Source organism: Phodopus roborovskii, unplaced genomic scaffold, assembly GCF_943737965.1.
Source record: "Phodopus roborovskii unplaced genomic scaffold, PHOROB, whole genome shotgun sequence".
Classification (NCBI taxonomy): domain Eukaryota; kingdom Metazoa; phylum Chordata; class Mammalia; order Rodentia; family Cricetidae; genus Phodopus; species Phodopus roborovskii.
Genome location: NW_026126407.1, coordinates 9,511,350 through 9,654,007, shown reverse-complemented (window position 1 = coordinate 9,654,007; position 142,658 = coordinate 9,511,350). Strand labels below are relative to the sequence as shown.

The window sequence follows — 142,658 nt, the reverse complement described above, 5'->3', positions numbered from 1 at the left end:
CCTTTTCTTCCCCAACTTGCTTTTTGGTCATGGTGTTTCATCGCAGCAATAGAAATCCTAAAGAAAATATATAACTAATATAAAAAGAACCTGTACAGATGTGATGGCAAAAATTTAAGCCCAGTACTCAGCAAGCAGAGGCAGGCAGATCTCTGTCAGTTTTGAGCCAGGTGGGTGTACATAGTGAGTTCCAGGCCAACCAGAGCTACGTAGTGAGATCCTATCTTTAAAAATAAAAATAAAAATACACCTATAAGAGTGGTCATGTCAAAAAGCAACTGCGAAGGCCAACAAGATAGCTCAGAAGGAGAGGGTGATCACCATCAAAACCCGATGGCCTGCATTTGATCTTGGACCCCACACAGTTGAACAGAATCAACTCCCTGAAAGTTGTGGCAAATGCAGGTCTATATACATACATGTGCATGCATGCATACACACACACACACAGAGACAGACAAATATAATATATACATACATACATATATATGCAACTGGCTCCCTGATGGGAGAGGACAGTCTTTGGGCAGACCCTCTCCTATACATTGGCAGAGCCTCCTATACACTGATTTTAGCAAATGGCAAAGATCATATTTCAAAGAAGGAAAAGAGCATAGGAAGTTGTCTAAGGGCAAGACTGCTTAGAAAAGATTCCAGGCGAGCTGGGAACTGAATGATGAAAAAGACCAGATTCACAAAGCACGAGAGAGAGAGTGTGTGTGTGTGTGTGTGTGTGTGTATTCCTTGAGGGATGTGAGCTCCTAACCCTCCACTCTGTCTTCTTAAGATTGTTCATACATTACAGGCAATCAGTTGCCAGGTGCGTGGAAAACTTCTGCACAGAGCTTGGAGCGTGGGCTTCTGAGTGACATGACCTTGAATTCACTTACTTCTCCATGATTCAAAGCAGATTAACCTCTCAGAGCCTCAGTTTTTCTCATCTCTAAAATGGGCATCATGAGCCTTACTTCATTGTTATAAGATTTCAGTTTAAGCTTAGCCACCAGAGTTTCCAAGCCACTGCCTGGAGGGAGACTTTGTCATCCATAGAACCAAGGCTTAAAGCATGGAAAGAATACCCAAGAAACTTCTAGTTGCTACCAGGGGACTCCTTCAGGCTTATGTCTTCTAAGGCTCAACTGTCTCTGCCTGAGTACCACAACTACCTAAAACCTAACATAAGCAACAAGGAGAAGAAACACCCTAAGCCCTATCTATAGAGAAACTACTTCTGCTCCACAGTCCCAGCCAGGGCCTGCAGGAGGGGGACTGTTAGAGCCATCCCCAGTCTGTCTCCAGACCCATCAGCCTCCACCTCAGTCCCAGTGTGGTCTCCAAGTATTTGTGAGAAGGTCCGGGTTTCTCCTACAAGAATAAAGCCAGATACCTGCTCAGATCACTGGCTCCATCTCAGGTCCCACATCTATAATAGACAGAAAGACAGCAGGCACAGCCAGACAGGAGCTGTGTCCTAAGGACCTCAGGTCAGTCCTGCCTGAAGGCAGAGTGCCCTCTTTAAGGGGACACTGCCCTGTACTCAGGAGTCCTGGCTAGCGGGGAAGACACCCCACAGGAAGGAGGCAGAAGTATAGGCCAATTCTTCCTGGGCCAAACCTTAGGCCAGATGGTGCCTGGAGGGAGGGGGGCACAGAAAGGAACTGGAACCATCCTGACCCTTTGGAGTGCTGTCCCAGGGAATAGCCCTGCTCTGCCTTGCATAGAGCAGGGGACAAGGAGCTTGGTCCTTGGGCCAGATTCCATATAAGCAGTCTCTGTCTACTCAGAGTCACATGGTGCTCTTTCCTGGGGAGGAGACCCAACTGAGCCTCAGAGGAAGAAATGAGCATCACTAACAAGAAGACAGAAGCAGAACAGGGCCATGGAAAGACATGGCCACAGTGGCAGCCATTTCCAGGCAAAGATGGCATAAAAACCCCTCACCCCCAGTTAGTAACTCAGTATGTCAGAGTAAGAGAAGGACCATGGACATTTGCTGGGAGCCATGGCCCTGGGGTATCCAAATAACATACTCCTAGAACCAGATGAAGCAAATACCTCAGCATATGGCCTGGGTTGCACAGCCCTGGGCCTGACTATACCCATACCTGCCTGCCTGGCAGTGACTGTTGTCCCACTGCATCTAAAGCTGTCCTGGTGGCACTGATACACTGGAACACCTGTGTGTCAGCAGAGAAGGTAATAGAGAGGCGAGGTTACAGCCCTTAGAAACCCACCCCTATCTACCACCATGCACACACACACACAGACAAGTGAGATCTACAAGACGGCTGTGGGCTAAGTCCTAGCTACCAGTGTGGCTCAAATGCTCCGGAGGTCTCCGACACACACACACACACACACACACACACACACACACACGTGCACACACATGCACACTTAGAAACACATGGCTGATCCTCATGATAGCCCTGGGGCCTCAAAGTCAGGAGACAGCATGTGAAGTATGGCACTTTATGGAGCCCGAGGGAGGCTCCACAGGCAGTGACTGAACCCAAGAAGCTGCCTCCTTACCACTGCTTCTGCTGCCATCTCCTCCTCCTTTTCCTCCCCATCTTCCTCCCCCTCCTTCTCCTCCTCCTTCTCCTCCCTCCAGGGAACCTGCCCACATCCTTTGGCTTCATTCCCAGCTTAGATATTTACCAATTACTTTGAGCCTCAGTTTCTCCTCTGTAAAACAGGAATAATGGTCATACTTATGTCACAAGTAGTGAAGAGGGTAAATGAATGAGTATTTGAGAAAGGGTCAGCATAATACCCAGTCTCTATTACTGCCATAACATGGCTTGTTAAGGGACTGCCAAGGTGACTCAGTGGATAAAGGCTCTCACTGTGCAAGCCTGATGACCTGTTTGATCTTCAGAATCTACATAGTAGGAATGAGAGAACTGCTTCCTGCAAGTCGACCTCCGATCTCTAAACATGTGTCTCTCTCTATCTATCTTACACACACACACACACACACACACATACACATGCACGTACACACGCATGCACACACATGCAATAAAGTGAGGGAAAAATAAGTAAAGGAACGTGTTAAATGGAATAAGAAGCCATGCTTATCCAAGGATTTTCTTTGCTTATTTCTTAAGCTGAAATTTCTAAGAAAGAGCAGGAGGCCATTCTCCTGGGGCCCCTGGGATGGGAGCTGCTCCTCTCCTCTCCTCCCCTCATTCCTCTCTCTCTAAGCCTATCCTCTGACCATCTGGCCCTAGCCACACTAGCCATTGGGAACTTTCCAGGCTTCTCCCTCTTCCTTCAGGCCTTTAGTGGGTCCTCCATTCTCCAGCCCATTGCTGCTAGAAGGGGAGGCACTTTCCTGTTCCCAGGCCAGACTGGTTCCTGATTCCTCACTAGTGTCCCACCACAGTCAATGTTTGCATCCCTGTCATCTGGTCCCTCTGGACCATGGGCTTCCCTAGAGGATACACCTGGCAGGAACCCTTTCCAGACCCATAGCCTCTCCCTGCACAGGGCTGTGTGGTAAAAGTTGTTTTGGGACTCAGCATGGAACAGCACAGGAAGTACCTCAGGAAGGTTGCTCTCTGGAGAACACACCCCAAGGTGTGCCCTCAGGCCCTCTTTGTAGGTCAAGGTGAGAATGGGGACCAGACAGTCCAGGGCCAACCAATTTACACGTGGCCTTCAAGGGGCTGTGCAGCCACCTGGGGAGGGATGAGAGGCCAGGAGAAGCTGCTTCCAGAAAAAGGCATTACTGAAGGAAATCAGTGCTGGTTGGGGGTTGGTTGCTATAGAAACAGTCCTAACTATCTCCTAAAATGCTAGATGTGCCACTGATGAGCTGTGTGCTGATCTCTTTCAGGGGACTGTCAGGAACCCCAAAGGGGCTGTCTTCTATAGTACCCAGCTTCAGGAGCCAGCATCCCGAAGGACCCTGAAGGAGAGATCAGCTTTCAGGACAATCAAGTAGATCCAGTCCATAGGGTGTACATCCAAGGGCTATGGCTGAGCCTTCTAGATGCAGAATCATCCTAACTACTAGAGTGCTTAAATCAACCATGGCCTACCTCAACTATATCTTAAACCTTAGGTTCAGCCATTAACACAGACCAGCCTCAAACTAGAAACTGAGTCTAGCCACAGGCTTACTCTTAATCCAGTCACATGACAAGTGACAAGCACAGGCACAAGAGGAACCCAGCCATGGCCACACATGGCACCCAGTCTAGATCCCAGAACCACATCAAATGATTTGCAGGCACATCCAACCTGTGGCCTACAGCCCACATGTGACTAGGGAACACTGCAATTGAGGTCTATCACAAAACTGTAGACTTATTTAATGTATTAGGAGATTTTTATTTTGTAACTTCATTGCACAGATCTTAAGCATTAACTCCGTAAGTGACAACACCACGCCACAATGCCATGAGGTTGTTTGTGCCTAAAGAATGTTTTGTCAGCACAATCTAGATGCTGCACTGGATTTTATATACTGCAGGGGTTTCTGAGACCTGTTGCTTTCCCAAGTGCAGGGGTGTCCCTGCAGGGAGAAGTTCAGGGGGAAGGGAGGGTGGGTACAATGCAAAAACCTTGGTCTCCATGCCTGGCCCAGTTGGCCAAACCAGTTGCTTTGGGAAAGATGTGCTTTTGAAGGAAGACCTGCTGGTATCTTATAAATAAGCCACTTAAATACCCCTTAATTACCTTATTTAGGAGATAATGAGTGATTAATAGCTTTGGCTATCTATTGTACTTTCATTTGCTCTGCCAATTAGGCTCCCAACAGTTCTGAATTCTTTGGAACAATTTCCCCAAGGTCCAGATGTCCCCCACTATGTCCCACCAGGCTCTTGCTCCATAAGGCAGAAGCTGTCTCCTCTACCCCATAGGAAACTCTCCATATCACCTGCCACTATGCCACATGGGAAGGACATAGGACAACCTGGGGTGTTGAGACAGAGGATGGCACTCCCCTTAATCATCCCAGGACCCCTTTGTAGGGGCCAGAGAATAAGAATTTGAGCTACGAATCAAGCCAGTGGATAAGGAAGCCAGAGCAGAACCAGAGACTCCTCTCAGGATGCCATGTTCCTGCACATAGGATGCCATGTTCATGAACTACCACCTCAGGGAAATATCCAGCTTTTGGAAAGGGCATCAGAGGCTGCCATCATCAGGAAGCAAACAGCAAGAAAGAACAGCTCCCTGCCACACCCCAACAAAGGCCAGTGTGGTCCCATAAGGATACCCCATTCCACCCCCAACTCCCAGACTCTAAGAATGGCCTTCAAGGTGATCTCTGCCCTCGGGCCTCTCCATTTGGTGCCAAATCACAGTGCCAGGAATTGCTAGTGAGCCAACGAAGCCCCGGAGGCAGGCTGGATAATTCTGTCTTCGCTGCCCCAGATTATACTACACAAGAAGGAAACAAAACACAGCACAAGATAAACACATTCCCCACATCAGGCCCTAATAGGAGGCTCAAAATAGCTATGCTGCCAGGGGTGAACTCCAGAATTGCTTAGTTCAGACCAGGCTCATGAAGGGAAACCACAGCAGAGCCTAAGGGAGTTCTGATCCAGGAGGATGGCACTTGGGACCAATCTGAAACAATTCAGGAAAGGTCAAATGTGTAACCAATATATGCATAAAGACAGGCTCCTAGCACATGCTCAGAGCCTTCCAGCTGCCAGCCCACCTTGAGATCATGGTCACAAAGTCTGTAGACCTAAATCTGTCCCTGAGGATGGCAGGAGGGCAGTGACGTACTCTGCAAATACCCAGAGCCGAACAAACACAGCGTCAGCAACAGCCGGCTCAGAAGAGGCCTCTCCATCCACCAGAACTCAGCGCCCCTCCCAGACGGAGCCCAGTGTGTTTCTATTTCTGATTTCAACCCTTGTTTGGCATCCCCAGCCAACAGACGGACTACTTCTCCTCCCTCCAGAATAATGGGTCATAGGAAGGTGGCACGCCTCCTCATTGGCCTCGCCGGCCCTGACACACCTAGCTTGACACCAGGAGACCCCCATCAGCCTCCCACACCCAGCGGCATGGGCCAACCTCTCACTCCCCGTGCCTCAAGTGCATCCGCACTGTGACCCACTGCAGCCACAGACAGCCTCTCCATGCAACCAAACACACCTCCTCAGCCCCAAAGTGAAAGCTGATTGTGACCCTGGCTCAAAGCCTGGCCCCTTCTGGGGTACAATGGAAGAAGCAGGTCAGCTGACTAGGTCCCCTGCAGGGACCCAGCTCTTACCCAGAGCCAAGACAAGCAGAGAGACCCTGTTACCCTACCCACATTTGCACCCCCTTTGGGGGCTGTGGCCACACAGCTGTACAGGCCTCCGCAGGCACACGTGGGACCTTGGAGGTGGCATTTACCTCCGGAGTGACTCACTATGGCTCCCATTCCTTGGAAAAGGGGGTGCAATTTAGCATTTTCTTTCTCTTTAGAAAACAAGAATTTTAAAAGAGAGCGAGTAGAGAGATTTGAGGGAGTGGGTGGGGAGCTCAGATCTCATTTGATTTCCAAACTTATTTGCTATGCATTCTCTCCTACCCCTCCCACCCCCAAGCCTCTCCCTAGGGGGGCTCTGGCCAACCTCTTCCATTCGGCTTAGTGACAAGTTAGAGTCTGAGACCGCCCCCAACAGGGCTTAGGCTATAAAATCCTTCACTCCTTAAGGATCCTCAACTCTCAACTCCCCTAAATCCCATCCACATGAGGTGAGGCCCTTTCCTTCCCCATAGCAGTAAAGACAGACAGACCCCAGGGAGAGGGTGGGCAGAAAAGAAAGAACACAGCTAGAACTGTGTAGAACTTCCAGCCCCTCCTGAGCCCACGCTCTTCCTCCCCATTCGGGTTTTTTTTTTTTTTTTTTACAGATGCAAAAGTGGAGGCTCAGAGGGGGCTGTTCAAGGTCAACCCATGCCAGCCAGGTTAGGCAATATGACGTTGCATGCAAGAAAGGAAGATTCCACTTGTTAGTTTGTCTGCCTCCAAGTCCATAGGTGAGTCTAGAACCAGATGCTCAACCTTTTTGAGGTTCAGTTTCCCCATCTACAAAATAGGAACAACATTGTGATTTCATGTGTATCCATTCCATTTGTAGCCCTCCTATCCCCCCACCCCACCTCTGCAAAGAGGTGCTATCTGGCCATCAGAAGGGAAATAATGCTAAGAGCTTCCATAAAAAGGAGCCAGATGCAAACCCCTCCTAGTTCCTGCAAGCCTGGAATCTCAGAGCATCCCTGGGAAGTGGCTGGTTCTTTCTCAGAAACCTCCAATTTCCAAAGCCTTGGTTTCTGGAGTTCACATTCCTGCCCTTGATTCAGAGAGGGACTCTTTGCCTCTCTGGACTTTGCCTCCTGTCGTAAATTTTTAAATTAGATTTATTCATCTTATTTTGTGAGTCTTTGGCTTACATATATGTGTGTTTGTGTGTGTGCATGTGTGTGTGTGTGTGTGTGTGTGTATGTGTATGCACATGTGCTCACATGCACACATTGGAGAACATGTACCATTGAGTGTGTTTGGTGCCCACCAAGGTTAGAAGAAGATATCAGATCCTCTGGAACTGAAGTTATAGATGGTGGTAAATCCCTATGTGGGGGCTGGAAATTGAACTTGGGTCCATTTCAGGAGCAACAAGTGCTCTTAACCACTGAGCCATCTCTTTACACCACCACTCCCCCTTATGTATTTTTAACAGGTGGACTAGAAGTCTCCAAACTTCTTCTGGCTAGGAACTACCACAGTTTGCTATGATGTACCCTACCTGCCAGCTACAGGCATAGCCCCAAAGAGCAATAGGGAGTGCATCATGCTGTCTTTGGTATGTCTCCCAATGCTATACCCCAACACAGACTGAAGCACAGGGGCCTCCAATGGGAGTGAGGAGCTCCAGGCCCAGGGTCACGTGCTAAAAGCAGAGCTTCTGTTTGGGCTGTACATCTTTGCTCATATAATAACACCACATCAGGATTAAGAGGTTATGAAGGGTCTCAAACTGTGGCCTGTGTGACAGTGACTATGACAAATGATTTTACAGAGACTACATTTCATACAAGAACCTAAGCACTGCCTGACTGTAGCAAGCCCAGGAAGGCTTCCTGGAGGCAGAGTTTGAGGAAATCCTGGAGTCAGACACTGCGGCGGGGGTGGGGGGGGTGGATGGACTGAAGTCTCCTTGCAGAAGTGACGTCCTTCCCAAGATACACAGGGATATTATCCTGATGCCCAAGGCCTGGGAGTTTCTCAGATGTGGCTCAGTCTTCCTGCCATCTTCCCAAAGTGCAAGACCAGGCCTGGTACCTTCCCCAAACTTCTGTTTCCTCTCCTGGTCCAGTTCCTTCCAGAGCTGTGAGAACACATATCCATCTCCTAGAGCACTCAGGTTGAGTATTCCTTTCCCTGTGACCTTGAGCACACACCTAGGCCTCCATATCCCCTTCTTAACCAGGGCTTTGAACCTGAGTATCTGCAAGCACCCCCCCCCAGTCCCCACATGACAAATTGGCACTTTAATGCTGTTGATAACCAGGCTTGCTTTCCCCCCTCAGCCAGTCCCTTCTCTTAAGAGCAGAGGCTGACACCTGGAAATAGTATAAACTGGTTCGTCCAGCCTAGAATGCCTGCCCAACCCTGTGGCATGGGCTCTGGGCCCTCCAAACATTCCTGCCCTTTTCCTTTAGCTTCACAAACTATATTGGCTACCTGCTGTGTTTCTATCTAGCTTAAGGACACAGGCCTCCCTTCTGCACTAGCCTGGGGACAGACCAACCCTGTAGGCCCACTGGAATAAGGGGGAGGGGGATAGCAAGGTTACAGGAAGGGAGGAGCAGAACTGCTGGCAGAAGCCAGAACAAGCCCTTCCCAACAGAGGCAGCTCCCATGCTGGCAGCCCTCCAGCCTCCAGAGCTCTCACAGTGTGCCAAAGCGATTTGTCCAAACACACGAGGCTTACCACCTCACTGCTGCCTCCCACCCACCCCCCCCCCCATGCTCTCTGGAGTTCCTGCTGACCTCTGAACCAAGCCTCTAGGAACCCAGTACCCCAGCCGGTAGGGTTTCTCTGTAGCAGCCCCTGTAGACTTGTTGTTTCCCCCCTTTATCCAGCCTCCTAGCCTTTACTCAAGCTTCTGCAGAACCAGGAAGCCTAGCCCTTGCCACCATCCTGTCCAAACTCTGATGGCCTGGAAGAGCCAGCTAAAGAATCCAGCAGTCACTACTCCAGCCTGCTGTGTCCTCAGGCCCATGGGTGCCTCTGTACAGAGAATTGTCATTTCCTTCCCAGACTCCCAGTCCTCCTCCCCACCACCATCACTGGTTTTCATTCTGTCTTCTTTTTGTCCATGGAGCAAGACCAAGGAGTGTTCTTCCTTTCCAAGTATTGGGGATGGCCAACTAGAATGATTCTTATGTGGCTGAGGTTGGAAATGGGTAATAATCAAGTTGGATCCACTCTTTGCAAATTAAGTTCATCCTTTCTGGGATCAGCTTGCATTTTCTCTTATACCTGGATTCTCCAAGCTACGGGAAAGTTCTTCAACTGTTTTCCTTCCACTCCTGACACAGCAGCCATGGCTGGCTACTCAGACTGTACACTGTACAACTCCCAGCACTGCCAGTCACCATGTTGTGATGACCCGGAGTCAGGGACCACAACAACCCCAGGACCCAAACCCCATCTCTTCCCTCAGCAGCTGGGCTACTGGCCAGTTTTCAGAGGAATCCCCACACAAATCAGGAAGCAGGTCCCTCATGGTCAGGATTTCCCACAACCTCTACACAAGGCCTCCAACCTCCCTTTATTCTAGTCTCACCTCTCAGAATGAGGCCTGATCCTTCTACCTTTTAGTCTGCAGGTGGTAATAGTGTGCCACCCTCCTCTCCTGTGCATCCCTTCCTTGGGCCTCAGTTTCCTCGGCTATGGACAGAAGGACTTGGCTCCCCCTGCTCTAAAGCTTAGCTACATAATCCAGCCTACATGTGCTTGGTGGGAGAGACTAGACTTCCCTCTACACTGTACATTTTTAAGTCACTGGGTTTAGGAAGCTGAAGAAGAGAAGGCACCAAAGTTGCCTGGAAGAGCTGAGAAGGGACAAGGAGTCAGATCTTGCCAGATATCATCTGCAGAGCTTCTTGGGGTGGCAGCTGAGTAAAGGATAGAGGCACCAGGCAGTGGGTCACAGAGGAGGGAAGTCTGGCTTGCCCTGAGGGAAAGGGCTGAGTGTGAAACCACAGAGTTATAGAGCAGCTCCTGGCAATTTCTTCACCTTTCACCAGGTACTCATCGTTATGGACCTCAGGCAGGCACCAAAGGACCCACAAGCCACTGCAGAGGACCCGGAGCTGCCCTTCTCCCAGAAGCGGGGTGGGGTGGGTAGAAAGATTCCTTAGCATCCAAGCAACTTGCTTTTGAATCCAGGCTCTGCCCAGCCCCTCCCTCCCAGCCACCTTGAGGAAGCTATTTGCTTCCAAAGGTTTTAAAAAGGGAGTGCCGTCCTACCTCTCAGGATCATGTGGCAGTAAAGGGCTTTAGCACGTTTACTTGGTGCACAGTACAAGGGGTTGCTCTAACTGCTGTTGCTACTGTGGTGCCCTGGCGTCCAGACCTGTGCACACATGAGCACATGCAAAGTGGGCAGCAGACAGAAAGACTTACTTACCCTCCCTTTGTGAAGAATATGGGTAGGGAGGGACCAAGGTAGGAGAAAGAAGGGAGCAGAGAGCCTTTTCCAGCCTCCTGGTGTCATCTCACTGTGCCTCACTCAGGGGGGCAGGAGAGGGAAGTGGGAAAGGGGGTATTTAGATGCATTTGGTTCTTGCTGTCTCACAGAACCAGCCTCTCCCTGACAAGATTCCTCTATAATAGCAGGGAGTATAGTCTCAGGCACCCCAATCACAAGGCCAACACAAGCCCGAGGATTGGGACCTTTCCCAGGTCACAGGGAGCTCACTGACACTCATGTCTAGAGTGTAGACAGATGGCCATGTTCATTCCATCTTTACCATGCCTTATGGGTGGAGAAGTGTCGTTCACACCAGGCCCCACTGGGATGGCATGGCACCTGCCAACGTCACAGGCTGGGTGTGAGTTCATGGCAGATTCTCACACACCAGCTCCCAAGCTCAGGACTGCTAAGGCCAGCCTTGCCTGTGTGTGGCCAGCCCAATGAACACAGGCTTTCATCAATTTAGCCTCCCAGGGTATGGTGGGGGCCCAGGGTGCAGACTGGGGAAGGGGGTTGAATCTGGTCTCCTCCAGGTCCCAGCCAACTCAGGGCCTGGCATCAGAGCAGATGCTGGTGAATGAATGCCTGGATGGATGAATGAAGAAATGACTAACACCCACTCCCTTAGATCCTCTGGCTATAGCACTGAGCTTGCAGGAGATCAGAGCCCTTGGGACCCTAGCAGAGGCCCCACCTGCTTAGCCTGGCACCTAGGCTCTGCCTCAGGTCCGGTGGGGGGGGCGGGGCGGCTCCGCAGCGAAGGAGTACCCCTCCTGCGGCCCGGACCAGGATTCCGGGTCTCCCTACCCAGCTGGCAGCCAGGTCAGGTGGGAGGCGGGGGGGGGGGCGCGGGTGTCGCATCCAGGATACAGAGTGACAAGACAAGGGGGCGCGTCCTGGTTTGCGTGGCGGGGCGTAGGATGGATCGGTGGCCATGGGACATCTTCTTTGGGTCCCGGTGCAGGGGTCTACTCACGGGCCTCCCTGAGAGCAGAGACAGCTCCCAACTGCCAGACTGGACATGGGAGCCGCAGACCTGACCCTCTAGTGCTGGGCGAGCAGGATGCCGTGTCCCGCGAGGTGACTGGGGGCGCGAGAAGGACGCGGGGTGCGCGGAGCCCCCATATGCAAGCCTGGGGGTCTGGCCCGGTCGCCGCGGTACCTGTGCCCCCGCCCACCTGGCGAGGGGCTCACCTGGGCCGAGGGTTCCCTCCCGCCACCCGCCGAGCGCCCCGCGCTGCGCTCACCTGCGCCGCCCGCCTTGGCCATGTCCCGGGCGGCCGGTTCTGCTGCGCTGCCGGCGCTGCTCGCTCCCGGCCGGGCCCGGGCACCTCCGGCCGGAGCGGACTCTCCGTGCGCGCCGCGCCCCGCGCCCCCGCCCCGCTTGCTCGGCCGCCGCCACCGCAGCCGCCGCCGACTCGCCTCTCCCTCCCGCTCCCTTAAAGGCGCCGAGCGGCGGCCGCGCCGCCCCCCCCCCGCGCCGCCGGGGAGGGACTGACGACGGAAGGCGCCCGACACCGCCCCCGCGGGCCCGCACCCCCGCCCAAGCCGCGCGGCCACCGCAGCGCACCGGGAGGCGCAGCTCACGGCCACCGAGACCCCGAGCCGCCAACGTAGAAAGACTAAGGTTCACAGCTCAGAGACCCTGAAAACTGGACAGGGATGGACACGGTCTGCGAGCCTGGGGCGCAGTGACCCTGAGACACTGAGCTAGAAGGAGACACTCCTACGGGTGAAACACCCTTGGGAGAGAGAGAATTTCAAGGAAATCGGAGCTGGTTAGAGCCAGTGAGAGGGACAGGGCGAGAGAAAAAAGACCAAGACTCAAGAGACGGAAAAACCTTGCAGAGATGAGAGACAGCAGGGGCTTCTGCATCAGCTCCAAATACCAGGTTGCAGGGTGCTTGGACCTTCTCTAGCCTCAACAGAAAGGGCTTTTATCCTTCAACACTAAAGGACCCTTAAACCTGCTAATCCCACCAGGCTGAGCAGGGCTTATAGGGGACCTGGTAGAAAGCAGTGATCCTTAACACTTTCTTCGTGGAAATGCAGACATTCTAGTTAACAGGCTTCCAGAGACATTTAAATTGTGGTTTCTGCCCAGTGCAGTCCGGGGATCCACAGGAGATGGCCAGTCATTTTAGATGGGGTCTAGAAGGTAGGTTACAGGAGAGAATAGTCTTCTCCCTAGGTCAGTCCTAAGCCAACTCTGTGAGCCCAGAGGATGTGGAGCCTGCCTGCTGCCTGGCTTCCTGATGCTGGATAGTGTGAGGGATAGGCTCTTGGGAGGGCTGTTGGGCCTCTCCTGAACCCTGCTTTTCTCCCACAGTCTGCAGCCAAGGACCCATCCTGTGCACCAGATAGTTCCACATGTGAGCCAGTAGGGCTTTAGTGTCACATCCACTGCCCCATTGAAACAAAGGTGCCTCCGTGGACATTTAGCCCATCATACACACACCCACTCCTGTTGATCAGCCTTTCTACTCCTCTTGATTCTGCAAAAGCAGTGGGCTCAGTACCTCGGGCAAGAGCTTTTCCAAAACTTCTGCACAGAGCAATAGCAAAAATGTCCTTCATCTGGGTGGAAGTCTGAATCCTGTACCTCCTACTCATGGGCCTCTCTCTACCTTCTGACACCTCATCCTCCAGACCAGGCTTTCCTAGGATCCTCTCTGCCACCATGCTTTGACAGGAATTGTCCTAGTTTTAGCTATGAAAGTCTCAAGAAACCCTTTAGTCCCAAGAACTCCAGACTCAGACAGCAACACAGACTCCTGTAGACATGGAAGTTCAGAAGAGAAGCCCTAAAGTCATGGATTCAAAGCTTTTTCACAGCTCATGCCACTGGCTACTAGCAGAGAGGGTGTGGACAACCCCAACCCACCCCTCACCCTGGAGTGCTCCTCCATCCTAGAACTACAGTGGATATTATGAATGAACAGTCTTTGTGTGGTTCTCTGTATGAACTTTAGTTAATTCCCGGTGTGCCCTCTGAGGGATATTGTATCATCCCAAGTTTACACAGAGGAAACAGGCTAAGAAAATTCACTGCTCATGGTCTTACAGAATTCCATTTCAGGCCTGTGTTCTATCCCTCTGGGTCTCCTTGTCCTCACACGCCCCCTGCGGCTGTGGGAGTTTCAGAGGCCTAGCAGCTTGTACAATGTCTTGATTTGGCCACCTGGTCTATAGGTACGTGAGTAGTGACAGTGGACACCACTGACTACAGAAGACATGATAAACCAGTCACAGAAGGGACACAGCTGGGCTTAAGAACCACCTTGGTTCTTGGCTCACAGCAGGAATAGTAACCGAAAACAATCCCTGTTTTTTTTTTTTTTTTTTTCCTGGCACAGTGAGGGTGTGGGGGGGGCACAGGCTCAAGTTCCTGCACGAGCACATATGCACATGCATGTACATGAGTGTATATGAATACCTGTGTGCGCATTCACTTATACACAGACCCAGGAAAACACACTGCTTACAGGTGATACTCCATAGAAACTCCTAAGACCCTCTTCTCTCTGGGTCTGGCCATCCCAAACCCTAGACCAGTGACCCTGGGGCAGGTGAGGATCATACAGGTAAGGTGCCAAGCAGATGGGTACTTGCAAAGTCATCTCACAGTCTACGCTCCCCATTCCATTCCTCATGTAGAATGACAATGGACCAGATTGGCCAGGTGAGAAAGCAGACTTCCTGACTCCCTTTAAGCCTTTCCTGCATCCCCAGCCAGTGAGAAGCTTCCTTGGAGGTGGGGCGGAGCCCAGCAGGGCTTGCTTGCATAGCCTGGCCTCTCATGCATCTTCTATGCACAGACCTGGAGTGATTGCCAAGGCAGTTTCTCTCTCAGCCCTGCCTTCAGACAGAGCAAACTCATCAGGACTCAAGGCCATTAGATTAACTGGTGGGAGTTAACTTCCAGCATCAGAAGAATTGTCCTTAATTGAAGAAAGGAATAACTAGCAATTTGCAGCAGCTGACCTCACTGCCTGGTGGAGGGAGGAGCCTGAGCCAGCAGTGTCTCCTAGGCCTCCATCTCCTAGTGGGAGAGTGCCTGGGTAAGAGCTTCCTTCTCAGTTCACAGTGCTTCTGCCATCATAGTGGCCAGCCCACTCTCCAGCCCAGGAAAATATTAAATTCTGGAGAACTGGGAAAAGAGAACAGGGCCCAGCCCATGCTCAGGCTCAGATGTGGTCCAAATGGCAGAGTTCCGGGCAGGTGGGCAGGTGTCAAGATGATTCCTCAACTAGCCAGACCCCAGGCCTGAATATCAGTCCTAGAGAAATGGTATTCAAGTCTTTGGAATGATAAGCAAGAACTGGGAGCCAGTGTGACTACAAGGAAAGTTGGCTGGGTCCAGCTCACTTGCTTTCTGGTCTTGGCTATAAATGCTGGTAGAGTTGAGCATGACCATACCATCTGGGCTTGGGCACAGCTTCTGCTCAACAGTCCAATGGTGAACAACACAGTGAGCCACGGGCAAGAGGATAACCTGATCACATGATATGACTCTGTCACTCTGGGATGGACTCCAGTGGAAGGTGGCCTTGGAGTCCATCTCGCCTGTTAGCAAATGTGTACTCAACCAAGAAGCAGATTGCCATCTGGCAGGTACATGGCGACTCACAGTGGTCTTCGCAGCTGGGCTATGAGCCACAGCCAAGAGGATGAGATACACAAGGACTAAGAAGCATATCTAGTCCTGGTACCCTTTTCTCCAAGTCTCTCCCAAGCTCCAGGCTTCTGTTCTCACTCTGGGTTTCCACAGCCCTTTTTCTAGTCTCCCTGCTGTGACTTTGTTATCCTAGCACATTGTTATCCCAGGGCCACTGGCAGCTCCATTCCTTCCAGAGGAGTCTTCAGGCTGCCTTTTGGCCCTTGTCAGTTACTCCTTACTACACACTTCCAAGTCCCTCAATTGTCATCCACGCCTGTTGGTTCCCCTCCAGTCACAGAATGGCCCCAGACTGAATTGCTCCTTGGGACTCCTAGAAGAGTTCTGAGAGTAACTACCCAGTTATGTGTGCATCCATCGCCTAACCCTCCAGGCAGATGCTATAAAGAAGGGCTGTGGCACCCAGGGGCTCCTGAAGAAGCAGGAAGATTCCCTTAATGTCAACCCTGAGATCCCAGGGTGTGAGGATCGCAGACAAGACAGGCCCCTACCTCACAGACCAGGCTGAAAGCACTTTCTTCTCATCAGTGGGTTTCTTCATGCTGTTCTCACTGGAGTGAGCTGTGGGCACTAGAAGCCACGTGTGCACATTGTTTCTCGGTATGTTCCAAAGATCCTGGCAACAACCTACTGAATCTGTGGAACTGGCAAATGTGGGTATCATCCTAAGAGTTTAAGGACAGCTGGAAGGAAGGAAGAAGTAAGAAAAGAAGGGAGGAAGAAAGGGAAAAGGAAGGAAGAAAAACCACACTGAGCTGAACTTTGTCAGGTTTGTGGGGCTAGAGTGATGGTTCAGCAGTTAAAAAAGCATTTGATGCTCTTTCAGAGGACCCAGATTAGCTTCCCAGCACCCACACAGTGGCTCACAAACTATAATTCCAGTTCCAGGGAACCTGGTGTCCTCTTCTGGTCTTTGTGAGCACCATATATACACATGGTGCATGTATATACCTGCAGGCAAAACACTTGTACACATGACATAAAATAACAAATGTAAAAAACTTTTATTATTATTATCATCATCATTATTATTATTATGGCATATGCCACACATACTATATTGAACATGTGGAGGCAATTCTTTCCTACCTTCATGTGGGGTCTGAGGATCAAACTCAGGTCATCCAGCTTATACAGCCAGCATCCAGTAATAGGTGAACCATCTTTACCTGCCACTTTTTCAGAAACTGTGTTGTGTTGCACCTTCGTGGACTTCCATCTTACAGAATGGGTGGTGCTGCTAGATAAGATTTTGGAGAGGAGGTATCAAGAGCTGATGAGTAAGTTTTTCAAGAAAAGAGGGTGTCGGGGAGGCAGGGGGAGACAACGCAGCTCTAAGCTGAAGAATGTTAGGGAGACAGCATACTCACGCATGGACTTCTGGCTCTGCCAGGACCCCTCTTCTCTGCCCATAGAAAGGACACCCACAGTTTTACCCCCTTGTGTTTTTCTGCAGATGGGCCTGTGCTTTGCATTTGTTTAAGGTCCAGACTGTTAAAATTGGCCCCAGGCAAGTCCTGTTATTTTCAAATTATACTTGGTGATGGCTAAAAATCTAAAACTCTCAGAGGCATTGGGTTTCCACTCTGCACTCCTGGGAAGTGACTGCCTGGCAGCATAGGGTGCTGCAATCAGCACTTCAGGTGTTCTGACATCACAGTTTTCCCACCCCTGTCCTATCTCACACACACACACACACACACACACACACACACCCATTTATTTATTATGAATTCTAGAATGCAGAAATTCAAACACAGTTGTAGATAACAAGGTACTGAAGAAACAATACATAAATGGGCATGGGGTGATTATTAATACAGCACTATCAGCCTGGGCACAATTCACTATCGGATTATGTAAATGGATTGTGTAACAGATGGGGCTTTATGAGCATGTATTATGCTATCTACACATATTATGACTCCTGTCCGCCTGCCTCAGGTAAGGCTTGTCTCTCTGGCTCTGCTGCTCTGGAATTCTTCATTGTCTCTAGCTCTGACTATTCTTGTCAAAGACAGGGGCACACAGAGTGGAGGAACCCAGGAGATTATGGAGGTCCAGAGAACTGTTAGTCATTCTGTTTTTACCCAAAGTGAGCATGGTTGAGTCTATTGTGTTTTCTAGCAGCCTGGCGTCTCCCACCAGAGGAGACTCTCTGAAATGTGCATGTTTCCAGTCCAACTTCAAAATCTTTCCCCATATGTAAGCATGCAAAGACACTGTACAATCAAGTGTTTAGACAGTGCATAGACATTGGGGCATGGTGGCACACACCTTTAATCCTTTAATTAAAGCTCTGGAAGAGGCAGAGGCAGGCAGAGCTCCACGAGTGCCAGGCCAACCAGAGATATTCAGTGAGACCTTGGCCCCTCCCCCCACCAAAAAAGAAAAAGAAAAAGAAAAGGACATTTCATAGGAACACCACATTGAGTTGTATCTGCTTTTCCCCTTCAATGCTATCAGTGCATTTATTTAGTGTGTGTGAGCACGTGCATACTCAGATGCCACATCCAGTTAGTTCTCTCCTTCTGCCATGTGTGTCTACAGGCTTGCCAGCAAACTCCTCTACTCGCTGAGCTATCTCGCTGGCCTGCCCTCTTTTTAACATTACTTTTAAGGTTGTCTTTTTCTAACATTTACATATCTTGAGACATGTGTACATTGTACAATGATTAAAATCAGGATTATCTTATACCCATCACCTTAAGCATGTAGCACTTCTTTGTAGTGAGACTCAACATCTTCCCGTGTGGCTAACTTGAAATATGGCAACACTGTTCATAGTCACCATGCTTGCAACAGAGTGCCAGCGGCGCGGCATTTGACTCGTCTTTTTCCTTTTGTCAGCTGCATCCTATTTTGTTGCATGATGCACTTCATTTCATTACTCTAACTTTTTCCAAATAACCTTTGAGATTCTACACAGTAGCACAATAATTCTGGCAATCTAATGGCATTCATGGGAGACAGGTAAAGAAACTGAGGCACGGGAAGACCAGGGATCACCTCTATCATGTGTGATACTGCAATAAATGCCTACTGCAATTGGCCTGTTCCCATGGGAAAGAATTCAGACATGCATGGTTTATATCCACAAGCAACCAGACCATTCTACCAATGTCTGCATTTGGTTGTGAGACGATAAAACCCAAAGCTCAGGTGTTTTGACATGTAGCCCAGGATCCCACTGCCCTTTCCTGGAGCCAGTTTCCATAGAGCTAGCTATGGCTACAGCCTCATTAAGCCCCAGGATAGAAATATCTTCATTCTCTATGTTGGATACATGGTACCCATTACAAACTTTTACGTGAAGAGGGAAAACATTGAGAGTCTGAACAAGAGTCATAATGGAAAGATATCTTCTATAACAGAAATGTATACAGCCAGCAGAGTGCTCACCTAGTATGTGTGAAGGCCCAGAATGTAATCTAGATGTAGAGGCAGGAGGATCAGAAGTTCAAGGTCATCCTCCACTACCTGTTAAGTTCAAAGCCAACCTGAGATACATGAGACCCTAACTCAGAAAAAAAAACAAAAACAAAAACAAAAACAAAAACAAAAACAAAAACCAAACATGAATCTCAGGGCTTGGTGTGGGTATGTGGCAGAGTCCTGGTCTAGCATGCATAAGATAAAGAAAAGAAAGAGAGAGCACCTTAAAGCTAAAGAAATCCCTTCACCTAGAGGGAGTCTCCTGGTTCCCTAACACTGCCAGCTGGAAAGCTCTGGGCTGTGTTTGCTCTACAATCTCTACTGTAACAACACATTTTTATGTAATAAAAACAATAAGAGTAACAGGCGTCTGTGGGTGAGGAGATCATGTTTTGGGAGTGTTCTGTTATGTTTTAATTTTTATATCAAGAGAATGAGATATGCATTCTGACCATGCTCATTTTAGAGATGAGCTAAGCAAAGTTCAGAGAGGTTCCACATCTTTCTTGAGACCCCATAGCTTGTGGTAAGTGACAGAGCAAGAAAGCAAACTTGAAGCTTCCAATGTCCACTCTCATTTTTTAACCACAGAAGGGGAAAAGGCAGAGGACCAGTGAGATGGCTCAGTGGATGGATAAACATGCTTGCAGCTCAATTACTCAAGTCTGGGTTCAAGCCTCAGAATCTGAAGTGTAAAGTTACCTTCTGATCTCCACACCTGTGCCACACAGACAGACAGACAGACAGAAACATAGACACAGACACACACGCTACAGGAAACCAAGAAACTGGGGCTCTGCCACCAACTCAGCCACAGCCTCAACTGCTCACTGGCTCACTGTGTCTGTGTGCTTCCTTGTCCGTGCTTGCTGTAAGCCCACTGGTCCCACGGGTTTCTTAGAGCCTTGGCAGCTCAGATACGATCCTGTGGTTTTCCAAATCCCCAAGGGAGGTGCTCCAGCAGGTAGAGGAGCTGAGTCAGCAGGATTCTCTGGCACACAGTTGTGACAGCCTTTGTCTGAGCAGAGGCCTCCTAGGGCTATCTATGCAGCTGCCAAGCTGGTCTCCCAGGCAGATCTCCTGGGCTGCAGGGCTACCTATTCATATTGCAATTTGAATGCTTCTGGTCCGAATGACTAAAAGGCTGAATTTTTACAAGGGTTTTGAAAGCGAATTGACTCCACTTATTAAAGATATACTAGATTACATGCCGAGGCAAAGGACACCCCAGGGACTCCTGGTATCTCGGAGATGGAAACAGCCCTTTCCCAGCCGCTCTGCAAGCCTCGGTGGGAGACATTTCACCAAGCAGGTGCCAATTAAATTGCAGGCTGAAGGATCGCAGTCCATCAAGGAAGTATCTTGGCACAGAAAGGCTGCTGGGGAATAGAAATGTGGTTCTAGAAATCCCTTCTGGTTATTTTATATAAATCCATTTCTAAGGGCAGGAAGCAAAGGCTAAAAGGAAAGTGTTCTCCGGCACTTTCTCTTTCAGCCATAGAATTTACAAGGAACCCGGGGCGGGGATGAGGGGTGGGGGTGGGGATGAGGGGTGGGGGTGGGGGGCACGTATGTTGATGGACAGGCTGAGAGCACCTAGTGAGGGAATCCCCTGAGGGTGAGACCTCCATTACACTAATGAGGGAGCTGAAAAGTTAGGATAGCCTGATGCTGTCCACTGTATCCCACCCAGCCCAGTATGCCAGTACTGTACTGTATGGTTGACAAGCTGGGAACTAGGTAATAAGGTGACAAACAAGACAAAACAAACCTAGGGCTGGGGGGGGGGGGCAGATCTGCCAGTAAAGTGCTTGTTGTGTGAGCCTGGGGACCTGAGTTCCCATCTTCAGCATCCTCCCTCTAGGGTGCAGCAGCACTGAGCAGGCAGAGAGATGGGGGGTTTGCTGGGGCTGGCAACTGGTATAGACCAGCTGGTGAGTTCCAGGGTCAGTGAAAGACATCTCAAACAGTAAGGCAGCGCTGAGGCTGAGGAGGTGGCTCGCAGGAAAAGCACTTCCCATGAAGATATGAGGACTGGACTGATTCCCAGCACTCATGTTGGGTGTGTTGGGCTGCCTGTAATTGAGAAGCGGAAACAGGGGATCCCCTGGGCAAGCAGGCCAGCTAGCCTAGCTGAATCAGAGAGCTCTGTGTTCAATTAAGAGACCTTGCCTTGATACATCAGGTCTAGAGAGTGGTTGAAGAAGACACCAAGCCTTCATCCTCCACAAGCACATGAACCTGTTTGACCCTGTGTATACCACACACAGTGGAGGAGCAAGTGTCTGTCTGTCTGTCTGTCTGTCTCCTCTCCCTCCTTCCTTTCTTCCCTATCCATGCCCAAAGGGAAGTTTATTTTCCAGCCCCTGCTACCAAGAGAAGCGTTATGTGTACTGTTCAGGCTGCATGGCTGGCAGCAGTCATAGGAGGTCCAGATGGCAAGTGTGCCCCCATTGTAAGAAACAGACTCGGGCTCCCAGTTATCCAAAGGGAGTTAATCAGCCATCTAGGAATGGCTTGGAAAGTAGACAGGAACTGAGACAACTTGAGAAGGCTGGGAGCTAAAAGCGTAAAGGCCATCTTTTCTTTGAACAAAGATCTTGGCCAGACAGCACCTCTCCCCACTACACACCAGACCTGAAGTGATCTGAAAGCCAGTGGCTCAGAAAGGAACATCACTCCTGCAATACTCATTCAGGCCAGGCCTGGTTGGCCAATGCTGGCCTGGGTAAGTTCATCTCAGGTTGGGGACCTGGAAACCAAGGAGCTATAACATGGAAGTAGACCAGTAAAAATGTGCTGGGGACCAGCACTGTGGATTCCAAACAAAGACACTGGGGGCAGGTTCATCACATAGACCCAACAATCCCCCATAGGCCTGCCAAGGTTAAAGATTACAGAAAGCTTCAGGACACATAGCAGCCCACCCACCCCTGCACACACACACACACACACACACACACACACACACACACACACACACACACACAGAACCCTTGTAGTGGGGCATGTGAGTTGAGCCAGGTACTTTGAACCTGCAGGGGGCACTCAGCATTGCTCTCTACAGGAAGGGGTCTAGTGCACCTCCCCAGGAGACTGTAGCCAAGAAGTCCAGGCCTCCAGATGTCCAGCCCCCCCCCCCCAGACAGACCAGCAAAAGGGTTGTGGGTGTCATGTTGGGGCTACTACAAGCTGTGAAGTTTTCAGAAATAGTTTCTCTTTGGGAAATAAGAACATCTAGGATTTTCAGATTCAAGCCATCTGAAGTAGAACTTAACTGTAAGCCAAGATTTCTGTGAACCTCGGCTGGGAAGTAGATTTCTCACTCCACCCCCCCACCCCCACCCCCCATCAGTGAAAGCATTCTAAATTCCTGGGGTGGGAGTATGAAGTGGCTTTTGTTTTGTGCATAAGCAGTAGCTAGCCAGTCAGAGGCAGAACCAGCCACAAGGTGGGAAGAAGGCTGAGCTCTCTCTCTCTCTCTCCCTCTCTCTCTCTCTCTCTCTCTCTCTCACACACACACACACACACACACTGCTCTCTGTGATTTCCTGGGAGTCCCACCCCACTGTGGGGTTTTGTTCTCATCTGCAGACAAGAGGGTAGGATACTGAAAAATGCTTACTGCAGAGGACATGCATAAATAACTTCAGAGTGTTGAAAGGGTTGGGACAGGACTTGAAATTATTGCTTCTAGATGCATAACCTGAGGGTTGGCCTGTCTGGACCTTGGGATCCCAGACCCTAAAACTGGACAAGAAATCTTATGTGTACATGTAAGGATATAAGGACACATATACATCCATGCATGTATATGTATAAAGGAACACTCGTGCATTTACATTGCACATATATTCATGTTTGTGCTTGTATATATACATGGTTATTTTTACATGACTTTTGGTGTATGCACTTACCTCTGTTTTTCCCTAAGGATCCAGGACTTTGACCAGATTGTTGTTGGGTTCTCAGTGCTACCATTCCACCTAGGACCTTGCATGTGCTAGATAACAGCTCTATCACTGAGCTCTACCTCACCCTGTTTTTGCTTCAGAGACAAGGTCTCCCAAAGTTGTTCAGACTGGCTATGAACTCAGTGTTGCCTGAGCTTGCACTCCTAATACCTTAGCCTCCCACGGAGCTGGGACTACAGGTGTGCCCCAGCATGCCAGGCTTGATCAGGTTTAAAGGGATCTTGATATTTCAGATTAGCAGTAACCCCTGCTTTGATCCCTTTGTTCAGATGGAAATAGTTCCTTGTGAGTTCATGTGGGGGAATCTGGGGCTTGCTCTTTACTAGGAACTGTGGACAGATACCAGTCAGTTAAAAGCTTTGTTGAGCTCTCTGGCCAGCATCCTGTCTCCCAGGCTCAGGTGGCCTGTCACACATGTAGGTCATAAGACAATGCAGCAGCACTCACCCAGTCATGCATATCAGGCCTCAGCTCAGAATGGAAGGAGGACCAGACACACTGACAGAGAAAGAACAGGTCCTGAAACCCCAGCTCGGACTGTTCACACAGAAGACCTGACTATCTGGGGGGCCCAGTGCTTAGCCCACATGCCTGGAATTTCTGAAAGCAAATGCTGGCCAGAGAGCCACCTAAATGAATGAAAAAGACTAGGAGGGCTGGGAGGAGATTGAGCAGGTCTTGTAATTGCCAAGACTCCCCCATCACACAGAGTAGACAGACACAAGCCAGAGAGCTGGCAGGGTATGCCTGCAGGGATTTGTGGTCAAGCTTACCTGCCCCTGACATGGCCATTCAGCCTTCAGCATCTGCCCTTCTGCAACGCCCTTAGCACAGTTCCCATTGTTCTCAATCCATTTTCTCGTTCTCCATAAAAGCTAGGAGCCCACAGACTCTTTCCACGTTTATTGTGAGGCTGGAGTGTATGCCGGATTGGGTTTCAGAGGGGTTGATTAACACAGATGGAGCACTTGGCAAGGGCCTGGGGCTCCCAGTAGACTCCCTCATCTAGACCTGTAATAAAGATTAGAGAGCTGGAGGGCAATCTAGGGCAGACCTTGCTTTCAAGGGAAGGGAGGCACAGGGGTGGAGGAAGCTGCCCATCCCGGTACAAGGGCATCTTCTTGAAGCTGGATGAAATTCCTTGCCAGAAGGAAAAAACAAAAAAGGCTGAATACCCGGCCAGGCTCCTGAGTCCTCCCATTCACCTGCACTGAGATGACATGGACAGGCCTCAGTCCTGAGTACCAATGCTGTCTGAACCATGCAGTACATTCGCACCTATGTCTCCCTTCCTCAGGACATTAGAGCCTTGTCTGTGCAGTCCCCTTTCCCTCTTTCTTGATGAATATAGGTCTGAACTATCTACTGTTGAAGATCTAATTCAAACCACCTTGTCTAGGAAGGCCATTCCAACTGCTGTCCCCATTCAGTATAAATGAATCCCTTCTTTTCTTCCTTCTGCTTCAGCTCTGTTTTCATTCTGACTGCTTTTGTATTTCTATGTATACAGTGAACTTTAACATTAGCACAAATTGCAATTTGTTACCACCTCATCTCCAGACAATGGTGTGTTTGTTTTGCTTCTGTGTTGGGAACTGAACATTGAGTCTTCGCGTGCCAAGTGCCTGCTCTACAACCATCAGGGAGCTAGCATGCTTCTTCCATGTTTACTGATCATTTTTGCTTGGCTAGCATCATTTCCTCCTGTCTCTGTTTCCTACCCAGGTACAGTCCATGTTATTGAGATGATGGTGAGCCATCCTCTGTTTCAGAGGACAGGTGTCTCTGACCTGACCAATCAGAGCAAAGGGATTAGATAAGAATGTGTCTCATTACTGAAAGTGGCCAATGCCAATGATATAGCCAAGGGCCATCTTGGAAAGATGAAGGTCTTTGTGTCGTGAATGCTAAATGGGCTGTTGGTGCCCAGATGGTTCCATGTGGGACCTTGAAATTCTGATCCTCCTGCCTCCACCTCCTCTGTGCTGGGAATAGATATGCACCAATGTTTATTTGGCGCTAGGGATTGAACCTGATGCTTTGAACATGCTACCCACTGAGCTACAGCTCCTAAGTAGATGACTCTTAGATCAACTAGCTATCAGATGCAAGTGCAGTCTTCATTTTTTAGTGGGAGCAAGGAGTTACTGTGGCCCTGCTGTATGACTGTCACTGTGCCTAGTTCTGAGCAGATGAAGGCAACTGAGCCATACATCTCTTTTTGAGGCAGCCTGCCACAGAGCCCGTATTCTAGTCTAGTTGCTGGCACCATTTTCATCCTCTCCATCCTAATCTGCCTCCTACTTTCTTGCTCAGTCTGGACCCTGCCTGAAGCTAGCCTCCATTAAGAGTAGTGACAACCATGTCACTCCATCACCTGGTATAATCCAACATGGAGATTATTAATCCACTCTACAGATGGAACTGAAGCCACATGAGGTAGAGATTTTCCAACCACCAAGTGGTTATCACCAAGTCTGGCTTGAAATACTGTGTTCCTTCCCTTGCACTGCTGCATCCTTCCCTGGACCCTGGCATCCAGACAACTGGATCTGGATCTGGACACTGGATCTGGAGGTGAAGAAGAAAGCTTGATAGTTCTGGGTTTGTCATTCTGTCTAGTTGGCCCTAATCAAGTCCCTCATCTCCACAAGCTTCGATTTTTCCATCTGTAAAAAGGGACCGAAAGTTCTAGTTACCCTGACCGAAAGTTCTGGTCACCCTGATGTGGGTGTGAGGCAGGACAGCAGACCAGCAGGACAGCCCCCAGGTATGCTGCCCAGGGCTGGAGAAGACAAAGCTAGGAAAGCACTGCCAGGTGTCCAGATGGAAGGACATGGCAAGTAGAATAAAGAAATGTGACAGGCCAGCAGAACATTCCTGAGCCTGGATGCTTGGTGCAGGCCAAAGCTCTCTCTTAACAGGTTCTATAAGAATCCTAACTGGGAATAAATATCAGAATTTATGGCCAGGTGCTAATCTCTGTGTGTTCATGGCCATATCCTTTAATCTTCACAATAACCTTGAGCAGGTATAATTTCTTGTCCACATTACAGACTAGGAAACTAAGGTATGGGAGTTACAGGGGATTTAAACCTGAACTATTACTGGTACATAAAGGGGCTGTTATCTGACCTAGAGAGAGAACAACACATACCTAAAAACACCTGGGAATTTTAAGACAATGGGTAGATGTGCAGTGGTAAACCCAAGAGTTACGTATAGCCTCCCTTGCTCTGGATAACTCCATTAGATATCAGTGATGACAAAAGCCCTCTGATCTGCCAGAGTACCTTGGAGCTGTGGCTTTCCTGAAGGTCTTAAGGGTCCTGAAGAATTCTGCAAACATTCTAGTTGATGGCCCGGTCTCCATGGTCTCTGCTTCCTGTGTGCACCTGAGTAATCAGTGTTTGCCAGGCTTTTCTAGGTCAAATATAGCTTGGACTTGGTGACCTGGCGAACCTGAGGACTTGAGTACTCTTGCCCATGCTGGGACACAGATTCCTGAGTAAAAAGCTCCTTTGAATTCTCCCATGCCCATGAACTTTCAGGCACTGAGAGGCAGACTGGAGATACTGAAGACCCCTGGGGGGGCAAGAACATACAGGGGGCTTCTCAGTACAGGCCAGTGACCTGCAGCCCACGAATGGAAGTCTTAGGAGACCTCACCAAGACCAGGAAGTCAGAGGCATGGACACATGGGCGGGATGCTTGGGAAAGAAGCTAAGGAGGAAAAATGCATGTCTAGGCTGGGGGTAGGAGAGGCAGGGACTAGGATAGAGACAGGGGAGGGCAACTGGCAAGTGTAAGTATGAAACCCAAAATGCAGAAGGGGACAGGGTGAAAGTAAAGATCCACAGTGCCTGGGAACAGAGGTATGGTGTGAGAGGGAGCCTGTCAGGGCACAAAAGGTGGAGGTGGGCAGTCGGCCTCTCAGCCCTGTCCCTCAGAAACTGCCATGGTGCCTCCTGGATGAGCTGCAGATAGTGCAAAGGCTCTTCAGAAAGCACAGGGAAGGACTTCAGAGAGATGATAAGCTCTTCTCCGGGGCCATTCTTGGTTAGGGATACATGAGATGCAGATGGGGGGGGGGCAGCAAGGGAAACAGGGCACATTCAGCATTCTAAGAAGGGCAGTGGCAAGAGGGACACCTAACAGGGTGTGTGCAAGCTCTGGGTGGATTGGTGAAAGCAGAACAGGGCTTGTGTTACAGGATAGAAGCCTGGCAGGCGAGAGAGGGACTCAGCACAGCACTCCCATGGGAAGAGAAGATGGGCTGCTCACAGGAGTCAGCAAGCAAGTCCAGCTTTGGAGGGAGGGCCCCTTACTATGGAGCACAGGTACACATAGAGCATGGGTAACAAGAGCCCCTCCAACCCAGGCCCACATTGTCGGCTACTGAAATACACACCCATGTTGAAACTGACACTCTTTAACACTAGCTGATGGGAGGTCAGTAGTGGTAAGGACACATGCTAGATCACTGCCTTCTGCTTTGCATGGGCACAAAGAAGCAGGGGCTTACTTAGAAGAACCTTCCAGAGTAATGGTTCTCAACCTATGGGTTGAGACCCCCAGGGGGTCATCAAAAAACACAGATATTTACATTATGATTCATAATAGTAGCAAAATTAGTTATGAAATAGCGGTGAAACTAATTTTATGGTTGGGGGGGGGTCACCACAACATGAGGAATTGTATTAAAGGTTCACAGCATTAGGAAGGTGGAGAGCCACTGCTCCAAAGTGTAACTCCATTGTGACCAGGAGGGTCACCGAGTGTACAACTTGGTTTTCAGCTGATGCAGTCAATTCCTACCAATGTGGTCCTTCTGCCTCCCTTGGGACTCTTCCTGCAGCCACTGTGTCCCCTCCCTGCACTGCCTCCTCTGCTCATGCTCCTGGAGCCACCCAATTCAGGGAGGCGGTCACCTGGACCTAGTCAGGGAGAAGAGGGTGAGAACTTTCTCTCATCATCCTTGTTCCTCTTCCAGCACATCACTCTGGTGCAGGAATGACAACCATACCAAGGAGAAGAGGCAGGGGTCACCTTCCCACCTGCACCCCACTCACTTGCCTGTCGGTTCTCTGGCCCTGGGCCTGCCCCACATCCAGTTAATAGGACCAGCTGGGGCACTGCCTCCCCAGTCCAAGCAGAGGGAGACATGTTTTCCATAATGAGCTGGAAGCCAACAGCAGTAGACCCTAGGGACCAAGGTGCACCCTCCTAGATGGCCATCTGTGGACTATACTGGATGTGATCCACCCCCAAACATTAATTCAAATGAACCTACAGAGCAGCAACAATGTGCTAGGCAGAACCCTTGCCCTCAAGTCTTACCTGGAGACAAGGACTAAATGGGTGAGCCACAGTCTGGCCTGGCAGTGAAAGCTGGCCTATGGAAGGGAGCACTAAAGAGCACACAGGCATCTTAGCAAACGGGGGTGGGTGGGGGGTGTCAGGCAACACAAATAAACTCAACTCACACATGACTCTCTAAAACAGGTCACAAGAAAACCGAAGGGAATTAGATAATGATTCACATGTGCTCAGTCCTTTTTCACAAAGCAACAACTCAGTGGTCTGGCTGAAGGCTGCATCCAGGAGCATCTAGAGTCAGAGGATTTAGTTCCTGTTTCCATATCCTTATTTCTTGTGGTCCACTTTTGTATCTCACTGTGCTCACCAGAGTCTGGGCTACGAAGCAAGTCCTGGGCACAAGGTGGATGAGCTAGTGGTCACCTGGTACAGGAGGTCACCAGTAAGGACAGGCCTCAGCAGGAAGTACTTAGCAAAGGCACTGCTCCAGAAGCAGCGTCTACACAGCAGTTGGAGACAAGAAGAGGCAGAGCATGCACCCAGTGACCCAGTAATCTTCATGGGAGTGACTGACTCCATGACCATAGGCTAGCTAGCCCAAACTCCCCCTTCCTGCTCTCATCTATTAATGGGGTGTGATGGTATCTGTCTCATACAGGGCACACAAGCATTAAGTTAGTGCAGGGAATACCTTTAGAGCAATACCCTAGTATGTGCTCAATAAATGTTAGGTTTTATTAGCATTTATTTTTCTCTGAGGTGGCAAATAGTTCACTATGTTCACATCAAACACAAAAATATTCTCAGTGGTTTCTGTAAATCCCATTTCACATTGCCTGTGGGAAAAAGGAGATGTAAATTATTTCAAATAGACATGATCATAGTTTAAAATACTGAGTTTATTTTTTATAAAACAGCACAGTAAAAACTGCCACACAAATGACTTTATACTACCAATGACAAGTGCTTCTATTGGCTCAAGTGCACATGTTTAACTCTCTAGACTGAAAACTATGAACATCTCAATGCCCTTTACATTCTGAGGTTATGTATCATTAATAATATTAAACAAGAAAATATTAAACAAAAAATCAATTTTGCACAAATAAGTGTGACCAAGCAGTTTGAATCATCACCTGAACTTCTGATGCCTTAGGAACAATTGCGGGAGGCTGGTTAGGGGCACCTGTGGTAGCCAGGTTCACACACATACATGCGTCTTTGGGTTTGTCTCACCTTCCTCTCTTCCATTCCTTTCACCAAACCTCATGAAAATAACTAATGTCCCAGACAACCTTTTTTTTTTTTTTTTTTTTGTGCAGTTGCCTTATTTTTACACACATTCCTTTTCTTTTTCTTAATTCAGAGTTTCTGAAAACCTTAGCACCAGGACCCATGAGGCTTCCAAAGGCCATGTGGGTGTCTTTGGTCCCCTGGAGAGTCCAAAAGTCTTCCAGTCACCCATTTGGCTCCCTCCTCCAGATGGGATGCTCTGTGATGGGGAGAGGATCTTCTGCTCTCTGGGGAAATTGAGTTGGCATGGTGAAGGCCTGCCCTCTCATATCCTCAAACTTCCTTTACATTCAGAGAAATGCTTTTCATACCAGCATGTGTCAAACAGCAATAAATGACTTCAAGGAACTGGAAACGTGAAAATCCCCTAGGGAGTGAAGCCTTGGAGAAGGTCTTTGGCCTGTGCACTGGGCTACCCACTCCTACTGATGTTGAGCAGAAAGGCTTAGTGGCATCGCTACGCTTTGCATTCCACATTGGTTGCCACCCAGTAGGGACAGATGTCCTCATAGGACAGTGCCAGTGACAATGTGAGGAACACATTTACCCCAGGTGCCAACAGTGCTGGGAGCCAACAGTGACTGCACTTGGGTTAGCACTGATCAGCCCTCCTCTGTGGTTCAATAGAGGCTGGGATTCCTATGTGAAATGTCTTTATCCATTACCTTTCAAAACATTTTGATCTCAAAACTGAGTCAGAGATATGAACACACCATTTCAGTAGGAAAATTACACATTCTGAAAATATTGCATCATTATAACCCTCTCATGCTCCTCAGGCACTAAGAAACATGACCCATCCTGCTGTAACTTCCAGAAGCACTGCTAAGACAATGAGAGAATACGGAGTGAGGATGACCTCACTGGCCTTTCTCTTCAGTGGGCAGCTGAGGACAAGGTTCCCCATGGGCTGACACAGGGTGGTGCTGTCCCTTCTCCAGATATGAGGGCCCTGCCTGGACAGCTTTCATGCAGCAGCCTCTAGGAACTCTGAGGTGAACACAGCTTCTGCATAGTCTTCACACACATCCTGCAGCTCCGCAGCCACGGCCCCCAGGGCTTCATCTACCAGCTCATCCGAAAAGCTGGAAGACAAAGGACACAGCTGAAGGCATGGGCAGCCAAACACGAAGCTGTTCAGTATTCATGAAAAACTAGTAAATCAACTTGGAAATTGTATGGCGATCCAGATGCCCAGAAGAGTAAAGATACTTCTGAAGAAGAAAAGGAAGGCAAGGGGCCTGGCCCTCCCAGATATTGAGATGGTAGCACCTAGATCTCCAAACCCTGCAAGAGCACCAAAACAGACATGTGGACCTCACCCTTTCGATGACTGACAATAGAGGAGACTGGAAATGAATGAGTTGGTCACAGCTCAGCCCTGACTCAGTGGAGGTGCATGCTTTCTGCTTTCTCTGTGGGAAAGGGCAAGGTCTTCTAAATCCCAGATGTCTCTATATAAACATGTGCATGCACATACAACACACAGCCTTTTCATTTAAACTGTTCAAGAGTACGCTGCAGACCTGGTATCCCTCAAGAACTTCAGTGTGTCCTAGAAAAGACACCTTGTAAACAGCTACAGTAATGTCACTATAAACCATTATCTAATCTTACCTACAGACTTTATTCAAACCTTGCTGACCATCCAAATAACACCATTAAAACATTAGTTTAGGATCCAATCCAGGCTATTTAGTTGTCATGTCTCTTTAGACTACTTTCTTTTAAATAAGTTCCTCAGTCTTCCTTTCACGACCACAACATTCTTGAAAAGTTGTCTTTTTTTTTTTTTTTTTTTTACAGATCCCCGGATCTGGAGTTGTCTAGTATTCACTTACAATCACTGTCAGCTACATATTTCTGGAACAGATGACAAAACAGGGCTACTCTGTCCCTTAAGTGCTTGCCCCTTTACTTATGACTGCTGATTTCGACCACTCAGTTATGGTGATGTCTGCCAGGCTTCTTCCTTATAAATCACTATTTTCCCATCTATAATTAATAAGTAAATTATACTGAGATATTTTCAGACTTATTTGGGGTATGCTTTCCTGTGTCTTCATGACTTTGGGGATGACAGTCATTACCTCTCTGGATATTGTTTCAGACTTGTTTTCTTATTCTCTTCTCATAAGACCATATCTTCACATATATTAGACCACACTACTTGGTCTTCTATGTTTCCAATCCTCCTGCCTTTGCTTTTCATCATTAATTTTGCCTTTCTACACCACTCTGGATATATATATTTCCACATTCCAAGCCTCCACATTTCTCTTCCTATCCAATACACTCTTCATTTCAGAAAGTATATTTTTTTATCCTTGAATTTTGATTAGCTCCTAGTCCTCTGACAAAATTCTAAGTTGTGTCTTTTATTTCTATGACCACACAGAGTTATTTGAGTCTATAAATAGCTTCACTATTTGGAACTGCTGTGGATGGGCTGTTACTATTGTCTCTCTCTTGTCTGGATATTGTCACTATAAATTAGACACTGTTTTCTGAAAAATATAGAAATAAACTAAGTCTGCCATGACACGCTGATCTTCCTGCAGAGAAAATAAACGTTTGCTTACATATGGAGCCTGGGGAACAAGAGTATCTGAGCTACCTCAGCCTCTGAGAAGATGCATCATTGAGTGAAGTCCCATATATCCAGGCCACCTGAACTTACAGAGAATGCAACCTCTCATGGTCTCAAACAGAAAGAATACAAGGCCTGGGAATGTAGCTCAGCAGTAGATGTAGCTCAGCCTAGAATGTACAAGGTCCTGGGTTCGATACCAGCACCACAAACAACAAAGTGAAGAAACTTCCCTAAGGTAGTAGCTTGGCACCACTGGGTTCCAACCTCATCTTCTAACCTGAAGAAGCTATGGATAGGCTTTCCCCCACCCCAGAGCAAACCATTCAGCACCGTACCATGGGCTGAGTGCCTGTCCTCTCCATGGTCCTGACCTAGTTATTCTTCATTACCTAGTTAGTATCTAGATGCCTTCAAGTGTATACATTTTATTTTTAATTCAGGGTTTCCATTAACAGTTGTTCTCGGGGGAGAAGTGGTTCAAATCACGGTGTTGTTTCTGGAAGCAGAAACATGTCATTTCTGGAATGACTTCCTCGTCTTCGTATCTGTTTTGCTCTCTTATTCCTACCACTGCTTCTCCACTAAACTACCAGGGAAACACAAGGGCACTCAGTCACTCAGCACAGCAGTAGCACATGACATGGCTTCCTTCCAGCTGTCTTCACTCTACCTCAAAGCAACATCCCTCCTGACTTGTCTTTCTCTGCCAGTCTGGACTGTCTGCATCCTATGCTTAAAGGCAATTTCTTTTGAAGTGGTTTTGCCATTTTTCTGGATGTCCCGTGTTGGAATCCAGGTTCCCTGAAGTCCTACGTCTTCTTCCTTAGTGCATACCTTGCCCAGAGCAGCACATGGGCTCTAATAACTTAAGGTGAAGCAGTGCAGGATGTCAAAAGCTCGTAATATATAATCCAAGAATGTAAATGAGCATGTTTAAAACTTAAGGAAAATACAAGCAATCTACTATTTTGCTCAATGATAAAAACACCTTGCACTTTGTAATAAAGCGGTACTTGGAAGAGGTATAGGGTTTAGGGGTATAGGAGAGAGGTGAATGAAGAACAGTGCTGCCAGAAGCTAGCTGCTTGTCAAGGCCAGTGTCTCAGACACAAGGATCTGATAATGGCTATTTCATGCCCAGCAGTACTTGTGCTCTTTGATGGAGTAAAGTCCTCAGCAACAGCATTAAGAAATCAGCCCTGACTTGAGTGACTAAAGCCCTGACTCCCAGTGTGATGGGCTGAGCCTGGAAGGCAATGGAGTTCAAATGAGGTCAAAGACAGGTCCTCATGATGGGACTAGTGCCCCAAGAGGAAGAGGCGGCGATGAACCTCTGTCAAAAGAAGACAGAGCAAGAAGGCAGCTGTCTGCCAGCCAGGAAGGGGACACCCACCAGACCCTTTGATCTTAGATAACTCCCAGCCTCCAGATGTTAAAAAGACATTCTTGTTGTGTTAAGTCCCTCAGTCTACAATATTTTATAGCACCCTGAGCTTGGCCTGACAGTCTGCTCGAAAGGAGACTGCAGGGCACTCTGCTCCTCAGGTGGCAAAGCCCATGATATCTTCATGGCCTCCTGCATCTGGAAAAGATCAGTTCACAGAGGAGGCTGTGATTAAGACCTCAGCTAGTTCTTCCTCCAGCTCCTCTTCAAGTCTAAAATTTGGTCCTTGGTCTGTAAGCAGAGACACAGAAATTTTACTGACCTTTCAGCTAGTAGCCATGGGTTGAAGGAGCCTATAGCCTCATGAGATATGATCCGTAGGAATTGTTCAAATCGGCTACAGTAATCGCCAATGCTGTGCAGCATCCTTGGTGGGACAAAGAGGGGAGTTCTGCCTTCTTTCTGATGCAGCTCTTCTCCAACAGAGGGGAAGGGGGCGTCCCTTTTCTCTGATTCCTCTTCTGTTCCCACACTTTCATCCAGTGAGCTGAGAACATATAAGAAGGATGAAGGCATTTAAATGTAAACAAGGGTGAACTGTTCCTGTACCATACTGAACAAAGATCAGTTTCCTACTATCATTGCCCACTTCCCTTCCTACCACACTAATTCTCAACACTGCAGGCATCCCTGCTCTGTAGATGAAATAAAAAACTAAGTGTCAGCACAACTTGTACATGCCAGAATGAAAGCTAGCTACATGCTGCCAGGTATTGGAGGCTTCCTTACAATACAAGTGTTCAATGCCTACACAGAACCACTGTTTGAGCGACCCATCAAAGTTTGCAAGAACTTGCTCCAAACAACCTCTGCCATATGTGAACTAAAAGGATTCAAAATTTAACTAAACCCAGTGCCACTGACTAGCAAACACCACGGCATCACCGCCACTTACTTGGCATTGCAGGGCCTCTCTAATAAGATGTTCACAGCTGGGCTCTTGGGAGTTGCTGCCTTAGTGATCTTGATTGGAAGGGGAGCCAAAGGTCTTTCACTTACTGCTGGGTTGCTCTGGTCTAGAAAGGACAGGCATAAAATGATTGATTCCAAATGTGTCCCTCTTATGAGTATGGTAGTAGCTAATGAACTGTGAGGGAGTCACAGCCATCTTTCACGCACACTGACACAGGCCGAGGATGGTGTGGAGGGGCTTCAAACACAAAGGTGAATTTTCAAGTTATAGAGAAACAAAACATTGCAGAGTCAGTGTTCAGAAACAAGTGCTGCTCCCTAGCTCCATGCTAGACTCTTTGTCCACTGGTCTGTGAAAGGCCTCAGGAGACACCACTTTACTAGGACCCAGGTGCCAGTCAAAGAGTCTAAAGACATGAAGATTGTTTTTCAACCTTTAAATGCTTTGATCACTGAAGAAGGAGAAAGCCACTCAGACCTGAACACTTACTTAGCGGATTTCACTTGTCTCTGGACATTGTTACAAAAGAATCTGCATGAGAGTCAACACACTGATTTATTAACTACAACTTTCAGGCTCAAGAGCTCTTCTGAGTTTCAGGTGGTTTCTAGTTTTGAATGTGTTTCAAGTGGAAGAAAGAGACCTGTCACTCAAGTACTGTTCCGATGCATATACATTCAGGTGATGGCACACTGTCAGAAACATACACTGCCAAGGTCAGCTTTTGTAAAAATGTAACTACTACAGAGTAAAATCAATGTTCAGTTATTCACAGAGAGAAGAAAAGATTAGACACCACATGACCCTAAGATCACTTTAAGTTTGGTTCTGTAATGTACCTGAGCCAAAAAGCATGTTGCCTGGATTCCTACAGTGGTCTCATCACAAGTGTCCAACACTCACTTCAGTTCTTAGTGTTCTAAAAAGTTCCTCTTAAAAACAAAACAAAACAAAACACATTTAATTATGTATATGTTTGTGTGTGGGTTTGTGCACAGGAAGGAGTGTAGGTGCCTGCAGAGACTGGAAGAGGGCCCTGGATGCCTGGGAACTATACTTACAAGCAGTTAAGAGTTGCCTGATGTGAGTGCTGGGAACTAACTCTGGTCCTTTGCAAGTATAGCATGCTCTCTTTACTACTAAGCAATCTCTCCAGACCCTAAAAAGCTCCTCTGAAACACACACAGAGACCTATAGAGCAACTAATAATTAAAGGTTGTCCTCTTGAAAGGAAGAGACACTAAGTCCTCTTAAAAGTGTCTTTCACAGTATGCAGCCTAACTTTGTGGCATGACCAGACTATCAGTAAAAAAACATCCTTTCACCCTGCCTCCAATTCAAAAAATGCTAAATGCCTATTGACTGACTACACAGTCGTTAGAAGGGTCCTTGCTGTACCTCTGTCCATTGTCTGACTACACAATCATTAGAAGAAAGGGTCCTTGCTGTACCTTCAATAGCCTCGATGGAGGCATGATGACTGATAAACTCTCTAGGCCTCAGTGAACCTGGGGGCTTAGTTGGAAAAGTTAAGACACCTTGACAAAACAGCTGCAGCCTGCTGGAACAGGCTGTGGAGGTTCTCAAGCAAAAACGGGCAAAGGGGGAGAGCTCTATAATAAAGGCTGAGTATCCCCAATTGCTTGGGATCAGAAATGTTTGAGCTGCTCAGATTTGGGGACATATGTATAAGCTTAATTAATTGAGCATCTCAAATTGGAAAGTCCAATATTTTAAGGCTCTGGAAGCACACTGGACCTTAGCATTTTTGTTGTTGCTCAAGCCATGTAAGAAAAAGTACTGCATGGGTAGGATCACATAAGCCAGGTCCAGAAGAACAATTCAATTACTGGACCATGAGGTAGAGGCCAGGGGGTGTCACCACGAGTAACAACAAGATGCACAAAAACTGCAAAACACAGAAAGAGTACAGATTCGTTCTGCTACATGGCTCATCTTTCAAAATTAAACACACAGAATACTTTTTAAGAAAACAATGACATAAATTTGTATCTTGAAATAATTCTGTGACATAAGCTGGCATCAAGCACCAACTGCAACTTCCCTCACATCTCTAGATAAGTGTAATATGCACTGAATTTAAGTTCCACTAGGGGTAATGCTCAACCACATCTACTCTCTCATGAGAAAATGAACACAAGTCAAGCACAATTTGAGTAATGCTTCCCAGGCAAACTGTGACAGCAGCCGAGCAACTGCAGCCACAACGTAAATGTATTTATTACTTGAAAAGTAAAAGAGAAAAGCAAGTCTCTTTCTTTAAATGGAGTGAGAACAAGTGACTATCACCAGCCTTTTCCTCAGATCACAAACTTTTATCCAAGACAGACCGTAATGCTAAACATTAAAGCTAAAACAAACTATAAAGTTCCCAGAAGAATATAGTATCCTCTCATCTCACTAGCAAGCATAGGTTTCCTGGGCCACCAAAGGGGGGGGGGGGAACAACAACAACAACAACAAAAAAAACCCAAATTATATACAAAGTTGATTGAGGTTTTATCAGAATTAAAACTTTAACATCATTGAGAGAGGAAGTAGTTAGTTAAGCCACATACAGGAAACACATATTTGCAAAACATTCACTTGAGTAGATCAGTGGCTGCCAGTAAGGGGTGGAGTATGTGTGTGTGGGGTGGGTGGGTGGAGCTGGAAGTAACCACTGATGCATACAGAGGGTTGTTCTGGGGTGTGAGAAAATAAATGTTTTGGAATTGAGAAAGTAGCAATGAACACTGATTAGACAACTATGTGAATATAGCAGTTACTTAAAAACAAAACAGAAACCAGAAAGGCAGTACTGAGATGATAGTTCTGAGGTACAGTGTCTACTGAGCATATGCAAAGTACTGGGTTCAATCCTCAGCACCGTAAAACACAACACAAAACAGAGACAAACCAACCTAAAACATATTTGACAAGAACTTATGCCTAGGACACACAAATATTCTGTGTAATTAAAAAGTAAAAGGGCAACCCAATTAAAAAACAGACAATAAGATTTGGAAATCTCATAAAGAATTATATAGCATTAACTTAAATCACTTAAAAAAGGTTCAAAGTACTACTCATCAAGAAAGACAAATTGCCAGGTGGTGGTGGCTCCCGCCTTTAATACCAGCACTTTGGGAGGCAGAGACAGGTGGATCTCTGTGTTGGCGGCCAGCCTGGTCTATAAAGTTAGTCCCACGACATTGAGAGCTATTACACAAAGAAACTGTCTCAAAAAAAAAAAAAAAAAAAAAAAAAAAAAAAAAAAAAAAAAGGAAAAAAAAAAAAAAAAAAATGGGAAATTGAGGGGCTGGAGAGATGGCTCCGTGGTTTAGAGCATAAACTGGCCTTGTAGAGATCCTGAGTTCAGTTCCCAGCATATCTGGAAGCTCCAGATCAATTGTATATCTAGCTCTGGGGGGAATCCAATACCTTTGTGCAGAAGGTGAAACTACAATACCATGAGATACCAATTCCCCTGCCAGATTCATTACAAGGACACAACGTAAAAGACCAACTCTGCCAGAGGCAAGCAAGGACAACTCAATGGAGACAGGGGCAGACCTGGCTCAGCCTTGAGGCAGGTTTTCATAAAGTTTGATACACCTAGCACATGACCTCCTTAGGTATTTACCCAAGAGAAATAAAAGGTGATAGGCCACACAAAGACTATATATTAATGTGTTTACAGCAGATATATTAATGTGTTTACAGCAGATGTACTTGAGACAGTTTGTGTGTAAGCAAGGCTAGCTTGGAATTCATCTACCACCCAGGGCAGAACTCTTGATCTTCCTGCCTCAGCTTCAGATTACAGGAATCTGCTTGCTTTTAGATTCATTATTTACTTAAAAAAATTAGATGTATTTATTTTTATTTGATGTAGGTTTTCGCCTGCCCATATCTGTGTACACTGTGTGCCTGCTGCCTTGGTGGCTATAAGAGAGATTCAGATCCCCAGGAACTAGATTTAGAGCCTACTGTCAGTCATCATGTGGGTGTTAGGAACAGAACCCAGGTATTCTGCAAGAGCAATAAATACTCTTAATCAAAGAGCCATCTCTATAACGCCTTAGCTTAATAGTCCCAAACTAAAGAAAACAAATACAGATCCACCAGCAAACATGCAAAGTAGATGTGGTATGTACATCCCAAGGAGTACTACTCAGGAAGAAAGAAGGAGGGAAGCAGGGAGGGGTTGAGAGAGGGCTAACTAGTAGGGTAAATGGACACCAAAAGGTTTGCAATCAATTGTTGCAAACTGCAGAAAGGACTTTAAGATCTTGTGATGTAGGATGATTTCTGAATCTTCTTCAAATCCCCCATGACAGCGCCCCTTACCAGCAGGAAGTAGTTTGGAAAGAACAAGGCCCAAATTCCAAAATATTGTCTATAAATGTTTGTTTTCATTTAAATGGACTTTGTTATATAAAATAAATTTAAAAAAAATTAAAAAAAAATAAAAGCCATAAAGTTAGCAAAAAAAAAAAAGATCTTGTGATGGGTGGGGAGAGTAATCTGTATATGTGATTTTAGATTTCTTTACAACAGGCAAACAAAGGAAGGCAAGACTACAGGAAGAAAGGTGGCCGACCACAGAAGCGGAAACTGGGAGAACTGTACAGAACAGACCCTAATCTGGAGTGTCCAGAAGCAACCAGCTCCACACGCACTTTGACTTCTTTTATTTCCAGCCTTCTGATCTCTCAAGCTGTAAGAGAATAAATCTATGTTCTGATTCAATAACTGGTGGTAAGAAGTGTTCTAAGCTTCTATTTGCTACAGTATCAACAGAAAATAAGCAACAACAGATTCTACCAGAAGAGCCTAGATACAAACACATTCTCCAGCAAGAGGTTGCAGTTACTCGAACCTCTAGATTAGTCAACATGGCTGAAAAGCAGTGTTTTCTAAAGTTAGGGCATTGACTGGAAAGGACACGGGAAATTTTTGCAGCAATGGTGTGTGCTACATCTAGACAGGAGTTTGGGTAAGAAAGAGATCCATTTGTCAAAACTCTTCAAATGGCATGATTAAGATCTGGGTGTTATACACAAATGTTTTTAGTTAGTAAATTTGTGTGTGTGTGGGGGGGAGAGAGAGATGAAGATATAAGAATGCAAGCGCTGGCATGGTGTGGAGCATGCCTGGGGGTCAAGACAACATTAGATGAGTGAGGCCCTTTCACTGTTTGAACCAGGATCTCTCTTCTTGCCTATGACAGGCTAGCTGGCCCAGGAGCTCCTGTCAATTCTGCTTCAGCCTCTCACTAAGGCATCTCTCTATTACTTAGAAGAACAAAACAAAACCATAAATTAAATAAACAAGAAACTCAAGCTGATGCTGCATATTTGGAGGGAAATGTACTGCTATCTGATAGTTTACTATGAAATACATAGAGAAGATCATCTGAAATGCAAAACTGAGATGAGCAGAGAACAGAGAGTAGACAGCAGACATGGTAACCTCATAGCTACAAGGTGAGGAGTTTGGTCATCACTGGGCAGTTTTTCTCAGCCTTTCAGTATGTTTGACATTTTTCAGGGTAAAATACTGAGGATGGGGTTGGGGGAAAAACACCTACCATTTCTTTCTTCTTGCATCCATAAATGAGGGTCAGCGTATACAATTTTGTTATATCTTTGGCGAACTGTCTCCTGGTATTTCTTTAAAAAAAGAAAGTTTAATTTATGAGAAAAATAAGTTTCATTATAAGCCAGAAGTAGTAAGTGTGGAAACATCTCAGCAGACGGATACTGATGAGAACAGGTGTCTGCTGAGCAGCTCATCAGAGAAGCCTAGAAGAAAGTGTGACTAACATGACTGCAACCTCAGCCAGCTTGTCCCCCTATAGCTTGCTGTGATGACAAACACAGGTCCATCTATGGACCACCTGTATTTTCATCTTCATTAGTTTTGTGTTTCAACAGACATATATTGGCTATTTCTACTATTTAGGACAGCTCAGGTCTAGGGAGTTAACCCAAGAGAGAGAGAGAGAAAATAAAAGGAGTTTAAAGACTAGGACAGAGTGTGTCTTTAAATTTTTAAAAATCAACCAAAAATTATCTTCTTTATAAATTCCTATTTAGCAATGAGGAGGAAATGAGATAATCATGATATAACTAAAACAAAAATTCAGTGTGGGGTCAGACCTGGGCAGGGCGTCCCAGCTCTCTCTGCAGCTTTTTATGACCTTGATCACACCATTTGATCACTGGGTTTTATTTCCTGTTCTTGAACAATCCAGTAGGATGGTTCATGGGTGAGGTCTAAAAGTTTGTAAGAATAAGAAGTCATTATAAAAGTAGTAATCTGGAAGCTAAAGATGGTGAGGGCACTACAGCAAGCTAGAAGAGGCAGCTGAAAGGTGTCTATAAACAATGTCAATGATCCAAACTGTACGACCAAGTCCCAGAATCTATGATTTTGGAATTAACAGGGTGATAATAGCATGGATCACTTATTGGGTTATGTGTCAGATAGTTTGCTAAATAAATACTTTATATCTTCTTCTATTCTCAAAAGCCCTACTTATTAGGCAGGGTAAGCGACTGAATCAAGGTATACTTAGTTGGCAAGAGAGCTTGGATTTAAAAGTAGGACCCTGTGGTTCTGACACATTGATCAGCATGTGGCATGATCAGGAGCAAAAGTGAACCCCCACTGGCAAAACAGACCAGCAGGCCCAGACCTTACTTCCATTTCCTCCATCCGGAGCATCATGGTCTCTAGATCGGGGCTATCCTTGCTGTCCCCCAATGTGGCTGAAGTTTCTATCCCCAAGTTCTTATCATGAGTCATGGCCCAGAGCTCATGAGCAGCATCTTCCAGATGGTCATTCAGATGATGAATATTCCTGGATCCATAACTGATGCCTGAAGCCTACAAAATGAAGGAAGAAAGGGTAAAAGGTAATATAAAGAGACTGAAAAATTAAAGACTATTGTTGGTCATTATAACTCCAAAGCATAGTGATCCAACTGGCAGAGATTCTATGCCAGAACAAATTTCTCAGTCAGTACCTAACAAAAGCACCAGCCAATACAATTCTTATCAGTCCCTTAAGTGGTTGCACTGACCTAGTAGTGTCTTTACTGCAACTTAACCAGCCATTTCATCTGCCTTGCTGACCGGCAGAGCACATAACTCTTCTGTCACATTTGGGGAATGTACCATATTTTATACATCACACATTCTAGATGGCATGCCTTTTCTTCTGGTCTGTGCCCTTGTAAAAGCCTCCCAGCACTACAAAGTTAAGAGTTCTTTTCTTTGCTTGAGGCTCTTGTTATGATTTAAGAGAACTTTAACATTCTATCCAGACTTTGTGTGCTTTAAAATTAACAAGGTACTTTATAGTAGGCAAAGCATTTCTCCATGCTTTCTTTTCTTTTCTTTTCTTTTCTTTTTTTTGAGACAGGGTCTCTACATAGCCCTGGCTGTCCTGGCACTCACTTTGTAGACCAGGCTGGCCTCAAACTCACAGAGATCCGCCTGCCTCTGCTTCCCAAGTGCTAGGACCAAAGTCTTCTGTTGCAACACCCATCTATTTTTCTTAATCCTAATACAGATCTATAATCTAGTGTGTATTATCTTTTAATATCATCTAAGTAAAGAATGAGACATTCCTGGGAGTGAGGCCTGGTTCTGCCCTTCAATTTTGGACAAATTTACTCAGCCTCTCTGGACTTGTCTTCTTCCTTTTCTTTTGGTTTTTTGAGACAGGGTTTCTCTGTGTAGTCCTGGCTGTTCTGGAACTCATTCTGTAGACCAGGCTGGCCTCAAACTCTTAATTTTTAAAAAATATTTTAATTAAAATATAATTATATAACTTGTCCCCTTCCCTTTCCCTCCATCCAATTCTTCCCATGTCCCCCTCTTACTCTCTCTCTCTAAGTGCTAGCCTCTGTTTATTATTATTACACATACACACACACTATATATATATATGTTTATATACATATATATATATATAAACATATAAACACAACCTGCTGAAGACACTTAGTGTTACTTTTGTGTACATGATTTCAGGGTTGACCATTCTGTATTGGATAATTAGGGGGTTCATCCCTGGGGAAGACTAGTTCTCTCTGTCTCTCTCTCTCTGCCCCTCTCTCTCTCTCTCAGCAGTCATTAGTTGCCTGTTTGATTATTTTTTTAACTGTGATTATTGATGTACAGCCTGGAAATTTTTTTGCAATGAGAATGCTTCCAACAACCCAGAATTCTAAACAAGAGATGGGTTTTAGCTACCCCTTGTTCCCTCCTGGAAGGCATCACCCTCCCTGTGACATGTGTGAGGGGGGAATGGAATAGGAGGGTGATCAGGGGAAATGGGAGAGAGGGAGAGGAAACTGGGGTCCATATGTAAAATAAGAAAACAAAAAAACAAAAAATAAACAAACAAAAAGAGATGGGTTTTATCTTTTAAACAATTGTATTAAAGATGATTTAAGGCCTACAAAGTAATTTGCACATAAAAACCTGTTTTAGTTATAGTATTTATATGTTTGTTGTATTGTTAGTATTTCATTTTCCTTTCATATTGAGCTGCTGTATGGAGCTGATTTCCTAGGTTAGACGCTAGCCCATTACTTTGTGGGGAGGCTAAAAGGGGCTTTTAGTGGTGGTGATGCACAAAAAGCACCGCCATCACACGCCTTACACTATAATGAACAATGGAGGCTTAGTTCCAGTCTTCACAGCCTGACCTCACATGGGACTCTAATATAAAATAACAACACAGAAAGAATGACAGCAATGAAGATAGTTACATTAGTTGGAACAATCTTGACCTACAGTCTTCTTACTCCTGGCCATGGGGCTATTGCATCTTCTCTCCTGCTTCCTCCTACCTCCTTTATTCTCTGCCTGTTACTTGTTTGGAGCAATTACAGCAGCAGGCACCTTCTTTTCAACATTCAGAAGACTAAAGGAATGCATCTTGTACTTTCTACTCCAAAGTCCCTAAGGCCAAGCAGAAGGGACAATCCTCTAAACATTAAATGCAAATCCTCCTGAGGAAAATCAGCCTGAAGAACTACAAAGGGGGTTTTCATTTTCCTCGAATGCTTTCATTTCTTTCTTGGACCTTCTTTCCTTTCTGTTAGACCAGGCGTGGTCATGTACTGGGTACTCAAAACTTGCTTGCTCAACAAAAATATTAGGCCTTAAAAGTAAAGGAAATTAGGCCAGTAATGAGCCAAAGCAGGCTGGATGAAAAAGAAATGAGGGAGCTACTCTTCTGCCTCAAGCCATCAATATTCAGGGCCACACTTTATCTACACTCTGTCATTAGGGGAGAGAGAAAAGTGCACCAACAAAAACCTGCAGCTCCAGAGATGTCTGTGAGCTGGTTACAAGGCCTATTCAGACACAGAACTAAATACACACTCTAAGAATTAACATGTTACACAGGAAAAAGAATTTTCACCCTCCTTGAGTAGGATAATGTGGTGTTTGCTAAGTAATCTGCATACCATTTTCCTTTGACTAGAGACATGATCACGTAATAATATCAGACTCCCGACACCACGCACCTGCTCTGCAGGCTGGGATGCTGCTGCTGCTGCTGCTGCTGTTGATGCTGCTGCTACTGTTGTTGCTGCTGCTGCACTTGGTGACAGACAATCCTTCAAAAGACTATTTACTTCCACAGAAGAATTAACTCTCTATTAAAATGGACAAATGCATTCACAGATTATGAAAATTCACAACTCAGAACAAATAAGCCATGTTGCAGAATAACCTGTGTGGAACTATTCATCAGCTCTAGCTATAGTAGGCTTCTTGCAGCAACCAAAGCACTCAGTCCTCATGAAAACAAATGCCATGTGTTGTTCTCAGTGCTCCACACAATTTTTTAACTCTCTCAACTTTGTAATCACTGCCAGAGTAGCTATATGCTGCTTTGCAAGTCATTCAACTTGTCCAGTCTATACTTTTCTCAAGCATTAAATAAGGAGACTGCATAACTCCATCTCTAGGAGCCCTCTGAGGTTATAATAGCCTAATACTTCTTAGACTCAGAATGCCATTCAGTCAATTAAGGTCATAATATTATTACATGACTTCATCTATAGGCATGAAAACAACATGGCTTCTATTTCCAGGGTGTCACTATTGAATCCTTACTGCTTACAGGAGGGTGACATAAAATCGCGGTATTCTGTAAGTCACTTCATCTTTGAGAGAAACTTCTAGTTTGTGCAGAGGTGCCCCAAATCTCTCTTCTATTGTAAAATAACTAATCATTCTAAGTTTACCAAGGTCACAGAGACTAGCATCCAGGGGATAATTAAGTGAACACCATCATTATCAATAGACTGATTTGGAAATAATTGAAAATTCACTCTAAACTCCTTCCCCAAGTTAAAATGTCACCCTTCTCAAAAGCAGTGCCGGCTTCTCTTCCCCTTACCTATAACCTTGGCCCCCTCCACACACACCCCCACAGAGGACATGAGGGCAGTGGATACTGTGTGGTGGTCTGGAGGTTGTGAAGGGTCCCAGAGTGAAACCCTGTTCTGTACTGCAGGCTCCCACCATCAAAGAGACACTTGGCCCTCTAAAAAAGGGTCAGCATGACCTGTGTAATAACTCTTCATTTCAGACTGCCAAAGGCAAGCAAATGAGATGGACCAGTTACCTGGGCTTTGATCAAGAGGGGTTTCAGCCGCTCCAGCACTGCCTCCTCAACCTTGTCAGCTAACTGGGTGGCAGAAACACTGTTCAGAAGTAAAGTTGACAACTTAGTGGTCAGAATGTCCTATTTTACATACTTATGTAACTCCTCCAGGTGCTTCTCCAACTGCAATGGCCACATGTATTCCCTGGGGTCTTATGAAAAGTAGATCTGGATTCAGTTCAGACCAAAATCCCACCCCTCTCTTTTTCTCTCCCCCCCCCACACCCTGCTTACAGATCAGCATGTAACTCTCCGCTATATCTCCAGCATCATACCTGCCTGCTGCCAAGCTCTCTACCATGATGATAATGGACTAGGCCTTTGAAACTATAAGCAAGCCCCCAGTTAAATGCTTTCTTTTATATGAGTTACATTGGTCATGGTGTCTCTTCATAGCAACAGACTTCACAGTGACTAAGACGGAAACCAAAACATACAGAAGCATCCAACCCAGCAAATTCACTCTGGGAACTTACTACAGTGAAATAAAAACACATCACACAATGCATGTATGTTTAAACCATCTTTAGTCATAACAATGCCATACTAATAACAACCCAGATGTCCCTCAGTCGTTTACTAAGATGACTGGTTAAACTATGAACTTCAACTCACCAACAGAAAGAATGAACAAATAGCATGTGCAGTGACCAGAATGACTCTTCAGAGAATTAGTTCAGGGAAAAAAAGGTCAATTCTAGGGCAGGCAAGATGGCTCAGCAGCTAAAGCCATTTGCTGTGAAGCCTGATGACCAGAGTTTGATCCCCGTAGTTGAATAAGAGAACTGACTCCTGCAAGTGGGCCTCCGACCGCCATGTGTACACTGTGCACACTATGGTACAATAATTCCCTCCCATTGGAATAAGCAAAAATTTAAAAAGCCAGTTCCAGAAAGTTATACACTGTAGAAATAAAAGTCCTGAAACAAAACTATAAAAAGGGAAAGCAGATTAGGGGCAGCAACATAAGGGATGTTGTGGTGATGGGCATGTTCATGACTGTAGCAATGCTAGCTGATCACATGTACCCTCACTGTGTCAATATCTACACCCTGGCTATATGTAGTCAACAGTTTAAGATGGTACACTAGGTAGCTAAAAAAATTATTTCCCAAGGTTTTTCTGTATGATTACAATCTTGTATATGTATAATTATCTAATAATAAAAGGTATAATATTAACAAAATTTCTGCTAAAAATCATTCTCAAATAAGGATTCTCTAATAAGACTAATAATGGGTATGCAAATATAAGCATAAAACAGATATTTTTAGATTTTAAATGTCTGGCAAAAAGACTCCCTTCCCTCCAATTAATTATTATTATTTTTTTGACACAAGGTCAAGCAATTATAGAATGGGTTGGCCTCATGGCAATCCTCCTGCCTCAGTCTTCCAAGTGCTGGGATCACAGGCATATACCACTCCTAACTCATCCTCTCTAAGAAGCTAAATTAGAGAATCTGGCATATGCCTCCTGCAAGGGGTGAAGAAAGGCCATTTTGCCATCACTGAGGTGGCTGTTGTGGTTTGAGTGAGAATGATCTCCATCGGTCACATGTTTGAATACTTGGTCCCCAGTTGGTGGAACTCTTCTGTTTGGGAAGGACTGGGAGATGTGTCCTTGTTGCAGGAGGTCTATCACTGGGAAAGGGCTTTGAGGCATCAAAGCCATTTTCAATGTATGTGTCTTTCTCTGCCTCTGACTTGTAGAACAAGATGTGAGTTCTTACCCATTCCTTCATGCTGCATTATGTCTAATTTATGGAAACTGTAAGCCAATTAAATGCTTTCTTTTATAAGTTGCCTTGTTCATGGTGTTTTATTATAGCAATAGAAAAGTAACTAAGACTGTGGTGTCCTGAGAATACATCAACACTCACAAAGGTATCCGTGGGGTGGACTTCAGGAAGTGTGCCTCTTGGACATTCAAGGAAATCTAAAATCTGCCACAAAGGAGAGGGGGAACTCCAGATGTGCATGCTGATAGCAGGAATCAACAAAGTCATCTCGGCCAAATGATTGTTCCTACTATATCTGCAAGCATTTGTCCAGAATACGAGGATTGGGAGTCACCAAACAAGCTCTATACTTTGGTAATCTATATCCTTGTTACCACATTCAAAACATTACACAAAACAAAACAAAAAACACTAACAACCAAACCACCACCCGTGTACCCCCCTCAAACCTATAGACAATCAATGTGGATGAGAACTATCTGCAGTATCCAATAAAGCTATAAAATACAATAAAAAAAAAAAAAAAGAAGCTAAATTAGGCCACGCTTCATCAAAACAAGCACACAAACAGAAAGAGGACATAACAACAACAACAACAACAACAACAAAAATCCATGTAAGCAAGCCCAGCCTAGACACTTGTCTTTCTTGATGAAGTGATGACCTTCTGGGACCTATCTGCTGAGGGTCCTCCCTCACCCCAGAGGCTGCCCGGAGCTGAGAAAACAAAGCACAACCAGGCAGCTCACTCTCCAGACAAGACTTCCAGAAGTCTAGTAGACCTAGTTCACCTGCAGGCCCTGAGGTGGTAAAGTCTATCTTGTCTGTCATGACTCATTCATGCTCTTGCTCTCTGATTCCTGGGATGGGGCTCTGGAATACTCTGAGGAAAACTTAAAGTCAAGTGATGGTTCAGGTTCTGCAACCTATTCTCTCCAGTCTTCCTCTAACCTTAGTAAAACTGCCCTTCCCATGCTCTACTAAATTTGTACTTCTGTATCCAAAATTAAGGTTGCTGGCAGCAATGTATTTATTCATCAGTAGTAGATTTGTGAACAAGGGTAACTAAAAGATTAACTCAGGAATCAGGACAGTAGGTATCACTAGGGGGAAGTGGGCATAGCTTCTACAACAACATTACCTGGTTTGGGAGGCAACACACAGGTGTTCATTTATAATATTCTGAACCGTATATGTGAATTTAGTGTGTTTTTCTGTTATACTACATTTGTTTTTTTCAGAAAAGAAATACACATAAAATAATAAACATACGAAAAGACAAGTGGACAAGAGTCACAGACAATCAACCTTATACTAGCTAGGGATGATCAAGGCAGAGTCCCTCCAAAAGCTGTGACCACCCCATTGTAGAGGTATGTATACACATGCTGGCCACTTCTTGGAGACAGCAGAAGTTTGGAACTATCGGTTATGTGTGTAGGGGGGAAATCCTTGAAATCCTAGCATTCTGTGATTATGTAACTAAAATCTTAACCTTAGTCACCTTGGCCTCTAATGAAAGAACCAGAGCCCTGTAACTGGGACTGAATGCCATCGCTAATGATGACAAAACGTACAGATGTTTGAATCAATGCTTTGTTCATTTGACTACAGGGTGAATGATTATCAGAGCTGGAAAAATGAGTCACCTGTGGCAGTGGCATCAGCTCCATTACATCTCAAGCATATCTCTTCATTGCCTGTTAGGTGGCAGCACTCTTAGCGAATGAACCGGGGAAAGTGAACTCATCTGAAAACCTCAGACCACATTCAGGCTAACGTGAGACAAAAGCATCCACACACTCATCATTCACACACACCACGCACATCCGCTCACCCTCTGCCCTCAGGAAGAATGATATCCGCCTTGGGATGCACTGCAGCTAACAAGAAGCAAACACAGAACTCCTCCCAGATCCTATGTGGTTTTGTAGTTCTTCACACTCTACACACTCCCAGGAAACTGTGGTGTAGTGTACATAGAAACAAGCAAATGTTCATTCATTCCGTTCTTGATTTGGGAATGAGGTGAGGTTGACAAAGTCCAGGCTGGCTGTTCAAACTATAAGAATCAATTAAAATAGGGGCACACACCCTATCACTCTCCAGTAGCAAACATATACCTTAATTTTTGAAGTCGATCCATTTCTTCAGCTTTCAGTTCATCCAGCTCCTTGGTTCTTCTAGAAGTCTCAGCCTCAAGCCAATCAAGTCTAGAGGGAGGTAAAGTCCTGTCAGCTCTCCTTAGGGCAGTCAGGACTGCCCTGGCTTCTATCTTTGGCTCTACCACTGGCTTCATCAGTAGCTTTGCAGTTTTAAGGAGGCAGAGAGCCAGTAAGCAGAAGTGAGGTCAACAATCCTGACTCCCTGGCAAAGGAGTGAGACAATGCAGAACAAACCCACCTCCTTGTTTACCTCAGAAACAACTATTTACCTCTGCTTTTGCATTCTTTCCATTTCCTTGGCTTCCAATTCTTCTAGTTCCTTCATTCTTTTGGAAGACCGAGCATCTGGCCAAGAAAGCCTAACAGACAGTAAAAGAGTCAAGGTAACCATGTCTCAATGCCACACAGTGCCATTATCACAGAAACAGAGCAGAAATGAGCCCCCTCCTCCAGCACAGCACCAATCCTGGCTCTATGAAAGGATTCAAACAGTAATGTACTCTCTGTGTATCCATGAAAGCTTCCACAGTATGTCCTTACAAAAGGTTATTTATATACAATTAGTACATACACAGGAAGCTGCTGATGAGAAAGCCAATCACCACTGTACTCAGGACAGGTTACTTGTTTAGACCAAGAAATGGACCCCAGTGAAGGTATAATAAAACCAAATAAAGACAAAAGGGAAAGGTAACTCTAAACAATTTTACTGCCTATCTGTAAAGAGCTTTGATTATTCTGGTTCAGGATATGTGAATATCGCCAAATTCTCTAACGACTCACTCTTTTTTAAGGGCTGGAGATGGAGCTCTACTGGAGTACAGTGTACTTTACACACTGGAGCCATGCTGTACTCCTGAGTTACCCCCTGGCCCTAATACCCATTTTCATGTTTGCTTTCCCATAACTGCCAGGGTAATTCCAGCCAAACAAATGCAGAGCAAGCTGCTTTCACTGCTGTCTTCCTTTGGAACGTTTTCATTACACCCCTCACATTTATTCCTGCCTGTGCTAGTCCTGGTTTAATTCCTACCTCCCTGCATGAAGCTCCATTCTCTTCACCAAGAAGTAAACACTCCCCGCCCTGAACTTGCCCAGATCTTAGGGTGTATACCATGTTCTATCTTAAATCACAACTAATTACATCTATTTTCCCACTGGTGGCAAATAAGAAGGGCTGGGATTATGGTCTTATTTGCTCTTTTTTTTTTTTTTTTTTTTTTTAAAGTGCAGAGAGTGCACAACTGTGCCATTTACAAATTGGCAAATGACATACATAAAAGTTTTGAATGAATGAAATAAGAGAGAATAAAAGAGTGGTGGGCCTGTGGTAAGCTGGAGAGTGTAATAGGAAAGTTCAGCAACCTAATTTTAAATAATCAGCTTTAGACACAGAAAAGATAAGAAGAGCTTTGCTTCCAAGTCTATATATAAATGGTGCCCTTTAATTCTGAAAAATGCTAATACAAACCTGGCTGCTTCTTGCTTGGCAGCACCTCCCAACTGACTTCCCTCCTCAGTATCTTCTTGCTGGAGGGACTGTTCCTTTGTGGCATCTCTTGGAATGGACTTCACCTTTAGCCACGCAGCGCTGCACCAAATGGAAAAGCATGCCTTTTGCAATCATTTGTCCGCTTCCCATGGCTCATCCTAAGAGGCCATCCTGGTCTACAAAGTGAGTTCCAGGACAGCCAGAACTGCTACACAGAAAAACCCTATCTTGAAAAATTAAAACTAAAATAAAATCGTAATGTAAATATCTATTATGTAGGATATCTGATACGTGACTCCTATGAAAAGGCTTGTCTGACCCCCAAAGAGGTCAAGACCCACTTGGTTAGCAGTACAGACTTCACCCTGTTGACCTATTATATTACTAACTCAATTCACATCCCTGTATTGACATGCATAAAACAAAGAAATCAGGACAAAGTCATGAAAACAAACAACAACAAACAAAAACACACAATCAGCCAGATGATGGTAGCACATGAATTTAATCCCAGCACTGGGGAAGCAGAGGCAGACGGATCTCTGTGAGTTCAAGGCCAGCCTGTTCTACAAAGTGAGTTCTAGGACAGGCTCCAAAGCTACACAGAGAAACTCTAAACAAAACAAGACATAAGAGACATACAATGTCCAGCCTCAAGTAAGCACAATCTACACACAGAACAGACAACAGTCACAATCCTTCCTACAATGACACATACCCACTGTACACTGAGATACTCCACCCATGGACAGGTACAAAAAGGAACCAACAAGCTTCTAGACAAAAAACTCATGTATCACTCACCCAAATAAGCATTTCTGCCCAAGGGAAAGAATGAAGCCTACTAGCTCATTTGCTCTAATGTGTGTCCTCTGTGGAAGAAAAATAATGCCATGCAAACTCATAGTCCTTGAATTTTGCATACCATTTAGGAGAGGCTGGTGGGGACGTGGGGTTTGGAGGTATCCAAGGAGCCCTGTGGTCTTTCACAGGCAGTCGGTTCATTTTTAATCTGGATGATACTGTTGTCTGATGCAACCTGCTTTTGCTGTAAGGTTGGTTTGGTCTATTTCTTTCAGATATGTGGAGTCCCTGTAAAAAATAAACATGCATTACAAAGCCAAATAAGTATCAAAGACACTCTAGGTTCAATCTCTGACTCACAGGAAGATGCAAGTGTCTCTTTGCAGTCATTCTAAAAGCTAACAGAAAGCACTCTGAGGCCAATGGGAGAAGTATATAATTCACACTGAAGTGGTAAACCTGGCCAAGGGTGGACCTAGAATCCTTGGCTTTTCTACATTTGCATATATAAAATATTTACTATTTTATCTCCCCCTTTTTAAAAGCCCATGATTGTTTTCAGGGAAATTATAAAATATTCTTGGCTAAAATATTGAACATTTCTGAACCTTAGTCTAACCTCAATGAATCACATGATTTCAAATACCATTGGGCATGGGGCTAAGAAATTCAGTCCTGACTTCCCAGCACCTCATTCGAGGCCAGCCTGGTCTACAGAGCTAGTTCCAAACCAATACAGAGAAACCCTATCTCAAAAAAAAAAAAAAAAAAAAAAAATTATGTGAACATAATTAAAAAAAAAATTGCTTTGCCTGCATGTATGTCTATGTACCTGAATGTATTTCTGTGCACATTAGCAGGGGCCTGTGGAGGCCAGAAGAGGGCACTGGACCCCCAAGAACTAGAGTTACAGGTGGCTATGAGCCACCATGTGGGTGCTGGGAGCTTAATCTAGGTCTTCTGGAAGGGCAGCAAGTATTCTTAAAACCACTGAGCTATCTTCAGCCCCAGGAACAGCACCCCCCACTAGAAACTCAGAACAAAATCTTAAATTCTCTCAACTCCACACTTCCAAATACTGAATTTTAAGAAAAACCTTCCTAATTATGACCATGGTACTGAATTAGTTAGGATCTTACTGAAGCAGGGAAGGGTAGAATGTTATATCCTATACTAGGATTACAAATTGGCTTTTGTTAAAATAAAAAGCACATCTAAAATTAAGTAAGTCAACTTAGATTGCTGGACTCAGGGCTGTGGCATTCATCGGCCCCCAAACAAATGCTGGTTCTACCCTTAAGCAGCTTGTATGGCCTTGGACAATATCAATGGATCACAAGAAAGGAAAGACCGTACCTGCTGTAGTCTAGCTGACTCCAGAGTATCTTTCTTCCTAAATGGCACATGCTCCGTTGCAGTCTTCTTTCTTACTGCTCCTGTTTTTGTTGGGGTTAGTACTTCATCCTTGGTGCCTGGACCATGGCCCAACATAGAAGGAGCTTCTCCTGGAAGAGTATCCTCATCTACCACACCAAGTTCACTCTCCAGCCTTTGAGTCACTGGAAGCTCCACATCCGGCTGACAGTCATCTACACAGAGATTTCAGAGGAGAAAGTCTACTTAACCACACAGGTTGAATGACTGAATAGCACATAGGCACTAATCTCCAGCCTGGCTCTTTGACAAGCATGGGGCTCTGCTGCCACACCCCCTGACCCCATACCAGTACCACCATAGCTGTAATTACTAATGGCTAAGCACCATGGCCAGAACCCCCTCAATGTCAGAACCCACATTTACTGATTTCCCAGTTCTTGTCTTCCTAATTCTGCAGTATGTCTTGCTCCTACCCAGGTTGGCCTCTCAAGTGTCTCTAGATTATAAGACACTCCCCAAACTGGCCCCCACTGATCATAGTCACATTTCCACTGGGTTGCCAAATTGTCTGTGCTAACTAGATTTATGTTAACTTGACACTAACTAAAGTCATTTGAAAGGTGGGAGCCTCAATTGAAAAAGACCCAGCTGTAGGGTATTTTCTTAATTAGTGATTGATGGGGAAAGTGCAGCCCATTGTGGGTGGTGCCATTCCTAGGCTGGTGGTCCTGGGTTCTATAAGAAAGTGGGCTGAGAAAGCCATGATGAACAATCCAGTAAGCAGCACCCCCTCCCTGGCCTCTGCATCAGCTCCTACCTCCAGCTTCCTGCCCTGCTTGAGTTCCTGCCCTCACAGATTTTGATGATGAACTGCTATATGGAAATGTGAGCAAAATAAACCCTTTCCTCCCCAGTTTGCTTATGGTCTTGGTATTTCATCACAGCACTAGTAACCTTAACCAAGACATTGTATTTCTAAAATGTAAATGCTGGATCCAGGGATGGCTCAGTGTCTAAAACACTTAGTGTTCTTGCACAGGACTTGGGTTCAGTTTTTAGCACCCACACAGTGGCTCACAATTGTCCACCAAGAGCACTGCATGCAAGGGTACAGAAACATACACGCACACAAAACACTGTGGATTTATTTATGTGAAGGAGTGTATTGCTTGCATATATATCTGTGCACCATATGTATGCCTGGTACCCTCAGATCTCCTGGAACTGGAGCTATACATAGCTATGAGCTATCACATGGGTGCAGAAACCAAACCCATATCCTCTGAAGAGTGACTAGTGAGTGCTCTTAACCACTAAGCCATCTCTCTATCCTCAGATTAAACACTGTTAAAAATGAACACTTAAGAATTTTTTCTCTACTCAACATCTTTGAATCCCTAATTTATATAGAATATAGTATGAACCGTATTCTGTACATGTGGCATCCAACTGGCAATAAAAAAGGAAATAAACCCCTTTTTAAAAATGAGATAAAGGCCTACATAGATAATTCAGGAAAATCGGAATACAGATAAACTCTAATAAGACTGTTCAGTCAAGTTTCTACATGTAAAAGCAACATACAAAAGTCACAAAATAACTACTCATGAAATGTAATGGGAAAAACATCCCATTAACATGGGTAACAAACTGTAGGTAGGGCTGGGTAACAGTTCAGTGGTAGAATGTCAGCATGAGAGAGGTTCTGGGTTTTCCAGCCCTGGAACAACAAACAACATCGAACACAAACATACAAACACAAAACCTCCCAAAAAATGAGGAGGAAATCTAATGAAAAACTCAGGAATTTCACAGAAAACATTTCAAAGCTTTAATTTTATTTTTGCAGTGCTGGGAATATGTACCTGGCCTGGCCATTGAAATGAAACAAATAAAAATCAGAATCAAGTTTTCATTTACAAACAAACAGAACATTGTTAAGATGTCAATTCTCCACCAAGTGATCTATAATCTCAAATCTATATCAAATTAAAATGTGTGTGTGTGTGTGTGTGTGTGTGTGTGTGTGTGTGTGTGTGTGTATGTATGTGTGTGTGTGCATGTATCTAAACAGATTGGTCCAGCTGGGTGTGATGGTGCATACCTTTATTTCCAGCACTCAGAAGGCAAAGGCAGGCAGACCTCTGTGAGTTTGAGGTGAGTCTGGACAACAAAGCAAGTCCCATGTCAGCCAAGGCTACAATAGTAAGACTACCAAAAAACAAAACAAACAGACAGACAAAACCGAAACATACTGATCCTAAAATTCATATGAAGAGGCTGGAGGGTTGGCTTAGCATTTAAGAGCACTTGTTCTTTTAGAAAAACCCAAGTTCGGTCCCAACACCCACAAAATGATTCATAACAATCTGTAACTCCAGTTCCAGGGAATCCAATGCTCTCTTCTGACCTCTTCTGACAACAGGTACACACATGGTACACATACATACATGTAGGCAAAACACTCACACATAAAATAATAAATCTAATTTTTAAAAATTCATGTGAAGTATAGAAGCCTAAGAATTAGCCCAACAAAATGGGGAGTGAAGTGGAGAGGGACGGGGGGGGGGGGGGTGTCTTTCTTGACCAGAGATGGGAATCTAGGCAAAAGCTGCAGTGGTGAAGGCTGTGTGGAGGGCACACAGGAACAGATGGCACAGGATGGGAGTCACAGATCAGTAGATATGACCTGAAGATTGCTACTGACCATATACCAATTATCAGATTGGAATCCATGCCCCACAATGAAAAACGCATAGCTCACACAAGCATGAAGTCCTAAAACAGTGGTGGTTCTCAACCTGTGGGTCATGACCCCTTTGGGGGTTGTATATTATGATCCATAACAGTGGCAGAATTATAGTTATGAAGTAGCAACAAAATAATTTTATGTTGGGGGTCAGCACAACATGAAGAACTGTATATTAATGGGCTGCAGCATTAGAGAGGTTAAGAACCACTGTCCTAAAGGAGGAAAATCTCAGAGCTTTAAGAAGAAAATAATAGGAGAATATCATCAGGACAGAAAAGACTTCCTTAAACTCAAACAAATATGATATCAATTTATTAGGGTTTATTTACACTGAACTATAGCTTTTGATCAAAAGTCACCATAACAAATCAGTCAAATCTGGAAAGAGATCCCAGAAATACATGTAATTAACATGGGATCAATACTCCCATGGTATAAAGAACTTTTACAAATGAATAAAGGAAATAAACAGCTCAACAGAGAAATGTCAAAAAGTATCGAAACTACAATTTATGCAGAAAAACAAATGGTCAATAAAAGCATGAGAAGATGACAAACTTCATTCAGTAATCAGGAAAATCAAGCCATAAGCTACCTTCATAGCCATTAAAATGGGAAAGTGTGAATTATGATAGCAAACATAAATGAGGAGTGAGGAAACCCAGAAACCACTGGCACCGGAGTGAACTGGCTAACTCCTCTGCAGGGTGGCTCGATCGATCGATCGATGGATCGATGCCCTAGAAAGGCTGAAGATGTGTGGTGCAGCAGCTGCATCACGGTAAACACAGTGCAACAGCTGCATCACAGGTAAACACAGTGCAGCACAGCTGTAGCACAGGTACGGGCAGCCCAGAACCGGCACATGTAAACACAAAGAGAAGAGGCACAGGCTTCTACTTCACCCTGCCACTGCTTATAAAAGCAGAAATAACTAATAGTGGAATGGCCACATCTGCCTATACTCGCAGCTACTCAGGAGGTGGAAGAGAGGATCACTTGATCCCAGGAGCTCTGAGCCATCCTGGTTAATGTGTAGTGAGATGTTGTATCACACATACAAACAGATCTATGACAGAAACTGGGAATAACCCAACTGCTCATTAATAAGGATGAAGAGATGAAAATGATCTATGGTTTATTCATATAAGAGAGACCCACACAAAAATTGAGAAAGTTTGAATCCTCTGAGCTGGGGATGCAGCTTTCCTAAAATGTTAGGCCTTGGGTTTAAACCATAACACTGGGAAAAAATAGATTTCACCTATTCACATGAACAAGTCTACTGTTCAAGTAAGAGGCAGGCACACTAAAGGCTGATATATACTGCATGTGATCACATGTGTAAAGCAATTATGCTCATAATAAAGAGAAGCTCAGACATATAAACAGAGCAGGCTCATAACAGAAGGGGAGGGTAGAAAAAGGAACGGGGGTAACTGTTCAAGGGACTTACGGTACTTCTCACAAATTTTGGAAAAAATTGGAGACTAAAATGTTTAAAATTGCATAGTAGATACAGGTATTTATTACTTTCATTTCTTTCTATTTAGAATATTTAAGAGTAAAATGAAAGCTTATTCAGATTCTTCCTTAGCAGCAGTAAGTCAGGAACTGGATTCCCCCAACCACTGCTTTCCTCAGATATTCCAATAGCTCTGTTAGTTACACAGCCAAGAATACAAACCAGAACAGAAGAGTGACAGGACAGACTCTGCAAGTGTGGTAACTCCCAAGATTACATCTATTGAAGCAACGCTGGCTGCTAGGTCCTGACACCTTTTCAGTTATGAATGGCATCAATCAGACGGCAAGTGCAGTGCAAACTCTCAGGGAGCCGAGTCTGAAGACACTGCTGCCAGCAGAGTGGCAGCCACCAGCCTCCCAGCTCCTTACGGCCTCACACAGTACACTAATGCAATCAGTAATCAGAAGCCTCTAAGCACCGTGCTGGCCTACAATTACTTAAATCACAAGGCAGTTGATCCAATCAGGCTCAATCATAAATCCCAAATGACACAGTTTCCCTCCCTTGGGGCTCCCTGTGACATCTGGGAGGTATTGGGTAGGGAGGAGGAACTCCAGGAAATTAGAATGAAGAACTAGGAGAGTCATATCTAAAACAGAAAGAGAAACATGACCTTCTGAAATATCATAAGAACAAGAAAAATAATACTAAAGATTACCACATTGCTCTCCAGGAGCAAATGCCTGAAACTTGAAAGCCCTAGCCAAGTTTCACAGCACAATAAAGGTGATAGTGTAGTGTGGCTCTAAGCATGCCTTGTGTTTGGTACAATACTTTTATGCTTTTAACAGAATTCACATCCATCTGAGTCTCACCATGCTACCTCCCAGAGCAGGCAGAACAGGTTTCCTAACTCTTCAGGCGAGGAAATAAATGAAGCATTTGCTCAAGGTCACAAGGAGAGTGAGTGCGGAGCCAAGCCTCCTACTTTGCCTCCAGGGCAAATTTTCTTTATTCCATCCCTGCTAGTTAAGGAAGGGTAGAATATAGGCAGGCAGGGCTTGAGAAGCATAGTCCAGTCTCCAGTCCTAGGACACATGCTGGCTATTATTTCTGATCCCAGCTGCAAGACAGCTCTCACAGACAGGGCCACGGTTCTAACCTCACCCCACCCTCCCTACTAACTGTTGCAGCCACTTTGACAGAGTCAAATATCACACACTAACATTTTGAGACACATACCAGCAAGAAGCCTCTTTGCCACAGAAGGTCGACTGGCTTCCTGTGGAAATGTCTCCTTTGTGACCAAGGGTCTCCTCTCATTCTTGGGCAGTACAGTTGGCCATTTCTGTAAGATTCTTTGGCTTCCAATAGGAAATTTGCTCCGAATTTCTGTGATACATTTCTTTACCTTTTTAGGTGTCAGTTTCTTTTCCAGGAGAGATTCCAAAGCCTGTCATGAAAACAGTCATTATTTTCTTAGTTTAACTCACTAGAGTATGACTTTAGTCACAACACTGAAAAATAACACCTTCCAAAGAGACATGTCATTAAATGGTAATCTCTAGTGGTTAACAAAGTGTGGCACTTAATTTAAAATAAGTATTATTTACAATATGTGATTAATTTATAAAAATAATTTCTATAAAACTATTTTACTCACTTAGCTCATTAAAAGCAACAGTAAAAATGTTCTGAGTGTGACCATTTTTAAGAGACACCCTAACCTTAAAATCATGAATCATCACTTGGGAAACTAACCAGTCTTCAGAACATAGCTATATGCGATTTAACAGGGTATTCATTTCCAACAAAACCCCATAAACTCAAGCAGTGTTTTATGTGGGTAAATACATTATACTAAACATACATGTCCACAGCTAACAGTGGGTCCAGTGGCTATTTGTCTATGTCAGTAAAGGCAGGAGATGTGTGTCCCCATCCTCTAAGGCACACCCACCCACTCATCACCAGGCAGTACTGATCAGTACAAATTAAAAACAACCAAACATAGTCAGGGAGGCTGAATTTGCAGGATCATATGGAAACAAGATAGTAAGTCGGTCAAGGAATCAACAAGAATTCAATTTCCTACATTACTGAGTACTTTTAAAACTAGGGGAGATCTACATATGCTTAAAACACACTGTTCAAGGTGCTCTTGCTCAGGATATGGGGTAACCTCTGGAGATCCTTTCTAGGGTTTGTAAGATAGGTCCTCTAAACAAAATTATTTTGTTCAGTAATGTTTCATATAGGTAAGTTGAAAGAGGATGAATGACATGATGTGATACGCTGTCAAAAGTTCTGAGATTTACCCTTGACATTCACACTCCTGATAGTGAGCTATGTCTACACAGATATAGCAAAGTTAATTACAGACATTTGCTAAACAACAGGACTGTAATAGCAAAGCATCATTTAATGACCACTAAAGCCAGTTAGTGCTAGACAGAATTCTCCCTACTGTGCCACTCTTCCACGAGGACCAACAGCTTAATACAGGGTTATCTTTTCCTATTTTTGAATAATAATACACTACAGAAGTAACACTGGCATGGGTGGCTTATTATTAGTTCCAGCCTTCAAGAGAACACTCTGACCTTTGCTTTAAAAACAGCAGCAATAGGGGCTGAAGAGATGGTTAAGCAGTTAGGAGCCCTGGATGCTCTTCTAGTGGTCCTGAGTTCTACTCTCAGCAACCACATGGTGGCTCACCACCATCTATAGTGGCATCTAATGCCCTCTTCTGACATAAAGTTGTACATGCAGATAGAGCACTCATATACAGAAAATAAATAAATCCTTAAAAAAAAAAAAAAACAGCAACAATATAAATTAGTAGTAACAAATGCATTTGCAAGTCAGAGTACTGCAGCAAGAATCAAAGACTACATTGTGTGGCAGGACTCTACAAACATATGAAACTATAAAGCCAGAACTCATTGCTAATGCTGTCTTTGTTGCCAATAAGAACACTGTCCATTCCTGATTACCACATACCACCTGTGGAATGCCAGATGTTTCCAGTCATCCTGAGATCTGAGGTTCTTACTGCATGTATCCTAAGTGTTTCTTTTCTAAAACCTATCTAGATCAAATACTGATAGTAAGTGCTACTCTGAAAATTCCTTGCCATTTTCCTTTCCCTTTCTTTTCATTTTTTTTTTATTAACTCTGTGTTTAGATGATATGTGGGCTTGTGTGCCACAGTATGTATTATTTGGTATATCATTTCTTCTTCTCTCAAAGAAGAGAAATATAATAAAGACCAGAGTATAAAAAAAAATAAAAATCAAACTTATATCCTCTGAAAAGCCTCAAGTTACCAGGCAGCAGCTTTGTCTTGTAGCTCACTGACTAGAACTAGAGTCAGCATTATTTCCCTTCCTTGAAACAACACCCTTTTAACAAAAACAAGTCTATTTCATACCTCAATTTGCTGCAAGATGTCTATGACCACATCTGGCACAGAAGGATCAGTATCCAGCTTGGCAGAACACAGTGAAAGCTGACGAATAAGGCTGCCCAGTTCCTTACACCGAGCAGGAACTGGGTGCTCCCCTCCATCAGTAAACTGAGTGACAAACATCTGTAAGGCCCGGATGGCTCCTCGATGAGCAGCTGCCAGCCTAGACATTGCCCATGACTGGCAACAAAGAAGAAGCAAGGGGTTACTTCAGGTTCTAATTTCTAACACCACAGCAACCTTTAAGACTATCTGAAGTCCTAGCAATGAGGGATAGTAGCCTGAACTTCCATCTCCTGTGACCAGGCAAGATTTCCAATGGAGAGATTGGGACACCAACCCAGCCACATAACCTTCAACCTACTGTCTCTCCTGCCAATGCGATATACTGTGTTAAGGGGTGGTACAGAGATTGTGGGAGTGGCCAACCAATAACTGGTCCAGCCTCAGACCCATGTCACAAGAGTGAGTTTACCCCTGACATTACCAGGAGCATCAGACCCAGAAGCTGGATGGCCTAGAGACCTAGGACAGAACTAAACACAACTGGAGAAAAAAAAAGTCAATGTGATGATATCATAGATGGGTGCCTAGCCCAATTGCCATCAGAGAGGCTTCATCCAGCAACTGATGGAAATAGACGCACAGACCCACAGCCAAACATTAGGCTGAGCTCAGAGAATCTTGCTGAAGAGAGGGAAGGAGTATTGCAGGAACCAGAGGGGTTAAGGGAACCACAAGGAAATCCATAGAATCAACTACCCTGGGCTCAGAGGAGCTCACAGAGACTGAACCCACAACCAGGGATCCTGCATGGGACTAACCTAGGCCCTCTGTTACAGTTGTGTAGCTCGGTCTTCTCATAGGACTCATAATAGTGGGAACAAGGCTGTCTTTGAGTCTTTCGTTGGCTTTGGGAACCCTACTCCTCCTACTGAGTAGCCTTATTCAGCCTTAATACAAGAGGAGGTTCTTAGTCTTACTGAAAACTTGATATATCATGGTTTGTTGATATCCATAGTCTGCCCTTTTCTGAATAGAAATGGAGGAGGAGTAGGGAGGGGGCAAAGGCGACTGGGGTGGGGGTGGGGGGCTAGGAAGAGAAGAGGGAGGGGAAACTATGGTCAGGATATAAATTGTTTTTTCAAAAAAGAACATCTGGAGTCTATCTGCTATACAAAGTGTTCCCTGTTGTAAAACCTTTCCCAACATGAAGAAAATTAAAAAGCCTCACATTCTCTAGAAACAGGTTATTTTCTTTCCTGCTGTCTGTGAAGGCCTCTGGCCAGCTCCAGCATGGTGAACATGGCTCTGGCAGGCCTTGTCCTTCTCCCCCCATTCTCTCTGCCTTGCTAAAAACTGTTAGATCACATTCCTAAAGCTAACCACCAAGGTCTATTCCATTATTTGGCCACTTCTTCCTCCTGAGGCTGACTACCAAGGGCCAGCTTTCAAAGTACTTTAGTCTGGCAATCAAAAGCCCCCTTTGGCCCACCTAATTAACATGCCCAATTAAAATTAAACACCTCATCCTAACACAGGTTTCCCATTTTACTTTTATAAACTTCCATTTGCCTGTGGGCCACGTCCGTCTCCTCTCTATCCAGAGGCAGTCCTTTGTCTTCTGGGACAAACACCCCTGCCCCTTCTCCCTTGTCCTCTAGCTCCTGTCTTTGTCTCTTATTCCCTGACCTTTGTCCCTCTGGGGCAAATACATTTCCTTTGTGCTAAGAACTTGATCTTGGGTGTTCTGTACTGATACTTTCATTTCAGTCTATATGCCAAGAATTACCATACAGTGACCTGTCTCTATACCAGGAGTGAACATACAGTGACCTGTTTCAGATCCTTTTCCTTGGAAGGAACTCCACATTCACAACACGTAGTTTAGTCTCCAACAGGTTTACATACACTCTGACAAAACACTGTAAAATGCATTCTATTAATACTCAATTATAACATACCTTCTTAGTATGTTTAATTTTATGTGGACTCAATTTATCCAATTCTTCCTGGATTTCTTTTACCTGTTTTATGAAAAGGTGGAAAATGAAATTTTTATACCTGTTCATTGATCTTTCTTATAGGAAAAACAGACCCTGTTTTGTTCAAATATAACCCTTAATTAACTCAAATATAACCCTTATTAATTCAAATATAACCTTTATTAACTATTGCCCACACTCCCAAAACACTGACTGGTTTCCAGGTCAAAATGGGTAATAGAGCTATCCTCAGGTCCCTAGTGTAAGAAGAACTGAACATGAACAACAGAAGGCCAACTCACTAAGTCTTAAGTGCCACACTACAGAGTTTTGCTTTCTGCTGGGTGTAGGGACCATATCTTTGATCTCAGCACTAAGGAGGCAGAAACAGGTGGTTATCTGAGTTCTAGGCCAGCCAGTGTTACACAGTAAAACTCTTTCACACACAGCATATATATACACATACACTGAAAGTGGGGACGTAGGGGGAATTACCAAGCACCACTGAAGTCTTTAAGTAAAACTCTGACATGCTAGATTCATGTTTCAGAACAACCTCAGCTAGGAATATATATATATATATATATATATATATATATATAGAGAGAGAGAGAGAGAGAGAGAGAGAGCCTATGGTATAGCAGTTGCCTAGAACAATCTCTGTGGCAATGGTGTAGAATAAGAACCAACATAGGATCCAAAAAGATTACACAAGAAAGTTTTGGAATAAAAAAATAAATTAATAAAAACAAAATGGAATGAAAAAAATTAATAAAAAATAATAAGAAAAGAAAATTTAACTATGGCATTTGCCTTTAAACAAATAAAAGGTATAGCTTTTGGTTCAAGCTATAAAACTAAACATGTAACTTCAATAACCAGAAAAAATTTAAAGGTTTATTAATAAATAAAGAGCTACCAGGTGGTAGTAGCACATGCCTTTAATTTCAGCACTCAGGAGGAGATGCAGGCAGATCTCTATGAGTTCAAGGCCACCCTGGTCTACAGAGCAAGTTCCAGGATAGCCAGAGCTACACAGAGAAACCCTGCCTGTTAAAAAAAAAACAATGCAAATGCCTGTTTACCAACTATTAAATATTTCCTGAAAGGCAACAGTCTTCATTCTTTCATTAAATAAAGAATAACCATGTTAGTCTCTAAGACTGATGGGAAAGTCCCTTTACAACTCAGGCTCATATGTACAAGCTTTTAGTCTATGCCCCCAAAGTCAAAAACAACTGTTTAAGGAGACTAATCATATGTACATCTCTCCCCCACACCCCCCTCTCCTCTCTCTCTCTCTCTCTCTCTCTCTCTCTCTCTCTCTCACACACACACACACACACACACACACACACACACACACACGTTAATTGTCCATATAAGTTCAGGGAATTAACCCTGAAAATTCATTAGAATTTATGCAGGGCCCTTTGCGCTCCTCTATCTGTGACAAGGAAAATTGCAAGTCCCTAAGAAAGCCACATGCAGGCCACCACTGCACCTCCCCTGGCTTTTCCACACCTGCTGCTGAAGAACGTAGAGCATACGAGCAGAACGCACAGCTTGCTCTTGTCTCCTCACTTGGATTCGATGCTCTTCATCTGGATCCAAAGCTTCTTCTAGTCTACCTGAAAGTATTTTTCCCAAATTAGATTAAAAAACAAAACAAAACACACAAAGAAGCTCAAGGAAACTTTAAGACCTTAACGAAGTGATAGCTGAAGCTCTCAGGTCTTAATAAGAAAACCTTCAACAGTCACGGATAAGACTGAGTGAGAGCCTGAATACTGACAGAAGGGACAAGACAGATGGGACAGGAAGATGCTGGCAAGCTGGCCAGCACACCAGAATTCACTGAAACAAATCCCACTGGACTTCACTGTGAAGCATTTCTTACTGTCTCAAAATTCCTTTACACTGAGCCAAAATCCACAAAGCTTCCTCTACTTTCCAAAAACAATAACAAAAAAAAATCTTTACTGGACTATTTTCATACTAAGTGAGATCATTTTTACTTTCTTATCCTGAATTCAAATGCAAAATTCTTTCTCTAAGACATTAAGATAGAAGTGCTAAAATCATCTGAATGGTTTTAAATCTAAGCTCCATCTACATGTCAAGAAGCACATTCTTGTATACACTGGCTCCCCATATTCTTTAAAGATCAGCTCAGACCATTTCCAGAAGACTGCCCAGGGGAAATCCAATCTCCATGCACTTCTTCTAGGCCACTGTTTCCAAATATATTTACACCAATTATTCTACAAAGCTCTTTAACAGACAATTTGATAGCAGCAATACTTTGCAAATGTAAGTACATTCTGAATGTAGTTGTCTCATTAACATGTTGTTACATATGAGGGAGTGGGGCTGGAGGGCAGCTTGGCAGCATAGCACTTGCAGAGTGTGCGTGGGTTTAAGTTTTAGCACCAGATTTAAAAAAAGAGTCAATTAAGGCAATTAGGCTGCTAAGAAGGACAAAACTTTGAAGCCAGAAGTTGCACACACAGGTAAGAGTCATAGGGGAGCCTCCAGGCTAAATTGTTGACACCTCTATTTGGGTCAGTCACACAGTGGGGAGAAAATGCACATACACATACCTATAAGAACAGAAACAGCAATGGGCTTAGGCAGGAGTTTTTAACTCTCCACCTTGAAGGTGAGTCCAGTACAACCAGCTGGGCTTGGGAAGCACAGCTACTGGATGCAGAAACTGAAACTATGTATTCACGTGTCTTTTTTAGTCATTTGCCCCAGTGAAGACATTGTTATTATAGTTACCAAGTATTGGTGGTCCACTAAAATATTTACACAAAGGAAGTAAACCAGGCCAGCCCTTACCTACAGAGCTTCCAAAGCTCAGTTATAAAGGTCCTAGTCTTAGCCAGATCACCAGAGCAGGAGACCTGGGAGCTTTGTTACCAGGTAGCCTGGCTTCTACTTAAAGTATCTGGTAGGGTCATGCTGCTTCAGACTGACACTAATGGATATCATGACAAATTAACCACAATACTTCTGGCATGTCCTGTAGCACTGTTCTGGACCACCCATGATGTCCAATCATTATACAACATGTTCACTAGGAAGACTGGCTGTGTGTGTGAGAGCTGGTTTTCTCAGGCAGCTGCATTTTTCTGTTTAAATGCAGCTGGTTTGCCAGCAAGTGGCAGTTTCTTTGTAGCTGGTTCCTAGGAGGAGATGAATTTGTACCCATCCTTAGTACATTTCTTTTTTCAGTCCTCTTGTTTCCTATCCAGACACACCTCACTGGGTAGTTTTATCTTGTGTCAACCAACAACTTTATAAGGCATTACATTTTTTTCTCCAACATCCATATATTTATATGTTCATATTTTAATTAAACTTTAATTGTAAAATGTAATTTTAGAAAATGTATTATCACAGCCCAATAGCTCCTTTTGCTACACAACTCCTCATGCCCCATTGTCTAAGAGCTGGCTTACTTGTTGTCTATAGTAACCTTACTCTCTACCTGAATCTACTACTTCCCAAAGAAATGCAAGGACCCTGAGATTACTAATTATTGTAAAAATAGTGTGTGTGTGTGTGTATATATATAAATATATATATACATACACACACACACACACACACACATATATATATATATATATATATATATATATATATATATATATAATGATTTTACTTCTTCCCTTTGACCCTGTGGTCAGATATGAAGTGGGTTTATCTACAATACACATATATTATGGTCTTTTAAAGAAAATTTAACATAATTTTGCCTGAAGCAATTCTGTATTCATAAGGCAAATATCATAGGATACTTTGTACACAGGTATTAGGAGATGCAAAGTCAGGCAGTAAGAGTGGGCAGAACCCAGGTCAGTGTCTAAGCCCAACTCTTTTATAGTGGCTGTTCAGCTCTACTGAACCAACCAGCTCACAGGAGGCAGCAGAACTTGGTAGTGTTTGTGTTGGGGAGGAAGGCTCCCAAAAATGAATGTATTTGAATTATCCCACACCATGGCATCTCATCAAATGAAGAACTGGGTTTTCTCACCTTTTTTAGTTACTGCTTCTATTTTATGGATACAACTGCTCAATTCCTTTCGGAGTCGCTGAACTTCTAGAAGGCTTTTCTGTTCCCATAGGTTTTTGTGCTCCTCTATCCTGGGTTGTGGCTGAAGTCCTGGATCATGGGTAGGTGGTGAATTTGGTACAGTAAGATCTGATCGTCCTGGATGAGATGTGTATATATAAACCTTAGCACCCGAGCTGGAAATGCCTACTTTGGATGGTTGGTGGCTGTAATGACAGACATCCTGACTCTTTGAGTCCTTCTTTTCCACCTTGGTGTGTACACATTTGTGAGAGCTCTGGGGCTGACTTCTGAGATGATCTTTCATGTGTTCTTCAAACTGTCTTCGTTTTACATCTCTTTTGGCTAAGTGGACAGCATAGCTAAGCCTCTCTTCTGATATGACAGAAAATGAGACAGAACTGCTTAAATCATTTCCGGTTCTAAAATCCAAGTCTTTACAAGGATACAATTCATTATATGAGTGTTTCAGTTTTTCAATTTTAATTGCATGTGGACAAGAGTATCGAACTGCCAAGTTGCTGGGATGTGTAGGAACATTCTTATTAAATTGCAGCTGGTTCTTTAAGAAATAAACAAAAGTAAGCTTTCATTAGAAAGATGACATATTGTATACACACACACACACACACACACACACACCAGTTCCTACTGTTTTACCCAGAAGATTATCTACATATAAAGACATTTTTCTGGTGTGCCCATGGAACCAGCCACCTGCATACACCACATACAAGGTTCTGTACTAAAGTCACATAGTTCTGCGAACAGTCTTCCAACTACTAGCAGCGTACCAGGCCTCCTGCAAAGGCTGCCCTACAGTGCTTCATGCACCAACCAGCAAGTTCTTCAGCTCCCATCTACAGATCTATCCTGTTTCAGGATGTAGAGCTTTCCTAGAAACAGTCCCACAGGCACACACCACACAGCAAACCTAAGCCCTAGGTCCTCCCAAGATTTTCATCTGTCATCTGCTCATTGAACACACCTTTCGCTAAAAGTCCAGTTAGCCAGGCTGACAAAGATTTAGGTTTTTACCAAATTCATCATATAGATAAACCTTATGATACTCTACATTTAAACATAAACATGCTCCCACATTCCTGATGGTTTTTAAGACTGCTTTCACAGCTGCATTTTCTAATCTTCAAAACCCAGCCTTGCAGGCTAAGCCACAACTGTATTAAACAGATTGTTCTAGTTTTTCCACTAACAAGTACATTATTAGTATAGGGTTATCTTTAGGGTTTTATTTTGTTTAGTTTTTCTGCTTTTACATTATTTTCTTAGGTTAAGTAAGGTACACTAGGATTACCAGGTCAAGAGAAATAAGTAATTTTATGACTATAAAACAAAATAGTGCCTACCTATGAAAGGCAAGTAAGGGAATCCATGTTGTTGAATTCAGTAGACCCAATCTCATGATACCTTCATTGAGCGATCTCTCCAACACTCAAAATAAATGAGCTCAATCACATGTATATAATAAAACTTCAGGAACTCTTTTGGGGGAGGTGGGTGATAAAGGAGGAGTAGGAACAATCCACTAAGTAAATATAACAACAACAACAAACAAAAGAAAACCAGAAAGGTACACAGACTAAAAAAAAAAAAAAAAAAGTTAGTACTGAAGAGATGGCTCAGCGGTTAAGAGTACTGGTTATTCTTCCAGAGAACCCAGGTTCGATTCCCAGATTCCCAGCACCCATATGGTGGCTCACAACTATCTGTAGTGAGATCTGGTGCCCTCCTCTAGCCTGCAGGCATACATACTGATAGAGCAGAACATACATAACAACAAATAATAAAAAAAAAATTTTCTTAACTGGGCAGTGATGGTGTACATCTTTAATCCCAGCAGAGGCAGGTGGAGGTGGATCTCTGAGTTCAAGGCCAGCCTGGTCCACATAGTGAGTTCCAGGACAGCCAGGGCTACACAGTGAAACCCTGTCTCAAAACAAACAAACAAACAAAATAAATAAATTTTCTTTTAAAATTTCTCCCTGATTAACAATCAATAATACACAGACACACAAATAAAAAGCCCCAATAAACAAAAATCAAAGAACTAGAAGGAAATATTATTTGCAAGTACAAAGAGCTCCTTAACTGATGTTAAAAAAGAAACCACAGTGAGCTGGAGAGATGGCTCAGCAGTGAAGTGTGCATGGTGTTCTTGCAGAGGACCTAGATTCAGTTCCCAACATCTACATGAAGCAGCTCTTAACTGCCTATAACTACTGTTTGAGATGATCCAACACCCTCTTCTGGTTTCCTCTGATACCTATATGTGCACAGTGCACATAAACTCACACAGGCACACATATACACATCAAAAAAAGAAAATCAAAAAAAGAAAAGACAGTAAGAAGCCATAAGAAATGGGAAAGGCAGTAAAAGAAAAGAGGAAGACTCTCGTGTGTGTGTGTGTGTGTGTGTGTGTGTGTGTGTGTGTGTGTGTGTGTATGACTGTCAGGGGTGGGGTGTTCAACCTGGGGCCAGAGAGATGATTCAGCAGTTAAGAGCATGCACTGTTCTTGAAGAAAACCCAAGTTTGATTCCCAGCACCCATGTCAAGAGGCTCACAAGCACCTAGAACACCAGTTCCTGGGGACTCTAAGCTTCAGACTTTGACAGGCACCTACACTCCTGTGCACATACATACACATAATTTAAAAAAACTCTTTAAACATGGTCAGCCTTATAAAATTCCACAAAGTAAGAATAAAACACTACCTGCTTTTGGTAAGGCTCTGGTGAAACATACTATCATAGAGTAATGCACATAAATTCACACAGGCACACACACATACACATTTTTAAAAACATAGACATGGGAAAGAAAGATGAAAGAGAGAAAGAGCAGGGAGAGGGAGGGCAGGCAGGAGAGAGAAAGCAAGAGAGAGTGTGTAGTGGGCATAGGCTCACTCCTTTCTGGGGGTAACTTGGCAATATCCATCTACTTTTGACCCAGCAGTCTACTATCACTTCTAGCATACTATGGTAGTTTAAATGTAAACGTCCCCCTTAATCGCAGAGGGAGGGACACTAGTAGGGGGTGTGGCTTTGCTGGAGTGTAAGGCCTTGTTGGAGAAAGTGTGTCACTGTGAAGGTAGGCTCTGAGGTTTCCTATGCTCAGGATACCACCCAGTGTTTTAGTTGACTTCCTGTTGCCAGCGAGATGTAGAACCCTCAGCTACCATCGGCCTGCATGTTGCCATGCTCCTACAAGAGAATAATGGACTAGACCTCTGAAACTGTAAGCAAGCCACCCCAATTGAATGTTTTCCTTTGTAAGAGTTGGTGTGGTTATGGTACTTCTTCACAACAAGAAAACCCTAACTAAAACAGACACCATGCAGATATACTCCCAACAATGCCCATACATAGGCTTACTTGCTGTTATATGGTTTGTTACTGCCAATTACTGAAATCAACCTACATGTCTACATAGAGTTGGCCATTGAATAAACTTTAGGACAGCTGCAGAATAGAGTGCTAGAAATGTAAGACATGAGGACGTCTCTAGAAACAGCTCTAGGAACTGGTGTGGGAGATTTCTCAGGGGGGAAAAAAAAAGAAGAAGAAAGAGTAGCTGTAATATCAAGAAAAGAAGGCACTATAAGAATATGTGCATGCATCTGGGCCTTAGGACAGAAAGAAAATGACAAATTAAAAAGGAAGTTAATGAGATCAGTTATCCATAGAATGTGAGTAGGAACAAGATGGAAAGAAAAAAAGTACAATACTTCCCTGAATATACCTGTTTGCACAGGTTTATATTGGAACCATGTGAATGCATGTGAATGTTTCAAGTACACAAGGGAGGAAGGGATGGGGGGTACATAGCTCCATAAAGATAACAGAAAACCCTGAAAGGTGCACCAGTGCAAACAGTGAACCAAAATTAATCACACTAAAAAAATGAGAGTGGAAAAAAGTTTAACCTGTAACTTTTGAACATAGTATTTGAACTATCCATCGTGGTTGGACCTAGACACAAAAAAGTACTTTAACCAAGCACCAAACTCTTACTTTTCATACACTGAAGACTGAGCAGTTAAATAGCTATTTGTGGGTAAGTTTCACACTATAGCTTGGAGGGGTCCAGCACCCTCTTCTGGCCTCTAAAAGTACCCCTTGCACATACATTCAGACAGACACACACATTAGTTTAATTTTTCTAAAAGGTATTTTTTTAAGTGTGATAATGGTACAATTAGGGAAGTGAGTTCATTTTTAAAATGTTCTGAAATATTTAAAACAAAAGCATCATGTTTGTAGCTTCCTTTGGTAGGCTTATACATAAGCCTTAAAGACAGATGGTTGAGCAGACAGAGATCAGCAAATTATTAACAACTGCTAAATCTAGAAAATGGTACAAAATGTTCAAGGTCTTTTTATTTTTTAACTTTTCTTTATGTTTAAAATGTTTTGTAGCTGGGCATTGGTGGTGCATGATGCCTTTAATTCCAGCACTAGGGAGGCAGAGGTAGAAGGATCTCGTGAGCTCCAGGCTAACCTGTTCTACAGAACAAGTTCCAGAACAGGCTCCAAGGCTACAGAGAAACCCTGTCTCAAAAAACAAACAAACAAAACAAAGGGTTTTATAATAAATATCAGAAGGAAAACAGTAAAACAACCTGGGGGTGAAGATTCTTGGGGTCGTTCCTTCCATCTAGTTGGATACTAGATGCTAGGTGAACACAGGTAGAAGCTGGCTGGCTTGGTCCCATCACCTCAGGTGACAAAGAACAGTGATCACAGAGTCATCAGGCAACTCTTCCTTAAATCAAACATATCTAAAGTTAAACAGTGCCACAATCTTCAAACACCAGATTAAGCAACCCACAATCCCATGCTTATGTAGCAGCATTCCAGAGTGAACCCACAGTAACCTCATGTAAGAATAACTGCTTAGAAGAGGTCCATTTCTTATATTTATAAAAGCAACCACTTTTGAAATTCTCATTTTCAAAAGAATAGGGAGCTACCATTTTAATGACAGTCCCTTAGACCATTTTCATTTCAAATTCCAAAGGTAACCAGCAAGACATTAGTTCTGTTATGATAAATTATTATTGTGACTGGACAGTTTTATGGACATGTTCCACATGCATACATCCTAATGACTTGTCAAAAGAGCAGAATGTATTGCTCTGTTAAGTAGCTCAGATAAAATTCTGAGTGGCTCTAAATAAAGCTGGGGTTTGACCAGCGGAACAGGATCTCTAGGTGTTTAGCTCTCCCACCATCTGCACCCCATATACATTCACAGTGAGCCCTCAGCTACTGAAGAATCTAGGTGTTTAGCTCACCATCATCCACACCCTGTATACATTGGCAGTGAGCCCCAACTACTGAAAAATCTAGGAAGCTGTAAGAAGCCCACCCTCATTTTTTTATTCTGAAGATATTTAACATACTTGAATGGCCCTACCCACTCAAAGATTAACCATGTCCTCATAATAGTTATTTACCTATTTCAAGGTCTGTGTCTCAGCTTTCCAGCTGGACAAAGCTCCTTGAGACTTGAAGGCCTTGTCACTCTTTTATTTCCCACAATCAGTACTTGAACACAGTAAACAATTTTAACTCAACACAGTTGTGTTAAACAATTTTCTGAGAAACTGTAAGTTTTAAGTACAGTGAAAAATTTGTTCTTTCAAAGAATCCGATAGTAGTAAATCAACTGGGAAATTCAAAGTTAAGGGAGAAAGAAGCCAGCTTAAATTAAAAAAAAAAAAAAAAATCCAGAATTTGGACTAGATCCTCTTAAAGGCAGACGCATTTGTAGAAACATAGGACAGCTGTACACGACTCCTTGTTTCTAAGATTACAGAGACGTGATCCAAGTGGCAGATAGGAGGCACACAAGTAAGGCAATGGCAGCTGGCCTGCCAGTATCACAGGGCTAGAGCTGAGGCCACAGAATGAGCTGCAGAGTTGGGGCTGTACACCTTAAGTCATCTCACACACACACACACACACACACACACACACACACACAAGTCCAGGGACACCCACCCCACGATCCCACTATACAAAGTCCTGGGATAGCCCTCTCCTTGCAATGCATTCCCAATCTTTCCAGATGTCTCCCAGTTAGTTTCCCGGCACATTGTGTGACACTGCCACAAAGTATCTCTCCAGGAACCATAAGGTCCCTACACTAATCTGTTCTTTCACTTATACCCAAGACAACCCATTCCCCAACCTCTTCCCTCCCAGAATCCCAGGACAATTTCCAATTTGCTTTCCACATAGCTACTGGAAGGTGCCCCTCAATCCACCCTCTCTCCTCTCTCCCAAATCCTTTGCTCTCACTCTAGCTTCAGGAACTCCTCCCACAGCTCTGCCCCCATTCCCCAGCAGATTATCTCTGAAATGGCCCAGGTCTATTTCCTCCCTTGAAACTGAAGGCACAGCTGTCCTCATTGCAGATACTGTGGGAATATTCTCAGAGGCTGCTTCCTTCCCCACAGATCTTGGACTGCCCCACATCCTGGCACCAAGCTCATGGGGGTAAGACATCCCCACAACCTGGTCCCTCCCTGAAAGTCCCAGGATCCCTCTACTCTCTGTTTCCTCTCCTGACTCCCTTACTTCCTCAGTGGGCTGTCTCCTAATCACTGTCCCATCAGAAACACCTCCATTTGCCTCCTCTCCAGGGCAGCCAGTCACCCACACTGCAGCAGGAACAGGTCTGACCCCAACAGCTGCAAGCATCCCCTGATGCAATGGCCCCCTCACTACCTCAGGAACTGTCCCACTGTGTCCCCTCCACAGATCAGAGACACCTTCAGAGCCTGCTTCCATCTCAGGTTTAGGGACTCTGGCGGTAGTTGGCAAATCAGCTATTTGTCTTCTTTGCCATATCCCCAAGCATTCTCCACAGGCACTATCCCCTGCCCTGTGAGGCCCGAAGAGCCCAGAAGCTGTGGGCTCTCCCACAGCTGTGGCAATTCTAGCAGCCACAGGTATCGAGGCAGATTGTCTTCTTTGTAAGTCCTCAGCTAGTGCCTCATCCCCCGTGGCCTCAGGGTGCCCCACAGTCATGGATATCCCTATTGGTGGCCTACCTTCTGCTGAGTCTGAGTCTCTTCTAGAGCTAATATGCTCCCACACAGAACTAGATGTCCTGGCAGCCACGCCCATACCTGCAGAGGATACCCCTGCAGTCACAGGTATACCTACAGTTAGTCTCCTTCCTGACAAGCCTGAGAAACCTCTGGATCCAGCCTCTACCTCCAGAGAACCAGGTATCTCAGGAACCATGGGAACCCCACCAGCTTGTCTCCTTCCCCAAGAACCCAAGAGAGTCCTAGACTCAGTATCCTCTACCACAGATGAGCACTCCTCAGGAACCATGGGCCTCCCAGAGGCATCATGAGTCCTTCCCTGCAGGTTCAAGGTATCAGTAGGGCTGCTTTCCTGATACACCCACAAGGCAGCAGGTACACCCAGAGCTGATGGTGCTCTTTCTGTGGTATACCTGTGTTTTGGCATCACAACTGTCTCAAACACCCCCACAGCCTGTCTCCTCCCACATGGACATGACAGAGCTCCACAACTGGCATCCTGATTAACAGCCCCAGGTATCCCTAAAGCTTCAGGCCCCTGGGTCTCGTGCTGCCTCATCACCTGCCTTCTTTCCTGCAGGCTTGGATTCCCACTGTGTGTCTCCTCCATAACTGCCCCTGATAATGCCTCAGCCAGAGGGGCCCCAACAGCCTGCTGATTCTCCCATAGGCCTGAAACATCATAGCCTGCTTCTCCTCCCCTGCCTCCTGATACCACCACAGGCTGCCAGCCCGGGAGCTGTCCTGTTCCCCACAGTCCTGGAACACTTGATTCATCTGTCTCCTCTCCCAAAGCCCTGGGTGCTGCCATTGCCTGCTCTATACCCCACAGGCCCTGGGCACCATGAGAACCTGCCTCTAGCTCCTCAGAAGCAGACAGCTCTACAGCCTGTGCAGCTCCCCATGACTCTGAGTCACCTCCACATCTAGCTCCCTCTTCTCCAACACAAGGCACTCCTAAAGTCTGTCCCATGGCCCCCAGGCCAGGAATACCCCTAGAGCCTACATCTTCCACCTCTTGTCCACTTTGCCACAACCCCGGGGCCCCCTGAGAGGTAGTTTCATCTTCCATAGCCCTGGCTAGTACCATCAAGGTATCAGGGGGCCCTACAATTTGCTCTCTGTCCCATAACTTATACCCATACACAGCTTCTTCTGACAGAGCCCCAGAAACCTGCCCAGACTGCCCTCCCCGACATGGACCTAGGTTGCCCCCACGTTCCCTCAGTTCTCCAGGTCGGGTCCTTTTCACTGCCTCAGACCAACCAATGGCCACAGGTAACCCCACAGTTTGTCTTTCTTCCCAAGGGCCCGAGGAAGCGCAGCCTATCTTCTCCACTACCCCAGGTCCACCCACAGCAGGAGGCATCTTTCCAGCTTGTCTCTGTCTACAGAAGGAGAGGCTCTCACGACGTGCCCCTATTCCCCTAGATGAGGGTAATCCTGAGGTCCGGGGGAATGGCCTAGCATGTCCTCTCACCCAGGGTCCTGTGACACCACCTCGGCTGGTCTCTACCCAGGAAGCTCGCCCAGGAACACCCCTTTCTACTGGCCCCTCTCCCTCAGGAATCGGATGGAGCTCCACTCTGCTTCCTTCCCAGCACCCTGAAGCTACCCTCATAGCCTGCACCTTCAACCACAATTCCAGGATGCTCTCATGGCCAAGTGTTCCTGGTCGACCTTTTCTCTCACAGCTTGGTGGACTACTATCATCTGGCTCCTCCTTTCCAGATCTGGTCACCCACACAGACCCAGCAGGCCCAATCACCTCGGGCTCGCCCACAGCCCCGTTCACCCACACTGCCCCAAGGTCCATTGCTGCAGTCCCAGGTGCCCCAAAGGCCTTGTTCATCCCAAGGGGCACCGCGGGTTCCGTAGCTCGCCTCCTCCCCAAAGGCCGCCGATCATCCTGCAGCCTCTCTATGCTTGCACAGCGCATCCGCCGCACTGAAGACTTCGCCCGGCGTCTTACTCCACAGCCGCGGGACATCCTTGCACCCCATCTCCTTGCCCACGGGGGCCGAACACCCCGCCGCGACCTGCGGGCCACCGCGCAACGAGCCGGCATCTTCGCTGCCAGTGTAACCTGCACAGCTCCGGCAAGGGCCCTGAGGCCCACCGCCGAGCTCGCAGCTCCGGGACAATTCCTGTACCCAACACAACCTCGGGCACACTGTCTTTGCACCTGTTCCCCTAGACAACGTGCCCCGTACACACTCTCACAACACTCGGATCCAGCCCTCGCAGCCTTTCAGCCTCCCAGCTCTCTCCGTACTCCCGCCCAGTCCCGGACGCCGCCCCCAGCCCCGGCCCCCCTAAAGCCTGACGAATGGGAAGGTAATTGGAGGGGTGGAGCTGCAAGACAAGCCCGGGGAAAGGTCTCCCCTCTCGCTTGTCCCCCCCCCCCACAAAGCAGCTTCCCAGAATTCCCCCAGCTCCCACCCGAGCCCACCTGGCCTGGGCAAGGCGCGGCGACCAGAAGGCGGATAGGCAACCCCAAGCTAGGCCTAGCTTCCGGCCTCTCGCCCAGTCGCCATGGCAACAGGAGCGTGGCCGCTTGGGGACCGTTGAGCTTTCTGAGCAATTTGAGGATAAAGGTGTTGTTCTGCGACGGGTTTTGTAGTCACTGTCCAGGAGGCCAAGGTGGGGACCAGACCAGGTTATAAATCTAGATGTCAGAAGGGAATTGGCGCCAAAATACACCCTCCACTAGACCAAAATGAGTCCTAATGAGTTATGGCCTTCCCAGGCTCCCGTAGCACTGCACAGCTCCAGTGGTACATCCCACCCGGAAACTTGTCCACGCCCTACTTGGGCTCCGCCTTGAGGCAGCAGGACCTAAGATCGCATTCCACACAACTCTCTGAACTGTACCCATGGCCACCTTCAAGGAGGTGAACGTGTCCGGCTTCGAGGAGTTCGACCAGGCTGTAAAGGAGCACAAGGGCAAGACCATTTTCGCCTACTTCAGCGGCTCTAAGGATGACGAAGGGAAGAGCTGGTGTCCGGACTGCGTAGAAGGTGAGACCGGGACTGCAGGTTGCTACACCTCAGAAGTGGTGGAAAGAAGGCCCCTACTAAAGCCAGAAAGTGGGATTGTGGAGGCAAAGATGATCTTGTTCCCGTAGATCCGCATTAGAGTCTCTCATTTGGTCCTTACTCGCCACCCAAGGGTGGCCCTCATGGACTGGAGCCTGATCCTTTTAAAATTCTCAGTTCTCCAAATGATTAGTGTCTTACAGACTCACGAGTTCGTCTTTTCGTTAGCAAATATGTGTGCTTTCTGATGTCCTGGCTGTGTCTTAAAGACAGGATTACGATTTAGTGATTAAGAGAACACCTGACTCTTAACATCCTCATTCTTACTGCAGGCTAAAGTCTACTAAGACTGGGGAGAGGGGAGGGGAGGGGAGGTGGGGGCTGGGCGCAGGCTATCGCAGTTTGATGTGTAATTATTTTTAACTTTCTTTAAAAGCTGAGCCAGTCGTTCGAGCGGGGCTGAAGCATGTTATAGAAGACAGTGTGTTCATCTACTGCCAAGTAGGAGACAGATCTTAGTAAGTGTTCATGTATACCGTATCTCCAGATTCTTAAAAACTTAGGCTGAAAGGATTTAAATGCTCAGACTCTGTTTTAGGTAATGTCTGATAAGCCAAGCAATTAGAATTATTGAATTCAAATTTAACATTTATATTCAGTCACATAAAGCTTTGTAAACCAGGCTGGCCTTGAACTCACAGAGTTCCCTCTGCCTCTGCCCCCCAAGTGCTGGGATTAAAGGCATGTACCACCACCACCCAGCTATCTTAGCCACACTTTAAATGTAAACTTTGTAGAGAGTGATACATATGTTTCAATCTTCAAAATGTTTAAATGTTAACAAAAGCAGTAATTACTAGTATACTAAATACTGTTGAATAAACTGTAATAAACCAAGTGGTGTTTTTCATGATCCTTTTCCTTTTGGAATAGCTGGAAAGACCCAAATAATGACTTCAGACAAAAACTGAAAGTAACTGCAGTGCCTACACTACTTAAATATGGGACGGTGAGTATCTACCTTTATGTTATGGCTATAATACAGTTAAAACTCAAGTTATTTAAAGTCATGTTTGAAAAGATCATCACATTTAGACATCTTTCTTTCTTCCTGAGTCAGGGTTTCTCTGAGTAAGTCTTGAAACTTGCTTTGTAGACCAGGCTGGCCTCAAACTCACTGAGATCCACCTGCTTCTGCTTCCCAAGTGCTTGGAATCAAAGGTGTGCCACCACCGCCTGTTAATATTTAATTTTCAGTATCACATTGTTGTTCAGAGTGCATCAGAAACACAAGTTGGTACCTATTCCCCAGCCAATCCCAACGAACTGTTAATATTGCAGATATTAGGTGTTTGGGAAGTACTTTCCAGCCACTTTTAAGATTCTGTGTTCAGGAGAAAGTTGACTCATTCCTGGAAGCACCTGTGTCATTGTTTTTGAACTCTATTTTTCAGGTTTAAAAGGGCTCTCCTTTTATTTCAGTCCTGCCCCTAAGATCCTAAATTAAAGAGAGAGAAAAAGATGGCACTGGGCTTGCCGCCTCTTGTTTTCAGTCTATGGGGCTTCCTGGTAAGGAAGATTAAGGCCCTTTGGGCCAAGTATTTTAATGATTCATCTTAAGACAAATAATTATTTCATAAAGCTTGTTATAACTAGCTCTTCCCCTCCCTCTTCCCCAAAGTGTTTCTTTGTGTATTTCTGACTTCCGATAGAACTCACTGTGTAGGCCAGGCTGCCCTCTGGAGTGCTGGGATTAAAGGTGTGCGTCACCAGGCCTGGCTAGCTGATAGTTTCTGATGGCAACATTTCTATGTCCAAAAATTCCAGTAGAATTCACTATACCCCTGGTAACATAAATAGCAGTGGTTAAAACTTAACCTTTCTTTTTTCTACAGCCCCAAAAACTTGTGGAATCTGAGTGCCTTCAGGCCAACCTCGTGGAAATGATATTCTCTGAAGATTAAGATTTGATGATAGCACTGGGTTGATGGTAGAACATGCTTTTAACCCCAGCACTTGGGAGGCAAAAGCAGGTGGACCAGTGAGTTCAAGGCCAGCATGGTCTACACAGTTCCAGGAAGCCAGGACTATACAAAGAAACCTGGTTTCCAAAAACAAACAAAAGATTTGATGATCACAATTGTGTGTTGATTTCCTGGTTTGCTTAAAAGAAGCCACGTACTTGCTTTGAATTGATCAGTGTATGTCTAAACAATAAAGAATTAAAATACAAACCTCCAATTAGTTTTGTAACATACATCTTCAGTATGGCAATAGTAGCTCAGAGGAAATATTGAAGATAGACAATTTGCTAACTTCCAAATCTGTAGCTATGTATTTGCAAAACCCTTTTCTGCCTTTGAAATGTGGAACTTCAATAAACCATTTAGAGAAGACACATGGAATGCATATGTTTAATTCAGGCAGTTTGTTTCACAACTATCTGAAATATGGTTCTCTTGGAAAGAGACATGTTGGTAAGCCAAGCCAAGTTACTGTCTACATCTCATTTCACCTATAATCTTACCATTTTAGAGGCTAAGGCAGGAGTCTGAAGCAAGGGTAATCTGCAGTACCAGACCTTGTCACAAATGAAAAGTCCAACTATTATTCTACAAATAAAACATTCTTGTTTGAGTGTGGACTGAATAGGTGTTTTAGTGGTTAAGAGTGCTGGTTGCTCTTCCAGAGGACCTGGGTTTGATGGCAGCTCAAAACTGTAACTTCTACCCAGGGGATCTGATACTATCTTTTGAGAGTACCAGGCATGCAAGTGGTACAGACATACCTTGTATAAGCCAAACATTCACACACATTAAAAAAAAAAAGCATTTAAAGCAGCATGTGAGCCAGTACTCAGGAGACTGAGGTAGAAGGATCACAAGTTCCAAGGCAGCCTGTGCTACAAAGTGAAACCCTGTCTCAAAAAATAGAGAAAAAATGAGGGCTAGTGGTCAACAGTACTTGCTGCTATTGCAGAAGATCCAGGTTTAGTTCCTGACACCACATGGTGACTCACAACCACCTTCAACTTCATTCCAGGGGATCTGATGTTCTACTGGCCTCCTTGGACACCAGGGACATGACGCACATATTTGCAAGCAATTCACTGAGACACATAAAATGAAAATCTTCTTGAAGTAGATTAAAAGAAACATTTTAAGGTAGTGCCTACTTGTGGTACTTGTCAAATAAATGCTAACTTTCCCAAAGAAAGGTATTTGAGGCTTACATTGAAAGACAAGAGTCCAATTAGTCATTAACAACCAGTCTTTCCCTGCCACCTGTAAGTCAGCTATCATACAAAGCAGGGAGCAACTGAGTATGTCCTCTCCTACAGAAAGAGGGATGGGGTGAGGGGGAGCTAATTTCAGTAAGGTTCCTAGAGATGATTTGGCTTAGGGTGTCACACTCATGTTCTTAAACTGTTCTACAACACCTAACATTTACATTCTTATTCACTTGGTTCTGTTAAATGCAATGGAAATTGACAAATCCCCACAGAAATCAAAGTAGGACAATTCTGGTTTAAAAGAAATAATCTATTAACAATATAAAGCCTGCCGACCAAAACTACTACTAATGGTTCCGAGTGCTACATAATAAAGGTGGGCAGAAGAGTCTTCTTTTACCAGTACTGTACAATAGCGATACATTATATACATGTCCCAAGAGTCTGTTCTGTCCCCAGCTCTCATTTTCCTGCTGTGTTATTCTGCTGTTGCTGCTCTGCCAGGGCTTGCTGAAGACGCATCCGCTTCCGGGAATAGTGCTGCCAGTGTAGAATCTGCTGTTCGTCAATGAATTTCGCACACTGAGCATTCACCAGCTCCTTTCGAAAGTGTTCGTACTGGAGCAGTTCTAACATGTGTAAACACTGAGGGTACCTGGGTTTAAGTTCATAAGTTAATTATCAACATAATTTAAGGCATCCCAAGTTCTAATTCAGATACTCCCCTAAAAATGATCTTAAGCCTACAATTTCTGTTAAATAGCACTTTTGATAATGTCACTCCCACCATGTTATTTCAGAACATTAAGTTCAGAAACCTTAAGTAACTTGCCCAAGATCACACAACCTGTAAACTGTTAAGCAATGTCAAAATTGGTAGATAAACCATACTCTTAGTTTTCCAAGTGAGAAACATGAACACTTTTCAATTTAAACATTTCTATTGCATTTATTTATTTAGTGTTTGTGTGAGAAGGAGAGTGAGGGCATGCCATGAGATACTTGTGGAGTTCACCATGGGGTCCCAGGGATCAAACTCAGGTCATCAGGCTTACAGGCAAGCATCTTTACCCACTGAGCCATCTCACTGGCTCTGAAGACTTTGACAATAGTTGTATGTTCAATAAATACTCAGGAAACCTGAGAAAACCATAAATACTATGCTCTAATTCTCCATGGGAATTATAACAAGAAATCATGTATACTATAGTATTGAGCAAAGACAAGCACAATAGGGCAAAAAGAAGCTAAATATTTGATTAACAAAAAAAGGATAAGGAGAGGGAAAAGGGGCAGGTAGGACACATGTCATGTCACTGAGCTGGAACTACAAATAGTATGTTCTCGTGGCCTTTTAAAAAATTACTTTGTTTATGGGTATTTTCCCTGCATGTAAGTCTATGTATCACAGGCATGCAGTGCCCATGAAGGTCACAAAAGGGCACTGAATCCCCTAGGACTAGATGTTTGTAAGCAACCATGTGGGTACTGGGTATATCAACCTGGGCCCTTTGGAAGAACAGCCAGTGCTCTTAACTGATGACCTCTTTCCAGCTCCATCCTCATGGCTTTTAACACAAACACATAGAAACAGCCATAGATATGTATGTGTGCATATGCAAGCATATTCATACATACTGTTCCTAGCTTTGTATGCATAAGGGCCTACAAACAAAAACACTTTAATATCAATGAGCACACTTAAGTCTCTAGAGCTTTGTTCTCAAATAGCCTTTTCCAGAGTTCCTCAAAACAACTAATTCCAGGGTTAGAATGAATGCACAGTACAACATGTCAAAAAGAAATGCTAAACATGGATGAGGATGTCAGAAGTACATAAGAGCCATCTAAAGGTGCTCCAGAAGCCAATTCTGCTGGAATAATTAGAATAAAAAATTAGGATAAAAACAAGAATCCAAAAGTTGACAGATACACATGTTTGAATGAGTAACAAGGGAGTGCTTTTCCTTAATGTAGAATTCTGACTAATAAATATAGAATGATAGAAAATCCCACAGAAAAAAACTGAGGCAAGTATCTGCAATAGTGCTAAAATTAGGGAGAAGTAAACACGGGAGCAAAGTACAAAGACACATGTATGAAGATGTTATGATGCACCCATCACTTTGTAGGTTAAACTAAATTATTACTTGATTAAAAAATGCTAACATTGCCAGGTGGTGGTGGTGCACGCCTTTAATCCCATCACTTAGGAGACACAGGCAGGAGGATCTCTGTGAGTTCAAAGCCAGCCTGGTCTACAAAAAGAATTCTAGGACAGCCAGGGCTGTAACATAGAGAAACCCTGTCTCAAATAAAATAAAATAAAATAAAATAAAATAAAATAAATAAATAAGTGAATAAAATTTATGTAACAAGACGTCTATAGTCTCAGTATTTCCCCCACAAGTTACTTATTACATACAAAGCAGTAACTTGATGTGAAGAAATCTGGAAGGCACCACCTAACACAATGGATCAAAATTAATATCACTAATGGGAGAAACAGACTTCATCTGATTCTGTACTATGAGAAACCAAGAAGCACACAGTAAAAAGTAGAAAGTCAGCATTTGGTCAGCCTGAAAAAGAGAAACAGTTTGAGTGAGAGAGGAAGGGAAGGAGGAGAGAAGGGAGGGGAGAGGGAGGCAGAGAGAATGCCAAGGAATTCAAGACTAAGAAAATAGGATGACAAAATGTAACATATAAACCTAGACTGGATGCCACACTAGATAAAGGACACCAATAGGACAATAGAATCTAATGGAGTCTTCCTATCTCTCTGCTAAGCATGCCTCCCCTAACACTTTGAGGTTCCATACTTTTTCTTTGCCCCCTTCTTTCCTGCTGCCTCCCATGTCAGCTTAACTCAAGGGGCAAGGCTTTTTTTCCTTCTTCCTTCCATTCTCCTCCTTTGGGAAGCTTGCTTGCCCCAGGGTATTTTCTTGTAAGCACTAACAATTTTGTCCTGGAGCTTTTAAAAGGAGGAAGGAGGAAGAGGATGTGGTAAGAAAATAAGAAGTGGGTATGGGGGGGCACACAGGGGTGGGGGTAGAAATGGCTATGACTGCACTGCAGAACCAATGCTATGCTTCCCTTCCAGTAATGGCTTACTATTTATATTTCAAATAGAGTTGTCTGTAATTGTAATAGCTCAGCCCAGAATGCTCTATTCCCACTATACTAGCTAATTCCCTTTCATGGGAATATGAAAGATTCAGGTCTGAATGCTCTGCAAGAGCAGCAAGTGCTCTAAGCACTAACCCATCTCTCTAGCCACCCCCCTCCCAAATTATTTCATCTTGAGACACGGTCTCATTATATAAACCAGGTTAGCCTCCCACTCAAGAGATTTCCCTCTGTTCATTCCAAGTGCAGGAATTAAAGTCATGAACCACTTTGCTTGGCTTATGTTTAGTTTTTTGTTGAACTGCCAGATAATAGAGGGGTTCCTGAGAACGCTGGAAACCCATGGCACTAAAAAAACTGACTGAAGGCACACTGCTGCTGCATGTACTAGCTATCAGTAAGCAGGTCACATGCTGGGAAGTCTAGAAGGGACAGCACTCCTCAGCTGCAACCAGCCGCTGACCTGTGAAAAAGAAGGCCTCAGCTCTTCCCAAGGTTCAAGAGTCTGAATTCTGTTACATAAAATCTTCCCATCTTTAAAATTTGACAATTATCTAAAAAAATCTAAAACCATATGCAGATAACAATGAAATTGGCCAACATGGGTTAATTTACAACCGCTTTTGAATTTAAACATCTATAGCTACTGTCCAAGAGGGCTCAGATTAACAGGAAAAAAAAATCTACAAACAGGTTAGAGCTACAAGGAGGTCTGTCTGATAACAATATAGGGAGGAGTTGTCTAATCTCTGGATCTCAGTGGAGTAAGCTTCCTCTAACAGAGTGATATGCTCACTGGAGGCCTCCAACCAGAGTACAGATAGTCACTGTACAACAACTCTGCTGGTGAGACTGAACTTGAATTAAAAGTGACTGAGGCTTTTAATGTTCAGTCTGTAAATCTGCTAGCACTGATGTTATAACCTCCTAATAACTTAAAGTCTCTCCTTCAGCTTCCTAAAGGAATCAACAACTGTATCATGAAGAGCAAATCAGGTGCAATCAGTTCTACAGGCAGTCCAGGACCAATTCAGAAGTGACTAGGATGTAAAGAAAAGGCTTGAAATGTTTCCCTCTAATTTTTAAGATAGAATTTGTCTATGTAGCCCTGATTGGCCCAAAACTTGCTACATAACCAAGCTGGCCTGAAACTCATAGAGATCTGCTGCTTCTGCTTTCTGAGAGCTGGGATTAAAGGGACATAGGGCTAAAATTTCTGGTTTTTTGTTGTCCATCCTTTTAGGGGAGGAGTTCAAGACAGGGTTTACCTGTGTAGCCCTGGCTGTCCTGGAAGTAGCTTTGTAGACCAGGTTGGCCTTGAACTCAGAGATTCATCCATCTCCGCCTCCCAAATATTGGGAGCTTGTTTTTCTTTTTTTTAAGATAAAGCAGAGGGCCGATTCAAGGTTTTGTTTTATTATTAAAAGGGATAGCTGTGCAGTTGTAATGTTTCTTACAATTCAAGAAATCTTATAATGAAATTGAAAAACTTGATAGTGTCCATGTTTGCATCTTTTTTTTTTTTTTTTTTTTTTTTGGTTTACAGTGAGTTAAAGTGCACGATACATTTAGCACAGTACTTGACACATAGAACACTATATAGGACAGTAAGTCTAAGACTCCCAGAAACCACACTTCCTATGTGCTTATTTTCAGCTTATGGCTATGCCACTGCATTTTAGTAGTTTATGGTTTGGTAGGCATTAAAACATTAAAAACACAGAGACAAGGGGAATGCTAAACGGCAAGGTTAGAAAGACCAAATCAAATTAGAGCCTTATTCTAAAACCAGTTACTGGATTTTATCCTACATGAATAGAAGTGGCATGTTCTGATTTATATTACTAAGAGAGTAAGCTGGCTTCGAAAGACAACTGTTTGGCTTTGGTTTGAAGGGAGTGAGGTAAGAATGATAGAAATAAGTGAGATTACTATAACAATTCAGAGATGTCACTGTCTTACATTAACTAAAAGCAGAAAGATTCAGAGCATAGTTTCCCACTGCTAATATCAGTACTTCATATGTATAATAAGGTACACACAGATTTAAGATTATAAAAATTAAACTTACTTTAGATACTTGGCATATTCTGGCTCTTTCCAGTAAAGCAAGTACTTAAGATAATTAACAAAAGCTTTGTCTTTGAAGTAACCTCTTTGGGCAAGAACTGAAAGGAATAAAGAAACAATCTGTATGTCAACCAATTGCTGAACTACTGACTTGTTATCTAAAATAAAGTAGCTCTTTTAACATCCCTACCATCACAACACAAGGAATTAAAAAAAAAACACAAGTCCTTGTTTGCTCAGTTAATACCTACAGACCATCGAAAGTAAAATCCCACTCAAACATAACAAAGTAAATACTATTATTATGAATTACATCTCTTCTGTCAGAAATCATTAACAGCTAGCTATTCAACTTAATGATGTACTCAACTTACAATTAAGGTAATTTGGGTTGGCTAAACATTGAACAAATTCCAACTCCAACTGAAACCGAAGTCGATTTCCAGCATCATCTAGGAGAAAAAACAGTAAAAAAAAAAATACCCAAAATAAAAGTCACAATACGAATGATTTGTAGCAACAAAATTTGACTTCAAGTGAGACAGCTCAGCACGTTAAGTAAGGTGTTTGCAGCAAAGTGATGATCTGAATTCGATCCCTGAACCCTCAGGGTCTCAGGAAGACCACGGACTTCTGTAAGTTGTCCTCTGACCTCGGCATGCACCTCCCCATCCCCATATGACTGAATTTATGAAACAAATATCAAAATGCTGGAGAAACTTCCGTAGAAATCTAAGAGTGGAGCCTGATGTAAAACAACCCAGGTGGCGCACGCCTTTAGTCCCTGCACTTGGGGGCAGAGGCACAAGGATCTCTGTGAATTCCAGGCCGCCTGGTGTACATTGCTAGTTCCAGGCCAACAGTAATAGTGAGACCCTGTCTCCAAAACAAAACAAAGATCTAAAGTTACTTGAGGAAAATAAATGGAATGGCTATTTACCACCTGTAGGCCACTATGGGTTAACAGAGATCACTGGATAGTCTGTAACAGCTGTGTCACCCCCATGTTAGCGTTATAACCACAACTTCTAACAGCGATTACGTTAAGCAAAAACAAAATGCTATATAAAAGCAGGAAGCAAGATACAAAATGATTAAACAGCGGAGCGAAGACGGTAATCCGTATTAGAACAATGCACGTTACAGACATTTCAAACAAGTTCACGGGAAAAGCTCCAATGAGCAGACAGTTGAAGGGCTCGGTCCTCTCCCTCAGTCCCACCCCGGCCGGAGGTGGAAGTCTGAGCAGCCCAGGCCAGAGACAACACCGCCTTCTCCCCTCGCCGGTCCCAACTCCTAAGGATGCCGAATTAAGCCCAAAAGACGGCGCAGGGAAACGGGAGAGAAGGGGGCGGGAAAGGACGGTTCCCTCGGTGAAGATCCCCCTCCCCGGCGAAAGGCACCACGCACCTGTCTCCATAGCGACGGCCGCAGCCATAACCAGTACAGAGACGCGAACACAACCAACCCGACCGAGCAGCAGCTTCAAATAAGTGAGGGAGGATCCGGAAGCAACGGCTCATATTTCCGGTCGCGGGGCATGGTGGGACTCGAGGGCGGGGACAGCCTCATTCTGAGACGAGAGGCCCCGCCTATCTGCATGGCCTGGGCCCCGCCTATTTGCTTGGCTTGGGTTCGCAGCGCGCGCAGCAATCGAATGCGGCGTGCTGGAAGATCTTGTTGCTTGCAGATCTTGTGTCCTGCAGCCTACGCTGACGTAGCTCGCCATCCTGATGTCACTGCTCCTTGTGTGACGTGACACAGAGCATGAGCCTTGGGTCTCTTTGTCCCTCCTGACCTGGGTGTACCTGCAGGATGGCCTCGCCCCTTAGGAGCAAATCCTTCGCCCCGCGAGTGGAAGGCACCCGCCACAAGGAAACGTCGACTGTCCGCGTGGAGACGTCGTCCCACCGCGAGGAAACATCATCCCACCGCGTGGAGACGTCCTCCCGTCAGGTCCGAACGTCTTCCCGTCAGGTGGAGACCTCTCAGCTCCACCGAGAGGGACCCTGCCTCACCTCCTCCGCGAAGCGACTCCCTAGATTCCTCGAGGTATCCTCCCAGCACGTGGAAACCTCCTCGCAGTGCACGGAGACGTCCTCCAGCCACGTCAGGGCGTCGTCATCCCTGCGGGTGGAGACGACTGTGCACCGTGTAGAGAGCCCAGCCAGGCGGGACAAGCAAGCTGCTCGCCAGAGTGCCAAAAAGGCCCGATGAAGTGCTTCCCAAGGGCCATGGCCCTTAGCCAGGACTGAAGTGTTTCCAGTTGCCAGCCAGCCAGCTTCCAGGCGAGCCAAGTATCTTTGGTTTCATGGAAACGGCCCATAAATCAGTGTAAGAAACTGGCTGTGGTTTCTGGGAGCTGCCAACATGTATTGAAACTGCAGCACCTTAGACCACCCTGCTATTGACCCAGTGTATTATTTAACTTGAAGCCAGCACAGAAGGGTTTCAGACTGTATATACCTGGCCGATGGACAAAGAGGCTCTTTGAGTCTCTGCACCAGGTAAGTTTTGTGGCCTTAGGTCCCTCTAGAATGCCTTAACCACTTGAAATTTGCGAAGAAGGACCAAATTTGTCATGAATTCATGACCACTGGCTTGATTATGTAGTGCTTCAAACCTACAGAGCAAAGAATTGTCTTTCATGGATTATTAATTGGCTTTTATATGTATTTCATAATAAGCTTCCCTATGTTGTACTCCACCTACAGGCTTTTTCTAAATAGGTCAGGGGGTGTTAGAAAAAGAAGGCAAATCAATTAATAAAAAATACTCTTGGAAGGGAAAGTGAAAAGGAAGCCATTGACACCTTACCTGAGGAGTGAGATTGACAGAGGATGGCTACTGAGTACCTACTGTTAGGGTTAGTACTAGTCAGACAGAGCATGTCATCGATAACAGTGGAAAAGACTAAGATCTCCCTCTAGGCTGGGTGGTGGTGGGGCACGCCTTTAATCTCAGCACCCGGGAGGCAGAGGCAGGCGGATCTGTGTGAGTTCGAGACCATCCTGATCCACAAGAGCTAGTTCCAGGACAGCCTCTAAAGCCACAGAAAAAACAAACAGACAAAAAAAGATCTCCCTCTAGTGAAGAGGCAGAAACAAAGGGGAAAGCTAAGTTCTCTTGAGCTCATGTGAAAGAAAAGGAGTCTAGTAGAGAGCAGGGAAAGCCCTGCTAATTGTGCACATGAACGGTGACCCATACCAGGATCTTTCAGGGAGTCCATTCTAGACAGGAGGAAAAGCCAGCATGAAAGGTCAGTGAGAACAAACTGAAGATGTGTGTGGAACAGAAAGACCAGTTAGTTTATGAGAATGTAGTATTAAAAAAGACAGAGAGAGAGGAAGATGCCAGTTCATACAGAATCTTGGAAATCACAGCAAAGAGTTTGAATTTTATTCTGAGGTCAGTTAAAAAAAAAAAAAAGATTCAAGGGAGTAAAACTGATGCAGTTTTTTTAAAAACTATCTTCCCATTATTGGTGTGGTGATACCCTAGTTGGAGTGATTTTGTCTCCTGGGATAGTTGACAGAGATGTGTGTGTTTGGAGGCAGCATGGAAGGTGCTACTGCTAGTCTCAAGTGCCTAGAAGCCCAGGATGCTGCTGTGCTGAGAAGGTCGGCAGTGGTGAAGCTGAGAAACATGATGGAAGGTTCTAGTAACTTTGCTAGAGCTTGGCCCACTAAGCAGACTCCTCACTTCTGCATAGCAGGATTGTGGGAAGCCTAAAAATCAGTAATGGGAGTGTGGCAATAGCATCTTCTGGTGAGGAGCAAAGCAAGAGCTCGAAGAGGCAGAGGATGTGTTACTCTGTAGAACCCTCCATCTCACCTCAAATGTATGTGATATTTGCCGCTAGAACAAAAGACTGCAAATAACTGATTAAGCAGGACTCCTTGTGAGTTAGAGCACTTGCTACTTCCAGGCACTTTTTAATCCCAGGGAGTGCATTGGGCTGTCCCCTAGAATGGGAGCTTAGGTTGGAAGAAATGTAGCTGTTAAGATTCTATAACCACCACCCCGAGGCTGCCTTGATGGCTCTCCACCTCATAAAACTGCTATTAACAAAGAATTAGCCTTTAGAATGTCAGTCTCTTCCGGTTTTCTATTCCTTTTTAACATGCCCAACTGTGCCTTAAATACAAATGAACAAAGCAGTTGCTTCTCTTTAACAGTGTCCTCATTAATCTTTCTATTACAAAAGTGATAATGTAACAAAATAAACCAAAGACCTATAAAGAAAAATTTAGTACTGTATCATCTTTCCTTTCATTACTAGCCTGGAAATAATGTCAGAAATGTGTTTGTTCTTCTAGACTTTTCTCCATTAACAAGGATTCCTGCTTCTGTTTCCTCTTTTAGTAGTATCTGGAAGACTGGCTGAATGTGACCTGGAAAAGCCAGACACCTGGCTTCTGGATCTTTGATGCTTCAGGAAGGGCAAAGGATTCTGGTAGATTCTTTGTTGTCTGTCTCTTAAAAGAGATTTTTATCTAGGTTTCTTCCTCGACATTTCACTTTTTCATGTTTCATAGCTGGAATGAAAAGAGATACATAGAGCAGGAAAGTATCAAAAAAGTAATAGATATGATAAAACCCCATATTTGACATAATATATTATGTATTCCACAGCTTCAAAATGACAGTGTGTGTTGATGAAGGTAATTGTTAATGTGCTTGTTGTACTTTGTAAATGTATGTTAATGTTGTCCATGTTGTGTTTCATCCTCACTGTTCTCTGTAGGAAAAATGCTGCTGTACCTGACATATGTCATACGATGTTAAAGACAGTGTATACAACAATAATAAATGAAGAGCTGTGTTCTCCATTTGAAGTCATGAAAGCCTTTATGGCACAATCTGTTAACAATTGGGTTTATTATGCTAGGTAATAGTTGCATCTTTCTTTCAGTTGTACCAGCCAGGTTAGTATAAAAAACTAAATAAAATGCAAATTTTTGTAAAGATGTCACTTCTTATCCTCATAATCTTTTTTATATATTATCGGGGATGGTTTACAATATTTACTGCCTATTGTATTGAAAAGAACTGGCTGGGCTTGTGGCACACACCTGTAATCCCAGGACTAGGAGAGACTTATGCAGGATCCAGGTCAGCCAGCTACATAATAAATAGCAGACCAGTCAAAGCTACAAAGCAAGGTCCTGGCTCAAAAAAATAAAACAAAGACGAAAAAGGAAGGGTAAGCCCAGTAAGATGGCTTGGAGCATAAAGGTACCTGCTACCAAGCCTGATAACCTAAGTTTGATTCCAGGGACTCACATAGTAGAACAAAAGAACACACTCCCAAAAGTTGACCTCTAAACTCCACCCTTTTCACACATATACAATATATTTAATTAAAAAATTTAAAGGTTGGCATTTACAGGATCATCTTTCCCCAAACTCCTCAGGCCATGGAAAGAACCAGGAATCCAATTTAATAAGATGTTTTTCCTCACATCTTCATCTAGGCTTTCCAAAATTCCTGTTCCCCTATTCTTTCTATTGCTAGAAATGACTAGTACATCCCTGAATGTTTGACCCCACCTCTACTGTGTTTAATGGCCTTCGCCTCTGCTTCCCTTGCATGAGCCCTTACCACCCACAGTAATCAGTGGTTAGAATTGCATGACTAAAAACAGAAAATCTGTCCCAAAGTGTTAAAAATAAGGAGTCTGTTGACTGTTTTACCACCTGTATAGAGTACATTAGTTCTGTGTGCTTGCTTATTACCTTGTCTTTGGGTTTTATTGCTGTGAAGAGACACTACAACCATAGTAACTTTAATAAAGGAAAACATTCCATTGGGACTGGCTTACAATTTCAGAGCTTTAGGTAGGAAGTATGGCAGCACGCAGGCAGACATGGTACTGGAAAGGAGCTGAGAATTGTGCTTTTCAGGATCTTCAGGCAGCAGGAAGAGACTGTGAGCCAGTAGGCCTTTCTTGAGCTGAGACCTCAAAGCCCACCCCCACTCTCCCAGTGTGTCTCCCAGTGACACACTTCCATCAATAATACTGCACTTATTCCAGCAAGGCCACACCTCCTAATAGTGCCACTCCCTGTGGGGGGGGGGGGCGCGGCGGCATTCTCTTTCAAACCACCACATACTTCATGGTCACGAGATAACTTGTGTGTCTGCAGCACTCCTGACTGCATTCCTCTCAGATGGAAAGCACAGCAGAAGGTGCAGAATAATTGTTCTTCCTACCGGTGTGTTTGCCATGTTAGCTGGGAAGAGGAACCTTTACCAGGGACTTCTAAATGCATCTCCTTGACCCAAGCTGAACCAAATGTGTTATCTTAAGCTGCAAGGGAGGCTGGGATGACAAGTATTTACTTTGTAGCCTGAATGGTGATAGAAAAAAGGGAAAAGGCTGGGAACTGATACTCAGTGAGCCAATCTAGTGGTTTTTACACGTTGCTCACAAGAATGGTAGACTTTCAGGTGATGTTAAGTGGTCCTCTGGGGTTCTCAGCAGTGACTTTGTTTCTTCATCTTTAACATAGCATTGACCAAGCTTGCCAGGCAGCACTGCTCAGGGCCTTTTCTCTCATTGATGCTCTGGAGTAGAACATGTGAAACACATTATTACAGCTTAGTAACTCTTCTCCCCCTCCCCTTCAGAACCTTTAAGACATTGCTTCACTCTCTTCTGATTTGCATTGCTTCCAACAATGACAACGAAAATCTTGCCTTTGTTCCTCTATATAAAGGCTTCCCCATGGCCTATGTAAGGTGTGGTGTGCTCCGTATTGTTGGTGGAGCACTTTATGATATACCATGGTGTACTTTTATTTCCCATGTCTTGTATTTGTGCTTGCTTGTACCCTTTGAAACTTTGCCTTCATGGTCTTCATAATATTTAGAAGGGGGGGCCTTATTCCTTCAAATGTTTTTACCAGCTTCTCTATGGGCATAAATCATGGGTCCAATGAGCTGTGTGAAGCTGACCCATCTCTCACCTTTGCACTTTTGTTTTTCTCTCCATATTTCACTGGCTAGTTTATATTGCATTTGTTTTCATGTTTATGCTAATTTTTTTCTGTGATGTCTGACCTATCATAAATGCCATCCAGTGTGATTTTCAATTTTTTTTTAATTTCACTTGCTGTTTTTATCTCTAATAGTTCAACTTGAGTCTTTTAAATTATCTTCCACACATAAATTCCTCCACGATTTTTTTTTTTTTTTTTTTTTGTCTTCTTGCATGTTTGGCCTACCCTGTCATTACTCAAATATATGCAATTTTGTTTTAATAACAATTTTTTATTTATCCTTGTTTAGTTCTATCATCTATGTAATCTGTGGGACATTGTCTATTGATAGATTTTTCTCCACATTATGAGTTCTATTTTGTAGTTGTTACTTTTCATGCCTGCTTATTTTTGTTTGCATGTCAGGCGTAGTAAATTTGAACTTTATTGAGTGTTCTATAGTTTTCCTATTCTTGTAATTCTTGAACTTTGGTCTAGTCACTTGTAAGTTATTTGCAAAGTTTGTTCTTTGTATCCACTTTTAAGCTGTTTTATGAGTTCTTGGTTTTAAATGTGTGGCTAATGTTCTCTGAGGCAGAAACTTTCTATAATACCTTCTCTAGATATCCCCGAGTTAGGAGATGTTCTGCCCTGGCTTGGGGGAGCAAGCCCTGTTCTCAGTGCTTACAGGCTTTGGCTCCTGCCCTCAAGTAGTTTCCCTACATGAGCAATGATCAGTACTCAGCTAGCTGAGGGCTTGCTGGGCACCTGTGCAATCTCTAGAGTTCTCTACCCATGCAGCTTTCTTGTTTTCAGTATGAGTCCCTGTGAACCCAGTTCCTCCTCCTGCTCAACTCAGGATGGTGAAAGGACCCTACCACAGTTCCTTCTCCCCATACTGCAGACCAAAGCCTCTCTCTGGGCAGGAACCTGGAGCAATCATACAGCTCAGGTTTATTTTTTCAGCCATTCCAGGCCAGAGAGAAGCCTGTTACTGCACTCTGCCTGGAATCCTCCTCCTTATTTAATACAGATTTTGCTGAAGGTTAATGTTACTATTTCATTTCTAGGTAACAGAAAATCCAGGTGGGATTATGCACAAATCTTTATGGTAATTATAGCCCAGGGAGGGACATATCACAGTCTCTGAGATGAACACAATGGCTATATTGACCTCCTCTCTCTTTCATTTTCAAAACAGCCACACTTGCCTTGAACTTTGATATTCCTGTTTCCACCTGAGTGCTGGAATTACATTTATGTGCCACCTTGCCTGCCTTATTGTGTCTCTTTGAGGAGATGGTAATACCATTTTTTTTCTGTGAGAAATAGTTACATTGTAATAAGCAGAAAAACATTAGGAGGGTATGGGAGCTTAAATATAAATGCTGATTATCAATGCTATTAGCTGTACCAGTTAGAGTTTACCACTTGGCTGCAAACCTCAGCAAATTTCCCTACCTGTGGCTCTTTGCTACTCTGCCATCAGGAGCCACTGTAGGACCCATTCTCTCTAGAGGACCAGGTCACTTCCTGCGTGCTGCCTTCACAGTGCCCCTCATGCTTCCTGTGGAGTCCCTAAAACCAGCCATACCTCACCCTGGCCACTGTAGTTCCCTTTCCTTAGAGGCAGCTGGATTTAAATTTTCTCTTTGAAGAACCTGTTTTATTGAACATAACCTTGGAACACCAGCACCAGCCATTCATCTGCTCTCAGAAGTCTGCAGTTTCAGCTGTATAAGGGTCCTCTGAGTTCTCAGTTTTGGTCATTCCAGTCTCTGTTCTCCTGTCTGCTACTGAGCATCATTGTCACACAGGTTCCCTCCCCTCGTCCTGTCTAAATTGCCTGTTCATAAGCTTTGCTCATTTTTCTTTTCATTTTTTCTTACTGGTTTATGAATACTAAATATTTTTAGCTCAGATTTTATTTGCTTTACATACATATTCTTTTTAAAACATAAAAACTTTTATTTATGTGCATGTTTCTATGAGTGTATATTATGTGTATGCTGATGCCCATGGAGGCCAGAAGAGACAGTGGCATTCCCTGGAGCTGGAGTTTCAGGTGGTTGTGAACTGCCTGATATGGATGCTAGGACCCAAACCCTGGTCCCATGTAAGAACACCACTCAACCACTGAACCATTTCTCCAGCCCCTACTCGCTATTCTTAAAGTTTAGGGGCCATTTTCCTCTTTGAATTTTAAATCTCTAATTTTGGGTTTTTTATTTTGTGGTATTAGTAGTGAGGTGTGTGTGTGTGTTTGTGTTGTGGGTTGTTTGTTTTGTTTTCTGGGATAGGATTTCTCTGTGTAGCCCTAGCTGTCCTGGAACTCATTTTTGCAGACCAGACTGGCCTCAAACTCAAGAGATTCTCCTGCCTCTGCCTCTGAAGTGCTGGGTTAAAAGGTGTGTGTACCACTCAGCTCTCTTTTTCAACATCAGAAGACAGTTTCTCATCTCCCACTATGCACCTTCATCTTGCCTGGTTTCCTTCTTTGGTTTCACTTCTTGGCTGTCAACAGTGTTTCTGTCTTCATAAACTGAACTGCCAGAATACTGTCCCAATGACCTTAACCTTCCAGTCAAAACTATTAAAGGCTGGAGAAATCAATTTAGTGGCTTACAGTTAATATTTTAAAGACAACAGAGCTGCAAAGATGGCTCAGATGTAGAGAGAAAGAGAGTGATTAAGAACACTTACTACTGTTACAGAGGACCCCAGTTCAATTCCAAGCACCCAGGCTTATAACTCTGACACCCTTTCCCTGCCCCTTTCTGGGCACATGCATGCACACACACAGATAAATAAAATATTTTTTAAAAATTAAGCAAGACTGGTGTGATGGCTCAGCAGGTAAAAGCTGAGTAAGCCTGATAGGTTGTGGTCCACGTCCTAGAACCATGATAGAGAAAAGGATAGTTGTCCTCTGACCTCCACATAGATACTGGCCTGAGTGCATCCATTCTTAGAGTTATCGTACTTACATACAATAATAATAGGAAATAAAATCTAAAAATTAAATGAAATCGAACAAAGATTAGAAAACATCATTTTTGCTTAAGAGGGAGGGAGGGAAGGAGGTCAGGTCTGGACAATTTAGTTATGGCCCAGAGTTAGAGTTTTTACTATAGTGTTACAGCAAGGGAACAATTGGCTTCTAAACCCATCTAATAAGTGTCTAGTAATAGAACATATGACATGAAATGGATAGGGAAACATCATTTTTTAACTAAACAAAAGAAAACATGACGTCTAGTTAAGGATTGGTAGACTTGTTGAAAAACATTAAGGGCCATTTGTTCACAAGGTTGACACGAACTGAGTACATAGGTAACTGCCTTGCCACATCCATCAGAAAATTGTTAGTGTTTTATTGGAAATATAATTGATTCTCAAAATGAGGTCTGTGGTTTTTATTTACACAACATCCCTGCCTCTGTCCATGTGTGGACAATTTATTTTATGACATAAAGACATATGTCAACAAAATGTGTTACTGTCAAAAAAGTATGAAAACCACTACGCCTCCTCCCGCTTTAATTTTAGCGATGAGATCTCACTACAAAGACTAGACTGATCAGACTGCCTGCGTCCTAAGTGCTGGGATTAACAGTGTGTACCATCATGCCTGACCACCAGTCTCTTCAAGGGTTCAAGAATTCTTTAATTCTGAAATCTATCCAGAGGTGCTTACACCTGCCATTATCTTTAGACTTCTGTTTTTACAGGCTCTTGGTACAATCCCTCTGGATACTCTCACAGATTCACCTGCATATCTGTTAGACTAAGAAATCTGTCCACCCCAACCCTGCCCTGTGGTTCATAAGATTTCATTTACAAATGGATCCTGATCCTAAAATAAAATCAACAAGCCACTCCAATCCCCGTGTTCTGTGAAGAGACAGCTAATATCGCTTGTCAATCACACAGCACTTGGGTCATCTGCAGGGCACTGTCCCCATTCATCAGAGGTCATCAGGGGAAACTCAACATGTTGAATGTCAATGTCCTGTCCATATTGTCTTTTAAAAGTTCAGGAGAGAGGTGCTTAAAGCTCCTTAGTGTGTGTTCATTGATGAGCTTCCATACCCAAGGCTACTTCATCCATTAGTTAAGACAGGCTGTAATCCCAGGACCTGAATTTGCCGAGGACCTAAAAAATAAAGGCTTAAAAACTTATTGGCTTCAAATTACTAAACAAATTGGAAGTAATGTCCCAATGTGAATCAATTCTATTATGCATCATGTGACAAATCAGGACCTCTGAAAATGACAATGCATAGAACTTTTCATTGGCTGTACAAAGTGTCTACACTAATTGTGTGCCCTGGGAGATTCTGGAATGGGGTCTCTATCAGCTCAGAAGACTGGTAGACCTAGCACAGTATTTTGTGAGAGCTGCTAAAGACACCCTTCTCATTGGCCACCTCTAGGTGGCCCACTTACTCCACTGTGTTTGTACAAAAGTTCTCCAACTGAGGTGTGGAATGCAAGGTGAGTTTAGAAAGTATAGAAACATTTTTTTTGTGTGTCATTTTGATAGCTAAGTTTTTATTTTCATTTGTCTTTGGTAAAAACCAACTTGCCCTCAATGATGTGATTTCACCAATACTTTATGTAGGCCAGAATGGGCATTTAAGCTCATTGATGTAAAGGAAGGATAATTTGATTACATGAGCAGCCAGCCTTGGGTCTGGCTGATGACCTGTAGTGGCCCGATGCACACCAAGGTTGAGAAACTCATTCAGGACTCGTTGGTAGGCTGAGCCAATGTCTTCAGATTGCAGTGAACATAGTATAATGTAACTTTTCTTACTCATGAGATAAAATAGAAAAAATAAAATATATCAGAGTTTTCCTCTAAGTGAAAATTTAAATTGTCTTGTGAAACATTTTGTAGAGCCCCTGGGTAGCATACTGTCAAAAGTAGTGGAAAAAGGGCATCTCTGAGGTCCTCCCACCTCAGAGTCCAAAGCCAGTTCACTTGGTGCCATACAGACAATGGACAGCAGAGGTCAGCCAATCCCCACACAGCTGCAAAGGTTGCAGAAACCAAGAGAGGGTGCCACACAGCCACGCAGGCAAGGTCCTGTGATGGAGACTGGGGCCCTAGTTGTGTTCATCTTGGAAAATCAAAGCATCACTGAACATGCCCATGTGGACACAAAGTCACTTCTGTCCTCCCAGTTCTTGGGGACAGTTTGACACTCCCAGAAGTTTGGCTACTAAGCACCGACATTCTGCCCCAGGCACTATTGAAAGTGTCCATGCCTTCTTCAGGACTGGATGAGGTAGGTCAAGAGACTAGGGGTCAAGAGGTTGAGTTACCTTACCCAGCATTCCTGGCCAGGAAGAAACAGCACCAGAATTCAGACATGGGTAGGCTGCTCTGGGATGATGTCCTTAAACTCCAGCTGTTGCTGTGTAAGGACCAGTTGCCTAGCTCTCTGCAGTGTACTCAGAAGGAGCTTTGGAAGTCATCAGGAGAGCAAGGGACAAGTCAATTCTAAGAAATAGCAGTCTTGTAGTTCTTGCCATTTGCTCTTGTTACCTCATGGCAATAGGTCTTAAATTTTCCTAGAGCATACTTGATATTTAACTTGTCTTTGTATATAGTTTTGCATCAAGCCTAAATCTTTTCTTTAGACTGAAAGGGGAATTGTAGTGAGATATCTACCCCGCCCACACCTGCTGCACTGACCACACCCATTGGGGTGTGGGGACTGGTGCTGGTGTGATCTGGGTGGGGACTAGGTCTGGGGTCCTGGACCCCAGCTAGCTCTCTTACTTCCTGGTCGAAGACAGAGAGCATCCGGAGGCATCCTTGCAACCGGAACCTGCTGCGGTCATCCTTTTCTGGTCTAAGTGATTCCTCCCTGGATAAACATCCATTAGCCTATCATTTCCTAGATTCTTATTTACCACACTTTACAGTCTGGTGCTTTGTTCTACTGTGAGAAGGGCTTCAAGAGCCAGAATCAAAGGGTGGGAAGCTACAAAATGACACATTGGGCTCAGGAAAAAAAAAATGGAAGTTTCTTTCAATGTACTTACTATAAAGCCTTAAATCTACAGACAGATCTACAGCCCAATCCTCCTCAGCCAACCTATGGAAACCCGTTTATGACCCCAGCAGGTGTCTGAGTGACAAAACTGCTAGAGTTGAGCCCAGCTTAGATGTCCCTGGGCCACTGCTCCTACCCACATGCACACACAGTGGTGAGCTCTGTGACTTTCTGTAAAAGCAAAGGCTGGACAACCACTTAGAAGGACACATGCAGTACGAATTTGGACTGGCATCACAAAGAAGGCCTGGAAGGTCTCCGGCAGCCTGAGGCTGAGGGAGGGGCAGGAGGTGAGAAAGCTGGGAGGCGCACAGGCCATGTCTGTCTCACCAAGGTCTGGGTATTTCCTCTCCTGCTGCTCCCTTACCCAGGTCAACACAGCATCTCCCTCTCCCTGCCCAAACTGGACACTCTCTTCTATGCCCTTTGACCACCCCACCCACCCAAGCTGGTTATTCTCTTCCAGACTCTGAAGAGCTGTCACTGCCTCAGCCTCCCCACCCCATAGTCTTTCTCCAAATCTCTCTTCCTTGGCCCCTTCCTGCTGGTTCCACTGTAGGACCCACTGGTGGCTTCTCAGTCCCCATCCTTCTTGAACCCCCTGTGTCGTTAGACACTGGAGATAGTTCCCTCCCCCAAATTCTCCTCCCCGTCATTTTCATGAACTTGAATGCTTCCATGGCTCCTGTCTTCTCTCAATTTCTCCTCCCTGCAGGAGCCCTGCAGATGACCCCAGAACTCTTTCTTGGGCCCTGCTGTTTTCTCTTAGCATTCGGTGTCACCTGATGCCTGACTACTGATGTCTCTCCCACCCAAACCTCTCTCCCAAGCGAGCACCAAGCCTTTGTGGCCTTGTCCTGTAGGAAGCCAGATTCATCTTCTAGTCAGATGTCCCCAACTTCTCTTTCCTGTTCTCATTTCCTCTCTTTGATCTAGCCCCAAAATGATTCCAAAATGATGGCTTTAAGATATGTCATGTTTTCCTTCACCCCATTTCAGACACACTGGAGGCTTCTGCCTCTTATACTTGATCTCCAGTTCTCTGACACTGCCTTGCGACTCAGTCCCTCTGAACTACTTACTGGTACTCCCTCTTATGGGACACACTCAGTATGACTTGGTTTGCTTTATGCTGGAATTCCAGTGACATCGCCATGAAGAACAGGTGTAGGAGTCAATAAAACCAGAGCCTTGTGACCTGTGAGGGCATCAGAGTAGGCATAGCTTGTCATTGTCCTTGTCAGACCCATCATGCCCCTCTGCATGGACATGGGTTCCCTGTTAGAGCCAGTCAAGCATGTCAGTCTGCACAACCTGGATCCAACCCCAGCTGAAACCTTTAACACAAGGCAGGAACCGAGATGTGGGTTCCAGGAGCTTGGGAGCCAGCACCCTGGCCAGGTCTGGCTTCTTGCTGCCTCTACACTGCCACCTATCACCTTCTCTCTTTTCTCTTTGCCCATTGATTAATTGAGGCCTTTTGTTAGAGTGACAGAAGACTAAATACACTTACCTTGCTGGCCTACCTATTAATCCTTAAACATGCTGAAGTTTATCTTGCCATGAGGCCTTTAGTCTTCCCTAGATTATTTTTTTTTTTCAGTGCATGTGTGTGGTCTGCTTCTTTACTTGGGTGTTACACCAGGTACAGCTTTGTCATTTACGGCAGTTTGAGTGAGATGTCCAGCATTGAACACTTGATCTCCAGCTGGTGGTGCTCTTTGGGAGGTGTGGCCTTGCTGCAGGAAGTACGTCACTGGGTGTGGGCTTTGAAGTTTCAAAGATCTTTCAAAGGCCATTCCCGTTCCCTCCGTGCTGTGATTTAAGATGTGAGCTCTCAGCTTCTGCTCTCAGCATCCATCCCTTGCCCCCATGTCTTCACTCCACCATCATGAACTCTAGCCCTCTGGAGCCATAAACAAACTCTTCCTTCTATAAGTTGCCTTGTTGTGGTGTTTTATCACAGCAACAAGAAAGCGACTAATTGTCTCCTGATTAAATATTGCAATCCCCCACCCCACCCCTAGTCACCACTGTAACTCCTGTATTTCTCCATAACAGTTGCCACAACAAGCAGTTAATCACTCACAGAGCAATCATGCCTGTCTTACATTGCCCACTGAAGGGCAACAGCTTTAACATGTTCGCTATGTACCCCCAAACCTGTAATGGTACCTAGCACCCTGCAGCTACAGTGTGGGTTTCTGAGGAATGAACAGATGAGAATGAATGAGATGAGATGAGATAAATTCAGAGTCCTAAGAGTTTGGACACAGACACTGATGCTGGACTCTGCTCCAACCATATCCAGATTGGCTGGCATGGATTCAAGGGCAAAAAGCCAAGGAGACCCACATAGACTTACACTTGCACCAGGCCTCCTGTGTCCCTTGTGTGAGATAGACACTAATATCCAGGCCCTGCTCCAGTTTCATTTCCCCAGGAAACCCAACCCAGCCCTCTACCCAGCCTTCCCCACCACTGCCATCTCTGTTGACAGCCCCCATGTGCATGCTCCATAGTTCCCCTTCCTTGTTTGTTCCTGTCTCTCCCATGACACTGAAAGCACCAGGAGCAGGGGCTGCCATAAAGCCTCTTTGTGTTCAGTAGGATAACCCTGGACCAAAGGAACAAGGTTCCTTGTCTGGACCTGGACATGGTCACTGACTGTTCCTGGCCTCTGTGTGGTGGGACATCCCCTGGCAGAAAAAAAAGAGACGCAAGTGTGCAGCATCCCCTGAGCATGATTAGTGCCCGTTTGGAAGGCACTGAACAAAGAGGGCATTGTCTGCTGACTTGCTCGCTCACATACGGCACAGCCTTGTCCCTGTGCCTACTCATTCACCCAGTTTATTGAATTCCCCCTGGCTGCCAGCTTCTGTGATGGGCGCTGGAGACAAGGAAAAGACCCAGAGCTGATGATTCAGGCGCAGAGTCACGTTGCATCTCATGTTAAGTCAGAGCAGGCTGAGAGAGGTGACCCCAGGATCCCTCTCCTTTTATCTTCGGTCTGTAAGCTGTCTTCACCCCCATGCTGCTCCAGCTAGGAATCCAGACACCAGCCAGTTTTGACAGACTGCTGTGCTTGCAAACAGCAGATGCCTCAGAACCTGAAAACCACCTTACCCATCCCTTTTCTTAAGGAAGACCCACCTCCACCATCCCTTATCTTTTCTGGTTCAGCCTTTCCAGATATGACTCACAGAGCCCCTCTCCAAATCCCTAGGACTGCCGCATGAATCTAGCTAGGTGGGCAGGCTCTGCTGACGCAGTGCCCAGCCCACCCCAGCCTGAGGTCTGCGGATTAGGCTTCAAGATCACCTAGGGCAGTTCCAGACAGGGAGTGGCAGGGCTGGCTGAGTATGGCAAGGGTGAGATGACTAGTCAACCAGATGGGCAGCCAGAATATAGGACCTCAGCAGGGTGGGGCTGCCTGGACTTCCCAAGCAGCTTTTGTGTAATTATTAATTTTAATGTGTAGGTGCTTTTATTTTCACATAATAATTCTGATAATGCAAGCAATTAGTTATGTTACCTAGTTTTAAATAGGTAATGGTTAATAATCATTTTTAAATAGGTAAAGGATGTGCCAGATGTGGCAGTTCGTGCCCAGTCCTGAGGAGGCTGAGGAAGGAGGATTCCAAGTTCAAGGACAGCTTGGGCAACATAGAAACCCTGTCTCAAAACAAAGAGATTTTTAGCACTGTAGTCTAGTACACAGGGTATAGCAGATAGACCTGGCTAGTCATCTTTACGTACAAAGCATTTATTGTCCTATTGGATTACTTCCTTGCAACACATTCCCAGGAGTGGAATTAGAATGGAAAAAAAAGGGGGGGTATGAGCAGTTTAATAGCCCTGGAACCCTAAAGGGCTGTGCTAATTCACACTTGAGCTGGCAGTATGTTTAGGTTGGTTTTACCATATAAGCAGCATGCACTGTTATAACTTTGCTAATGTTCGCTAATTTAGTGGGTGTAAAATGGCACATCACGGTTCCTCTAATTTGCCTGATTATAGTGAGGGTGAGCCTGCCTGTAGGTGCTAATGTAAGTATCTCAGTGACAGGCTCCCCATAGCCTCTCAGCCACTGTTCTGGCCTGTGTCTCCACATCACTGTCAGCCTCTGTCTATCTTTACACTCTTCCTTAAACCTTCCTATCTCCATCTCTCAGCTCCTCTGGGGTATATGCAGTCAGGGATGTGGCCCCTTCATGGAGGTCCCAGGCAAGTCCTGCTTACCTGGAAGCTAGCCCTGGACACAAGCCTTTTCCCCAGGGAAGCTACACCTCTGAAGTCCGATGGTGCCCATCTTTCCACTAGGGTCTCAACAGTGGCACTGGGGTCTAAGAAATAGCTAGAAATAGCCAGACTGTCCTTTAGTGACCCTCTCCAATGAGGTGTCCTAAGTGCCACACCTCAAGGCAACCTGCCAAATGGGGTTTCATGACTGGGGAGTTGGAAATCTGTGGTCTAAAAGAGCCAATGAGTGGGCCCCTCAAAGTTCAGATGTGTGCGCAACAGAGGTGACAGTAGCTCTTTCACTCCAACCAGCACTGTGCCTAAAGTTATAAAAGAACTTAGCCTTCAAGCAGAAAACCTTGGCCCCAGGCAGACAGAGGCCACTACCAGTACCCTATGGAACAGCAGGTCCAGGTCTGGGCTCTTGCCATGACCTACCTTCCAGTGGCACCAGGAGGATTTGAGACAGGCATCAAGATACCTGATGTCTTGATGATGAGGGAAGTGTGCTCAGATGCATATGGTGAATGCCCATGGAGGGCAAATGGTTGCTCCCTGGCAACACACCTGCCCCCGGGCAGCACACCTGCCCCTAGCAACTAGTCCACAGAGGCAGGCCAGTCTGGAAATTTCAGGCCTCTGCAAGCCTACTAGACCTGCGAGTGATAAGAAACACTAGAACCGTAGACACGGAAGCCAGGCAGGACTCAACCCTCAAGTGCGACTCCCTCGCTTCAACTTCTAGCAGCTTTAAATGTGCTATTCGAGAAGCATATGCCCATTCTAGAGTGTTTGCAAAGCATCAACAAATATAAAGGGAATATCAACCTTTTCTCCGCTCACCCAAGGTAACTGCTTTTCTGACTCTGCTTCACTTTTGTCTGCACTCCTTGCTGGCACCACCAACCATGACAACCTTCTGTCTGCTTCCTTGCTTTAGGTTATGAGCACCCAGGCTCATAAAGGAACAGGGAAATGTCCTTTGTGAACACTCCCCGCCCCAGGCAGGGTTTCTGTGTGTAGCTTTGGAGCCTATCCTGGAACTAGCTTTGTAGACCAGGCTGGCCTTGAACTAAAAGAGATCTGCTTGCCTCTGCCTCCTGAGTACTGGGATTAAAGGCGTGTGCTACTACTGCCCAGCTCTTCATGAATACTTCCAATGACTGCATACCAGCATTTTGAAGGAACATTCTTTATTTATACTAACAGTTGGATTATTAAATATGAAACCACAGTATGGTCAACATTTTCATGTCATGTTTTCAACCACAGTTTGACTCTTCTCTTAGCTTAGTGTTCCAACCATGATATATTTATACAATTATATATTAACATTATATTATAATAATATATTATAAATATATACTAGACTTGTATATTATATATATGCTGTAAGACTCTGCATATTTCAACTTTGCTTTCTTGGGTGATTGAATTCACACACATGTCTACCTCACCACACACCAGCAATGATACCAAGAAATGTTTCTTATTTAGAAGCTGGTAAGTCTACTGCCTTCTTGTGGAAAAAGATTTATTTTTATTTTTGTGTGTGTCTGTGTGTTTTGGCTATTTGTGTAGGGTGTGACTGTGTGGTGACAGTGGAGGCTTTGGGCCCTCTAAAGCTGGACTTACAGATAGTGAACCACCTAATGTGGACGCTAGGAAGCAGAATGAGGTTCTCTGCAAAAGCATCTCTGCAAAAGCTATTAACTCCTGAGCTGTCTCTCCAGCCCCTATTGTTTTCTTTTAATGCTGGGTCAATGGAAGCCTGCATAAAGAAATTCATAAATGACATACTGAAGGCCATTCTGGGAGTGGGGCATTTCCTCTTGACTTTGAAGCTTCTGGTCTGCCATGCTCTCTAGACAGGGAGGCGGACGAAGCCATATCACACACACAAGAAGCAGTCACTGCCTGCTCCCATCCTGTGGAAACCCAGGGTCCTCATCTCACCTTTCACTTCTGTTCTCTAGCTGTGGGAAGTCAAGGAGAAACTTGGACTTGAGTCACAGGGGTACCATTAATAGATTTTTAAGTATAGAGGCCAAGTTTCACAAAGATGCTTCTGGTAGGCTGGCTCAGGGAAGACTGGAGACGGAGGCCGGTTGGGAAGAGAGCGCATGTACAGAATGTGATCCACAGAAAGGCCTGGCATGGGTGCATATGCATGTGTGGTTGTGGGCATGGGCAGTGAAGAGCATTGGGGGTCCAGGGAGGCCTCCCACAGAGCCCTCTTCACTGTGAAAGGGCCATTTTTATCTACTACACGTCAGGCAAAACTTACGCCAATTTCCAAAGACTTCACCTCAAATCTAGAAAATAAGAGAGAGGACGGTATGGATTACGTTATATTTAAAACAAGCCCACACAATGCCTGTAATTTTTTATTCTGACTCCATAATTATAGCCCGAGACCAGCCAGATCACAGTTATCCCCACATCGACCCGCTGCTGGGACACATTGAATTAGAGGGTTTGCTGCCCTTGGAGAGTCTATTTTAGATGCCCTGCACTGGCAGGTAACAGGCCTTTCACAAGGCCCATCTTGTTGGAGCCCCTCCCAGGCAGCCTGCTCAAAAGGCCAAGTCAGCAGCAGTTTCTGAGAAGGCAACTGAGGGTGGGGAGAAGCTAAGATGCTGTGGTATTGCCCAAGGTCTGAGCCCAGGGCTTAGAGCATCAAGGCAAGCTTGGGAGCAGGCGTGGATCAAGCTCATCTTAGAGCCTCTGCCCTCAGCAAGATTCCAGAATGCTCCTCAACGTCAGCCCCTGATCTGGATTGGATGGATGGATGGATGGATGGATAGGCCAGGCCACTACTTGGTGGTTTGGAATTGCTTTGTTGCCCAAAGTGACCAAATTGAAAAAAGAAGAGAGGAAAGAAAGAAAGGAGAAAGGGAAGTATGGGAGAAAGGAGAGAGGGAGGAAAACCAAAAGAACGCACTATAGCCAGTTACATGGATAGTTCCTGTCACCAACCATGCCTGGGCCCATTAAGATTCCCCTCCCTTCCCCTTCTTTCCCCTCCCTTCCCCTTCTTTCCCCTCTGTGTGATGATACCTCAGACAGAGCCAAGGTGGGATTGGGCCCCCGAATATGAACCTATATCAACACTGGTGGTCAGAGGAGCCCTTCCAGGCTGAGTCCAGCCTCCTGGCAGCCCTTTGGGGAAGATAGAGTGGCACCATTCATCCAAATATACATACATACATACATACATACATACATACATACATACATACATACACATACACACACACACACCACACACATATCTGGCTCTAAGACACTGTGCGCAGCCTTCTTATTTACTCACATCATTCTACCAGGTAATCCTATCCAGGATAAACACAGCTTCCATTTTAGATGTGAAGACATGAAACTCAGAGAAGTGAAATGCACCACTAAATGCTACCCACCTCACAAGTTAAGGAGAGAGATCTAGAACCCAGCTGTCAGAATACCACAGGCCACTCAACTGGCCTGCCACTGCCAGGTCTGATCCAGCAGCCCCTTGGCTGATCCCACACCATTGCTGAGTACCTGGACCTGAGGAAGCCTAGCACAGCACCTACGTCTCAGTATGATCTCTCCTGGAGCACCGCTCCCAAATCCCCACCAAGCCAGGTTCCCTAGACCCTCATTTTTAGGGCCCCACATAGATTGATGATTCCCTCTTTCTCCTTGATGCATCTTGCACATAGTCCTAGTTTTGCCATGAAGGTAGACATGACTATCTCTGCTAGACTTCTCAAGACACGGCTTGAGTCTTATCTCTCTGTTACTAGGTCATACATGGCCCGCAGGTAAGTGCTCCCAACTGTCCCTTGTAAGAAAAAAGGAGTCTGGAAAACAACTGGCCTTCAAAACTTTACTCAAAGTTCATCCTATGAGGCCTTCCTCATGGCTCACATGGATGGAGCTAACCTTAACCTTCTGGCTTATCCTCCAGAAACGGGGGGAGGGGGAGCCATTATTCTCTGTGGCCCCCTGCCTCGCACAGATCTGGTACCTAACTATGTCAGTAAACATAGAATTGAATTGCTCTTTACAGTTACACACACACACACACACACACACACACACACAAAGACTCAGATGGTTACAGGCACCTAACCTGAACCAGCCAGCTGGGCAGAAACCACCAGGAGCTGGCATGTGAGGACTGTTTGCTCACTAAGAATGGGAGCACTGAAATAAAGCCTAACTTTAAAAAAGAAACACATACCATAGGTATTTTATTTATATAACACTGCTCCATTTTTAGGTCACAACCTCCTCAAGGTGGGCCCTGCCCGCCCACAGGCCCCTTCTGCACCCCACCCAATAATCATGACTCTACCTGCCCTCTCTTTCCCCTCCTGTTTGCTCCTGCAGGGTTTCCCTAGATTGCAGGGTATAAGCTTCCAGACAGCCTGGGGGCCCGTCTCAGACCTAGGTCCAGACTCCTTCCCTCCCTTCATTTCTCCCTCGGTGACCCAGAAGTTGGTAAGTATCAAGTTGGAGCCAGACCTGGATCTCTGGGACAGAAAATATGGCAGCCAAGGCCATCAGTCTGTTCCTTGGTTGGCCCAGTGCCAGGAAGGCTGACAACTGGATGCATGGGAGGAGCTAGGTTCTGCCAAGCCAGAGGACCCCACTCCACAGTTCAAACAGCAGCGGGGTGGCTTTGGGTTAGAATATGGGAAGAAGGATTGTTGGAACCAGGGTTCTTGTCTTGAACCCTGCCTTCACTGTGGTCGTCAACATTTACAAGATTCACTACCCCCGCAACCCACCCTCGACCCCACCCCCACCCCACCCACAGTCCTGAGCCCAACTCTTCCATGGCCTAAGGAATGTCACCTGCTGAAAGGACCAGTCTCACGGTGAGGCCAGGAGGTTCAGAGTGAGCCCCTATAAAGCCTAGCAGCAGGAAGGAAAGGTTAGAGGTCATCCATAGCTTTGTCCTGACATGTCCTGCTTGTCCTCAAAATCATTTTGTGAACCCAAACCTCAAGTTCCAGGTGGCTTCACCCTGGTTTTGTGAGCCACCCAGACGAACCCCTCAGGAAAGGAGCCAGTGGATCAGAAAGCAATGCTGATGATGACATCTAAGGGTCAGGGTTCCTTCTGTCACCTGCTCCTGCCCTCTCTGCTCCCTCATCACTCACCCTCCTCTCCATCCACAGCTTTGCCACCATGGGTCCCTCATTGGGACACAAGAACCAACACACCCCTGGCAGGATTCCTGTTCCTAGCAGAATATCAGGTAGGAGGAAACTGCATTGTTTGAAAGAGGCCTGCACAAGCCCAAGGCACTGGGCCTTTCTGTCACAACACAGGCCCCCAACAGACCATAGCTGTGGTTTGCCACGGCAGGGACAGTAAATTGAGAAGTTTTGTAGCCATCAATGTGAAGTGGCCAACCACCAGACACTGTCACAGCCCAGCATGGGCAGGAGGAGCTCATTCTCAGATGCCCTTCAGCCTGCAGGCTTGGACTGCTAAGCCTCAGAAACCCTTCTCAGAACAGCACCACTAGGCCCAGGGCAGAGGTTACTGCCCTGCACTCTTGACATGAGTATGGTGGCCTGGGCTCATGCCACAATCCTGGTCTTGTGAGGAGGGGTCCAACAGCACTGGGCACTCAGTGCCTGTGGCACCAGGTCACAGCTTCCGGCCTCTGAAGTGTGCCTTGACTACTGTCAATGTTACCTGGAGGTGGGGCTGTTAGGATAAGTCTGACTCTCACTTGGCCTTGGTGTCCATCCTCACCACGACCTCAGCAAGGAGGACCTTGGGGAGTAGTAGACAGGAGGGAGCTCTCAGAGCTTTGGAAGAGTTGTGTCCCAGAGAGGGGAAGCTGTTTCCAGGCTCCTGAGTGTTCTACTTCACTCCATACAGGAGTGTGGCCCACCTGCAAGGGTCTGGCAACAGGGAAGATATGAGGAATCTTCTGCTGAGTTCTTCTCTCAGTCTTTCTAGGCAAGGTCTCTTTTCCAAGACTCTCCTGGACTACCTGATGAAGACTTGGAGGGTGTAAAGAACCATCCAACACCCAGGGAATGTCTCAGGCTTCTGCTGGCATGTTGTGTACTCCAGGTCAGCCCTTGAACTTCCAGCCAAGAGTCGCTGGGATTTCTAATACAAGCCAGCACATCTATCTTCTAACCCAAGTCTGAGGACTGAACTTAGTCATCATGCTTACCCAGAAAGCACCCCTCACCATCACTTTGGCTGCTGCAAAAGACTTTTTTTTTTTTAAGTTTTAAAAACAAACAGTTACATACATGAGACAATGAAACAAACTTGAGTGTGGGAGAAAAGACCATTTTTCCACAGAAGATGATACTGTAAAAGTATCTCTCTCTCTCTCTCTCTCTTTTTTTTTTTTTTTTTTTTTTTTGCCTGACAAGCTACAAATTCACCGTGGGACATTCACCCAGACAATATTTATTGTGCATCTACTATGTGTTCTAGGCATAGGATGATCCACAGGTGAACATACACTCTCATGGCTTGTTTTCTTAGACATGGGAGAGAGACAAAACATAGAAGTAAATCGATAAATTAAGGAGCAAGTAGAAGAGGAAGTATAATGGAGAAAATCCAAGGATGACAGGGAGAATGCCAGGTGGATGGGGGGGGGCAATTTGAAGCAGTGTAAGATGTGTTTCTAAGAAAAGATTTGAGTCAGAGAAAAGACAGCTAGAAGCCAGTGTAGCTAGATGAGAGGGAGTCAGTTGCTCTCAGTCACAGGAGATTCTGCCCTCCTGGGGATATCTGGCAATGTCTGGAGACATTTTTCATCGTCACAGCTGGAGAAGGAGTTGCTATTGGCATGCATAGAATAAATGCCTTATCGTCCAGCAACAGCAGCTCATTACAGCACAACTATTCCATCCAAATTGTCCATAGTGCTGAAGTCAAGGCTTCCTGGAGTGAGGGGGGCAGAGGAACAGGAGACAAAGTCAGGGATGTAGATGCTGACCAGAGAGCCAGAGTTGTTTTGGAACCAGAGAAGCTGATTCAGAAATTCTTATGGAAAAATATGTGAGACTAGCTTGGGACAAAAATGATCAGAAAGAATGAACAAGAGTGAGTAGCCTCAGAGAATCTTATATAAAAATCCCATGGCACATGGCTTATTTTTTTCAATATATAGAGAGTCTGACAAATGAGAGTCTCTCCCTCCCTCCCTCCTTCCCTCCCCGCCACTCTGCCTCACTCTCCCTCTGTGTGTGTATTTGTGTCTGTGTCTGTATCTTGTACTTTTGAGACATGATCTCTGTGTAGTCCTGGCTGTCCTGGAGCTTGATGTGTAGAACAGACTGGCTTTAAACTTACAGAGATCTGCCTGCCTCTGTCCCCCAAGGGCTGGGATTTAAAGCCTGCACCACCAATGCCTAGGTCAGAAAAGAAAAATAAATAAATAAATAAGCAAACCTCTTAAAAGAGGCTTTCTTTAAAACAAAATGAGAAAGAATCAGAAACCCTACAGAAAAAGATTAAAAAGACTATAAACACAAGAGAAAACGCCCAATATTACTCACAACTTAAAGTAATACACGGCTGTTATAACTGAGCAGTAGAGCTTAACATTCATCAGGCCCTAGCATCCCATAAATGAATGAATGGATGGATGAATGAATAAATGCCATGAAAAAGCATTTTTTAAAGATAACAGAACAAAGGTTGAGTATGATTCTACACAGAGTTGCCCAGGTGTATGTGAGATCCGGCCCAGGCACAGCTCTTAAAACACACCCTAACAGAGCCTCTTAAAAAGCAAATTGCTTCATGTTGGTATCCCAGAATCAAATACTCATCCTTTGAGCAAGCATGTCATTCAAGGAACATACTTTTCTTACTTATGTGCACAAAGACCAACACACAGATTCCTCTTGGGTATCACCAGCCATATGAAGTAACCTAAATGTTCACCAGTGGGGTACATGTTCACTCCATGGTGCATACTTATAGTGGAACATAAGCCCCTGTTTAAAAGATGGAGACTCACTCTCAGACCTTCCAAAAGAAATGAAAGCGTATGTCCACAAAAATAAAGCATCCAGAGACTTCTATAATAGCTTTATTCATAATAGCCCCCAAACGTCCACCCAAAGAATAGAATAGATGAATTACAGCATGGTCATACGATGGATTACTACATGACAACAGAAATAAATGAATGAACAGATACACACAGCAACAGAAATAAATTTCAAAAGCAAAGTAAATCAAAGAGTATGAACTATGTGATGCCATTTCTGTGATGTTCAGGGGGTAAAACCAAGCCACACAGACAAACCAGGACCTGCCTGCCCAAAGGAGGAATAGATTTCTGGAAGAGATGGTAAATCTTTTCAGGGGAGGGTAATGGAATCAGGGTGTAGTGTACAAAGTAGATGCCTTTGTCAAAATCACTGGACTACACATAATTTAGGTTGTGCCTTCTACAAAATTGGACTGTATCTTTTTTAAAAAAATATCTTCATTATTTTATGTACATAAATATTTGCTACATGTATGTCTGCACAACACATTCATGCCTGGTGCCCTTGAGGGCCAGAAGAGGATAGTGGGTCCCTTGAAACTGGAATTACAGTTGTTTGTGAACCACCATGTGGGTGCTGGGAACTGAGTTCAGGTTTTCTGGAAGAATAGTTGTTAACCACTGAGCCATCTCTCTATACCCTTTGATTTGGTTTTAATTCAAATTCAAAATTAACTACTGAGTGAAAAAATTGCTAGCCAAGCTTAATATGCCTTGAAATGGAATAACCTCCAAATAAATGATTTTATGTGGGGTGGAAGGGAAGAAACAAGACAGAATACATATTGTCTGGGATTCTATCTGCCCTAAAGAGGCGTTTTTTAGATATAATCTTGGGTATGTGCAATGTTTCTTGCTCTGTGAGCAAGTGTTGACAATTACCTTTAGGGAGGGGACATGGGGGACTCAGGTCTGAAGTGGAAGACACATTAAGATAGGCCTTTGTCCTGTTGTCATTTCTTAGTTTGCTCATATTAATTTTTGTTACTATGAAGCCTGATTTAAATCCTTGGATAACAGGGTGTTCTGAGGTTGAATTCTAACCTCTCTCTACCCTTGGTAGGTGTAAGGAAGGATGGGGCAGCCCAAGGTTCCAAGTTGGAAGTGGTATTTGGACAGGCAGATCATGTATGATTCCTCCAAGCTCCCGAGTGCCTGGGTTCTACCTGGTTCCAGACACCAGTGGAAATTAACTGAAAATTTGGTTGCAAAGATTTCTTCAGGCAGACATGTCACACTTCCAGTCCCTCCTGTAATGTGGGGGATTAGTGTGAGTAAAAGGATTGTGAATGTGAAGAGGGTAAATCCTCCCCTCATAGGCTGAGAGACAAGGCTTTTAAGATGCTATGGGACTGGGACAAGGTCACTGGGAAGAAGGGAGCCTGCTCTGGAATGAGACAGCCAGATACATATTGTCTGTTTCTCACCAGACAATCCAGTAGATTGATTTTATTTTTATAAATAAGGATATTTCCATGTTCTTACCAAGAGTATCTTTATCGATTTCAGGAGTGATTCTTGGTGAGTTGGTGTCCTGCCTCTCTACTGCAAGCAAGGGGTTTTGGGAGACGTGACTTCTCTTGTCCCAGGCAGATGCCCCAGAGAAACTGAGCTTAGAGGAAGCAGGGAAGGAGACCCATAGGCTGCCTTTGGAGACACCTAATTTGGTGATCAGAGGGTAAGAAGCCCCTGGGCTTTGGCCTTTGGAATGAAAGCTCTTTATGCACTCCTAAGTCAAAAGACAACAATGGTCAAGATTTTGTGTTCAGCTAATTGTGACCCCAAATGTCTGGGTCTCAATAAAACATGTTAAAGACAAATATAGGTGGTGGCCAAAGATGCTCTTCTCTGCAACTGGCTGAACCTCAAATGGGAGACAAAAGTCATGGGCTTGCTCTCAGCCAGTGCACAGGCATGGAAACAGGAAAGTGATGCTGAGGAGGAGTTGTAGATGGCAGAGGAAAAGGGTAGTCACCTACGATAAGGGTCCCCAACTCTGGGAAAGGCCCTTAGACTGTCTAGTCTGACCCTTTCACAGTGGAAACAGATGCCCAGAGTGCGTTTGCTCCATGCCACATGTGGGACCCGACTGGGTATATGGCACATAATATAATCACAGTCGCCCAGTGGGCCCCTCAGAGGAAGCTTGGCCCTTGGAAAGTGGAGGCAGTGCTGAAATTCATTGATAGCCAAGCCACCTGCTCTCTCGCTATCTGCTGATGTTTTCCTGTGGCATTCTGTGGAGATGGAGCCACCAAGTGGCCCAGGAAGATGACACCAGACACTGTTGCTTACCCACCAGCTCCCCCTACCTTGCCTTCTCTCCTGCTAGAATCTAGAGTTTCATCTGTTTAGTCAATGGCAATCCCTTGATCAGGAAATACAGGCTAATTCCCAATTCATGGCATCGCCACTGAAACCCATCTCTGTCAGTGGCTGGTCAAAAGAAACACATGTGACCTGGTTCTACCCAACGAAACATAAAGGGAAGTCTCCACAGGGCTTCTGAGAGAAGCTGTGTTTTCCCTGAAAAGAGAAAGATACACTTTGACACCATCGGACACCCCCAGCTCCTGCACCCTCTCTTCATTCCTAGAAGGAACACGGACAGAGGTAGATGTGACCCACGGCTCCAGTGAGAGGGCAAAATTATGACTCCCTAAGGATGACGGAGTGGACTATGGAGGCCAAGCCTTTGGTGGTATAAGTGAGTCACTGCATGATCTTACCTCTGCACTTCGATTAAGTAAACATCATTGTCTTAACAGCCAACTTACTGTCCCCTGGGGTTTCATTTACTTACAGCCCAAAGCAATCCATGTGACATGTTGACACACCTCCACACAGATGTAAGAAATGTCACTCGGCCAGAGCCTTAGGTCATCCTCTTCTACTATGGGTCCTGCTCTCCTGATAGCATGTAGGACTGGAGTCCTGCACTCACCCTACCAAGTCCTCTCCTCCCCATTGGCCACGCTACTTATCTTTAAGTACCCTCTTGGGATGCTTTTCTGCCCTGATCATTCCCACTGCATCAAGCACATGCCCATTCTATACAGATCAGTCCTTGGTCATTCATGGTGACCTGCTCTGGCTCAGCCACAGTGCTGGCTCTAGACCCAGCAGCAGTTGAGGACTTCAGTCACAATGGGACTGTGGAGATCAGAGAGTTGGGTAAGGAGAGGCCATCAATGTGACATTATGGTCACTATCTCTATCACACTCCTCAGGGAGAGTCTTAAGGAGACTCTTAAGGAGTCTCTCTGCTTCAGCACCATCCTGAGCCCATCTCAGAGGGGGCAACTGGAAGGCCTCATGTTTAGGGATCTTTCCTGGGTAAGCAGGGCCTTAGGGCAGGCTGGCTCTCATAATCTAGAGGAAGGAGAAAGGGGTTTACAGCAAGAGGCCTATCTTTATTGAAACCAAAACTGTCACTAGCTGGACTTAGAACTTGTCCCTTGGCTACTCTAAGCCTTGTTTTTCTTCTAGAACAAGAGAGAATCCTAATGTCTGCTGTCTCACGGGGTAGCCGCAAACATGGAATATGATAACTGGCAGATTCACCAGGTCCAGGAAGGCCAAGCACCCAGGAGGTGGACAAGGAGTAACTGTTTATTCATCTACCTCCCCCTGTCTCCTCCACAAGGCACAAAATCACAGACCAGTCAGCGCACTGGAACTTTCCATAGCAGACAGAGTATTTGACAAGAGTAAGCCTTCAACAGTGTGGTCAGGAGTTGTCCCTCTCAAAGAAGCAGGCACATACTTGGCCTTTGATGGGGATTCCTTGGGTCCCCATACTGTCTTTCTGCCCAGAAAAATGACATCCGTGGACCTTATCTACCCACCAGAGCTTCTTTTCAGCAGGGAAGAGAGTGTCACAGAGGGACAAAGGAGAGTTTCCTGTCCTATCTCCTTTTCATTCCAAGTGTCCTATGGGTTCCCATGGACATTCGGGTGTAATTCCCCATACTGTCAGGTCAGTCAATTTACACTAGCAGGGCCTGTCTGCTCAGGGACCAACAAACCACTTAGTCTCAACCACTCTCTGGTGCCACCAGGCCTGGCCACAATGCACACTCAGCAAGGGAAAGGCCTTCCCAGAGGAGCTCAGACTCCAGCAGGAGCTCAGACTCCAGCAGGACAGACTAACAGCAGTGGCCCAGTCCTTGGAGATGAGCTGCTGAATCTGCTCCAGGTCTAGCCAAGGGGAGACTTAGGTAACCCACTTTGATACCAACCCCCAAAGAGACACCATTGTCCATCCTTGGAGTATGATCCCAGCTGTACGTGGCTGGCAGGAAGAGGATTCCCCGAAAAATCAAACAGGGGTTTTTCTCAGGAGCCTTGGCCAGGGGGCTGAGCAGCTTCTGTCCAAGAAAATAAAGGGATCTAGGAGTCAGTGGGAGGTGGGAAAGGGGCTTGAATTGTTAATTAACATGAAACAAGGCAAGTAGGGGACAGGTCAGCCAAGGGTGAGCAGACATGTCATGATGTCAGCACCTCAGGTGGCTCAGCCTTTGGTGATGGCACCATGTAGGGTCCAGGTCTTCAGGAGGCCTTGAGTTCCGCTCTCACTCTGGCAGTGGGAAGCTGTTAAAGATCAGAGTTCAGTCCTGGATAGGAAGTCCCTTCAGAGTGACAGAGATGACCTGGGGCATCCAGAAGAAGCATGGGGGCTGGGCTCTCATCCCAGTGATCTGATCTCCATGTAGACACCATGAGAACAAGCATGTGAGAACCAGAGCCCAGCATGGGACCAGTAAGTAGTCTCTCAAAGCCACATGGTACAGGATCTTGAGTCCTGGTCCCTGTTTCCTGCCTGGCCCAGAGGGCATGGCAGGGTCCCAGGAAAGATGGGCTTTGCAGCCTCTCAAAGGGACTTGCTTCTCTTCTGAGCCTATCTTCCAGTCACCTATTACCATCTAGGAATCTGATCCTGGAGAAAGAAGTGGCTAGTTGGCTAGGTCTTCTTGGGGTGTTGGCATCATTGGATCACACTGGGGTCCGAGCACCAGTGTTCTATGCAAGGTGTGCCAGAAGGTCCATAGTCCTCAAAAGGGTAGGGGGTGCCAATGCTTGTGCTCTTGGGGCTCTTCCTAAGTGTTAATACTTGTTAAATTAGCCCAGTCAGGGAAAACATCCAAGTTAAATATGGACCGTCCCCAGGTGTTGACTGACAGAAACACACATACAATTCCAATGAAGTTCATCATGAATCCTGCTTTTACCTACAGAATAAAAACAGGATCAGTGAGCAACACAGGTCTTGTCTGGGCCTTGTGTTCCTGTATTCAGGGCCCCCCTCATCCCCAGCCAAAGCAATTCAAGTGTCATTGTTGCTGGAGGAATTCATGGGAAGGAGTTGGCTCAGGTAGGTTCTCTACACCAGTTATGGCATTGGAAAATTACTTCGGACAGGTGTTGTGAGACACCCACCAATCCTGTGACTCTCCGGCTCTTTCTGCCACCCAGGCTACATGCCTTCCTAACTGTCATGGGCCATCACTTCAATGCACTGGCACAAACTTTTTGCTGGGGCTCGGATCAAATTTGCATCGTGTGGTTTCTGGGATCCATTTCTTTAAAGAAAACTCAAGAGGAGCCCCAGAGTGCCCAAGGTAAGGACCAATCTGACTCCCCAGTTCACCTACTCTCTTATCCTTAGCCCAGAGCCACAGAGTTACTCTTCCCCCCACTAGAGGTGAGAAAGCTAAACCTGGCTTGCAAAGTTCTGCCTGTAACTGTTTGCTTCCAAGGCATCACTGACTCCCAAGCAAATGGGCATGTCATCCACGCGTCCCTTCTTCAGACACCCCACAGGCCTCTCTGACTACGGTCTCCCTCCTGAATGTCCTCAGGGTTCTTGCTAGTTGTGAATTCTGATGTCATATGAGGGTCCCACTCCATCCCTTCCAAGCATTCAGCAAGGACTTCCTGGGACACACAAAGGTTTCTCCAGATAGTACCTTCCATGGGGACAAAACTCATATGAAATACAAGATCATTTCAATAAGTAAGAAAGGCTGCACCATAAATCAAAATGCCAAATGCAGGTCTAAGTTTTCTGTGGTACTCTCAGGTCACATGAGGGCCTTCTATTATTTTTTCCATGTTCTTTCCTTGTGTGTGTGCAGATGTGCTCGCTCATGCTGGTGTTGAGTGTCTTCCTCCATAATTCTCTACCTTTAAATATTTTTAGATATATTTTATGTGTCTGAGTGCGTTCCCTGTGCATACGTGCATGCACGCATGCACATGCGCGTGCGTGCATGCGTGTGTGTGTGTGTGTGTGTGTGTGTGTGTGTGTGTGTACACAATGTGCGTGCCTGGTGCTTGAAGAGCTATAGATAATTGTAAACCACTATGTGGGTGTTGGGAACTGGACCTGGGTCCTCTGTAAGGACAGTGAGTGCTCTTAACCACTGAGCCATCTCTCCAGCCCTCTGCTTCATGAAACTGAGCCTGAAGTTCACTGATTTGGCTATACTGGCTAGCCAAGGAGTCACTGAGATCCTTCTGTTTTCACTACCCTAGCCCTGGGGTTACAGGCATGCAGCACCATGCCTGGCTTTTTGTGTGGGTGCTGAGAATCCAAACTCGGGCCCTCATGTTTTCACAGCAAGTGAGCCATCTCCCCAGCCCCAAATGCCATCCTTTTGAAATCTATACATCATTCATAAATGGGACATCCTTTATACCAATAACATCCAGCAGGAACAAGTAAAAGGAGCTATTACCATATCAACAATTTTGAGGTGTCCATAGGCAAACACGATGGCATTAGGCGGGGTGGCCACAGGCAACATGAAGGCAAGTGATGCACTCATGGTACAGGGAATCATGACGTACAGTGGATGGATGCCGATGGAGCGAGACTGGAGAGACACACAACACTGCAACTCACAGGACAGAACACACAGGAGCTCCAGGCCATACTTCAGAAGCATTTCCCGAGTCTTGGGTTCCATTCCAACCTTTACAGCTGTGTCTGGTTAGTCCCTCTGAACTTTATACTTCTCTACATGATAACTACTGACCACAAAAGGCTGAGCTCAGAGGCCACCTCCCCTGGAGGCTTTTTTTGGAACCCCTCAAATTAGTTCATATGTTTTATGGGGGGGGGGCGGCACTTGCTGTGGGCCAGAGGCCATACTGGACCTCCTCTAGACTGCACTGAATCTTAAAATGTTCTGTGAACCATCTGCCTGTCTTGTCACAGACAGCGGCAGTCTGAACTGGATTCGGTCCCTCTTACCTGCAAATGCTTCCATGGGATCGCTTTGTGTTGGGAACCCAGTACCCACCTGTTGTCATTTTACATTTTAAAATTGTACGTCTACTAGCACAGAGTTGGCATTCACCATATATTTAGTGAATACATGAATTACATAACCTTAACAGCTATCAAAGGGACTCCTTATCATGTATATTTGCATGGGCAAACACATCTACAGAGATTTAACTGTAATGGTTAACATCAACACAGGAAACGGACTCAATGGCCAGCATCATCACGATGGTGTGTGCAAATAGTCCCACTGAGTTCAATGCCCACCGCTTTTTGCTTTCCACATGTGGATGATCAGGCAGGAACATGAAGGGCTATAACGAGCATTCTGGGCAATTTACTCTGAAATTTTGGCTCTAGAAGAGTCTATCCATTTTTTTTTTCTTTTGAGATTTTATTTATTTTTACTTTATGTATACGAATGTTTGCCTGAATGTGCATCATGTATGTGCTGTGCCCAAGGATGCCAGAAGAAGGTGTTGGATCCCCCGGGACTGGAGTACAGGTGGTTGTAAGCCTCCATGTGGGTACTGGGAACTGAACCAGGGACCTCTGAAAGAACAACCAATGCTCTTAACCACTGATCTGTCCTTCCAGCCCCATATAAGCGCTTATTTTTAAAGGGCCCATTTACCTCCTCGGGTTAAAGCCTGTGTTTGCCTAGGTGGGGCTATTAGTGCTCACAGGGCTCACAGGAGATGACAAGCCAGAGTCATTGCTTAAGAGAGAAGCATCCCCACTGCGTGCCCAGCACCACAGACCCTCCTTGCCCTTTCCTCCCTGTCCTCCCCAGCCTGTCTTCTTCCTCCTCCCCTTCTCTCCAGCCCCCCCCCCAGCATTTCCTTCTCCTCTTCCTCCTCCTCCCCACTTTCCTTCTCTGCTTCCTTACGCCCTTGTCTGGGCAGCCTGCTTAAGTGAAGGAGATATCTCCCTTGCTATTCCAAACACTTCTGTCTTCTCTAGGAATACAAGGAAAAACCATTTAGATTTGCTTTTTTGAACTGTATGCTTCAGGCTGCTGGAATGGGCATTTACCACCTTTGTGACTGGGTTCAGAGCTTCTGTGAATCAGTCTGTCTCTCAGACTAACCACAGCCTTTCCTGTTCCCCTACCAGGGTCGCTTTGGTGATTCCCTCATTCCGGTTCTCTGTGGTTCATGTATGGTTTGGGGACTCTCAGCACACCTCTAGGATGGGACCTAGGTCATCTGGTTTTTCCTGAATTCCATGAAGTCAATACTACTTTTAATGAATGGCAGAGGGAACATAAGAACAGATGACAGCCCATTTGCCTACAGGTTCATAGCTCACAGCTGTGCTTGCCCTGGAATCTGCATTCATCAGCCCTTCCTTTATCACCTCCATTCTCTGTCTCAAATCCCAGTCTTCAGGCATGCCCTCTCCTCCAATCCTCTCAAGTCTCACATCCCCTGGGCTTCTTCCTGTGATATATGCCCTCTTCTTATCATCTTGAAAAATAATCCAGGTAGTTAGATTCATGTAATAGTTGTGTGGCTGCTGCTGCTGCTGGTGGTGGTGGTGGTGGTGGTGGTGTGTGTGTGTGTGTGTGTGTGTAACTGGGGATTGAATCCAGGACCTTGCAGGTGCCAGACAAGTGCTATACTACTGAACTATGTCCCTAGTCCCTAGTCTTTTTTTTTTTTTTTTTTTTTTTTTTTTTTTTTTGAGACAGGATCTTATGGAGTCACCTTGAACTTAAGACCATCCTGCCTCCATCTCCCAAACCATCTAGCTCACTGATGCAATAAAGTTTGAGCACCTGGTGCACATTTGACGCTTTGGGCAGTGGTAAAGAAATACAGGGAAGAGTGGGCAAAGCAGTGAGAGAGGGTTTTAGGAGCAGCCTCATCAAGTGCACACAAGACCACATAGAGCCAGGGCCATATCTGGCTCTCCAAGCCTGGTGAGGCTTTGGATCCTAATTTTACTAACTCAGGAAATGGCCACAGGGTCACAATTTCCCATGAAATGTCCTTCCCTTCTCCAGCACAGTTACTTACCATGGAGGCAAAGATAGGCAGGAACAGGGTGGTAGTAGCCACATTACTTGTGCACTCTGTGGTTATAGCAACAAGACAGGACAGGATCAAGGTAATGACGGCAGGTTTCACTGAGCTCAAGGGCTCCATCTGTCTCGCCATCCACTCAGAGAGCCCAGACTCCTGGGAAGCACATAAGACCATCATTTCACCATCATTTCAGGGCTCTTGGTTTACAATTCCTCCAGGATCCATGGAGCTCAGTCCACCCCATTTCTAATTCTCTCTCTCTCTCTTGCACACATTTCATCTGATCCATTGCTACAATATTCATCCTCCTCTATCTTTTGGTTCCTACAAGTTTGCTTGTGGCTTAGCTGATCTATAACTAGATTCAAACATCAGATGTTATCTGGAAGTTTCTGTCCAAATGTCCTGTGAGCACATCAGGCTCAACATGGCACAATCTAGGTTCCTCTTCTTCAGTCTGGAATCTGCTTCTCTGAGATCCCTAGGTCGTGACTGGATCTACCTGCCACTGCCCATGGGAGTCATAGTGGAGGGCTCATGACCTGCTGATTCCTGGTACCCAGCCATCACAAGTCACCCTAGATGACACTTATCCACCTTCTTCCCTTAGTCTTCCAGTCTTGAGACTTTGGAGAATGACCTGGGTCATTGAGGATTTAGCCTTAGAGCTCTGGGATAGGATGACAAGAGCAAAAAGCAGATAAGAGGCCACTGGCAGAGCCTTGGACATGATCACGTTTATGGGAGGACTCAAGAAGGGCCAGCAGAGGAGGTGAGGAGGGGACAATGGAAGAAGGAAGAGATGAAGGACAATGGAAGAAGGGAGGCTGGAAAAGGAGGTACCCTGGAGACCGACATGGTGGCAACTGTTAAGGAGAAAGTGGCCAAGTTGAGAGAAGTTAGAGAAAGACTACAGAGAGCCTACTAGTTCTTCTCTCGCCCTGCTGGTCTCAGACTGCCACTCCAGACTCGGGATGACTTTTCTCAAGTGTTCATCTAACCAAGTCATTCCTGGCCGTTTCTCTTTGCTTTCAGAATCAGGGCCACACCTGCTATCCTGAAACCAGACCCTTAGAATGCTGGCTTCTGCCTGCCTCTCCAACCTCACTGCCACAACCAGGTACCTCTTTGATCTTATGCCACATCTTCCCAAAAGACACTTATAGATGCACTCAGAGTCTCTAGACCTGGAAGCCTTCAGAAACAGATACTATGTCTCAGTGTCTTCTTTAACATCTATGCCTGGTCTATCATTAGGAATGTTTGATAAGTAAAAGAAAATGCCAAGTGGAGAAACAAATTGGTGGGTAGAGGAATGGTGGAGACAGAGGTAACTAGACTGGTGGATTTGTTCATCTGAAACATGTACGAACTTATTTAAATATATAATCTATATATTGGGCTATGGAGATGGGTCAGTGGTACAGTCTTTTGTATGGGCTTGGTCCCCAGCACTAATGAAATAGCATGCATGTGTATACTGTGTACCAGGCTTTGCCCTAGATGCTAAGCAGACAGTTAACACAATACAGACCAAGTCTATCTGTTATGTTACATTCCTAGATAGATGGAAAGATGGATATATGTGTCGAATAGGGTGTATACATAGATAGAATGGATGGTGAGGAAGGAAAGGAGAAAGGAAGGGGGAATGAGTGGGATGGGATGGGTAGAAGGGAAGGGACAGAAAGGGAGACAGAGAGAGGGAGGGAGGAAAGGAGGGAGAGAGACAGAGACAGAGAGACAGAGGAACGAGAGGGAGCCAGAAAGAGAGGGGGGATGGGATAGATGGATGAGTGATAGCAGCCCCAAGCTAGCTCAGCCTCTTCTGCTCAGGAGACAGTTAAATTGCACTTTCCCTTAAAACCTGATCTTCTCCTATGCTGCTGAGCACTTAGCTAGAGAAAAGTTTTTAAATCCTGAAACCACATCAACAAGGAATTCAGCAAGTGGAGGATCCAAAGGACATGGTGAGAATACTCAGAAAGAGTCAAAAGAGACTTCCCTAGGATTCATTGAGCCTACAGCATCCTCAGCCTCTGGTGCATCCCAGTTTCCTGCCTCAGGACACTGTTCGGGATGACAACACAGAGTCCCATGCTTAAAGAATATGCAGTTCTGTGGTGGAAACAGTCAGCCCAGGGATGGAAGGTGACATTTGCCACCTCTTAGTAGAACTCAAGGGGCACCTAGAGCTGGACAAGTACCTCACATCCTTTTGCCATAGCAAAGCCTCCCCCCAGGAGCAGCACTATGCTCCAGGGAACTTTATCTTGGGTGAACTTCCAATCCAACAGTGCTGGGGGATAGAATGGAGTTTTCCTTTCTGTGGAGAAAAAGAACACACACACTTGTACATGCATGCATTAGAAAGCAAGAGATGTAATCAGAAGAAATAAGCCAATAAAGATAATGAGGTACCAGTGCACACCTGCAAATTAGCAAAACAAACAAACAAAAAAACCCAAACAAACAAAACAAAAACAAAAAACAAAACAAAAAAACCTTGCGATAACCTCTTGCCTGGGGAGGATTTGGTTATATTCTTGGCTGAGGGCATCGTAAGACAGAAACACCTTTTCAAAAAGCTATCTGGTCATTTATTCTTAAAAACTATTAAGCATTTAAGGCCATCTCTGTTCTTTTACCATGACAGTAACACTGCTAGGAATTTTACCTAAAGAAACACCTACAAAGAAAAAGCTGTATCCACAATATTTGACTTATAATAAAAAGTTCAGGGCTTTTGAGATGGCTTAGGGAGAACAAAGGTACATCTCACCAAGTCTGAGACAACTCCCAAGAGCTGTCCTCTGATCTCCACACATGCACCCTGGCTCTCTCTCTCTCTCTCTCTCTCTCTCTCTCTCTCTCTCTCTCTCTCTCTCTCTCCCTCTCTCCTCTCTCTCTCTCTGTCACACACGCACGCATGAGGGGGAGATAAATTAAAAATTTTTTAAAGAAAAAAAACATGCCCAAATACTCTGTAGCAAGATGGCTACAGGATCCTTCTATACAATAAAGTATTGAAGAATTCTGAGCCAATAAAAACAATGAAGAGGCAGAGTTCGAGCTGTGTGTGCTTAGATGACAATTTTATAGTACATATGCATACCACAAAAACAAGAAGGAAAAAAATTATTGACACAGTTATGGAGAATTTGAAACACTTTCTCTGCCTGCTGTGATGTATAAGTAAGGTTTCAAGTGTTGAAATACAAAAGGAAAATCTACATATCTTTAAAAAGAATCTCCATTCCCCTAGCTTTTGTAATGTAGCCAGTCACGTTCAGTAGGACAGAATTCTCTGCCCTCTAGGCACAAGGACCACCCCACCGGGATCCAATCATGATGGCTGTAAAGCCATGAAAAGCCTTACCTTCCTCAGTCTGGCTGCTGAAGTTGAACTTGGGCTTCTGTGAAGGTATAATGAAAAGCAAGATGGCCACAAAGATGGCCACTGTGGCATCAGTGATATAACTATGTGGGGAAGCACACACAGGAACTCAGTGATAGTCATACAACAAATTTGCCCCGACCCACAGTTCCATGCCTAAATGCTCCTTCAGGGGGGAAACGGGCTCTGTTAGATATGAAAACCAGATGCCCCCAAATCAAAGTTAGGAGTGGGTGGGAGGCTGAGTCTTGCTACAACCAGCTCCCTGAAATTCTTGGTCACCAACTTTGGGTGATCGCCCCCACACCAACTCTCACTGTCCCTCCCCCCATCAGCCTACACTGCTCCGTGGGTGAACTCTGTGATTTTTTTAACCAGGAGTCTTAGACTTCTGGATTCACTGGACCTCACAAACTCTGCTACTAAGCAGAGTAACCAAGATGCAGTAGATAGCTGCAGGCAGCCTCCTCACTCATGTCTTTGCTAGAAGTCATTCCTCAACCTTTCTTGTACGCTGCCCTATCAAAGCCGGGGAGAACCCACGTGTACTCTCACCCACTACGCTTCCAAGTAACCTTGATGCATCTTAGATAGGTTCTGAAAAAAAATAGGAAAAGAAGATGGCAGAAACCACAGCTCTAAGGGACCTATTCCAGCCCAATAAACTGTACCAGGGGTCTGGACACCCTGCTCACCAAGCATTTTTGGTTCAGCCTTCTGTGGGACATGAGGGAGCCACAGAGACAAATGCATCTGCAGTTTCATCATCAAGACGGATAGGAAAAGAATGAAGCCTACAGAATGTTCCTCTAAAGCCCAGCTCCAGAACCCGGGGCCCAAGAAACAATGGCATCTAGACAGCATTATCCTATCTAAGGCCTTCCTCCGTATCTACTTACTTGGTTTTTCCATCGACCCAGGCAATGGACAGCCAGCCAGGCATGAAGCCCGGGTCTCGGGAGAACCATAGGATGATAAGCAGGACAAAGCAGAAGAGCACATTGCATTCGGCGTAGGTCAAGGGCCCCAGCTTCTTGTACTCCTCCTGCAGCAACTTGTAGCTAACCTTCTCGTTGTTCCTCTTCTTCAGCCCGCAGCAGATGCAGGATTTTTTTAATCTAGACCGTGTATGGATGAGAAGGTAGTAGGGCAGATGGAATAACTCTGGGACCGCTGGGATAGAGTCTGACGAACTCACAGCAGAATGTTTGGCCACATATACCATGCTGCTGTCCTGGCTGCTCTGGGCCCTGTATGGGTCCAGCCCTCCCTCTTTCCTCCTCTGATTTTCATCTGCTTCCCCACTCCTCCCCTCCTCCCTCCCCAGATCATCTTAGGGAGAGACTGCTGAGAGGCAACCCCAAGAACACCTCCAAAGCTGGGGTGAGGTGGTACAAAGGGGGTGTGCCTCCATCTCAGCCTGGTCACAGGGACTGCAGTAGACAGAAAGGGGAGGTTAGAAGGGTGAGTGGGAGGATAGAACATGTTACTCATGTTCATCAGCAGAGCTGGTGTAGCCATTAGCAAAAGGAAGACTGTGCTCCAGGGTCCCCAGGAAGAAGGCTATGGGAAGTTCTAGAGCCTACAGGATCTGGACTCACATGATCCCCAAGCTTTCCTCTTCCCATCATAGCATGGAGCTGCCTTCCACAGTGCTGGGATCTGGCCCCCATCACTAATGATTCCAGAGGGTAGGAGAAAGGAGAAAGAGGGACCAGGCAGAACTAGCCAGACAGGGGCTGGGGCTCTTGAATTCCCAGGACCTAGAAGTGTAGGATTAAGGACTCAGGAGGCCTAGGGTAGGCAGAAGCTATGGCTGAGACAGGAAGGAAGCTGGGCTAGGCGCTGTTTGGGATGGGCCTGCCCAGGTGGCTTACACGGCCTCCCTTGGGGTGGTGTTGGCTTGAAATGGCAGGAAGGAGCGGGATTTAGGGAGAAAGGTGACTGGGCTGTGAGGAGTGGTTAACTGGGGCCAGTAATGACTAAAATGCAGGCCTTAAGTCTTCCCAGAGGATATGTCTCACATATGTCCACCTGTTGGCCTCAAAGCAGTGGAGCAAGGCCATTGTCCCTGGGGAGCTCTCCCCCTTAGGACCCTTTTTAGGGCCCAGCACAAAATCCACAGGAGGGCTGGGCTGACAGAAAGTGTCTGGTTCCCACAGCCGCGCTAGATGTGAACCACCTTGAAGAGCAATGGCAGTGACAGCGGCATGGGTGCCCCCAAGGACACTAGGTCATTAAAACTTGAGGCAGCTGGGACCTCCACGCTGAACTGGGGAAGGCCCCCCTCATAAGACCCTCAGGTGTGGCAATGGCAGGGACCTCCCTGTCATCACTGTCTCCAGAGTCTATGCTCTTCCAAGCACGGACCCGCCACTTCCTGCCATCCTAGAGAATTCAGGGCTATTCTGGGGATCCCTGCATTCCAGGAGAAGGGGTGGCCTTGGTGTTTTTAGTTGCCTAGCATGAGGCAGGCAGTGAGAAGCCTGGGCCTAGCTGGTGCTGGTGAAAAGTTCCTGATTCACAGACTCTGGGGCTTTGTGCAATGTTCAGTCTTCTGATGCTGGCCCCCACAGTGGTGACACTAAACCTCCTGACCCTTGTTGAGTTTAACTGAGCACCCGCTCCTCTAGGCTCATTTCATCCAGAACCTGTGGACATCCTCGAGTTGGGTTAGGGACCACAGTGTCCTTCTGCAGAATAATGGCCTCCAGTATGGTGGATCACAGTGAACTGGGTATGCTGCAGGGGCACAGAGAGTGTGACTGACCGCTGGGTCCACACATGGCTTGCCATGGAGCCAGAAGGGAAGAGCTCCCAGAAAACACTCGTCCCACTTTCAGCTAAGACTGGTTGGGATGCATGAGTGCAAGACAGCTGTAGTATGCCAGCGTCATTCCCAGTGGTCCTGGGTGAAGGTCTGTGACTGCCTATAAACTCAGGCAAAAACGGGTTTCTGCCTGCAAGACCTTGGTACTGCTACCCATCTTCAGATGAGAATCTTAAGAATGGTCAAGACACAAGGAACGGTAGAGGCACCTTCTGTGGATGGGAAATGTGATTCTTGGCTTCACCAGACCTGGTCCAGGAAGCCACAGATGCTTGGGGAGATCAACAGGTTCTGGTATGTGGTGGGGCATGGCCTAAGACAGAGACCAGCTCCTATTTCTGCTGAGCTGTTTGTTCTCTACCTTGCGGATCTGGAATGGAAATTAATTAGACTGTGAGCCATGCTGCACTTGGTGTCAAGGGGGACTAGAGTAGAAGATGGCCCTGCTTCTCCACTGCCTGCACCCGGAAAGTCCTGATGTATTCATGGCAGATGCTGTTCAGGCTTCTCGTGGCCCACAAGAGCAGCAGAAGCTGTACAGGACTGGGTAGAACCATAGCTGGGTGGTCAGCTAGCTTTCAGGGCCCTTGTGTCCCTATCAGCTGCTAGCTGGGAGGCTGATGGTGCTCTCATAGTGTTGCTGCCCAACCAGCTCCCTCTGTATACTTGAACTTAGGGTTTTAGGGAAACCTAAGGCCATAGGTAGTCCTTCTTACACAGGACAGCAACCCTTGGCAGGGCTCTGGAGCAGACTGACTGGACTCTAATCCCAGGCCTACCACTTCCATGTGGTACAATGTCGCCCAGGTCATATAACCTGTCCAGTTGTTGTATCTGTATATTGGCAATAACTATACCAGCACTTACTTCACAGGTTATCGTGAAGATTAATTCATAAATGTAGAGTGCTTAAAATAGTGTCTGACATGCAATGATGGGAGTCCAGAGCCTTGTACCATGGAAGTGCCCTACTACTGGGCTGCACCCTTAGCCCTTGGGGTTTTGTTTATTACATTTATTTGTGTATGCCAGTGTGCGTGCGTGCGTGCGTGTGTGCGTGCGTGCATGTGTGTGTGCATGTGCACATGCTACAGTGCAAGTATGGAGAACAGAGGATAGCTTGCAGGATCAGTTCTCTCCCACCATGTGGGTATTGAGGAATAGAACTCAGATCATTAATCAGGCTTGGCAGCAAGTACCTTTACCCACTGAACCCCTGTGCTGTGGCTGGGCCTGTTTTTGTTGTTGTTGTTTTTGTTTTTGATCTTTGAGACAAGGTCTAACTATGTAGCCCAGGCTAGTCTGGAACTCACGATTCTCCTACCTCAGGCTCCTGAAGACTTGGATTACAGGCTTGTAACACCACACCTGGTATAATCCCTTTAATTCCTATTCCCTCGTGAGGCTACATAGATGTCAAGTGGCAGCAGGTTCAAGGGACCATCTGCTGATCGTGCACTGGATGGATATGAGTGGACAACAGGACTTAAGTCCTGGAGCATATTCAAGAAGCTGAGTGGAGAGAGCTTCCCCTTGCGGGGGTGGGGGGGAGTGGCGGAGAGTCTGGACACAGGGCAGGTGGGTGGCCAGAGGGGAACACTGCCTGGTGTTAGTAAGCACTGTTGTAATTGCTCGGAATAAATGTAGCAACTTTAAAATGTAATTTTATGAAAATGGTTCCTCTTTCAGGAGAAAATGGATTTTTTAAATGCCCCACTTTCCCCCCCCCCACATGAAGTCCTTTCTGCCAGGTTTCTTCCCTGGAGTCAGAAATACCCATCTTTTTCTGGGTTCAAGCTCCCTGGTGGTTCCTAACTCCTAGTGTGGCATGGTCACCTTTGTGCCGCTGGTAAATTTATGTCCTTTAAAACAGCAACCTAGCCAGGTGCCAGGGGATACAGAGACAGGCAGATCTCCAGGATGGACATGGCTACACAGAGAAACCCTGTCTCGGGGTGGAGCAGGGAAGCTATTTGTCAGGCCCACACTGTCAGTTTCTGTCCAAAGTCTGGTTGCATCAAAGGTGACTCTGGGTGAAATTGACAGTGTACTGGGAATAGGAAGGTAAACTTTCCAGGCCTGGCACATTGCTGGGAACACCACAGGCATTCAGTGAAGCTCTGAGCTTAGACTAACCCAGACTGTATAAAAAGGATTGCTGTGACCTGGCCTACTAGACCCGTGTGACTGAGTGGTAATATGTCCAACTGTGTTGGCATGGCATGTGCAGACAGCCTTCTCTTTCAATTACCTTAACCCAGATAAATGTCACACCTGTTCTTCCTCCCTGAGCCAAGGGACATGTAGTAGTCAGAGGGGCCCTGGTACCCAGCCAAGGGGAAGGCGTGGCATTGGAGCATGAGGACAGGTATCACAGCATAGCCCTGTGATACACCCAGTGATGGCTCAAAACATGAGTAATTCTAAGGTAGAGTGGAGGGGAGGGACAGCTGGGAAAGGGGCAGCCCTTGAGCTGGCCTTCAGTGCTGGGAAGGAAGGAAGTCTCCGTCTAAGCTGAAGGGACAACACACACAAAGGTACAGCAAGCCTCTGGGCATGATGAAAATGGGAGAACAAGCCAGCAGGTCAGAAACTGGACCTAATGGAAGAACTCTGTAGACTGGCCCAGAGCTGAGGGCTTGCTGCAGGGGTCTGGCGCCATCAGGTGCTAGCCTGAGAGCAGCCCACACTTACTTGGATCTCATGTAAAAGCACTGGAGCCACAGCCAGGACAGCACCAGCATAATCAGCATGTTGGGGAACGCAAATCCAAACCAAGATGCAAAATTCATGATGTCTTGACTGTCAGGAAATAGTCTGAAAGGAGAAAGGCTTGTCTGTACCTCCGCTGCCATGCTGAGCTGTGGGGAGCAGACCAGCCAGCTGAACCCAGAGAGATGAAGAGGTCTGACAGCAGACCACATAAGCTTGGGGTCCAGACACCAGGGTTCATCATTGTTGGTGGCCCTAGAACATGGCCTCATCAAGAAATAAGACTAGGGATACTTCTGTGGACACAGACCCTGCTGAATCATGGAAGTACAACCCAGGCCTCTGGAAAACCACACCTTTGCCACACATGCACACAATCTGGACGGCAGCTTAAGGTTGTGCATGGATGCCTTTGAAACCTCACTCTGTGTGTTTCTGCAGGGGACTTCTCTGTGGACTAGAAGATATTCTCCAAGCCCTGCCATTTTCCCAACCTAGGCTTTGCCTCCCTAGCTCTGTTTAGCTCAAGGACATCAAATCCCACACAGAACTTACCCCATTCAGCCAGGCAGGCTGTTTTGTTTTTTTTTTGTTTTGTTTTGTTTTGTTTTGTTTTGTTTTGTTTTGTTTTCCAGTAGAGTTTAAGGGGAAATCCTAGGGTTGTGATCCTTTCAGGATCAAAAGATCCTAGTCACTGAATCTCAAGTTTTGACCAGCTGCTTCCCTGTCTGCCACTCTCTCCTTCATACCCCTCAGTTCCAGTGTCAACTGCCCTGTCCACCCCGTCCAGAGCTCTTGTCTACACGAAAGAGGCACCACTTTCTTTTTGTTTCTTGCCATTATAATTTATACATACTTCAATTAACATACTTCTTTGCCAGGCTGCCTGTATATCCCTGTAGCTGATACCCCAGCAAACCATGAAAAGCCTATGGTGGGACCTAGACTTCTCTCCCCTCCATGATATTCCAAGCCCACCCAGCACAAGACAGAGCCCACACATGGGATCCTCACAGCCTATGATCCTTTGCAGTCAAAGATGGACATGTCTTGGTTGCCCTTGTAGTGCACCCAAGGCTTCAGGGGAACACTTGATTAATAGAACTATAGTGGAGGAGACCGCAAGTCAATAGGTGACCCAACCCCAACTCTCTGTGCCATCTGTAGACCTTGAAGATAAAAGGACCCCAACCATTATCAAGCAATGTTAGTGAGCTAGGAAGGGCTTTTTTAGAGATGTCCATTTTCCATGAATTCAACCCACTGCCATATTCTATGATGTTAGCACAGAGTCCAGGCCTCATTCCCTGTCTGAGATAGAAGCCCTGAGCCACTGAAAGAAGTTGGACTTGCCCCATGGCAGAAAGAAGCCTTGTCTCTGAACTCCAGCACTCCAGGTGCTGGGAGGACTCTTAATGGGTGCAGGAATGCTAGGTCACAGAGACTATATGGGTTCATCTTCCCACCCTACTAGACTGATGGCTCCAGGGCCAAGACAAGAGGAAAAGAGAATTGAGTCTGCACCTCTAACCCTAGAAACCCATGGTGATGTCTTCTGAAGGCACAGTCATGACTCACTCCTGCATCTGGCCCAGGAGCACCACGTTGGGTCCCGTCCCGGTCAAGGTGGCCGTACCCCCAATGCTGGCTGCATAGCACACACATAGGTTCATAGCCTTGTACATGTTCTTTGTATCTTCATCGTCTTGCTTCTTCACAGTGAGGTCTTCAAATATCACCTGGTTTCCTAGGGTGGACATGGGGCTGTTAGCCATGTCAGTTGTGAGGGCCACCCAGCCATTCAGAGCTCTGTATTCTTCTACTAACATGAAGTCAGGCACACACCTTGCCCAGTGCACATACATTCCTCAGCTTCAGCTCCAAACCTCAGCCAGGCCCCATCTGCCTTCCCACAATCCTTTCACATGGCTTCCCTAAGTATCCTCCACGTACCCGCCAAGCCCAGAAACTTAAGGCATATGTTCCTATTTCCTGGTTCCTTCTTGTTTGTCGCTCAAGCCACTCCCTGCATCCAAGGATGTCTCAAGTCTACCCAGATGCCTCTCCTCCTAGTGAGGTCCTCCCTCTCTGAGCTGCCATGCTGTCCAGTCTGCCTAAGGCTTCTCCTGAAGCAAATGATTTGGTGAGCATGCCCACTTAGGTCATCCCTAAGAGCTCCACAAGGGCTCCACAAGAGTCAGTGGTCAGAGTGTGCATGCTCACTTCCATGTTGCCAGAACCTCACCCAGGACCTAGAAACCAGGCAGTAGCCACAGTTGCTGAGTTCTTCCCATGCAGAGTCCTGAGGAAGAATAGGGAACAGGCGGAAGGTGAAGCAGACCCAACCTATCCTGCATCTTCTAAGTCCTGAGCCTAGTAGGAAGCAAACCCTAAGACCTGTGGGAGTGGAGCAAGGGGTGGCCTGCTCAAGAAGAGCCTAGAAGACAGCCCCAAAGAAAATAAGAATAGCAAGGGTGAGGAGCATCCATAAGCTGCTCAAAGATACATAAATGAATTATCAAATGAACACTCAGTGCTTTTTATCATGGGACTAGTGATGATCTCTGGCTAAATAATGCAATGTTCTAAGCTTGAGTAAAGGATCTTTCTTTTATGTGATAACCAAAACCCAAACACTAATAACAAAACTGTTTCCCTGTTTTTCCCCCACTCTATGTATGTTTAAGGAATTGATTTTTCTCTGCAATTCCTTAAACTGCAGGGAAAGCCATGGCTGCGATAACTAAGCAAGTGTGTACCTGGAAACTCGCCGGCCTTGTTCTTGTCTGACAGCTCCAGTGTCCCCTGGCAGGTATCCACAGATACATTTGTGGCTACCATTTGCTCCAGCATGGCCTCCACAATGGGTATCATCATGGCTGTGGTGGCAGTATTGCTGATCCACATGGACAGGAAGGCCGTGACTAACATAAAACCCAGCATCAGCCTGCAGAGGAGGAGCAGAGAGGAAAGCTGGAGTCCCTGGTGCCCTACCCACCACATCCCAGGGCACAACCAGGAGCTGGAGCCACCCTTCCTGTCATCTCAAGACCGGTGTTCCAACATGGGGTAGCAGTTTGAGTGGTTCTCTTCTCCCCCTTGCCCTTCTTCCCTTCCCTTCTCCCTGCTCTGTGACAGTTTACTGCCATTGTCAACTTGACTGGATTAAGGAATTCACTTCCGAGTGAGGCTGTGAAGGACAGACCTCCAGCATATCCAGCACAGTGGATAGATAAAACCCTCAAAGGATTTACAATGGGATGGCAATTTACTGGGATATGGTAAGACATAAGAAGTGGAGCCTATGACCTACCCAGCCACATGGTTGGAGCCCAGTTAGTGGTACAGACATGAACTCCATCTTTTGGAGAAGTCCTTAAGTCCAATCAGAAAGTGGTTGGTTACTCCCATATCATTTGTGTCACCACAATACCACAGGGCATATAGAGAGAGGACAGCGAAAGAATTGGGGGTGGGAAGGATGAGGTGCATTTGATTAAAAAAAAACACTATATGCACATATGAAGTTCTCAAACAATAAAATAAAATAAAAGAGGTGAGGTCTAATTGGAAGAAGTATGTCCTTGGGGCTTGTCCTTGGCAGTGTATCTTGCCATGACCTGTGGCTCCTGGCTCCCTCTCTTGCCTCCTGTCTGATTTAGGTGAATTTCTGCTACCACACACTTACTTCCATCACCATGATATTCTGCTCGGGTATGTATGTAAAACCTAACAACCACAGACTGGCCACCATCCAAAGCTGTAAGCTGAAATAAATCTTTCTTCCTTTAAGTTGTTCCTTTTAGAAATTTGGTCACAGACATGATTCTCTGCCACTCCTCACAAACATTGCTGATGTCTATACTGCTGGCTGTCGGGCCAGAAAGAGGCCTCAAACTCAGCTGTGCTTCTAAGAGACTCCCATTTAGCAGAAAAGTTCACCTTAGCAAGACCCAGGGTGTGGCAGAGCAGCCCCACATGAAAGTAGATTAGCTTTCCATGTAGATATAGAAGATTCCCACTGTTACGCAGAGCCTCTCCTCTCCTGAATCCCAAAGTTCTAAGCAGAATCATCCTGCCCTACCCAGAGCTCAGCCCTTTACCTTCCTCTTGGATGTCCTACTCTGTCACACTCTGTTCTCCAGAGGCCCCTGTAGAGCCATGTAGCCAGAGAAAGAAAGTATACTTACCTGGATGGCTTGGTCCCCACGTAGAGCAGCATTCTCAGGGCAATTCTCTTGTGCAGTTTCCAGCGCTCCACAGCCACAGCCACAATGAGGCTGCCCAGGAACAGCATATTGGTGTCCTTCATGTACTGGACACACACCTGCAGGGTGGCAGGGGTGCCCCATCAGGGCAATCCCCAATCACATACTACTTAGGTCCAAAGCTGCTACCCAAGTCCCTTAGACAGCTAAGCAAGCCAGATACCGATTTCAAAGGTAGCTTGGAGTGATCTGTCTCTATACTTGTCCTTGAGGGATCTACTACTGAACTTCCGAAGCTATCCTAGGCCTTGGAAGCTCAGAGGAGCTCAGAAAAGAGAATACATGGGTCGGCCAGAAGCCTGTAGCCCTTGTTCAGCTTACTCACCTGCTTGGAGTCCAGTATCTTCAAAAGTGGGAAGAGCAAGACAGGCAAGAGGGAGGTGACAGCCACTGGGATGACATCCGTGCACCAGTAGATGGCCATGAGGATGATGACATAGGCACACCTGACAAACTGAAGAAACAGTTTTGAGGACTGGACAGCTTCACTTCTGCATCCCAGCTGCATGTGTGGTGGAGGAGCCTATGCCCTGCTCCTGAGCAGTGTGGCTCTCCAAGGTTCAGGACAGACAGAGTCAGGTTGTCTCCAAGCCCAACCTTTCCCTGCCTCCTCCCTCTTTCCTGCTGTGTAGTCCTAGCACCACAATAAACAATTATTTTCAAAGAGAGATTGTACCCCATAAACAGCCCAGGACACCTCCCTATTGACTAAAGCTGTTTTCCAATCCCCCGCACTGACATCTGGGATGGAGACAGGTCCTTGTTGTGGGGACTGTTCTCTAAACGGTAGGATATTTAGCATCAACCTTGTGTGTCTGCTTAAGTCGGGTCCTACCAATAAGAAACAATAGTCCCTGATTCCTTCTCTGGGTCTTCATTAACTAAACTCCCAAGGCAGTAAGGAAGATAAAGTTTGAGCAGGGCATGGTGATGCACATCTGTAATTCCAGCATTTAGAGGCTGAGGTAGGAGGACCTTTGCAAAGCTGAGGTCAGCTTGGCCTATATAGTGAACTTCAGGACAGCTTGGACTATAAGGCAAGACTCTAAACAATAACAACAAAAAGCTACTAATCACATAAAAGCCAAGAATGTAAAGTCTGTCAACACACCTTGCAAACACTTGTGACATTCCATTGCCTTCCATTTCAGGCACGATTTCATTGTCTATTCTGTAGGACCCAATGGACTTTGTCCTTGGCAACTATTTGATCCTTTAAACTAACTGAATTACCCTAAAAATCATTTAGTAGTCGCCTAAAATCTCCTACAGTCCCATGGTTCCCCTCCCCTTTGGGTATGTGAGCTTTGGAGTCACCACAAGCTTGTGGGGAGGGACTCATTTCCTGTGAGTAATGAATCTATAGATCTCACCTCATTTGTCAGTCTATGGCCAGAGAGTGAAGGGGAGCCTTCCCTTCCCCTCCTATTGTATGGATACTGGTTGAAAGCCAAGGGTGAGCTCTGGGGATGGGTGCTAGAGAAGGTTCCTTCTGGGCATGGGTAATGAAAAGGTATATTGTAGAGAAATTTTAAGTAATAACGCTGAAAACCAGCCGATGTTGTCGTGGTATAGCAATTCTAAACAATGTCATTCACAAGTCTCCTCCTCTCTGCCCAATCTTGGTTCCTCTTTTGGCTCATTTCCCAACCTTATCTGTAAATTACAGAATGTATGACAGCCAGAAACTCCTTAGTAGTCTTTATTTTCTGAACTCTGACTATAGATGTCCTATAACTTTCACTGACCCTCCAAGGGGATAGAACAAAAAGCTAATGGCCTCATCTCCACCCATTAGCAGGAATTTCAGGAGATGTCTCAGCCTTGAATAATCAATCAACACACTCAACCCTCCCTAATCTAGACTCTCACTGTGTCCGAAAAGAGTACAGAGTAGGAAAGGGATGTTGGAAAAGTCTGGGGGTGGGTTTCAGGAGAGAGAGCTCAGACAGGAAGCATGTAAGCATGGAGACCTGAACATGATCCCTAGAGCAAATGAAAACACCAAGTGTGTCACACGCATGTATCGGCACTAAGAATGTAGAGACAGGCCAGCCCAGCCTGTATGGCCAGATCCAGGCCACTGAGGCTCCTGTCTCAAGAAACAAAATGGACGGCAGCTGAGGAAACATCTGATGCGATCTCTGACCTCCAAATGCACAAGCACACATACACATGTGCACACACACATGCATACACGTACATGCATACGCACGCATGCGCACACACAAACGTCTAAGGAGGAAGTGGCAACCTTGGAGACAATGATTAATTCTAAGTAAATGCACTGCACTTCCCTGCAACTGAGAAGGTGTCTGGAAAACCAGCAGAAGCTGGGAGGAAGTAGGTTCTGGGGTTTAAAAGCCACACTCAGCACAGAGCCTAGCTCACAGAGGGAGTCCGGAGGCACCCATGCACAGTGGAATCAGGCAGGGCTGAGTGTTCATCTGATAGCTCTCACACATCAGTCAGCAAGGGGCATGCTCCACTCCATGTGCCCTTATGTGACATCTTTATTGTCATCTAAGGCAAAGTAATGTAGCTATGACATCATTAGTGCTATAATCTGATTGAGCCATAATTGTAGTCCAGTGTTGAATAAAATGCCCTTACAGGGCTCATTACACATTGCATAATGAAACTGAAGTACCGTACTGTGCGTGTTTGTGTGCGTGTGTGTGTGTGTGTGTGTGTGTGTGTGTGTGTGTGTAAGACAAGAGCTCAGTTGACTGGTGTTTGGCAAGCTGTCCATCCAGACATTAATAATAAGGCAATGAGGGTATCTTATTCCACTTTATACTTGATACTTTATACTTGTGAAAATAAGAATTTCACACAAGTTTAGCAAAATAAGTGATTAAACTTGTCACCAGTTTTATTAAAATGAGTTTTAAAAGCAGAGGCGGACTTGGAGGAAGGATAGGAAAAGTGGATCAGAGAGGAGGTGGAAGAGAAGGAAGAAAGGGGCCTGGAGAGGGACCATGAGCCACAGAAGGCAGCGTGTTCTGGGAGCCATCATCTGGTTGGGACAATGGTGCTCAGGCTGGCCCCAGGGTCCGCTGACTTTCCCTACTGTGAGTGTTGTATATCTCCAGGTTTTCTTGCACAGTGAAGGTGGCATGGTGAGTGCAGGTAGGGTGCTCTTTGATGATGATCAAAACAGTGGCAAAAAGGAAGAAAACAGGAAGCCGGGGCCCAGGCTCCCAGTACCTAATCCAGTTGGAAAGAAGTCAGGCACAGGGAGAGAGCTCTTAGAAGACCCTTCAGTATGGCCTCCCAGCCCCCCAATCTTCATTCCTAGGGTATATACACATACACCCCAGCTGGGAACCTGGTTCACTATTATTTATTCTCTCTCCTCCCCCTCCCCCTTGTACACATGTGCCAGGAATAAAGAGGGGTCCTAGTTATATTGTCCTCTACCAGGAAGGTCAACCAAACGACTATAATTATTCCAAGGAACACCACCCCCCCACCCCCCAGCAGAGCTAAAAATCACAGCTTTCTAGCCTGGCTGCCTCCCACAGACAAGAACGGTCCTAAACCTCTGTGGATGCTCACTAACAGTGTGGCAACTGAAAAGCCATCACAGTTGACCTGCTATCCTTGGCCCATGTGGGACCTCTGCTCAGCATATTCCCTTCCCCATCCTAGGAACCAGAATGACCCCCCTTTACTCTCAAAGTTTTACAGGGTCTGAATCCGACTAAAGCACCCAGATCCAGAGAGCACAGGGTCTTGGTGAAAGTCACAATGTAAAGTGAATAAAGGCCCACTCCTCTCCTCTCAGAACATTCCCTGAAGAGTCGCACTGTTTCTCAAACCTGCCTGCGAAGGGGAAGCAGGATAGAGCAAGGTTTCCTGTCTGGGCTTAGAGTGAAAGGGCTGAAAGAGGGAATGGAGGAAGGAGCAGCCAGCAGCCACAAAAGGCTTCAAAGAGCCCTGGCCTCGCCAAACTGGCTGCGCACAGCCTAAGAGAGCCGAGCCAGGGCTCCCGCCCCCTCCTCTGCCCTGCAGCCAAGGCCATTCATTCTCTCCCTTCCTCCCAGGAGCATTAGGAGGCCAGGGCATCCGACATAGCTTCCCTGCAACCCAGTGCCATGCCACCCAAGGCGTAAGCTCTGGGAACGTGTCCCGCCTCCTGCCACAGCAGACAGTGGGCAGTGTAGATCAAACCCGACTGGCCTTTCAGGCTGCAGGATTTGGATTTCGAGTGACTTCTTTGGTTTCAGAGCTGGAAAGAAATATAGATCATGGGTGGGGAAACTGAGCCTCAAAGTCAGGGCCATAATGTGGCAGAGACAGAGATCCACACAGGTGGTGCTCTTTTCCTGTAGGTCCTTGACTGAAGGCATCTACAGCTGGGGAATGTCTATTCCCTAGAGAAGGGGGGGAGGGACACAGCGGGGAAAGCCCAGCCCTCAGAATCCCTGCTGCCCCCTGCAGCATCTTTGAGCTGGGATAGCGCTGGTTGTGCATTCTGGGGGAAGATTTTGAGTCAGAGGCTAAGCCTGTGGCTGCCTCTGAGTGGTTCAGATCTGTCCTAACGTCCAGGTCTCCGTGTTTGCCTGAAAGGTTCTTGAGCCCTGAAATCGGTGCAGTCTAGGACGTGTTCATTTTAAGGTCTCCGCGACCCTGGGATTCTTTGCAGGTCACCTCCCATCTGGTGCCTGGAGCATCTGAGCACACACCCCAGGGAGTTTGTCCCCGCGGGGGAATCCGCACGTTCCAGCTCAGCATTCCCGGGTTCCGTGCCCGTTATTGCACTGGGCACCCGGGTTCCTCCGGGCTGCACAGACACGCAACTGACCTTGTCAGGCATCACAATGATGAGTGGAAGCAGCAGGATCGGGCAGAAGAACAAAATCACGAAGGACTTGAACTTGGTCAAATAAGTCTTCGCCGAGGCCATCGCGCGGAAAGGAGGCAGACTGGCGGGAGAGAAGATTGAGAAGCAGCTACAAGCTCCGCGAGCTTAAAAGGGGACCGCGCGATCCCACCGGATTGGGGGCGGCTACAACTCCGCCCCCCATGGCGAGGCCTCCCTGCGGTCCCCGGGTGGAGCCACCCCTCGGGGTCTGTGGGGCACGTCTGTCCCGGGACTCTGCCACCCCGCGGTGGAGAGAGACGTCTGCAGATTCCAGTGTTTGGCACTAGCCCTCTGAGGAGGGACTGGACCCTGGCACCTCACTGCTCGCCAAGCCCTTTGGCGATGCTCCGGACGCCAGCACTACGTAGGGTGTGCAGGTCATTCTGCCAGCTTAAACGTGAGGTCCCTTTCTGTACCCACACCTGCTTTCTCCTGGGCTCCGAAGGGTCCCAGATGAAAAGCTCCACCGGCCTGTAGGTTTCTCAGGCTTCTCTCTCCAAAGCTCTCTCCTTCTCATCCCGATCACTGAAGGGTGTCTCTTAGAGGCGGTGGCTGAGCCCTGCGCCACCGCAGTTCCCTCACCCCCAGGACCCTCTGGCTTCCCCCTTGCGTTAGCCCTACTCTGGACATAGAACCCATTTCCCTCCTCGTGCCCTTTCCCACCCAGCACACCCTGGGCGCTCTACAGGGACCGCTAAGGTAGGCGGTCACTGTCCTCGCAGTCCGAACGACTTTCGCCCTCCAGCGGACGCGCGTGAGCAGCAGCCATCGGTCGACGGTCTCAGCTCCAGGTGCCAGCAGCTGCTGCTGCCCACGTGAGGAATACCCAGCCAGTGCCATTTTATGGAGGGAGATGGGGAAAGAAGAGGGGATATAACCCTGCCAATTGTGAGGAAGGAGTTCATTGGTTCGTTCGTTCGTTCGTTCATTCATTCATTCATTCATTCATTCATTCATCCATCCTGCCCTCAGTAGTGCTATGGTTGGTTCTGGTGTGCTGTCCTATTTGGAGTGCCAAGACAGGAGGATGCAAAGACGTCGGTGACTCCTTCCTCTCTTCTCTTCTGCCAGCCCCTCATCCTCACCTTCTTTGAAGAACTCTTACCCATACACCACAGGCTGCTTGTTAGACATCACACAACACATGACTGAGGCCAGATTCCCGACAATCAGCTCTCACCACCCATCCAAATGCTACTGTGTTGCTGACATACAGTGTTTAAGCTTGGGACCGCTGCTTCTCTTCTACTAAATATGGAAACCATCAGTATACTCTAAACCATACAGATACCAACTATTACCACAGCATTTACTTTGTGTTAGGTGTTAAGCAACCTGGAGGTGAACTGAAGAATAACATGGTTATATCAAGATCTGGACTCTGTATTCCTGTGATCTGTCACCATTCTCTCAAGTCTGCAACTGCCTTCTTCAGGCCCTCTTTTTTTTTTTTTTTTTTTTTTACTTTTTTTTTTTTTATTTTTTATTTTCTATTTTCATTTTCTATGTGGCCCTGGGCCCCACCCTCTTCCCCTCAGAGCACTTAACACTAGATCTTTTTGGTTTACTTTTTCGTGTGTGTTATGTATATGAGTATTTTGCGTGCATGTATGTATGTGCTCTATATATGCCTAATGACCCCAGTGTCAGAAGAGAGGTCTTCTGGAACAAAGGTCCCCTGGAATGGTGGTTATGGGTGTTTGGGAACTACCATGTGGGTACCAAGAACTGAACCCAGCTCCTCTGCAAGAGCAACAAGTGTTGCTCTTTACCAGTGAGCCATTTCTTCAGCCCATGGGAATTTTTATTTAATCTTGGTTTTATTTATCATTGTGTGCTCACTCAAAACCCTTTACTGAACTTTGGGCATGCACTCAAAGCTATCTCTCTGGGATGTATAATGCAAGTCAACCATTCTGTTATAACTCAAGTGCTTTAAAGAGTGTTTAATCTGTTTTCTGCATCTAGATGCCCTGGTCCTTATTCCATCCCTGTGTTGTCTTAGTGTTGTGTCTGAGGTTTCCATTCTGATTCATCCCTCACATATGTTTGGAGACCATGAGTAAATGCTGAGTGTTTAACAAGATGCTGTGGCCTCCATTCAGCAACCAATAGTATTTGCTCTTACTTTATACAGAACTTTTGGTATTAATTAAATGTCATTCCCATTGGTTTCAGGAAACTCCTCATGTTCAATTGAAACTGAAGATATGGAAGCAAGTTATGAGAGCTTTCAGAAGAGCTCATCAGAAAGGAGAGCCCTTACCGTTAAAAATTTGGTCTCTATGTAATTTAATATCAAACACTCTGGAGCCGTTGCAGAGTAAAGAGTCACTTAAAGCTGTATCTGAAGTAAAACAGGAAAAAAAAAGAAGGAAGAAGACATTAAGGCTAGAATTTGTCAGTAAGGCAGCAGATGCAACTAGAAACCATCCAGCAAAAGCTTTCAACTCCACAAAACACCAAAACACAAGCAAACCAAACATCTCACTAACAAAATCATTGATTTGTAATCCTCTGTTGAGCAGAAGCATCAAACGATGAAACTGCCTCTAAACTATACCCATTGATTTTACATGGGGCATTAAAAGTTGAGGGCATTAAAAGAGTTAAGAGAGCTTAATGTTTCCACAGGGCAATCAGAGTCTACTTTGGAAGCCTTACAAATTAACATGAGGAACTGTATTAAAGGGTCACACCATTAGGAAGGATGAGAGCCCCTATGCTAGAGTGGAGAAAACCCTGAGAGAGTGAAGTCCTGGATGCATTTGTGCTGCTCACAGGGGACAGTCATATCAACGGACTACCTTAGACCTATGGGGAAATGGCAAAACACCCACATATACCCTAAGGTGATGCTTAGCGAAATGGCAAAGCTGTCTTCTGCGGTCCAGGTGTGGGTGTTTATGACCTGAAACCTGCTTCCGCCAGAAGCTGCTCCTACCCAGATCAGCTAAAACTGTCTCCTCGATCCAGAAATGTTGCCTCCTTTATTATTATTATCTATATAGAATAGTCCTGCCATGTCATCCAGCTACAGCCAACAACCTCACCTCTCTCTCCAAATTTATATAATAAACATGCTGAACTTCCAGAGTGCTGAAGTTTCTCCATCAGAAAACCCAGTCCATCTAATCCAGCTTTTTCCCCCTTCATTTTCTCACAGCCCTGGTCATGTCTGTCCCTGGAGCCCTGCAGGAGTCAGCAGAGGAAAACTTAGGGTAAACATTCTAAGACACAGGCACGGGCAGAGACTTCCTGAGAAGGACTCCAACAGCTCAGGGAACAAGAGCAACTGTTGACAAATGAGACTCCATGAAATTAAAAAGTCTCTGCACTATAAAGGGAACACTCAGTCAGTTTCTGGCTCTCTCAGACCTTTCTGCCAGAAACGTAAGCCATAACTGGTGTGCTGAAAGTCAGCTTGGTGGGTTTCTTAGGAGGTTAAACATACATTTAACATGAACCCAGCCATTCTTCTCTTGGGCACTTATCCTCAAGAGACACACACCCGCATTCCCACACAAACCTCTGTATGACTGTTTTTGGCAACCTCTTTAGGACAGTCCCAAAGCAGAAGCAGCCCACAGGTCCTGCCAGGGCCAGGAGAGTGGATAGCTAAACAGGCATATCCGCGCGGGCTACTCCACAGCCAAGAAAGGAGCACATATGCCTGGACTGCAGCATACTGAGTGGGGTAGAAAGGCCAGTCTCAAAGGGCCACATATGGTGTCCTTCCATTTATAGAATATGCCACAAGTGACAAAATTAAAGAGAGGCAAAACGACCAGTGTTTGCCAACGGTGAGGTTTGGAGAATATTACTAGCTTTAAAAAAAAAAAAAAAAAAAAAAAAAAAAAAGACAACTAGAGGGCAACTCTGTGGTGACCAATCAGTATTGTGGCACCCAAATCTATACGTGTGATGTAATTCTAAAATACCACACACACCCGCACTCACCTACTACCATTAAACTAAGCATAACCTTGTTGAGTTGGTAGTAGTTTATCAATGTCAATTTGACTTTATATTAAGTTAATTTTAACTGATACATGAAAACATAAAAATAATATATACTTCTGGAGTGTCTTGTAAAGTTTCAATGCACATATGTGTTGTATGATGTTTAAATAATGCTGCATATATTTGTTTTTAAACTTTTTATTTCCTCCTAACAGGGTACCAAAAATAGCTCTACTAAAATATGATATTTTAAAATCTAAAATATTTTTTATAATGAAACTAATATATTAATTGAATTCATTCATTCCGGGCAGATGGGCTGTTAGGACCCGGGTATCTGGAGAAAGGTGTGTAGAACTCAGTGTATTTTTTTAACTCTTTGTAGGTAAAACTGAAATTAAAAGGTCAAATAAAATGTGTTCTTATGTCTTCATGAATGAATAAGCTTCTGCATGATAAATCCTTCTCAGTTTACAGCTTGTGGTGACATCTGAGCCCAAGAAAATGCTGTCACTGATGAGACACTCCTGGGAATGTAGCCGGTGAGTGGGTCCTCCTGGGCTTTGGATGGTCTATTTTACTAGTGTATACCTATTTGGAGGTGACTACTTGAGTGCTTCCATAGACGGGCTACTACAGAGACTGGCCATATTATTATCTCTGAGCTTTAACTTGGGAATGCTCTTATTTGTAAACAAACTGGTTGTTTAAAAAATAGTTTTCCCAAGGCTAGACCTACTCTAGAAAATGTTACACGAGTTCTAAGTCAGGTGGGGTCTACTCCCAGCTAAGGATGGATGTTGAGCAGTACCAGATCCTTCTTGTCCTTGACAGTGGCTGGACGTCACCTAGGCTGAGGAAGGATGCAGAGGACAGGTGCAGAAGAGGCTTGTGAGAACTCACAGACCTAATCCAAAAGCCTGTGCTGCTAGCAGGCACCACACACACTTCTCAATCCTCATCTTCTCTTAGCCAATCTAGTCACCTGGCT

The 142,658-nt window shown here is 45.5% G+C and overlaps 7 protein-coding genes across 14 annotated transcripts in view; 2 read left to right on the top strand and 5 right to left on the bottom strand.

The window, feature by feature from the left end:
- Pitpnm3 (PITPNM family member 3) overlaps nt 1-12,196 on the bottom strand; it is an 89,712-nt gene extending 77,516 nt beyond the window's left edge. For both annotated transcript variants that reach the window (XM_051180077.1, XM_051180078.1), the window contains exon 1: nt 11,976-12,196. In XM_051180077.1, the coding sequence (XP_051036034.1) occupies nt 11,976-11,997 (22 nt within the window). In that variant the 5' untranslated portion in view covers nt 11,998-12,196. The remainder of the gene's footprint in view (nt 1-11,975) is intronic.
- Nucleotides 12,197-29,012: 16,816 nt separating this feature from the next.
- Kiaa0753 (KIAA0753 ortholog) lies at nt 29,013-76,123 on the bottom strand. Of its 7 annotated transcripts, none has more exons than XM_051180073.1 (19): nt 75,957-76,123; nt 71,066-71,208; nt 66,384-66,984; nt 63,863-63,969; nt 62,318-62,380; nt 60,318-60,533; nt 58,127-58,337; nt 52,641-52,873; nt 51,406-51,572; nt 50,460-50,579; nt 49,258-49,347; nt 48,947-49,036; nt 45,044-45,122; nt 43,935-44,066; nt 41,089-41,274; nt 39,974-40,055; nt 34,360-34,480; nt 33,727-33,951; nt 29,013-30,512 (listed from the first exon to the last, which is right to left on the bottom strand). In XM_051180073.1, the coding sequence occupies exons 2-19, from the start codon at nt 71,156-71,158 to the stop codon at nt 30,395-30,397; spliced, it is 2,934 nt and encodes a 977-aa protein (XP_051036030.1). In that variant the 5' UTR covers nt 71,159-71,208; nt 75,957-76,123; the 3' UTR covers nt 29,013-30,394. The 7 variants fall into 7 exon arrangements, 5 of the variants coding, with proteins under 5 accessions (XP_051036030.1, XP_051036031.1, XP_051036032.1 ...); XM_051180074.1 differs by having other exon boundaries at nt 71,066-71,204; nt 75,957-76,071; XM_051180075.1 differs by lacking the exon at nt 75,957-76,123 and adding an exon at nt 71,903-72,070 and having other exon boundaries at nt 71,066-71,204.
- Nucleotides 72,158-75,753, bottom strand: LOC127218961 (uncharacterized). The gene has a single exon (XM_051180079.1). It carries the CDS (start codon nt 75,570-75,572, stop codon nt 72,690-72,692), a length of 2,883 nt encoding a protein of 960 aa, XP_051036036.1. The 5' UTR covers nt 75,573-75,753; the 3' UTR covers nt 72,158-72,689.
- A 212-nt stretch (nt 76,124-76,335) lies between the features above and the next one.
- On the top strand, nt 76,336-78,777 carry Txndc17 (thioredoxin domain containing 17). Its single transcript, XM_051180101.1, has 4 exons — nt 76,336-76,525; nt 76,980-77,061; nt 77,477-77,552; nt 78,439-78,777. Exons 1-4 carry the CDS (start codon nt 76,381-76,383, stop codon nt 78,505-78,507), a joined length of 372 nt encoding a protein of 123 aa, XP_051036058.1. The 5' UTR covers nt 76,336-76,380; the 3' UTR covers nt 78,508-78,777.
- A 166-nt stretch (nt 78,778-78,943) lies between these two features.
- Med31 (mediator complex subunit 31) lies at nt 78,944-86,467 on the bottom strand. Its single transcript, XM_051180100.1, has 4 exons — nt 86,385-86,467; nt 85,349-85,426; nt 84,976-85,072; nt 78,944-80,430 (listed from the first exon to the last, which is right to left on the bottom strand). The coding sequence occupies exons 1-4, from the start codon at nt 86,410-86,412 to the stop codon at nt 80,238-80,240; spliced, it is 396 nt and encodes a 131-aa protein (XP_051036057.1). The 5' UTR covers nt 86,413-86,467; the 3' UTR covers nt 78,944-80,237.
- A 149-nt stretch (nt 86,468-86,616) lies between these two features.
- Nucleotides 86,617-87,400, top strand: CUNH17orf100 (chromosome unknown C17orf100 homolog). Its single transcript, XM_051180098.1, has one exon. The coding sequence runs from the start codon at nt 86,790-86,792 to the stop codon at nt 87,189-87,191; it is 402 nt and encodes a 133-aa protein (XP_051036055.1). The 5' UTR covers nt 86,617-86,789; the 3' UTR covers nt 87,192-87,400.
- A 27,311-nt stretch (nt 87,401-114,711) lies between these two features.
- Slc13a5 (solute carrier family 13 member 5) lies at nt 114,712-138,436 on the bottom strand. The gene is made up of 13 exons (XM_051180080.1): nt 138,127-138,436; nt 137,645-137,765; nt 133,160-133,288; nt 132,757-132,893; nt 131,326-131,513; nt 130,145-130,313; nt 128,549-128,671; nt 123,924-124,142; nt 123,007-123,107; nt 121,835-121,953; nt 119,619-119,780; nt 117,047-117,184; nt 114,712-115,537 (listed from the first exon to the last, which is right to left on the bottom strand). The coding sequence occupies exons 1-13, from the start codon at nt 138,219-138,221 to the stop codon at nt 115,406-115,408; spliced, it is 1,833 nt and encodes a 610-aa protein (XP_051036037.1). The 5' UTR covers nt 138,222-138,436; the 3' UTR covers nt 114,712-115,405.
- Between the last annotated feature and the right edge of the window lie 4,222 nt (nt 138,437-142,658).

What these genes read in the sequence shown, in the direction of transcription:
- Kiaa0753 (XM_051180073.1), bottom strand. Translation starts at nt 71,158, where the DNA reads ATGGGACCAAGCCAGCCAGCTTCTACCTGTGTTCACCTAGCATCTAGT. An exon ending in CCACCAGCCTCTCCTAAATG is followed by an intron (nt 50,580 to 51,405) that starts GTATGCAAAATT and finishes CATTTGGTGCAG; the next exon opens with CGCTGCGTGGCTAAAGGTGA. An exon ending in GAGAGGCCCTGCAATGCCAA is followed by an intron (nt 33,952 to 34,359) that starts GTAAGTGGCGGT and finishes ATATGTTCTCAG; the next exon opens with CTCACTGGATGAAAGTGTGG.
- LOC127218961 (XM_051180079.1), bottom strand. Translation starts at nt 75,572, where the DNA reads ATGCCGGCTCGTTGCGCGGTGGCCCGCAGGTCGCGGCGGGGTGTTCGG.
- CUNH17orf100 (XM_051180098.1), top strand. Translation starts at nt 86,790, where the DNA reads ATGGCCTCGCCCCTTAGGAGCAAATCCTTCGCCCCGCGAGTGGAAGGC.
- Slc13a5 (XM_051180080.1), bottom strand. Translation starts at nt 138,221, where the DNA reads ATGAGAAGGAGAGAGCTTTGGAGAGAGAAGCCTGAGAAACCTACAGGC. An exon ending in TCATTGTGATGCCTGACAAG is followed by an intron (nt 133,289 to 137,644) that starts GTCAGTTGCGTG and finishes CTGTTTCTTCAG; the next exon opens with TTTGTCAGGTGTGCCTATGT. An exon ending in TGGGTCGATGGAAAAACCAA is followed by an intron (nt 123,108 to 123,923) that starts GTAAGTAGATAC and finishes TTCCCCACATAG; the next exon opens with TTATATCACTGATGCCACAG.
- Txndc17 (XM_051180101.1), top strand. Translation starts at nt 76,381, where the DNA reads ATGGCCACCTTCAAGGAGGTGAACGTGTCCGGCTTCGAGGAGTTCGAC. An exon ending in GTGTCCGGACTGCGTAGAAG is followed by an intron (nt 76,526 to 76,979) that starts GTGAGACCGGGA and finishes TTTCTTTAAAAG; the next exon opens with CTGAGCCAGTCGTTCGAGCG. An exon ending in CAAGTAGGAGACAGATCTTA is followed by an intron (nt 77,062 to 77,476) that starts GTAAGTGTTCAT and finishes CTTTTGGAATAG; the next exon opens with CTGGAAAGACCCAAATAATG.
- Med31 (XM_051180100.1), bottom strand. Translation starts at nt 86,412, where the DNA reads ATGGCTGCGGCCGTCGCTATGGAGACAG. An exon ending in GGCCGTCGCTATGGAGACAG is followed by an intron (nt 85,427 to 86,384) that starts GTGCGTGGTGCC and finishes TTTTTCTCCTAG; the next exon opens with ATGATGCTGGAAATCGACTT. An exon ending in GAATATGCCAAGTATCTAAA is followed by an intron (nt 80,431 to 84,975) that starts GTAAGTTTAATT and finishes ACTTAAACCCAG; the next exon opens with GTACCCTCAGTGTTTACACA.